This window comes from Gigantopelta aegis, chromosome 7 (genome assembly GCF_016097555.1).
Source record: "Gigantopelta aegis isolate Gae_Host chromosome 7, Gae_host_genome, whole genome shotgun sequence".
Lineage (NCBI taxonomy): Eukaryota > Metazoa > Mollusca > Gastropoda > Neomphalida > Peltospiridae > Gigantopelta > Gigantopelta aegis.
The window spans coordinates 46528591-46672769 of record NC_054705.1 but is presented as its reverse complement, the minus strand read 5'-3'; the positions used below and the strand labels follow the sequence as shown (position 1 = coordinate 46672769).

Genomic DNA, 144179 nt, shown 5'->3' with positions numbered 1-144179 from the left:
GACTGCTGGTCCCAAACGTTATTCAACCCAAGCTGGTAAAATAGATCTCTGATGTTAATTATCCATTTATAATGCGTACTGAATTGAATAAAATCGTAATACATTATTTGGTAAGCCTTTACAGATGGTATTAGGCTTTTAGCCGTTAACAGTCGTGACCAAAAGCAAATTATTCTTAGATGTATTTTCAGAGATAGAGGTGTTCTTCCATATTCACCATATAACATATATATTGGAGTACTTTTCCTGACAGGCGCTAAATATCGTAAAAATTGAATATGAATCTTTTCTATAATATTTATATTTTCAAATCCCCAAATTTCACAGTCATATAGTAATATAGGAACAACTATTGCATCAAACAGCTGAAGTCTATATTCTATCGACAAAGAAAGTTCATTTGACTTTTTTAAAATGTAAAACATGGCTTTTTTTGCCTGTTGTGTTAAATGTTTCTTGCATAAATTAAATTTGTTACTTTTTTTCAAACCAGATACCTAAATATTTGTATTCATTCATGTTTTCTAGTATTTGATTACCCAAATAAAATATGTTCTTATAATCTTTCTTTATTCCCCCAAATATCACAATCTTGCTCTTTAATGTGTTTATCGACAGGTGCCATGTTTTACAATAAGTATCATAAGCATTTAATACTTTTTGAAGTTCATCTCATTTCTAGCTAATAATACAGTATCATCTGCATACGACATAACAAATATAGTTAATCCAATATTCAAATATATATCAAAATCAAATGCATTGATAGTTATACCTGTACATTGTTGATGTTGTAAAAATTCTTCTAGATCATTTAAATACAATGAAAATAAAAGAGGTGATGAATTTTCTCCTTGCCTCACTCCTATATTACATGGAAAAAAATCTGAAAATTTATCATCTTTCCTAACGCATGACTTAATACCACTATACATGTTATGAAATATTCTGAACATTTTCCCATCTATGTTGTATTTCAATAACTTACACCAAAGACCAATTCTCCACACAGTATCGAAGGCCTTCTTAAGATCAATGAATGCACAATACAACTTTCCTTTTTTTCCTTCTCAGTAATTCAACCAAAGCATAAAGTAGAAACACATGATCATTTGTAGAGTAACCTTTTCTAAAGCCAGCTTGAACTTTTGATAAAATATTGTATTTATCCACATAAGCAGTTAGTCTGCTATTAAGTACATTTGTAAATAGTTTACTGAAACGGCTCTAATAGTAAAAAAAAAAATGTCTTAGTGTTTAAAAACTAGGGTATGTCCCTTTAAACTATTTCAACTAAGAAATAATATATTCTAAACAAAACAAACATAATCTATCTTGGACAGAATGTTGAGGTGTTTGCCCCAGACATCGTGCTTGAACCGTTACTGGACTATAGCAGGCCTGTAAGAGGGATATTTGGGAGAGGGGCGAGGTATTACATTCAGGTGTTTATACGGGGCACAACACAATCCTTCCCCCGCGAAGTTTTAACGTTGGGTCACCTCCGCACACCCGATATCGTGAAATCTGGCGAAGAAAAGATCAATGTTTTACATGGTAATGTTTATAGTTTCTTCTTTCTTCTTTGTTTCCTTCTTTGTTTTGTTGTTCTTCTTCCTTTGAACTTCTTTTATATATTTTATAAAACACAACAAAAGCTTTTAAGTGGAGGACATAGCTCCCCCCTCACTCCACCCACCCCCGTTCCCATGAGCTTGATAAATATATTAATACAGTTGCATTTAAGTTTTCACTTCTGACACGACCCCTCCAACACATACGTGTGTACGTGAGTTAATTAAATAGGTGGTGTTCGAATATGAACCAAGTGGACCTTTTCTATTTTGTTTTTGCACCACCAGAAACTCCATATGTATAAACCTGTATGTTTTAGTTCTGAAAGCGGACCATTTGCTTCGGCGGGGGCGTGGGGGGGGGGGGGGGGGGGGTCCGAACTCCACCCCCAGCCTACGCCCTTGCGTAGGAACGATATCTGGAGTGGGAAGGTGAAGTGGGGGGCATAACTTCTGATGGGGGTGCACAACCTCCACAATAGAGGGCGACACACGCCATATTTTTTATCTTATATAGTGTAGGACAAAAAAGAACTACGTACATTTTCGTCTTCGAGTTGGTAGCTTGTGTCCTCTTCCATCGCCCCTTCCCCTCCATGTCATCTCCCCCCAGTTATCCCCCCCCCCCCCCCCCCCCCCCCCCGTTTCTATGGTTCTGGCAGGATCAGTTCACCGTGCACTTGTCACAATTGGTTACCTGTTACGGTGAGTTCAAAGGATGTGTTGAAGTAAGGAAGGAAATGTTTTATTTAATGACGCACTCAGCACATTATATTTACGGTTATATGGCGTCAGACATATGGTTAAGGACCACACAGATATTGAGAGAGGAAACCCGCTGTCGCCACTTCATGGGCTACTCGTTTCGATTAGCAGCAAGGGATCTTTTATACATGCACCATCCCACAGACAGGATAGCACATACCACAGCCTTTGTTGCACCAGTTGTGGAGCACTGGCTGGAACGAGAAATAGCCCAAAGGGTCCACCGACGGGGATCGATCCTAGACCGACCGCGCATCAAATGAACGCTTTACCACTGGGATACGTCCCGCCCCTAAGGAAGTGTTGAGTGCTAAATGAATCATTTATAATAATGATAACACCGTATATATATATTGTGTATTGCCCGTTCACTGTCAGCGGTAGTTCGTTTATAATAATGATAACACCGTATATATATTGTGTATTGCCCGTTCACTGTCAGCGATAGTTCGTTTATAATAATGATAACACCGTATATATTGTGTATTGCCCGTTCACTGTCAGCGGTAGTTCGTTTATAATAATGATAACACCGTATATATATATTGTGTATTGCCCGTTCACTGTCAGCGGTAGTTCGTTTATAATAATGATAACACCGTATATATATTGTGTATTGCCCGTTCACTGTCAGCGGTAGTTCGTTTATAATAATGATAACACCGTATATATATTGTGTACTGCCCGTTCACTGTCAGCGATAGTTCGTTTATAATAATGATAACACCGTATATATATTGTGTATTGCCCGTTCACTGTCAGCGGTAGTTCGTTTATAATAATGATAACACCGTATATATATTGTGTATTGCCCGTTCACTGTCAGCGATAGTTCGTTTATAATAATGATAACACCGTATATATATTGTGTATTGCCCGTTCACTGTCAGCGATAGTTCGTTTATAATAATGATAACACCGTATATATTGTGTATTGCCCGTTCACTGTCAGCGGTAGTTCATTTATAATAATGATAACACCGTAGATATATTGTGTATTGCCCGTTCACTGTCAGCGGTAGTTCGTTTATAATAATGATAACACCGTATATATATTGTGTATTGCCCGTTCACTGTCAGCGATAGTTCGTTTATAATAATGATAACACCGTATATATTGTGTATTGCCCGTTCACTGTCAGCGGCAGTTCGTTTATAATAATGATAACACCGTATATATTGTGTATTGCCCGTTCACTGTCAGCGGTAGTTCATTTATAATAATGATAACACCGTATATATATACTGAACAAAATAAGAAACTTCCGCTAACTTTGCTTGAACATAACTTGATGAAAACAAACCGAGGGGATAATTGTTATATATGCGTTTAAAGAGTGTTCCATGATGCATCGTTTGGTGCAAAAATCATGGCTATAGGTTAACAGAAACTGGGAGAAATTTTGACCAAGTGTGGTAGGGGTTTAAAGAAAGAAAGAAAGAAGTGTTTTATTTAACGACACACTCAACACATTTTATTTACGGTTATATGGCGTCAGACATATGGTTCAGGACCACACAGATTTTGAGAGGAAACCCGCTGTCGCCACTACATGGGCTACTCTTCCGATAGGCAGCAAGGGATCTTTTATTTGCACTTCCCACAGGCAGGATAGCACAAACCATGGCCTTTGTTGAACCAGTTATGGATCACTGGTCGGTGCAAGTGGTTTACACCTACCCATTGAGCCTTGAGGAGCACTCACTCAAGGTTTGGAGTCGGTATCTGGATTAAAAATTCCATGCCTCGACTGGGATCCGAACCCAGTACCTACCAGCCTGTAGACCGATGGCCTGCCACGACGCCACCGAGGCCGGTAGGTAGGGGTTTATAAAAACCCCACTTAATAACGGGTATGACCATCTCTTGAATTGACCATTGCAGTGCATCGCAGGCGCATAGAATTGACTAAAGTGTTGATTTCGCCTGTGAAATATTGTTCCATTCCTGAATGAGCGCTTGACGAAGTTCGTTGACGTTAGCGGGTGGGTTGGGACGACGCCTCAATCGTCTGTCCAGACTATCCCAGACATGCTCGATGGGGTTGAGATCAAGACCTTTAGCGGGCCAGTCATCAATGAAATCAATGTTATTTGTCCTAAGAAAATGTAGTGTCTCTAGCTGTATGAAAGGTGGCATTATCATGCTGAAAAATCGAGATGTTGGCGTTGTTATGGAACAGAGGAATGACGCGATGAGCGAGAATGTCTTCGCGGTAACGTTGAGCATTTAAATTGCCATGAATGACAATTAGTGGTGAACGATAACCATGGGCAATGGCTGCCCAGACCATGACACAACCCCCACCCCCAAAACGATCTCGTTCAAGAACACAACAGTACCATAGCGTTCATTTCTTCTACGGTAGACGTGCACCCTGCCATCACCACGTTGTTAAGAAAATCTGGATTCATCCGAATAAAGAACGATATTCCAGCGTCGCCGTATCCAACGAGTGTGTACACGTGCCCAATTAAGACGATTTAGACGATGACGTTGCGTTAAAACGCATCCGACGTAAGGACGTCGTGCATGTAAACCGTTCTCTCGCAGACGATTACGAACAGTTTACCCACTGATTCGGTTATTGTGAAGTCCAGGTGTGTTAGCAGCAGTAGCAGTGACAGTTTGGAATCGATTGCGCAAATGCGTGTTCATGATATAGCAGTCTTGACCACGCGTTGTAACACGCGGACAGCCACGACATGGCAAGTCGTTGGTGCTTCCTGTCGTTCGAAATCTTATGCGAAGATTTCGTATCGCTCGACTGGAACTCGCAACATGCCTTGCAACGTCTTCTGTCGACATGCCAGCATCAAGCATGCCAGTCGCCCGTTCGCGTAAATTATCGGGTATTCTTGGCATACTAAAAATGCTACAATGTAAAAAACGTTAATTTTTTTACAAATTTTGAAGCGTTTTCGTTCACTTGACAACAATGTCAGTAAGACAAGTAAAACAAATTGACCGAATACTACACGGGACATGTCGAACCATGCATGCACGTGCAAATTGAATTTCACGTTGTCGACAATTAACAGTGCAAAAATAATCGATAAAATTCATGAATCCTGATAATACAGCTCAAGGCTAATACTACCTATATAATTTCATTACACAATGAATTCTTTAACACAACAAGTACTATATGTACAAATCGGAATAATGATAACACCGTAGATATATTGTGTATTGCCCGTTCACTATCAGCGGTAGTTCGTTTATAATATAAGACCGTAGATATATTGTGTATTGCCCGTTCACTGTCAGCGGTAGTTCGTTTATAATATAACACCGTAGATATATTGTGTATTGCCCGTTCACTGTCAGCGGTAGTTCATTTATAATAATGATAACACCGTAGATATATTGTGTATTGCCCGTTCACTGTCAGCGGTAGTTCGTTTATAATAATGATAACACCGTAGATATATTGTGTATTGCCCGTTCACTGTCAGCGGTAGTTCGTTTATAATAATGATAACACCGTATATATTATATTGTGTATTGCCCGTTCACTGTCAGCGGTAGTTCAGTTGTAGGGGAAACTGGGGACCGATGAGCTATGGGGACCTTTGAGCCACCCCATATAACTACTGACTGCAAAACAGTGGTGACATCTATCCTCTGTCAATGCAACTACTATATATGTGACCTTCACCCATATTGTTTAGAGAGCTTTGGAGCAGACGATCAACAAAGCAGTTAAAAAAATACGTTTTTGACTACCTTGAGTAATTTTTGTGTGTTTTGGTTACAGTTTAATATTGAGATGATAATATATATTTCATAGACCCTGTAAAGGTTTGTGTTTTTTGTTAATAATCTCTCTTGATTTCTAAATACAGTTTTAGTCGATCAGCTATGTGGTTCTCTGGTATACTTGGCTAACATAATGACAGTGGTGTTGGGGACCAATGAGTCATTTTCTGTGGGGTCCGATGGGAAGGTGGCTCATTGGACCCCATTGCATTTCAAAGGACACAGAACGACATTTTATTTGATGTTCAACCATCCACCTCAGGGAAATGGGACAGCTAATTCATCCTCTGGTGATCAGCCACAGCCATCCACCAGCACACAGCCACATCCACCAGCACACAGGCACAGCCTTCCACCAGCACACAGCCACAGCCTTCCACCAGCACACGCCACAACCTTCCACCGGCACAGAGGCACAGCCTACCACCAGCACACAGGCACAGCCTTCCACTAGCACACAGCCACAGCCTTCCACCAGCACACGCCACAACCTTCCACCGGCACAGAGGCACAGCCTACCACCAGCACACAGCCACAACCTTCCACCGGCACAGAGGCACAGCCTACCACCAGCACACAGGCACAGCCTTCCACTAGCACACAGGCACAACCTTCCACCAGCACACGCCACAACCTTCCACCGGCACAGAGGCACAGCCTACCACCAGCACACAGCCACAACCTTCCACCGGCACAGAGGCACAGCCTACCACCAGCACACAGGCACAGCCTTCCACTAGCACACAGGCACAACCTTCCATCAGCGAACAAGTTAAATACCTGTAAGAAACCGCATCGCAACTGAGAAGGGCAGCAAAAAAGACAGAGTGCCAGCAAAACGGCGATTGGTAGACGCATACCAAGATAATGTTAAATCCACTGCTGCACGTTTTGAAGAGAGCAGTTCTGAGGAGGAATCAGAAGTTGTACATACTGCCTTTCAGGAGAAAGACCCAGAGCCGGGTGATTATGTGCTCGTTGAATATGCCCGGAAGCGAAGCACTGTTCACTATATCGGTGTAATAACACAACCAAAAGATGACGATGGCGACAATGAAGTCCTATTTCTCAGAAAATCTACCAGGCATACTAAGTCATGTGCATTTATTGAGCGTATCTAGGAAGAAATAAGCTCAGTTGAAGCAGATTTGATTTTGGGAGTTCTTCCTAAACATGTTGCGCAAACCACCAAAAGGCAGACGGGAATCATACAATTCAGTGTCAACTTTGATGGGTTCAGTCTTGAATAAGATTCAGCATTAGGTTAGGATTCTGAAACTACACCGAGTCAATAACACAGTAAACCCTAAAGAGGTACCGAGGTCATTGTTGAAAATGTAATTCACTCCTTTGTTTATTACAGTATGTGCATCTCAGATGACATTTATTGCAGGAATGATAATAAAAAGGATTTACATGTGTGTTGTTTCTCGCAAGTTTCACTGTTTGAGATCATGGCCCACAGAACCCCTGGGTGGCTCACTGGTCCCCTGCTCTGGGACGCGATGAGCCATCGTGGACCCTCTTACATAAGTGTCTCCCATAAAGATGTTGATGAAGATAACCTAGAAAACTCATGTTGTAATCGAGAGCAAGAATTCCTATATAAGCATGAACAGTTTTGCTATCAACAGCTATGAAGGTTTGAGTGAAATGGCCAAATATCTTTAAAATGGTTCATCGGTTCCCAATTTCCCCTACGCGATCTACTCGGTCTACATCTACTCGTCCAGATCTACTCTCTTACTATGTAACTAGAGAACAGGCGCGGAGATTATGGGGGGGGGGGGGGTTGGGTTGGGTATAAACTTCCCGAATTACTCAATTTTCCGAAAAAGCCAGCGTTTATCAGAAGAATCAGGCCTGTAGGAACCGGGGGGGGGGGAGGGGGGGGGGGGAATGGACGGTGGAATATGTGCGAAAATGTACGTGGTTTTTTGTGTACTTTTTTGGTCCTACTCTCTATAAATAAAGATGAAAATCTGGCGTGTGCTCCCCTCCACCGTTCGTTCGTACGAGCCTGACCATATTTATAGTGGATGTATTTATTGTTAGTGAGGGGCGTGTCCTATATGTTGGTCGGCACTGTGCTTCAGGGGAAGATCACCGTATTCTAATGTCTGTTGATCTACTTTTGTGGGTTCTCTTCAGAGGCGGATCTAGGGAGGGGGGGGGTCTCAGGGGCTCGCCCCCCTAACTTTTGCGATAGTTATAATTTTATTACATATTAATTTTCATTTTATTTACGATCCATCTCCAAACCTGCCCCAAAGTTCCCTTGGCATTCCACCTCATGTCACTGGGGCCCCCCTAAATGGATTTTCTGGATCCGTCACTGCTCTTTTAGTACTGTCACGGTGTAACATTTACAACTATATTCAAATTTAATTTATATTTTAGCTGTGCATATACGATTCAATTAATTGTTATGATGTCACCTGTCGATTATGCAATAACTTAGTCTAGTTGATTAGGGCTAGGAATCAGACCAATTAATGTGAAACTAACTTACAGCAATCAAGAACAATATGGAATTTTAATTGATGCCCCCAGCTGATACCCGGTCTGCCAACAAACATACTTTTGTTTTATTATGTCAGCAGTTAGCGATTACAATTGATCATGTGACAAAACAATGTGTAGGTGCCGACTGACGACAATTCACAAAGAGGTCTCAGCCTGGGCGTGTTGCCTATGTGAACACTGTTGGCGGGAGATGAATTCCCAAGGAACGTTAATTAAGACTTAACCACTTGAGCCGGATCTTATAAAAGAAAAACAGAAAGATACAGACCCTACAGCTTGTTCTGAATGTGCACGTAAAACCCTATGACATGACATACAGACCCATATAGAGAAGCGAAGCCGGGACCCAAGGACGGAACCTCTGCTGTCATTCCCTTGGGGGTTCTCAGTGGCAGCGTCAACTCTGTCGTTCACCTAAGAGCTTAGACATATATTTGTTTAATCTATATTACCATGTTGTTAATAAGTTAATCAGGAATGTCCGTTTAATTGCACGGCGTTACGTTTCCCAAATAATAATATGTGTTTAAATGTTACTAGCCATTGATTTGACCATTTTTGACATCCCAGCACGAAAAATGCATCGGCTATGGTAAACTATGGTAAAGGCAAAACTTAGTGCTGTTAAACATCAATATAAAACTTCAACAGTTATATAAAAACACAGTGTAAAGAACTGTGTAAAAATACAAATATCAGATAGATAAAATTAAGACATTGTAATAAAAGTTCTGGATGGAATCGAAATGAATCCATCACATTGCTTTGACCAAATATATCTTTTCTAGTTTTTTTTAGATGATTGCACTGCACCAACATGTGGCGTACCGCCAGAGTACACTGACAGTGTTCACATTGAAGTGGAGGATCTTTCTTCAAAATAAATGAATGGGTCAAATATGTATGACCGATGCGAGCACGACTCCTCTATAAAACAGCAACCACTCCAGAGGAGATCCGTTACCGGGCAACACATCTTTCTTAATTCCACACAAAGAAGACCAGTCTACTAAATAAAAACCAGTCTACTAAATAAAAACTAGCATAGTACAAAGCTCATTGGAATAAATAATTTATAGCTGTGATGACTGGCTGAATGAACGCTTAAGGACACCCCGCAAAAACATACATCGGCTATTGGGTGTAAAACAGAAGAAGGTAAGTAGCCTACACGTACTATATGGAAATATTTACATTTAGAATTTATATACACGTAAAACCAGGGTAAAGAGCTGTGGAGAAAAGTATAATACATGGTAAGTATATTTGTAAAATTTGTATACAAATCAAAGTGTTTTTAAAAAATCTAATATTTATCCTGGGTGGAATTTAAAATATTGTACCACATTTCTGTTACCAAATATTTTTCCCCGTCTGCTTCAGCCCGCCAAAATGTGGCACCCAGCCAGTGTACACTGGCAGTGCTCACACTCCGAAGGAGGGTCCTTCTTAAAAGGGACATACCTTAGTTTTTAAATACTACAGCATATGTTTTACAATTTAGAGCCGTTTATGAGCACTGAAATCAAACATTACTTATATTTTATTCTTTAGATTATCCATTTCCGTAGTGTTTCTGGTCATACTGGTGTTTCTAATACCACATCCTGTTCCGCGTCAGGCCACTGATCTTATCAGAGGTCGGACTTGGGGACTGGCGTGTTCGAAACCCTAGCGGTATATGAGCACGTTAAATTGGTTATCTATCTATCACCACAAAAAGCAGTTTTCATAATTTTAAGAACGCACCTGCGTCTGAGAGGTAACGGTTATGGAGTCGAGTTTTAAAGGTCCACGCTTGTGGCACATTGTTAATACACAGTATATAAAACAAATACATAAACATTACAGTATTAAAAAAAAAATAAAAAAAAATACCATCACAGTTATTAATTGTAAAACGCTTGGGGAAAACCCCCCACTGCTCAGTCGATTTGACCCGCACCAGACCTTTGACATAGCATCCGGCGTTCTGTTAGTAGGTCAACATGCCGACAGCAGAGAATGATTTTTTCGTAAAAACAGCTGATTCTTAACGGACGCTAGTTTGGACATTTTGCTCTTATCACATTTGTACATCTACTCTAATGGTACATCGATTGGTGAGGAAGTGGTATAGAATCACGTTAACCTAGTTGCCTACCTACCTTTGAGAAGCAGGACACAAGTTCAGTCCCGACTTTTGAAAGGGGATATTAACATTTGACTGTAATAAAAATATGTGTTCAGATCAGAACGCATTAAAACAACAAGCAGATTAAATAACATTATTTTGACTAATATCACATAAAATAGGGATCTGAATTGATTTAGACAGATCGGTATGATGCAATGCAGATATGAACACATACAAATACTAATACGATTTATCTTGCTACCTACACCCGTTACTACAGGTACCACCCGTTACTACAGGTACCACCCGTTACTACAGGTACCACCCGTTACTACAGGTACCACCCGTTACTACATTGTTTATTAAGCTTTCAAAGAGGCGCGATTATTTCATAACACTTTCTGTGGTGTCCTAGTTACTGGGGAACTGCCGTCATTGTTTAAAAGGTGACCACTGGCAGAGAGTAGAGGTATGATCGCATGCCTGTGTAGACAGTTCTTTTGTTCTTGAATTTCTTGAAACGCCTCACGGGGTCACGTGACTTAGGTCTTGGGGTCGACAGGCGTTTTGGCAAGTGGTGGGGAAAAACGCGACTTTTTATTGCGAATATATTAAAAACAGGTCAATGTTTTATTGATACTTCATATATATTGTAAAAGGTATACGTAGATACCAAACAATAGTGAATTACGTTTTTCAGTTGATCTATTTTTATGGGTATTTCGGTGTTTTAACGTCACTGACTCTTATTTGACTCTCTTTTAACATTATCCAAAAGTGTTACAGGTTTGTATTCTAACCAAACTTAGTGTCCATTTTTACTGGTTGAAACTAAAGTCACTCGTTTAAAATAAATGAATGTGTAAATATGTATGGCCTATGTGTGCACTACACACGACCATCTCCTCCTTCCTGCACACTGATTTTAAATATAGTATTAACAAATTTATCTGTTCGACTTGGCAACATGATTTGGACGGTGCGGTTGCGAACAAGCTTCATGCCATCAAACCGGTCTTGGGAGAGTGGCAGTCCTCCTATGGACAGTGCAGGAAGGATGAAGTAGTCTTGTGTCGTGCACGCATCGGTCATACTTACTTGATCCATTCATTTATCTTGAAGAAAGATCATCCACCTCAGTGTGAGCACTGTCAGTGTCTTCTGACGGTGCGACCCATTTTGGTGGAGTGTAAGCATTTGAAAGAAACTCGAAAAGATATATTTGGTCAGAGAAATGTGATGGAATCATTTCGATTCAATCCAGAATTTGTTTTACAATTTCTTCGAGATACTGACTTTTACACTAAATTTGAATTGTATCTATCTGTGATATTTGTATTTTTGCACAGTTCTTTACACTGTGTTTTTATTTGTCTCTTGAATGTTTATATTGATGTTGATCATCACTTCATGTTTTGAATTACCATAGTTTGACACCCACTAGCCGATGTATTTTTCGTGTTGGGGTGTCGTTAAACATTCATTCATTCATTCATTCCTGCACCGCCTGTAGGATGACTGCCACTATCTCAGGACTGGCTTGTTCGCGACCGCACTGTTCCAAGCATCTTGCAAATTCGAAAAGATATATAGGTTAATATATTTAAAAATCACTGTCGGGCACACCAATACTGGCATGGGGTTATTTCAAAGCAGACTTGGCAGCAGAAAGTTGTCTTTTGCTTGCCCTTAATGCCAACATGGCTGGGTACCCAACAAAATATAACATCTTTATTGGCAATGGATAAAAAGACACACTCTGGTATCACCATCCCTTAATCGTCTTTCCAACCAAGGGATGCTCCAACTCCATTTATTGTAAAGCTTGGAGACACGAAAGTGAGTGTAAAAATAATATATTTTAATGCACGTGAATTCTTAATCTGTTAATCAAGGTCAAAATGGTAGTGATCAGGTGTTCGCGAGAGGTCTATTTATATCACCGAGGAGCAATTGTCACTTGTACCGGCTAGCTTGTTTTAAACCGACAGAACCTAGTTTTTAAACACATTTGTTTCACTATGAGAGCTGTTACTCCTAGGGGAGTGGCGGTCCTCTTTAAGGACGAGCACCAGATAGTGGATCATGGCAGCAGTCACGACGTCGCCTAAAACATCCTTTCCACTCTGCCTTCAGCAGAGATATGATTTTGATAATGAATTACGGTTTTATCATTCACATTTGTCAACTTAAATCACAAATTACTTCTGTTTTATTGTTTAGATTACCCATTACCGAACATCCGACGTCATTCTGGTTCCTAATATCACGAAATGCATTTCTCATAATACCAACCCCCCCCCCCCCCCCCCGCCCCATCCACTGTCTCCTCTGATGTAACATCTGTACCATCCACTGTCTCCTCTGATCTGTACCATCCACTGTCTCCTCTGATCTAACATCTGTACCATCCACTGTCTCCTCTGATCTAACATCTGTACCACCCACTGTCTCCTCTCATCTAATATCAGTACCATCCACTGTCTCCTCTGATCTAACGTCTGTACCATCCACTGTCTCCTCTGATCTAACACCTGTACCATCCACTGTCTCCTCTGATCTAATATCAGTACCATCCACTGTCTCCTCTTATCTAATATCTGTACCATCCACTGTCTCATCTGATCTAACGTCTATACCATTGTCTGTCTCCTGTGATCTAACGTCTGTACCACCCACTGTCTCCTCTGATCCACTGTCTCTTCTGATCTAACGTCTGTACCATCCACTGTCTCCTCTGATCTAACGTCTGTACCATCCACTGTCTCCTCTGATCTAACGTCTGTACCATCCACTGTCTCCTCTGATCTAACGTCTGTACCATCCACTGTCTCCTCTGATCTAACGTCTGTACCATCCACTGTCTCCTCTGATCTAACTTCTATACCATCCACTGTCTCCTCTGATCTAATGTCTGTACCATCCACTGTCTCCTCTGATCCACTGTGTCCCCTGATCTAACATCTGTACCATCCACTGTCTCCTCTGATCTAACATCTGTACAACCCACAGTCTCCTCTGATCCACTGTCTCTTCTGACCTAACGTCTGTACCATCCACTGTCTCCTCTGATCTAACATCTGTACCATCCAATGTCTCCTCTGATCTAACATCTGTACCATCCACTGTCTCCTCTGATCTAACATCCGCAACATCCACTGTCTCCTCTGATCTAACATCTGTACCACCCACTGTCTCCTCTGATCCACTGTCTCCTCTGATCTAACGTCTGTACCATCCACTGTCTCCTCTCATGTAACGTCTGTACCATTCACTGTCTCCTCTGATCTAACATCTGTACCATCCACTGTCTCCTCTGATCTAACGTCTATACCATCCACTGTCTCTTCTGATCTAACATCTGTACCATCCACTGTCTCCTCTGATCTAACGTCTGTACCATCCACTGTCTCCTCTGATCTAACATCTGTACCATTGTCTGTCTCCTTTGATCTAACGTCTGTACCATCCACTGTCTCCTCTGATCTAACATCTGTACCATTGTTTGTCTCCTCTGATCTAATATCTGTACCCATCCACTGTCTCCTCTGATCTAACGTCTGTACCATCCACTGTCTCCTCTGATCTGTACCATCCACTGTCTCCTCTGATCTAACATCTGCACCATCCACTGTCTCCTCTGATCTAACATCTGCATCCATCCACTGTCTCCTCTGATCTAACATCCGCAACATCCACTGTCTACTCTGATCTAACGTCTGTACCATCCACTGACTCCTCTGATCCACTGTCTCCTCTGATCTAACATCTGTACCATTCTCTGTCTCCTCTGATCTAACATATGTACCATGAACTGTGTCCCCTGATCTAACATCTGTACCATCCACTGTTTCCTCTGATCTAACAGCTGTACCATCCACTGTCTCCTCTTATCTAACGTCTGTACCATTGTCTGTCTCCTCTGATCTAAAATCTGTACCATCCACTGTGTCCTCTGATCTAACATCTGTACCATCCACTGTCTCCTCTTATCTAACGTCTGTACCATCCACTGTTTTCTCTGATTTAACTACAGATATAACATCTGTACCATCCACTGTCTCCTCTGATCTATCAACATATATAACATCTGTACTATCCACTGTCTCCTCTGATCTAACGTCTGTACCATCCACTGTCTCCTCTGATCTAACGTCTGTACCATTCACTGTGTCCTGTGATTTAACATATGTACCATCCACTGTCTCCTCTCATGTAACGTCTGTACCATCCACTGTGTCCTCTGATGTAACATCTGTACCACCCACTGTCTTCTCTGATCTAACATCTGTACCATACACTGTCTCCTTTGAGCGAACGTGTGTACCATCCACTGTCTCCTCTGATCTAACGTCTGTACCATCCACTGTCTCCTCTGATGTAACATCTGTACCATCCACTGTCTCCTCTGATCTAACGTCTGTACCATCCACTGTCTCCTCTGATGTCACATCTGTACCATGCACTGTCTCCTCTAATCTGTACCATCCACTGCCTCCTCCGATCTAACGTATGTATCCATCCACTGTCTCCTCTGATCTTTACCATCTACTGTCTCGTCTGATCTAACATCTGTACCATCCACTGTCTCCTCTGATGTAACATCTGTACCATCCACTGTCTCCTCTGATCTGTACCATCCACTGTCTCCTCTGATCTAACATCTGTACCATCCACTGTCTCCTCTGATCTGTACCATCCACTGTCTCCTCTGATCTAACATCTGTACCATCCACTGTCTCCTCTGATCTAACATCTGTACAATCCACTGTCTCCTCTGATCTGTACCATCCACTGTCTCCTCTGATCTAACATCTGTACCATCCATTGTCTCATCTGATCAAACGTCTGTACCATCCACTTTCTCCTCTGATCTGTACCATCCACTGTCTCTTCTGATCTAACATCTGTACCATCCATTGTCTCATCTGATCAAACGTCTGTACCATCCACTTTCTCCTCTGATCTGTACCATCCGCTGTCTCTTCTGATCTAACATCTGTACCATCCACTGTCTCATCTGATCTAACATCTGTACCATCCAGTCTCATCTGATCTAACATCTGTACCATCCACTGTCTCATCTGATCTAACATCTGTACCGTCTCCTCTGATCTGACGTCTGTACCATCTATGCTGGAACCCTTATGACAACAGCATCTTATCAGTCATTCCTGAACCAAAAGGAAATACAAATTCTCGGTTGTGATTTGTAGACCCAGAAATATGGGAAATAATTATATATCACTTAAAATCATCTTTATAACTTGACGCTGTTGACAGTGGGGTTTTTTTATACCTGAATTATTTTCTGAGTCAGTCTTCACAAAATATATGTGTGTATATTTTCAATTTTGGTATTTTAAAATTAAATTTTGTTTACAATTTAAATTGAAAAATTTGAAATCTATAGTCTCCTAGAGGTTTGATTGGATAGTTCTGAATTTTCCTTTTAATTTTATTTTTTTAAATTTACAAAATATATAATCACATTTTATTTACAAAAATGTACAAAATATATAAGTAAAAAGTGTGACATGTTAATGCAATAAAAAAAAGAATACATGTATAGCCCTTCCCACACGGAACGTGTATTTTTAATACTATGAAATTTACTACAAATCATTTATTTCACACAATTGCACACAAAAATAGGTTTGGTTTTGTTATTTCCAAAACACTTTTACTTTTCTTCTTAAACCAAACTGAATTTATTTACAAAATAGGAGGATGTGACCCGGCCCTACGTTAAGTCAAATGTGCTACCGATAAGTAATCACCGATTTCTTACAAATCCATGTTCATATTCACACCAGCATGTCAAATGTCTGTTTGTTTTATTTATACGCCTACATCCTCACTGATATGAACTGTTGAGTACAGAGGTGGGTAAAGTTGGATCGTTGCACCCGTGGTTTCCCCCGTCCTTTGCAAGCATTGGCCCACAGACGTTTTTTAACCTCGTCTACGGGAAATATTAAAACTTTTAACTTGCTGTCTATCATCATAATATGATGTGTATTGCCAAAGGCTGCTCAGGTTTTCGGCATTTTCGATTTGCGCGGACAGAAGTCCCGTAATTAACGATATTCCTCTAGTGCTCCCATTAACTCCCATACAAATAACGGTTTGTTTTCATCCAGTCCCGTAGTCGTCATGGTAACTGCGGCCTGCCACCATGCGGTTTGTCGGGATGCGCGCACAACCCGAATCGGAGAATTGTTGCAACGTCTAAGTTTACAAAAACGTCAGGAAAGGGAGGTAAAACAAATGATATCAGAGTGCTCTCCCCTGCACGGGTAAACCGGACTCGAGGCTTACCAGACTCGACCCGTACCCGAGTACTCGTGGAGACCCTACTCGGTAGAGCCTCGACAAATACCGATTAACATAGACTCGGTAGAGCCTCGACAAATACCGATTAACATAGACCCGTACCCGAGTATTCGTGGAGACCCTACTCGGTAGAGCCTCGACAAATACCGATTAGCATAGACTCGGTAGAGCCTCGACAAATACCGATTAACATAGACCCGTACCCGAGTACTCGTGGAGACCCTACTCGGTAGAGCCTCGACAAATACCGATTAACATAGACTCGGTAGAGCCTCGACAAATACCGATTAACATAGACTCGGTAGAGCCTCGACAAATACCGATTAACATAGACTCGGTAGAGCCGTCGACAAATACCGATTAACATAGACCCGTACCCGAGTACTCGTGGAGACCCTACTCGGTAGAGCCTCGACAAATACCGATTAACATAGACTCGGTAGAGCCTCGACAAATACCGATTAACATAGACTCGGTAGAGCCTCGACAAATACCGATTAACATAGACTCGGTAGAGCCTCGACAAATACCGATTAACATAGACTCGGTAGAGCCTCGACAAATACCGATTAACATAGACTCGGTAGAGCCTCGACAAATACCGATTAACATAGACTCGGTAGAGCCTCGACAAATACCGATTAACATAGACTCGGTAGAGCCTCGACAAATACCTATTAACATAGCCTCGGTTGATATTTTCCATATTAAAAAAATACTCGTGACGAATCCCCCCCCCCCCCCCTCTCTCTCTCTCTCTCTCTCTCTCTCTCTCTCTCTCTCTCTGTCTCTCTCTCTCTCTCTCTCTCTCTCTCTCTCTCTCTCTCTCTCTCTCTCTCTCTCTCTCTCTCTCTCTCTCTCTCTCTCTCTCTCTCATTCTCATTCTCTTGTTTTGGCTTCGTACATAATAAATGTAGCATATCTTACCGTAATTTCACTTGAAAGCCATATTTAGTACAATGTTTTAATCACAAGATTTTCTTCAAACACATTCAGGTGCGTTAATAATTTTTCCAGCGTTCTTAAAATCGAAACGTCATGTAGCCAATTTATAGTTAATGTAAGGAGATGCAAAGTGACGTCATTGGAATACTGACGTCATTCAAATTCAAAACTAATTATTTCAATTACTGTGTATTTGTTTGCTTTTTAGTATACACATGCTTTACATTTTACAGCTGTTGATACATGTGTACTCTTTACTTATTATGGGTGTATAAATATCACGTAACTTTAGAACAGGTTGTGATTTGGTTTTCAAGACATCAATGAAAAAACATTACTCCGCCGTTAAGGAAACGTTAGTTTGTAAACAATGACTGGAATTCATGTTCATTTAGCAAGACAGTTCTACGGTAATAAACAGAATATTACATTCGTGTCCTCGCTCGAGAAATATGATAATTTAGGCACTCGTGTCGTAAACATAGTCTGTCATTGTCACGGGGATCCTATAATACCCGTAACTGAATGAAACACGATTATCAAAATATCTCTCCTAACTGTATATCTATTAGATATCTCTGTAACGGGCGGTTATACCCTAGTGGCTCGTCTCTAGGTATGATCAGAGATACGATCTTATATAAAGTATGTATAATATAGCACGTTTAGTTCACTAGAAAACACAACAATAACACAATACACTTTGGAATCTGTATTAACCTACGCTGACAAATGTACTGCCGCAGTAGTTAATTAACAACAACAAATAATAACAACCCAGAACTGATCACTTAATTAGTTAATCTCTAGGTGTCTAGTGTACACAATATTCTAATCACTTCACCGTGACACAACACCCACACGTGTGATAATTGAGAAACGCTTCCAGGGGAACTTAATTAGTAAAGGAATTACAACTCTATTCCTAACTGGTTAATTTTTAATTGACCCTTAACTACTCATTCAGTAACCTTGTAATACAGACTTAATACTGGTACCTATCACAATAAAGACAATAACCTACAGTTTACTTAGGTCCTCTAGGATGACTGGTTAAGCTTTTTATATGTATTACAACAGTGAGCCTACAGTTTACTGCGTCAGATGACCGGCAGCACCGTCTAAATAATATTGGTATAATACAGTATTAAAATATTTAAAGTCACATCAATCACATCAAGGTTATACAACAGAGCAGAAATAATATTTACCAAGTCCAAACGGACGCGTTCCCTGGAAGCCTTCCAATATGTTTCTCCCTGATAATTCTAAAACCCTAGCTATTTATTATAAAATCCCAGTATCGCCTGGGGTTACATCGCGGCACCGAATACCTACAAGTGATATTTCCACAGCGACCAAGACGACAATTTTCCATAGATGGCCAGACTTGCTGAAGCCTAATCGCCAAAATCACGGTTGTTAAAAACCGCACTCGCGGAGGTATTACGTAACTACTGGCCACATGGCCTCTGCACCTGGGCTAGGTGTGTATTAGGCACAGCTCGACCACGGTCGCGCGGAGGTATTACGTAATAAAGTGCCCACCTGGGCTTAAGTGCATATTGGAACTGCACACGGCCCTCTAAAACAATTAATATCGCCACAGGCGAAAAGAAAATTAAGAGCATATTCCGTCACAGTCATGGACACTCATATAATATCCTCAGAGCCTCGACAAATACCGATTAACATGGATATTTTACATATTAAAAAACACGAGTAGCGAATTCTATTTATCCTATAACACTTCTAAAATAATATTCTAATTAAATTTTTAGTAAATCACAGTACTAAAGTCGCCGCCATCGATAATATGACGTCATCACGATTAGCACAGATTAGTTTGACGTTACGCATTTTAAACAAATCTTTGAAAACGTTACGCTCAGGTACACGGGTCTTGTTGGCTTGTAAACAAATGACCCATCCACAGCAACACATAACCTAGACACCGTGTAAATTTGCATACCATTATTAACCGGGTTAATAAAGTAAATTATCTCGCCTTCATGTAAAATTCTTTAATCTCATTGGTTGTTTGCCGTTGGACAAATCCCTTATACCCCTGTGGGCGGAGCCAAATTCTCTTATACCCCGTCTGTAATTTCCAACAGTTTCCAGCCACCCCAGTTAATGCTAAAGCAATAATTAGATTATAAATAACATTGATCAAGTATACATAATTAATTTTATTTTTACTATAAAATACATTATTTCAATACTTTTAAAAGCTGCAATGTTGAACTCGGCCACCTAATTACGGTCGTGGTGTTATTGTATTAATGCGCGATTAGCAACAGTTGGTTTTTGGGGTTTTTAAAAATATTTTAATTTTTTTTTACTATATACATTTCAGACAATTTCGTAGTACAAACATTTGAAATTAAAAACTCGTTTATCGATGGAACTATTTTTCGTCACTGGCAAGCGGTTTCGTTCGCGTCCGCGTGGTACGGCTCCGTTAATAAATTGTTATTTGGCTATTTGGTTTAACATGTCGGCAAGATAAATTCGTTGTAGAAGCATCTCTCGGGGTATATGGCTTTTTATGTACCCTCTGTGTGCTCTTTTACCCCCTCACCTTCGGCTCGGGGTAAAAGAACACACAGAGGGTACATAAAAAGCCATATAACCCTCGTGATGCTTCTACAACTTATATTATCACATGGGTTTATAACATGGATATCATGGGTAAATTATAGGATAAATATATTTATTATATACATAGCAATGAAATATATAGATCTACGGAAACCATAAAAGTTATATCCGGTGAAAAGTCATATTTTCACTGTATTTTAGCTACAGTGAAAATATAGAAATCGTATTTACTTTTTTTGTAAAAGTGCGTGATTAAATTATCTCCCTTTGTCTCGTTTCTTCGTACTTAAATTTGATGATTACCAATGCATCTGATCGTTTTTGAAGGAAAAAAAAAAATGTAATTTAAACAATTGTACATTTAAAAAAGGGATACGAAGTGCAATTACGATAAAATATCTAAAATGAATTGAATACGAAGCTAAATAATGATGACACAATGTAGTGTCATCGAGTGTAAGTGTAAGAATTTAACGGCGTTCGACTCGTTTTGTTTTTGTGGGAGTTTTTGGATGATCGCTTTGTCAGGTATGTTTGCACCGCAGTATTGTTAAATAAATGTTAATAAAGATACATTTTATTCAAATTTCTTTTTAAAAGTCTATGGTCAAGTAAATTTTCTGGCAAAGTTCCATAGGATGAAATATATCATGACGTTATGTGTTTTCGATAGGATAACCAAAAGATATTACCAAAAAGCGAAAGATATTATAAAAAATTAGGAAATATGTATATAATAAATAGACCATTTCATGGTTTTTTCCGAATACGATTTTTATGTCAACTCGTGATGTGTGAAAACTTCGCAATTCGTGAAAATATGGTTTTCACACATCACGAGTTGACATAAAAATAGTATTCGAAAACCCCCATGAAATAGCCTCTATATATGCTATAACTTACCCATGATATCCATGTGATAAACCCATGTGATAATTTACTTTATTAACCCGGTTAATAATGGTATGCAAATCTGCACGTTCTCTAGGTAATTTGTTGCTGTGGAAGTTGTTTTAGAAGTGTTATAGGATAAACAGAATTCGCTACTCGTGTTTTTTTTAATATGTAAAATATCAACCTCGTCTAGTTAATCGGTATTTGTCTCGGTAGAGCCTCGACAAATACCGATTATCATAGACTCGGTTGATATTTTCCATATTAAAAAATACTCGTGACGAATCCTGTATTTATCATATAATATCTTACATTTTCAGTGCAATCAAAGTATGTGATATTTTTCAGATCACATACTTTAAGAATTTTATAATTTTGAAAATTAGATGTAAATTAGTCGAGGTCTCGGCACTAGGTTTATTGACATTTAAGCAAACGTACTTGGATGACACTCCATGATTGACGTATGCATTCATAGTCCTCAAATAAAAACATTTCAATGGCAATTTGACACTGAAAGCTGTCCAGCGTTCAGAAAACAAAAAACGTTAGGCATAACTTTATTTTGATGTAAGGACATCCAAAATGACGGCATTCGAGTTTGACGTCATTTCCATTCAAAAATACACCCTCCACATATTCTTACTCATTTGAATATCTAGTAATGGCGGACTGGAATTAAAGTTCCGTGTACAGTTTACAAACACACGTTGTATTAAAGTTACATTCTCTGGTTACCATATTATAACATCATGTACAAATGTGAAATACAAGCTCAAATGCACTTTTAAAAAAGTCGTGTGTTCGCTATGAACGGATATCGACAAACGTATACGCTTGATTCGTCGCCTGTGCCGCCATAGCTCGGCAAAGCACAAATGACAGCCTGTTGTCAGTTTCAGTTAAGACGTGCGTTTGCCGATTTCAAATTGTAGGGTTCGTCTAAAAAAATTAAGAGAAATCTTGCGCTGTACGATGATCGTTCGGTTGAGGATACGGTACTAGAGTCTTTAGTTAAAACCGGTTTGATCTTGACAACGTATTATCGACAGTCGTACCTTCCTATTTCAGAATTGATATTTTAACTTTCAAAGTTTAGTTTGTATACTAGTAACACATTAATCATGTATATATTTTAAAAATAAAATATACTAAAGTAGACAATAAACGTTTTCACTTCTTAATTTTACGTGTTAAAATCGACAAATTCAAATAAATATTATTTCGTTTGGAAAGGGTAAAGTTAGGGGGGGGGGGGGGGTAACGACATGAACGATAAAGCATATTGATTTAATAATCATCCGACCCCATACAACCGTAAATAAAATGTGTTGAGTGCTGTTAAATAAAACATATCCTATCCTTCCTTCCGTCTGCTGTTGGATGTCTAACATTTGGTAATTTTGACATATAATCTTAGAGAGGAATCGAGTGCATGTGCAGGTCGAAACCGTTACTTGCCCAATCTTAAAAAAAATTGAAATGTATTTTGGGGGGAGCAAAATCCCTGCACACGCGCCTTGGAAACCCGCTACATTTGTTTTTAGCAAGGGATAGTTTATATGTACCATCCCACAGACAGGATATCACATAACATGGTCTTTTATATACCCACCGATGGGGATCGATCCTAGACTGACCGCGCATTTCCAAAAAAACCCACCTTTTTAGGTCTAAGTAATGAATAAAAATAACATATAGTCTTGAAAAATGTTACGTAAATCGAACACAGTACCCTCTTCCTCTACCCATAGAGCGTTACGTAATTAGTAACACACCTTACATGTAACGCGTATGCCAACTGCTGGCCACTGTCAAAATTTCAAGGCAAATCCTCCACCCACCGATCCCTGGAAAGGCGTTGTACCATACCTCTATGGATATAAATATGTTTTGGAGATATGAGACGACCCCTCAATCAAGACAGTTAAATTTGTTCAAAAATTGCGAAATCTCACATGATCTCTTGTTGGGGAATTCTATACTTGTGATAAGCCAATGAAAACCGAGATCGGTACGAGCCCGTCAAAAGTGTCCCACTTTCAAAATACTGGCTTTGTTTTTGACCTGGATAAGCCAGCGTAGTGAAACCAATGCGGAGTGCGGCGTCATATATGCACCAAACGTAGTTGAAATTTCTGTTCTATATGCTTAAATAATAAAAATATTCCGGATACTGCCGCTTTAAGCTTGAGCTTATATGATAAAGAGATTATTACCCGCGTGTATTTCGGTATTGTCAATATCATATGCATGTATTAGGAATAAAAATAATGTATTATGCTCGCCAGAGGCTCGCATAAAACAATGTTTATTCCTAATATATGATATTGACGATACCGAAAAACACTCTGGTAATAACCTATATATATACACACACACATATATATATATATATATATATATATATATATATGTATATATATATGTATATGTATATGTATATGTATATGTATATACATATATACATATATATATATACACACATAGAGGATATTATATGAGTGTCCATGACAGACGATGTTTACGACACGAGTGCCTAAATTATCATATTTCCCTACGAGGTACAGCATAACGAGGGTCATATTTATCGTACGATTTCCCTCGTATGTCATAACTAAATCGTATGTCCTCCTGACATTGTCGTTTAACGATTGGCTGTTGTAAGAGTACATTTCTTTCTGATTGGCTAACACGACATTCCACAGATGCTACTTTCTTCATTAATATATTTTTATTTCGAGTGTAAGCTGATCACATGCCGTAATGACAAAACGTGTTTTTAATTAATTTAATAAAACATTAATTGATTATTTATGATAACTTGTATTATATTACGATGTAGTTGTGACACATCAAACACTTAATTATGAATATTTATTTATTGATTCATTACCCCAGCAGGCACTGATAACGGGGAAAATACAAATCATAATTTCTCACTGAGAAATTACCACGCACTGGTCTAACGAACAATACTATTGGATGATTTGACGCTTAAAAACCAATGAACTTGTCGGTACTAAATATGACATCATCACGATTTGGCAAATACACACAATGGCGTCATGTAGTTTAAAGAGTTAGCGTTTATGGCTGTCTGTTTTTGGTGTTAAATTTATGACAAAATGTCATTTTAATGCAATTCATTATAGATTTTGTACCAGAATAAAGAGAACTATTATCTATGAACGTGATTAAATTACAAAGTTATAGCAATACTCAGAACAGAGCATAAAGTGATTTATATTGTTTCTATACATGTACGTGCATGTGTGTCCAAAATAAAGGCTTTTAGAGAAAAAATAGCTCAGGTAATAAATAGAATAACAAACTCGGTATCAGTTGTTATCAAATTTATGTCCCTCGTTAAATAATTTTCATTCGTCACTCGCTAAAGCTCGTGAGAACTGAAAATTATTTCACTCGTAATTATTTAACTGGTAACTCGTTTATTATCCTCTCTCTCTATATATATATATATATATATTTATCCAGCAATCACTGTACGCATTGGCAAGATACGATGACTAGATAAATCTTTATATTTTTGGTCAGTGACCAAAAATATAGGTCACGTGACATAAGCTCGAACCGACTAGTCTAGTATTTGTCCCATATGGTTTTGTGTGTTTTGCTTGCTTGGAAATGACGTCAAACTTAAAATGTCCTTACATCAAAATAAAGTTATGCCTAACGTTTTTTGTTTTCTGAACGCTGGACAGCTTTCAGTGTCAAACTGCCATTGAAATGTTTTTATTTGATGACTATGAATGCATACGTCAATCATGGAGTGTCACCCAAGTATGTTTGCTTAAATGTTAATACACCTAGTGCCGAGACCTCGACTAATTTACATCTGATTTGCAAAGTTATCAAATTCTTAAAGTATGTGTTCTGGAAAATATCACATACTTTGATTGCACTGAAAATGTAAGATATTATATGATAAATACAATATATATATTGCTACTATTAATGAGAAATTCTGAATAGACATGTCATTCTATTCCATTCCAATCCAGCCTGGATAAAAATAATCAGAATAGTCGTCCGAGAATTGTTTTCTTAATCGGGAACCTTCTCTGATAGGGTGTTTGTAATACAGAGTTGTTCCCCCTGCCAGAAATCCCGCCCACCAGCCAAACGTGCCGACGGTAATGATCGTGTGATTACATTGGCTAAGCACGCTCATGTCCACTTCCGGCGAATTACCTCGCACGTATACAACATTTGAATGGTTAACGTTTTTCGTTGTCCACATCATATTGTCAGAACAAACCAAAAACAGAACATCTGTAAAGTTGTTAATAAAATACATCATAGCTTTATCTATGTACTGTTTAGGAGCGACCGAGAAACCTTTACGAATCAGAATTTTGTTCGCAATAACATCACCCCGCCTAACGTGAACTCCAACGAATGTAATATTTTCTCCAAAAAGTTTAACGTTGATTCCATAATGCTTCTTTAAGAAATCAGTCTTGATTTTAGTGATTATTTCTCGCGCTTTATCGAACACTTCTCGTTTGAATGTGAACTGTTTCTTGATCTGTGGCACAACGGACTCGAAATATTTCCAAGACTGAAGAAAAGGTCCAACTCTGTAATTTTCACTTGATTTAAGATTTAAAAGATCCTTGTCAAACGAGCAACACTTCTTGGAATGTTTCGGCTTTGTTTCACCGCAGACACACTTGTCCACCATCATAGCATCAAGGGTGAAGATGTTATTAAGATATGTTGAACGATCCACCAACATGGTTCGATTAAGATGGGTGGCCATTCCATAAGCTGCGGCGAAAGAGAACATACGATTTCCAAACCTTCCTCGTGTTTCTACACATATAAATCTTGGCAAAACCGGATGTTTACACTTTGGTTTCTTAGTAACCTTTGCTAGTTGCGTTGTTGCTACACTGGCTGTTCGTGTTGTTGGTGATTTAGTCAAATTGGCTATTCTTGTCATCGTTGGTTTGGTTACTTTTGCTATTCGTGTCATTATTGGTGGTTTAGTTACTCTTGCTATTCGTGCAATCGGTGGTTTAGTTACTTTTGCTATTCGTGCAATCGTTGGTTTAGTAGCATGTGCTATTCGTTTTGTTGATGGCTTACTAACATTTGCTATTCCTGTTGTTGGTGTCTTAGTAATGTTTCCACTTTGTTCTTCGTCTGGAGTCGGCATCCATTGCGATTCAGAATTCGTGTAAATGAGAATCAGAATAATTCCTACCAAAAGAATCCCAGCAAGTCCAGCTGTAAAATAGAAAACAAAGAAAATATATGTTGGTGATACACTTTACCAGTCGTGAGACAGAGAGACAGAGAGAGACAGAGAGACATATCAAACAGCTAGGAAGTATTTATCTGATTGGAGAGACCCCAAAACATTATCGCCGTAGTGGCGACATTGTCGTGTGATTCTGTGAGGGTGGCGATGACAGACAGAGACAGAGAGACATATCAAACAGATAAGAAGTATTAATTTGATTGGAGAGACCACAAAACATTATCGCCGTAGTGGCGATATTGTCGTGTGTTTCCGTGAGGGTGGCGATAACAGTACTTTCACTTGTATCTCAGTAGTGGCGATATTGTCTTGTGATTCCGCGAGGGTGGCGATAACAGTACTTTCACTTGTATCTCAGTAGTGGCGACTTTGTCGTGTGTTTCCGTGAGGGTGGCGATAACAGTACTTTCACTTATATCTCAGTAGTGGCGACTTTGTCGTGTGATTCCGTGAGGGTGGCAATAACAGTAATTTCACTTGTATAGCTTTTTTCATAAACCAATTTTTTAAAGCATCTGTGATGATGTTATCAATATGTTTTTCATTGTGTGCTTATACTGCGGTGTAATATTGACTCGTTCACCATAGCTGGGTACAAAGATGACACAAGGGATGAATAATTCAAAATGTTCAAATAGCACACCAGGCATGTCATTTCATACGTAACAACACAACTGTTACACTGTTTTGTAATTAATAATTATAGGGTGTATACTACCAAATCAAATCCCATAGACGACAATAGTAACATGTGGCTAAAACTCCTACCTGTAGCGTATCAATCGACATAAACGCCACGGATATAAATACTACGACCCCTCACCCTTAAAGTGAATCAGAAAAAATGCGGGTCAAGCTGCTCATTTCTGAGATAACGGGTAGCGTCTATGACTACCCTAGTTCTGCACAAAATTCGAGTACTTTTTCTTACAGGTACGCCATACATGTTTCAAGCACAAGGCTACTTGACACAGTGGTACTAGATGAAATAAAATTGCATACCTTTTTTCCCCAGATGAAACTATCTTTTTACAACCAACACACTCACATTAATTACCAATCACAGGACTCGTGGTGTTCACTTCTCTATCAAAAGTTGGGTGCAACTCGAACTTTGACCCAGCTGGAAGTTATTTGGTTTAGTACTACCTACACTGATAACATACATTTTTCAAAAAGTGTTTTATGACAACCAGGATCTGGTGTATTCTGACATAAACACTGACACAACCTCACTGTAACTGTTGTTTCTACAGTTCAACCTAATATAATGTACACCTCATAAGGCATATATATTGCATACAGTTTTGTACAAATGCAAAATGTCATATTAAACAACAAAATATTGCGTGTGTGTACTCGGGTATATATGTAGAGACAACAAAGATAGTCAGAGTACATCTACCCCTTTAAAGAATTCCATTAAAAAATGAACTTGACTGACCCCTTGACATTAACAGACACATCAAAGAAAAATCAGTATTAAAAAATACGCTGTCTGAGGAAGGAAACACCAACATGACTGTACCTGTATGAAGTAATGGCTTAATGTCCTGAATATTAGTATTGGGAGGAAATCCTGTATGCTGGTATTGGTGTCTTCAAGTTATCAGGTGTGAGAATTTCAATATATAGAGGCTATTTCATGGGGTTTTTTCGAATACGATTTTTATGTCAACGAGTGGTGTGTGAAAACCATATTTTCACGAATTGCGAAGCAATGAGTGAAAATATGGTTTTCACACATCACGAAAATTTACTTTACAATAGACTTTTAAAAGGAAATTTGATTAAAATTTATCTTTATTAACATTTATTTAACAATCCTGCGGTGCAAACATACCTGACAAAGCGATCCTCTAAAAACTCCCACAAAAACAAAACGAGTCTAATGCCGTTAAATTCTTACACTTACACTCGATGACACTACATTGTGTCATCATTATTTAGCTTCGTATTCAATTCGTTTTAGATATTTTATCGTAATTGCACTTCGTATCCCTTTTTTATAGGTACAGTTGTTTAAATTACGTTTTTTACTTTTCAAATACGATCAGATGCATTGGTAATCATCAAATTTAAATACGAAGAACCGAGACGAAGGGAGATAATTTAATCATGCACTTTTACAAACAAAATTAATAAATTGTCTTCAAACACGTTCAAATGCATTAGTAATGTTCAAACAAAAAAATTTCAATAGCAAGTTTGCATTGGAATTTGTACACACAGGCACTTGACACAGATTAGTAATAGTATGCCTATAGGCATACATGAATAAAATTCATTTGTTGTATGTTGGTAAACTTGATATATTTCCCCAATATTTTGCTTATACTTTCTTCATACATGACAAATTTATTGCCACTTAACGTGTATTGACATATACCAAAAATTGCGATCCCTACTATATAAAAGATAATTTTGTGATTAAAAAATTGTACCTTTTACGAAATATCAATTTCAAGTGAAATTACGGTAAGATATGCAATATTTATTGTGTACGAACCCAAAACAAGGGTGCCAAAAGTGACTGTCGTCGACTTAGTACTGTGATGTACTAAAATTTTGAATTAAAGTGTTATTTTAGAAGTGATATAGGAGAAATAGAATTCGCTACTCGTGTTTTTTAATAAGTAACATATCAACCATGTCTAGTTAATCGGTATTTGTCTCGGCAGAGCCTTGACAAATAGGCCTACCGAATAATACAGATTCGTGACGAATTCTCTCTCTCTCTCTCTCTCTCTCTCTCTCTCTCTCTCTCTCTCTCTCTCTCTCTCTCTCTCTCTCTCTCTCTCTCTCTCTCTCTCTCTCTCTCTCTCTCTCTCTCTCTCTCTCTATATATATATATATATATATATATATATATATATCGGTAATATTGCGTCATCACAATTAGCACAAATTAGTTTGATGATGTCAAGCATTCAACTAAAGCTTTGAAAACGTTACGCTCAGGTACAGAGGTTTTGTTGGCTTGTAAGCAAATGCCCCATCCACAGCAACACATAATAATATGGTACACATTTCCAACAGCAGTAAATCTTAAAGGAAACATGTCACGTAAACCATATTTGGCACCAACCATGTACAATTAATTATAAATTGAATCACCTAAAAAAAAAAATTATAAAAAAATAATTACTTAAAATATCTCCATAAAAGAACCCCAGATACGAGCTCTTAGCGGAAATTGCCGATCTTTAATGAGCAGGGCAATCACGAGGTCCGTGACGTCAGAGACGCGTCGCTTGATCTGACGCCTTACACTTAAAAGCATTAGTCCGTACCACGCATAAAGAATCTAAGACTTGCACAGCTTACCAAAACAATGAGTGTTCGTTCGCAAAACGTTTTGCCGTATCAATATGAGCTGTTAGTAAATGAAGAAAGACACACATTTACTTACAACAGTGATACTGAAGAAAAAACGGATAGCGAGTCGGAGGGTGGAGAAACTGATGGTGCCAGACCAGACCGGTCGACCAATTTACAGCCCGGTCCCGAAAGTAACCCGGAGACAAAACCAAAACTCGGATGCTAATGCCGAGGTGTATACTGTTCATATTTAGCATAAAGATACACCTCGATATGATGTATTTAAATATGTAAAAAAATATAAATGTAGGACAAACATTTTTGGGTGGGTTTTTTTAGAAAATATCGCATTTTTTATGTTCGGGCTGTACATAATGAAATCTGTATGCACAGTGTAAACAAACGCTCTAATTTACGACAAGGCGCTTCACTTTAATTAACCTGGCTTGTAAAACAACATAAATGACTTGAGAGTATAATCAACTTTTAAACTAAATATATTTCTATTTGCATCAATAGAACGAAATGGGGTTATAGTATTTTTCATTCATAAAAAAAAGTAGCATATTATTAGGCCTATTGGTTGGGTGCGTTAGAGTAAAAACGACCACTCACGATACCCAAGTGATAATTTTCTTTTCTTTGGTACTACGTAATTGGTCAGTTTTGTAATTTTAGATGGGAAAGTCTACTTAATCAAGGGTTTTACAGCATTATTTACAGAATGAAGCAGGGCGGCTGATAATGTCCATTAACATTGTACTATAGTCGCGACAGGTTACGCCACAATACCCTGTGATCTTAAAAAAACTGGCACGTATTTTGTACGTATGTCTAGACCGTGGTAATCACTTACCTGGTCGATACCCTGCAATATACACCTGCCAATCAGGAATCACATGTGCAGGCCACGGAAAGAAAGGACCAATTAACTAAAACAACACTCCGATTCTCAAGTCAGCCCGTGGATGAAACATAATAGTTATTTCGACACCGACAGTAGTGGTTTATTTTGTATTGAACTTCGTGTTGCTTTGGGGCTTCGGGCGATGAGGAACGTTTTTGTGACGTATTCCGCCCGAAGATTAAAAACATTATTTAAAATTATTATTGTTTTCTACACGTTTTTTAAAAACATATTTAAATACATCGTACTGAGATGTATCCTCATGCCAAATCCCATGTTTGTATATGCCATATTTAATTACTTATTGACGTTTCCTTCTTCGGACGGTGAATACAGATTTTGTTATGTAGGCCTACAGCCCTAACATGAAAAATCTTTTTTTTCCCCAAAAAATAAATAAATAAAAAATTCTACATTTTTGTTTTAACATATATAAATACATCATGCTGAGGTGTATCTTTGTGCCAAATATGTACAATGTACACCTCGGCATTCGCAACCGAGTACTGTATTTGTCTCCGGGTAACGTTCGGGCTCCGGGCTGTAAATAGGCTGACACCAAAGTACTATGTGGTGTTGGTGTCCAATCTTTTCTTTTGTGATAAAATACACGCGTCTTTCTTCGGATACAATCCTTTGGAAAACCATAAAAAGACAATCCCGATCGTTTAAAGTGTTTATTTTTACACCCAAAGGCCGCGCAGTACGGCACTGTTGGACTGAAAAGATCGTAAGCCCCTTACTCCATATATAAACAGTTAACAACAATGGAAGAGTACAGCGGCTCTGACGTCACTTCCCTTTTTTTCCGAACGCTCACGAAGAAAAATGCATAAATCGTACTTTGATACTGATTAGCGTAATTTCTTCATTTTAAGTTAACTACACGTATTTTATTGTTATAAAGTTATTTGTATATTATTTTTATATCATTTTTCTTTTAAAATGAGCTATAATATGGTCTCGTGTCATGTTTCCTTTAACACGCTTACCAATGCTTTGTTAATGTCACGGTCGTTTATTATTTCAAACAATTGCTCTAGTTTACTGTTGTTATTATTATTGTTATCAGTTAATAGTTACTCGAGAATACAATTCATTGTACACCACGTTGATGATGATGATAACTAGTTTAACGTGCCCATATACCACTAGGGTTTCGAACACGCCCATCCCGAGTCCGACCTCCGATAAGATCGGTGGCCTGACTCGGGATGAAGGGGGGGGGGGGGGGGGGGGGGGGGGGGTTGAAAATGGGCAGAATTTTGAAAATAGCAATTAGTAAAAAGTTATTAGAATAAATAAAAAAAAAAAAAAAGGTTACAAGCCAAAAATAAAAAGAATTGACTGCTCGGCCGAATATTTATATAATTTGGAGCATTTTAGAAGGACCGTCCAAAATTAAATACGAGAAAGAAGAGAGGATCGGACTATTTAATAATATTTTTAAAAAAGAAGTAATTTCGATATAAATTTTTTAACGCAGATCTAAAAGTTTAAAGTCCGATCGATATGTCCACGCGAGTGGCCTCGTTAAGGCCGTTTGGGTGCACAGCTTAAAGGGACGAGATGGGTTGCATCCCGTCAAGAAAACCCCTAGATTGACAGTCGATAGACGTTGAAGGTGTAGTGCTGTGCTGAAATACAGATCTTGAGAAGCCGGATCCATCTGAACGAGAGAGAGTATCAGACTAGGGTATAGTCCAGTCGTCATGGTTTGGTATAGTGGTGCGGACGGGCCCGACTCCGGAGGATACGAGATGGTATCACTATAAAGCAAGGTAAAGTCTAGAAAAAGAGTAGTAGGGGCCGACCCCGCTTCCTATTTCTTCTTAGAGTGAGGCGGTCAATCTTCCAGTGCTGCTAGGACAGACTCGGACATGTAGAGACTAAACGCGAACAACCGTGGCGTTCTGCAGAATGGCCGTCATACGAGTCACGAAAAAAACAAGTCGACAGTCAGACGGAGAAATGACGTGGAGGCAAGGAATCTCGCTAAAAAAGAATCCAACCAGGTGGTGCAGACTGTCGAAACGAGAAGCGTTCCAGCGTTCAATCAGTTCCAATGGCCGCATACATCCCAGTAGAAAACTTCATTTCGCTGACAAAAACAACGAAAAGAAGGACCCCCAAGTCGAGCACACAAAAGCACGTGCAGTGTGCACAAGCGAAACAAACACGTCTGACCGCGTGGAGCTCCACACTGGGAATCGACCACGTTGAGACGAAATTGTCAATAAATTATTACAAAAGGGCGTACGTATTTGTTGAGCGTAGGAATCATTGGTTGGTATGTAAATCGGTCTACATTCCTGAGTGACGTCACTGTATTGACACTATATCTTAGGGAAGTCTGTTATAGTTTATTTCATAAAAAAATAATAGAAAGAAAGAAAGAAGTGTTTTATTTAACGACGCACTCAACACATTTTATTTACGGTTATATGGCGTCAGACATATGGTTAAGGACCACACAGATTTGGAGAGGAAACCCGCTGTCGCCACTACATGGGCTACTCTTCCGATTAGCAGCAAGGGATCTTTTATTTGCGCTTCCCACAGGCAGGATAGCACAAACCATGGCCTTTGTTGAACCAGTTATGGATCACTGGTCGGTGCAAGTGGTTTACACCTACCCATTGAGCCTTGCGGAGCACTCACTCAGGGTTTGGAGTCGGTATCTGGATTAAAAATCCCATGCCTCGACTGGGATCCGAACCCAGTACCTACCATCCTGTAGACCGATGGCCTGCCACGACGCCACCGAGGCCGGTAAAAAAGTAATAAGACAGTTGAAATTGTTCGCTAATGCGTCGCCAATAAAACTAAATTTGCGACAGTAAAACCACCGATATACGTCCGCAAATCGGAAAACACAGTTGGGTTATTCCCTAATTATTTCAGTCAACTGTACTCTATCGGACCAAAATGGTAGCAGGTACGCCTGCTTGAATCGTGAAAAAAATTAATTCTCGGTATTTCTGCACTTGCACTCGGTAGTTCTCGGTTACTCTCGGTAATTGTGCACCTTCTCTCGGTAGTTAGCAGTTGCTCTCGGTAGCCCATGGTTAAGCTTGGTTGAGCAAGGTAAACAGGACATCCACGTCGCTCAGTTTAGTATGAGCTTAATGGTCGGGTAGTTCGTATTAATTTCCTGAAAGTTTGAAATATACGAAGATGAATAAATAAAGCAAACATTGTGAGTGTCACTGTTTTACCAATGTTAGCCAAGCCTCTTTTAAAATGACAGAAAGGCAGATATATTTTGTTATAAAATGAATTTAAGAGCATGTACAAATTAACAAACAGTAAACGTTCTTCTTACCTTTCACCAACTTATGTAGCATTACAAAACGAAGACAGTTTACTCAAACTAAATGGACTCAAATTTAGTAATCACTGAAATATCGTCACTGATCTCGGTTAGGACTCGACAGGGTCACAGCTCTATAGATCGAAGGTTCAATGGTTCGAACGTTCAATAGCCAGAACATTCAATGGTCCGAAGTTTCAGTAGGGTAACAGGTCGTTTCGCTCTAATTACTAGTTACCCGAGTCGTTTTGAACAGGATCGATTCGTACATCTAACCGATCATCGGGACCATGTTTCGTTTTGCACTAATTTTTATTTTGTTAATAAAGTGTATTTATTCATTGATCATTCCTACTCGAGACAGCGAAGAATGCGCTTGTGTCCAGCGAACGTCGAGGTCCCCTCCGCCCCCCTTGGGGCTGTGTTGCGCGAGCTTGGTCCTTTGACGTCTCAAGGCGGCTCGGGGGGGGGGGGGGGGGACCAAAGTCGGCGGCTCAACCGCCAGGGGCGGTCCCTCCAGCTTCAAAGGAGAAGTCGAAACCGGCAGGGGCGGTTCAGGGGGGGGGGGTGAAAACCGGCAGCCGCAACTACCGGCGGCAGTCCCTTCTGCTTCGCCGCCCTCTACTACTCGGCAGACGCCAGGAGCGGCAAGGGGGGTGGGGGGGGGCTAAGCTGTCAGCTCAACTGGCAGTGGCGGCCCCTCCCTCTACAGCACCAGCGCCGATGGAGACAGGACATGTCAAAGTGTCATCAGCTCCAGCCAGCCCACCGGCGTCTCCACGAGTTGTTGCGGCAGCTGTTGTAGAGCGGGACGCCAAGAACAGGAAAGTGTCGGTTCAGGACCTGTCTGACACCCAAGCCACTACTTGGTAGATCGCCTGCGATAGGCTTCGTGGACGGTACCGCGAGTGTGTCAAGGGGGAGGAGTTCACTGCTATCTCCCAACTGCCAGGCCCCTTCATCCCCAAGAGTTGGAGACCAACACCATCTGGTCAGGGGCGGTACCAGTTCCAGTATGTCGAGAAGAGTCGCACCTTCTACTTGACATCTGAGCGGAACGGGGTGTATCGGCAAGGACTGCTAAAATCAGACATGGATAATCCAATCGTCCATCGGATTATCAGGCTGATATTTCCGGAAGATTACCCAGCCTTACTTCTGGGAGAGTGCTACATTGACCAGCCTCACTTCTTCCCGAGGTTCCGGGCCGATCACCCCAACATCTCGCCACGAGTTCCGCCAAACCTCTCCTAGGACAGGAAAATCCTTTTTGGGGCTTAGTTGGACTTTAAATCTTTTGGCCATGGTTCAAAATTTTATGTTTATTTTTTTGTAAACAGTCCGACACACTGTACTTTGGCAGCCGGTCTAAATTGCTCAAATCACCCTAACAACCTTTTGGCCGAACATTCTAATATTATTTTTTGGATTTTAAATTTTAACCAGACATGAGTCGAATGTAGCAGCTCCTTTTGCAGGGTATGCACTTGGAATTTGTTTTGACTGGCCAGTCGGGCCACTCACAGCAACACTTTGACTCGCCCGTACAACTTTTGAATTTCCTAAAAAACCCAACTTACTTAAATTGCAGTTTAAAAACATCTTGTCATATCATAAAACAATAATAACAACACAAAAGAAGTAAATAGAACTTGTTTTAGTGTTGTGGGTTTTTTGTGTTTTTTGTGGGGTTTTTTTTTTTATCCCACTGCCCCCTTTCCTTTCTCTCCTTTGCATTCCGTCTCATTTCTTCCCAGTCTGGCAACTCCTCTTATCTTTCAACTTCTTTCGCTGTCCACCTCCACATCCCAGTCCTTGTCTCTCCAACCGCGACAGGTGCTTGTCTCGTGGCTATCTGCCATTCCCCATCAGCTTTTAGCTGTGGGTTTAGTCTGACCACTTTGGGGAGTGTTCAGTATTTACTTCTGGCATTGTTAAAAGGCACTTGTAACCACCTACTATGCACCCCTACTACCGTCGGTCGTTAGTTAGTGCCGTGGGTCAGACCAGCTTTATTAGCGGCAAAGGACGAGGATGCCAGGTGGGTGCAGGGAAATACACAGAGACTGCAACGGTGGAGGAAGTTGAGACAGGTAGGCAATGGTGTGGACAGCTCAAAAGACAGAGTCGGAGGAAACTGACAGAAAGGGTAGAAACAGATTGAAATCGTGGACTTGTTTTAGATTTATTACAAACTGTTGTAATTAAATTATAATTATTATATTGTCCCTGGGGTAGCTTCTGCTCCCATTTTCTTTAGGACAGCAGTCTTGTGTGCCTTACTCTCTTCGTGTAACTGAAAGAAGATGTTAACAACCTGAATCACAATTGACAACATTGAGCAGGCTTTTTTATTTGATTCATGCAATATACTGATATTCCTGTTACATACTCCGTAATTATTTAATGTTATAATATATAATTTTAAACATTATCAGTGATACTGTGAAACTGAACTTTTAGGCCTTAAAAATTACCTTAAGAAGATTATCATTGCATAAGGGGGTTGGTAAGTATGTGTGTGGGGATGGGGGAGTGGGGGGCAATGCTCTATCCCCAATCAGGAATTTGTTTGCCTTTATAAAACATTTTTTTTTTCATTTTTCCCGCCATTTTCACAATATACAAGTATTATAGTGCCACACATACATTTACACATTGCACAAAAAGTAGAATATAAGCCAATACACACTTGAGAGTTTTTCATATACTAAGCTTATAGAAAAGGTTACTATATAGAGGTTTGTTTTTGTTTTGTTTTTTCAGTCTTTTATGATGCAGTTTTTCCTTGTTTATGAAAATAGTCAACACACCAAAACATTCTCTGTTTTTACCTAGTCCAGAACTATTTTGTCACCCATTAGGTTTGAGTCTGCTGAAAAGTATGATTCCATAATTTCCATTTCTTAATAATTTCTCGTATTTATTCTTATTACAATATGCAGCTTTTTCTAAATTATAATAAACATTTATTTTGACTTTGAGGATTTCAAAACTTGGGGTTTTCTTATCAAATTTTGAACTATATATATATTGTTTTGCCAATGTATTGATGATATTTATAACAGTGTATTCTTCAGGGTACCCTAAGAGAGCCATGGGGTCATGGTAATGTTAGTACCCGTTACTTCCCTTATCCATTTGAATAGCGATTTAATTAAGCACTGTACATATGAACATTCAAAAAATAAATGAGACTATGTTTCTATGTACTTATTACTAAAGCTGCAATTTGGACTGGTTATCAATTTAATTTTAAATAGGAAATTATTTGTTGGAAGAATTCTTTGAATTATTCGATATTGAAACCATATTAATTTAGTATCTTTTGTCATATTAAACACTGTAGTGTTGGCCTTTATAAGTTTGTTTTCTAAAATGTTGGTTGCCTACCCCCACTCCCATCGGATCCCCCACCAGTGCCACCCCCTGCACATATAAAACACGGGGGGGGGGGGGGGGGGAGGGGAATGGGTGCCCACCCCACATACCCATCAATCCAAATTGCTGGCTACTACAGTGCTTTCAAGTTATGTAAAGTTTATAATTGTGGTTGTTAAATACAGATTACTTATCATAATTTATATTACATACCTTTATACTTTCCATCTTCATTGTGGAACATCCCTTCACAAACATACTGACATTGCCCCATGCACTGTGAACATGGTGCTTTAGGTAGTACTAAACCAAATAACCTCCGGCTGGGTCAAAGTGCGAGGTGCACCAAACTTTTTATAGAGAAGTGAACACCACAAGTCCTGTGACTGGTGATAAATGTGAGTGTGTTGGTTGTAAAAAAAAAAAGTTTCATCTGGGCAAAAAAATGTATGCAATTTTATTTCATCTAGTACCACTGTGTCAAGTAGCCTTCTGCTTGGAACATGTATGGGGTACCTGTGAAAAAAAGACTTAAATTTTGAGCGAAACTAGGGGTGTTGTAAAAACATCTGGTTATACCGAAAATTAGCCATAAAAGGTACCATTTTCTGCAGTTAATACTTTGAGGTAGGGGTTGTAGTACTGATATTTATGGGTCATAGTTTGATTGATAGGAAAGAGTTCGACACGTACCCCTCTATATCAAAGGCTCTAAAGACTAACCCTAACCCTATCCCTGAAACTACCGTAACCACTGAAAGTGGGGTACGGGTCGAACTCATGCCCACTTGGCTAGGCAGTGTAGAAATGGCTGCGTGGAAATCTCCCGTCACTGTTTAGCTGTGTCTATTTTTAGTGCCAACCTCACTGCTCAACAAAACTGACTTCTACACAACTGTTCGCTGACGTGTTGCTGTAAATAGGATTTCGTACGGGAAAGGTGGAGGGAGGGGGGGGGGGGGGCTATAGAAAAAGGTATAGCATTTTATTTTGTTTTACGCATTAAAATTATATTGTTTGCTTCATAGTGACAATAATTATTAAACTACTTAATATTTGTATGAAGTGACTCTAAACCAATAATGCTTAAAACAATCATAATGTTACATGTGTTTGTGATACAGGCGAGGATTCGGGGCAGATGTTCGGGCTCTCTAGCCCCTTGCTTCCAAAAACACACACACGCATGCAAGCACGCACGCGCGTCTGTAGAGGGATACACAAAGACGCACAAACACGCACATACACATACACAAATTTGTAAATGCATGCTCATAAAAACACAAACACATGGACATACACTGGCCTACAGACACACAAACACACTCAAAGACGCAAACACTCACACATTCATACATATACATACTTGATACACACATACACAAACGTACAAATACATACTCATAAAACGCAAACACATGAACATACACACATGCAAACACCAACACATACGGCATAAACACACTCACAGACACGCAAACACACTCAGATACACATGCAAACAAACACGACACAAACACATTCACAGACACACAAACACACTCGGATACACATGCAAACAGATACATACGACACAAACACATTCACTGACACGCAAACACACAGATACACATGCAACACTCACACATACGACAAACACACTCACAGACACACGCAAATACACTCACAGACGCACACAAACACACACACAAACACACAAACACACTGACAAATACACACAAACACACTAACACACAAACACACTCACAGACAAACAAACACACACAGATACCCTACCACATACATCCACAATAATACAAACAGACATAGACAAACGTACACACACACCAAAATACACACAGACATACATCCACAAAAATACACACATACATACACAAATATACACAAACACATAGACACATCCATTAAAATGCACAGCACACATACATACACAAACAATACACACGTGCGCGCACACACAAAACACACGCAAACACGTGGAACTTTCTTTCGGTACACAACATTTATCAAAGAGGAGAGTTTAGCTGGGGGAGGGGTCGGGGTGGTGGTGGGTGGTTGTCTATTTATTATTTATTATTATTTTTATTTATTTATTATTATTATTATTATTATTATTTGCAGGTTTGTTAGCAACTAAAATGCAGGTGAAAGTTTCTATTAATTTAACAATCCTAACGTATAAAACGTCATTCATTTGTTTTTGCAAGGTTTTTTGTTGTTGTTGTGGGTTTTTTTTGTGGTTTTGGGTTTTTTTTGTGGGGTTTTGTTAGTAACTAAAATTCAGGTTAAAGTTCCTATTTAACAATCCTAACATACAAAACGTCTAGTCATTTGTTTTGTTTTTGTGGGGTTTTGTTAGTAACGAAAATGCAGGTGAAACTTCCTATTTAACAATCCTAACGTATAAAATATCGCGTCATTTCTCACTTCAACCGCTTCGATATAAATTATAAACGTTAATTGCAAAAAAATAATATTTTAAAATATATTCACACGTGAAATAGAAACATCTACAAGTTACAGTCATACTATTCCCGATTTTAAAAATAGCCCACAGTCAATCTTAGACACGTCTATCTGTCCTTATTGGACTTTCCCAGTTCCTAGATTAGATTAGATTGGATATGTTTTAAACGTGCTCACATACCTCTATGGTTTCGAGCACGCCTATCCCCAGTCCGGCCTCCGATATAATCGGTGGTCTGACTCGGGGCAGGAAAAACCTAACTATAATAAAATTTTGAAATTTTAAACTGGAGGTCAAAAAGAGTAAATATATTATGTCGACATTAATAATTTTGAATGCGTTCCCAAAAGAAATACAGAAATCCCTACTCTACACCTATATAATTATTTAAAATTAACGCAAATTTAGATGGGGAAGTCTAAAAGTAAAAATACAAAAATTATAATTTATTTTAAAAAAAAATAAAAAATTATTTAGTCCCCAGAGGCAAGGGAAAGGGTAGGGGGGTAAGCCCGGCCCACAGAAAAGTTATATTAAATTTAATATTTATTTAAAAAGATTACCAGTCGTATTTCGGGCCTTGGTGTGACCAGGAGGAAGGGGGGGGGGGGGGGGGGGGGGGGGGGGGGGGGGGGGGGGGGGGGCGAGAAGTGGGGCCGGAACTTTCACAGAAACCTACGGCCAAACCGCCTACGCCCTATGACCCCAAAAAACCTAACCACCGGCACCACAACCACACACCCCACCGTGTCCAACCGCAGCTCGATCCAGTCATGGCAATCATTTGTAGAAGGTCACTAGTAGAGTGACCTAAAGCTTTAGTAGAAGGTCACTAGGAGAGTGTCCCAACCCAGTTACCTGCCCTGTTGTATTATATAATTGTTTAATTAAAAATTTAAAACATAGTTAAAATAATGATTAAAAATATGAAACAGATTAAATTAGCGAGCATGCCAGTAACCTACATTATATTTTATTTTATTTTATTTTTAAAATAGATATTAAACAAATTAAAAAAGACGAACTATATACATGTATAAGGTGCAGTTTCCGGAACGGGGAGGGGATTACTGCCAGATAAGCCTCCCCCCATAATCCGAGCAACAATCACACATTCAATCATACAACATGTATACATTACACAACAAAACAAGACAACAAAAATTAAAAGTAATCGGCTAAAGATAAAACCCCGCCCGCCCCCCCCCCCCCCCCCCGACAAAACGGGGGGCAAGGCGGAGAAACCCCAACCAATCTAATACATTACACAACAAAACAAAACAAAAATTAAAAGTAATTGGCTGAAAATAAAACCCCGCCCGGCCCCACAAATCCTAGAGAATAGATATATTGATTTGAATACATGACTGGGCTGATGCATTGTTCTTTGACAGGAGGGGACAATTAATAGGCGGCTCAATATACCACCTAACCCCCCAAAAATTGCAACAAAATGTTTTATGATCGTTTGTTGTATTATTCGATGTGGAGAACAACATATCAAAAGTTGGACAATTTTGACACATGGGAAAGTCTTTAAAAAAATGACACAAAAAAACAAGATGGCCGCCAGCAAAAAACCGTCAAAAATCTAATTGATAACCATCAAATTGCAAGGTGTTTTTTTAAAAACCTGATGTTATAATTAATGCTATTTTCATTTGTCATATTGTCACAGTTGCCAAGTTGGCAATGCCCACATATCGGCCTCAGTGGCGTAGTGGTTAAGCCATCGGACAACAGGCTAGTAGGTACAGGGTTCGCAGCCCGGTACCGGCTCCAACCCAGAGCGAGTTCTTAACGGCTCAATGGGTAGGTGTAAGGCCACTACACCATCTTCTCTCTCACTAACCATTAACCAACTAATAACTAACCTACTGTCCTGGGCAGACAGCCCAGATAATTGAGGTGTGTGTCCAGGACAGTGTGCTTGAACCTTAATTGGATATAAGCAAAACAATAAGTTGTAATGCCCACATGCACTGGTGCATTCCATCTCATGTTTTCTGCAGGTACACTTTTGAGTAGTGCATCCTCCCGAACAGTTGCAGTGAATGATCTGAATAAGTACCTCTGGAGCAGGTCTTTTGTCTGTCATCACCGGAATGAGTTTTTCACCTTTTAACCTCCACCCCATACAGACGGCTCCATTTCATTATTACAGCACATCCACTTCATAATCTGATAGTAAGTCCGCAGGGAGTGAAATGTACAGGCCGAGGTGGTTGGTGGTAATCTTTCAGGCGTGACGAAAGACTTAGCTCTTGCAGCCTTTTTGCACAGCATATCGTCGCTGAACTAAGAAAACCCTGTATGTGCAGTTTTGGCGATTTTCACTTTTTAATTTTTTCAGAAGCAGAAATCTATTATCTTTTTTTGTCAAAACCTCGTCTAAGCAATGGAAAGTATAGAAAATGTCAAATAAGTAAAACACGTATTTGAAAACCACTGTTTATCTGTTATGAAAACCTCGTATGTACCAATTGGTTATGTTTATCCCTATCATATTTCTACCCTTTCTATCAGGTAAAGGTAAATTGTTAGTGCCAAAGTGTCTATATTGTATATATGTACATATTATGTATTCAACTGGTGGTCAAGGAAAAGCTATCATACCAGAAAAGAAGTGTAGGCCCACCAGGAATTTCCGTATTTAAGTTCCAAGCATAAAAAAAAAAAAATACCATCTTGGAGAAGATAAAGGTTTATCTAAAATTAAGCCTGGGACTTACATTAAGAAGCTGAAAAAAAAAACATGGACATATATGCTAGTTACAGTGGACATATCAATGAAACCCTGTGCGTGGTAAAGTCTCTTTGAGAAGCCAATTATTGAAGTAGTAGCAGTATCTCTCTGTGATGTTTGTATTTTGCAACTTTACATGTTTTATTATATCATTTTCTGTTGATGTTGAATGACAAGGCAATACATTTTTCATGGGTTTCATTCATTCATATGTTTCCATTATGTATGACAGGAGGAACAGTTATTAATTTTAATTTCATCTGATGAAGAGCAGTGCTTATATATATTTTAGACACCTAGCTGTTTCATAGTTGAGGAAAGTGGAGGAGGTACACCCGACACCTATAGATATAACTGTCTGCTTTGGGTTATTTTAATGGATACCTGATGTTTACTTCATGTACAATTTCAGTTTTTAGGTAATGGATGTATGGTATCGATTAATATGTAGGTTTATTTGTATATTTTATTTCATTGTTATTGTTATTGTTATTTATGTAATGAAAGCAAACATGATGATGGCTCTTTACCTAAATTTCATTAAAAATCTCTCGTTATAAAATTTCCTCCAGTTACACAGTAAATCAGATGTCATTTGTTAGCCCAGGGAATATTTCTATTAAGATATTATCCGAATTCATGTCAATAGTCTTAAATGCAGCGAATGTTCCTGTTTTTAAACCTATGGGCTTCATTTCACTTGAATCCCAGTAATCTTGGGACGAAGTAAATGTTGCTGAACCTATGAATCATGTCCAAGATTTTTAACATTTTAGTTTATTCCTAAAACCGTGAGACAAATATGTTCCGCTAAAACGAAATGTATTACTTTGAAAATAGTTGTGGATACTCTCTTAAAAGATACATTTTCTAAACCATTGATGTATATTCTTGTTAGTTAACTTAAATGGACAATGAACAATTCGAATACACATTATATTGTTATACATCCTAAAAAGTGGCAGACAGCCACCCTATGGGAAACCTACCATGTGACTTTTGAGGTCTAATATACAAGGTTTATTAAAACGTCGATACACCTATTGGTGATCCGGGGCCAGTTTCACAAAGACATTTACTGTAATCATCTGTTAAGCAATCGCTAGTGAAAATGTTTTCTTTGGTAATTTTGTGTAAATCCATCATTGTGCCACATTGTTGAATGTAGCAGACAATACTAATGAACATTACAAATTTCTAGAAAATACAGTTTTAAAATTTGGCCCTTACATGTTGCAGCCTGGTCAAGAATGTGGGTGGGTGGGGGTGGAGAGGAGGGTTCGTTGAACTGGGGCAGGAAAGAAAGAAAGAAATGTTTTATTTAACGACGCACTCAACACATTTTATTTACGGTTATATGGCGTCAGACATATGGTTAAGGACCACACAGATTTTGAGAGGAAACCCGCTGCCGCCACTACATGGGCTACTCTTTCCGATTAGCAGCAAGGGATCTTTTATTTGCGCTTCCCACAGACATGATAGCACAAACCATGGCCTTTGTTGAACCAGTTATGGATCACTGGTCGGTGCAAGTGGTTTACACCTACCCATTGAGCCTTGCGGAGCACTCACTCAGGGTTTGGAGTCGGTATCTGCATTAAAAATCCCATGCCTCGACTGAGATCCGAACCCAGTACCTACCATCCTGTTGACCGATGGCCTAACCACGACGCCACCGAAGCCGGTTTTGTATACAGGTGACTAAGCAGAAAAACAAACCAGAAACGGTGTCTGTTGTCAAGTGGTTATTAAGCTGTCGAGTATTTTCACCGGGTATTTGAAGTCAGGTAGCATGGGCTAAAATAAGGACATGCACAACAGCGGCTCGACGTGTGATTATAAATACACAAATTACGTAATATGCAGTCAATCAGGACTGACGTGTTAAATATAAATTGTCTGTCTGTCTGTCTGTCTGTCTGTCTGTGTTCTAACCTGTTAGTGGGAAAATTCATATTAAAATGACCCTACAACGGGTTGTTCTCTAAAGCCAAACTGCACGCGTGTTTCTTGAATAGAACCCTTCGTAACCAGAAAAGCGTACTTTGACCGGAATTATATACGAACATGAAAATAAACTAACATCATCATGACAACTCGTATATTTAAGGTTATTTTATATTGACAACAAATAGACGACAATAATATTGTGAACTAAATATCTTTTTCTCATAACACACACAATACTCCCAACTAATTTCATAGAGAGAGAGAGAGAGAGAGAGAGAGAGAGAGAGAGAGAGAGAGAGAGAGAGAGAGAGAGAGAGAGAGAGAGTAGGTGAGTAAGTTTTGGTGGAAGTTTTTGCAAAGTGATGGTGTTTTGAGATATATTCATATGTTGCAATCATATTTTATTCCCGATTTTAAAAGTAGTGCAGTCAATCATACAAACACGTTTAGTTTTCCGTGTTGGACTTTCCCAGTTCCTCGAGAATAGATGTATTGATTTGAATGCGGACTGGCCTGTCGCGATGTTTGTTCAGTTGGCAATGTAGTAATAGTATGATAACATGGTTGGGTAGATACGCTTTATCATTCGGTCGTAGGGGGGGGGGGGGGGGTGGAATCGGGGGGGGGGGGGACGTTTTAAAGATGAGATTTATGATTGTAGGTGAAGTAAATATCAATCTGATTAAAATCAGGTCTTCTACGTGTGACCAGTATAAATATTAAATACTTGTATACAGGTGACTAAGCAGAAAAACAATCAGAAAACATTTTAGCCTGTGATACCCTCCCACCCACTTCCTCTGTCTGTCTGTATGTCTGTCTCTGCCTGTCTGCCTCTCTCTCTCTCTCTCTCTCTCTCTCTCTCTCTCTCTCTCTCTCTCTCTCTCTCTCTCTCTCTCTCTCTCACACACACACACACTCTGTCTCTCTGTCTCTCTGTCACTCTCACTCTCTGTCTCTCTCTCTCTCTGTTGAGTGTGTTCTCTCATACATAATTAACATGTTTAATTAACTAACTCAGGGACAGTCAGTTGAGTGTATTGTCAAACATTGACGTACAGTCGACTTAAGAGAAACATATCTGTATGTCTGTGAAATATAGTGTGTGTGTGTGTTTGTGTGATATATAGTGTGTTCATGTGTATGTGTGTATGATGTATGTGTGTGTGTGCGCGCGCGCGTGTGCATGTGTATGTGAATTTGTGTGTGTGTGTGTGTGTGTGTGTGTGTGAATTTGTGGGGGTGTCTGTGTGTGAATTTATTTGTGTGTTTGTGGGGGTGCGTGTGCGTGCGTGTGTGAATGTGCAGGGCTGTACCCTGATCAAAATCCTAGGGAGGGGGTCACTACTTTTTATAAACAAATGAAACACTGTTCAAATTAAACTCTCAGATGTGTATGCTATTTTCTGGAGTAAAAAAACCAACCTGATTTGTATGTGTCTGTGTGTTTTCGCTTCAGTTTTATTTGTATGAATTTGTGTTTCTATATGTGTTCACTTCAATTTGTTTGTATGAATTAATTGGTAAATCATGCTTTCTTGGGCATAAATAGTCCACGATTGCAGAGTTCAGTTCAAACATATCACCTTATTAAAAATGTGGTATCACTGATAAGTTATTCTGGTGGACCCTTCATGTACACATACACATGTATATATTGTAAATTCAACTGTGACGTCACGGACACAGGTTATTCTGATGGACCCTTCATGTACACATACACATGTATATATTGTAAATTCAACTGTGACGTCAAGGACACAGGTTATTCTGATGGACCCTTCATGTACACATACACATGTATATATTGTAAATTCAACTGTGACGTCAAGGACACTTTTTATTCCGGTGGACCCTTCGGTCTCACTACATAGTTGACTTCCGGGTGAGAGTTGATCGATGACGATCCACTATAGTTCCTAATTGTGACACATGTTATGGTTCACATATTCACTTCCAGGAAATGGTGAAGAATTAAAACAATATGTATGTTTAATGGTGAGCCTTCTGTTTGTATTTTGCCCATGTTATTTTGTAATATTGTGCATTGACCTTTTGGGACATGGGTGTATAGCGCAAGAGACAGCCGGAGTGAATCGGTTAATGAACCACCTGTTGGGACCGGTACTACAGCCAGATGCGGTCACATAGCAAAAAAACTAAGACGGAAATGTTCTCAATTTTGGAGTGAAAATAAATGCTTATATAATGTATGTTCGTAATAATGTATGTTGTTAGTGCGAACGAGAACCCATTCTATTGGCAATCTTCATTTGAAGTTGGGCAATTTAACATGGGTTTCAATGACAGATGACATCTGTGTAGTGAGACCTAAACAAAATCTTTCTACGAAACATAGCGTAGCGGAATGTGACAAGTTGTTCCAATTGTAACTAAATGGAAAGTAAAGACGGACATGATGGAGGTGTTCCGATTGAACCCACGAATACATTTACGTGGCCGAGGTTTTCCGAATACATAATCAAAACCGGCTGAGGCATTCCGAATGGTTTTAGACTGTTCGATAGACTGGGGAAGTAATCGCTATTATGTCCTATATGGGTTTGGTTGCGCAGATACTAATAGGAAACCAGTTAAAAACAATAAATATAAAATAACTTTCCGATCTCTTACAAAGATTAGTTATTTGCATTTTGATACATAATACAATATGCTGAAATTTCTGGCGACACGTGATTAGGTTTTGACTTGCCCTACCCTATTTTAACTCGCCATGGACGATCGGGCAATCGTAAAGTGCACACCCTTGACGTGACTAGACGCAGGCGAATCCAGAACGGCCGATGGCATTGTTTCTCTGCGGTTCACTGAGACGTGGCATGTCCTGGATTGTCAACTGTCGGCCAGATACAGAGGCCAGGCAAGCGAACACCCTGCACTTTTATACTGTCGGTGTTCATGTTGCACGTGCAGACAACGCACGTGCAGTGGTGACATGGTTTGCACGTGGCTGCGTTTTTGCGAATATTCACATTTTGGAACTTTATTGTACAGTAGCTGCGTTTTATCGAATGTAACCGTGGGAATGTGTTTGGGACATGCAATGACCTTATATTCACAAAGCATGAACCGGTAGGAAACATAAAATCGGAGTTATAACCCATTTGTACCCTTTTGCGTTTCTTTTTTTGAAGAGTATATATATATATATATATAATTTTATGTCATACACCTTTGTTGAACGTCCACTAGCCGATGCTTTTCGCGCAGGAGTATCATTAAATGTTAATTATTTCAGTCATTGTATTCAGTTAACTGTACTTATAGCCTACCTCGGATTGTCGCTCAGTTTGGAAGGTCGGGTAGTTAGTATGTTTCATACTTTCAGGAAATTAATACGAAAATTAATACATAAAAAAACAAACATTGTGAGTGTCACTGTTTTACCAATGTTAGCCATGCCTCTTTTAAAATGACAGAAAAGCAGATATATTTTGTTATAAAATGAATTTAAGAGCATGTACAAATTAACAAACAGTAAACGTTCTTCTTACCTTTCACCAACTTATGTAGCATTACAAAACGAAGACAGTTTACTCAAACTAAATGGACTCAAATTTAGTAATCACTGAAATATCGTCACTGATCTCGGTTAGGACTCAAAAGGCCCAGGATGTCTCAGTTAGGACTCGACAGGCCCAGGATGTCTCGGTTAGGACTCGACAGGTCCAGGATGTCTCGGTTAGGACTCGACAGGTCCAGGATGTCTCGGTTAGGACTCTACAGGTCCAGGATGTCTCGGTTAGGACTCGACAGGTCCAGGTTGTCTCGGTTAGGACTCTACAGGTCCAGGATGTCTCGGTTAGGACTCAACAGGTCCAGGATGTCTCGGTTAGGACTCGACAGGTCCAGGATGTCAAGGTTAGGACTCGACAGGTCCAGGATGTCTCGGTTAGGACTCGGCAGGTCCAGGTTGTCTCGGTTAGGACTCGGCAGGTCCAGGTTGTCTCGGTTAGGACTCGGCAGGTCCAGGATGTCTCGGTTAGGACTCTACGGGTCCAGGATGTCTGGGTTAGGACTCGACAGGTCCAGGTTGTCTCGGTTAGGACTCGACAGGTCCAGGATGTCTCGGTTAGGACTCTACAGGTCCAGGTTGTCTCGGTTAGGACTCGACAGGTCCAGGTTGTCTCGGTTAGGACTCGGCAGGTCCAGGATGTCTCGGTTAGGACTCTACGGGTCCAGGATGTCTGGGTTAGGACTCGACAGGTCCAGGTTGTCTCGGTTAGGACTCGACAGGTCCAGGATGTCTCGGTTAGGACTCTACAGGTCCAGGTTGTCTCGGTTAGGACTCGACAGGTCCAGGTTGTCTCGGTTAGGACTCGACAGGTCCAGGTTGTCTTGGTTAGGACTCTACAGGTCCAGGTTGTCGGTCTGTCGTCCGGACCTCGGCTTAATAATGCAAATGGGTGAATTTGCACCCCACAAAAATGAACAGTTGACCTTTTTAGTTTAAAACTATCTTTCTGGGGTTTTTTGCCTGCCCGAAGCCCACCTTCATTGCTGTGTCTTGTTTTTTTTGTACTGCCACGCCTCCTAGTTTAGCGTCGATCCAGCTGGTACATCACGCTCATCAAATAATTATAAGGTGCGGTTGTTTGATTGTGGATGTGCACGTGACTAAATACTCAATAGCGGGAATGTTGTAATACAGCTGCATGTTTACTTTAACTTTGTGGAAGCCCAGTGGAACATTTACCTTGGCTCATATTGCCTTCGTGTATAACTGAAAGATGATTTAAGAATAAAGTAAACAGAGCGAACAAAACGGTGACATGATTAATGTACTCAAGGCCATTTTCTTCCTCAATTTCAGTTGTCTAGCTGAGAAAAAAATAGAAGGACGCCGCGCCCTGCTCATGGGCGGATCCAGGACATTTTTTGTTGTTGTTTGTTTGTTTTGGGTTGTTTTGTTTTGTTTTGTTTGTTTGTTGTTGTGTTTTTGTTTTTGTTGTTGTTGTTAGGTGTTTTTTTTTTTGGGGGGGGGGGGGGGGGGGGGGGCAAGAAAAAGGTGCACATTGACTCGTTAAAAGGGCATCTTAATGAAAGCTTTAAAGGGACAGAGCCTAGTGTTTAAACACTTAAGACATCATTTTCACCGTGACCCTAGTTTCAGCCCGTAAAAACGCACTGTCACGGGGATTCTATAATTCCCGTAACTGAGTAAAAGACGATTATCAAAAATCTCTCCTAACTGTATATCTATTAGATCTCTCTGTAACAGGCTGTTAAACCTAGTATGGCTCGTCTCTAGGTATGATCAGAGATACGATCTTATATAAAGTATATATAATATAGCACGTTAGTTCTCTAGAAAACACAACAAAAACACAATACACTTTGGAATCTGTATTCATCTACGCTGACAAATGTACAGCCGTAGTAGTCAATTAATAACAACAATAATAACAACCCAGAACTGATCACTTAATTAGTTAATCTCTAGGTGTCTAGTTACACAATATGCGAATCACCTCACCGTTACACCACACCCACACGTGTGATAATTGAGAAACGCTTACAGGAGAAGTTAATTAATAAAGGAATTACAACACCATTCCTAACTGGTTAATTTATAATTAACCCTTACTACTCGTTCAGTAACGTGTGATAATTTAGAACGCTTCTTGGGGAACTTAATTAATAAAGGAATTACAGCTCTATTCCTAACGGGTTAATTTTTAATTAACCCTAACTACTCTTTCAGTAATCTTGTAACACAGAATTAATACTTATCACAATAAAGACAATAACCTACAGTTTACCCAGGTCTTCTAGGATGACTGGCTAAGCTTTATATTACCAAATACTCATATAATGTTAGAACAATAAGTCTACGATTTACTTCGTCAGATGACCGAAGACACTGTCTAAAGAATATTGGTATAATACAGTATTAAAATATTTAAGTCACATCAATCACATCAAGGTTATACACAGAGCAGAAATGATATTTACCAAAGTCCAAACGGACTAACGTTCCCAGGAGCCGTCCTAAATTCGTTCTCCTAGATATCTCTAAATCCTAGCTATTTATTCCAAAATCAGAATTGGCCTGGGGGAACAAGGCGGCACCTCACGTATCATCTCATATTTCATCTCTCCTAGCGTAGGTATTATTTCTCTCTGATCGTCAGACTACTGACGCCATCGTCGCCAAAATCACGGTCGTCGAAACCGCACTCGCACTCGCAGAGGTATTACGTAACTACTCGCCACATGGCCTCCACACCTCGCTAAGTGCATATTGGAAAGCCAGATCGCGCAAAGTATTACGTAACAAGTTGTCCACCTGGGCTACGGGCAATAAACTGCACACGGCCCTCTAACACAAATAAAATCGCCACAGGCGAAAACAAATTAAGAGCATGTACCGTGACACACCCCCACCTCAAAAAGGATATTTCCTCTACTCTAGGAATAGGGAAATATACTACACTAAAACAAAAAGGTGCGTTAACCGACGCATACGGGCATTTATAACACATGTAATAATAAGGTGACTACCAGTAATCACACTGAGTCTCTGAGTCCCTGGTATACAAAAATATATATAAACAAAACAGAAATAAAGAATGTCAACACATTATCATAACGTTCAACTTCGGGACAGGGCATCAGCGATTACACTGGATGTGCCCTTGATATGTCCAATGGTAAATGGGAATTCCTGCAGACGAAGACTCCATCTCAAAACTCTCTGGTTGGAGGCTTTCATTAGGATGGTCCAGTCCGTCTTCATCTTCTGGGAACAGCACAGCTCCAGCACCCACGTCACTGGCACCCACAGCTAGCTTGAACGGCACTCGGTAGTCTGGTGCTGCCATGACGGGAGACGAGTAGCGCCTCTGCTTGAGACGGTTGAATGACTTCTCGCATTCACCTGACCAATGGAACTTCGTGTTCTTCCTTTTCAGCGTCGCACGTTTTCCAGGTTTTCTCCGATAGGCATGCTGTCGAATCTGTGTAGCGTTGGGTTCCAAGCGCACATCTTGGCTTAAGGTATTGGTAACCGTTGGAAGGTTCTGGCAAAAGGAAACATTGTCTTGTTTCAACGTAGTCAACTTTGCTCGCTGGGGGTTCAAGTCTGCTAGAATCTGGCCGTTGGCCAACTTGACCTCTGCAGTCTTGACGTCATCACCGGAAATTGAGTGTCTCTCAATTTGGACCGGTCCCTCTGGAACTATCGGCAGTCTGTCAAAATAACCTTTTAGCAAATTGATGTGACAATACCTACTTTTCCTAACCCTATCAGGAGTGTTTATCACATACCCTGTCTCATTAACCCGTTTGTGCACAACATAGGGCCCGAAATACCTGTTCTGTAATGAACCCCGTTTAATGGGAAGGTACAGCAGCACCTTATCCCCTGGTTTAAATTCCCGACTCTTAGCCTTCCTATCAAACACTGATTTTATTTTGCTCTGAGCATGGCTCAGTTGCGTCCTAGCTAGTTCGGTCGCCGGCAACCTCCGATTTCTAACTCTCTTATTTATTAATGCTCCCTTGTCCACAGTTAACAAGGTAGTGCGAGCTGCCAACAAAATTGGATCAGCCCCCTGCTCTAGTACTAACTCTTGTCTAATACAAGGTAAGTCCCCTGTATCAAACACAACTGGTTCAATTCCCCTCTGCGGGAGATCACCATGTTCTACCACATTTACTTTGTCAGTTGACTTATCTACCATTTTACTGACAACCTCATCCACTCCACTTTCATGGCTCACACACGTATCAGACAAATCACAAATATCCTCTAGATCCCGTGATAACCTACTGCTCATATCCCTAGTCATTACACACGCAGGATATTTAATCTCATCAACCTCACACTCTTCGATTGCTAACGTGCTGTCTTTAATTAACAGTTGGTCACATTTCGGCTGACAACACTGACTAGTCAAATCATTTCCCAACAAAACTCCTATGTTTTCAACAGGCAAGTCCTTCACAACACCCATAATGACTGGTCCCGTCACAAACTTCGAACACAAGAAAACCTTATGTAACCTGACAACCATATTTTCTCCAGTAACCGAGGTTAAAACCAAACTACGTCCTATGTCTGAATTTTCAATACCAGCTAAACACTCTTGCGTTATCAGACTCTGACTACACCCGGTATCTCTATAGATTGATATAGCCTTAGGACACAACTCTTGTTTCACATCACAAACCATACCAGTGGACACATACGGGTTTACTTTCTCTGCCATGGGACTAACCATTAACTCACTCGCTAACGGAGCTGACCTCACTAAACCGACCACTTGCGCATTATCGCGTTTCCTTTTAAAACAGTCCCCGATAAGATGGTTATCCTTTTTACAGTAACTGCAATGTGGACGAAAAGTTCGTGCATTGGCTGATAATGCAGGTCTATCCTTACTTTGCCCACCAGGTGCATTCCTGGCCTGACTAGCTGACCAACTAGATGACTCTCCCCGATAGTTACTTTCCCGGGAAAAACCTGGCTGAAATTTCTTCTTATCACCCTGTTGTACAGCGCTACCCTGTACTGCCTGAGCTTTGTGTATTAACACGTAATCATCTGCCACTATGCCTGCCTCCTCTATCTTTTTGACATCACGATCCTCTAAATGAATACGTAAGCTAACTGGTAATCCATTTTTAATGTCCTGTAAGATCAACAACTCCCGTAACTCGGTATATGACTCTACCTGATGAGAAACAACCCATTTATCAAACATCCCTGCCTTCTTAGCCACAAATTCACTATAAGACTGACCCTGCGTTTTTCTCAACTCGCTATACCGTAACCGATAATCCTCAGGTCGTAATTCATAAGCCCTCAACACTGCAGCCTTAACTAAGTCGTACTGACTTGCTCGCTCATCACTCATTGAATTATAAGCTATACTAGCCTTCCCCTTAAACTTAGACACGGCTAACAATGTCCACTTAGACTCCGGCCATTTTAGCTGCTTAGCGGCCCGTTCAAAAAGTTGAAAGAACATATCTATTTCCTCGTCATCAAATACCGGCACTGATCTATAAGCCTCCGACATGTTAAACCCATTTCCGGCTTCTCGTCTGACTTCTTCAGTATTCAACTTTAACTCATGTTCCACTTTTAATTTTTCTAACTGGAATTCTCTATTCCTTTCTTCTTTCTCTCTATCCCTATCTTCTCTTTCTCTCTCTCTCTCTCTCTCTCTCTCTCTCTCTCTCTCTCTCTATCCCTCTCTTCTCTCTCTCCCTTTCTCTATCCCTCTCTCTATCTTCCCTATCTCTCTCTCTATCTTCTCTATCCCTCTCTCTATCTTCTCTATCTCTACCTTCTTTCTCTCTCTCTCTCTATCTAATGCACGTTCTTCTCTTTCTCTCTCTTTCTCTTCTCTATCCCTATCTCTCTCTTCTCTCTCTCTATCTAACTCAAGCTTTTTAAAAGCTAATTGTTGTTCCACACTTAACTCATTTATCTCTATCTCTGGAACAATCTCACTGTCTTCCATAACAGGCCTATCACCAAAAACTTCCTGGATAATAATTGTCTTTATATCACCTAAAGTTTTAGCTGATGTTAAATCAATTTCTCGCTCACCCGCGATTTCAACTAACTCGGCCTTACGTGCTCGCTTGATCTCCACTACACTGAGCGTAGGCCTATCCAGCAAATTCTTATCCATGTTTAGATATGACGCACTTATTACTAATTAATTTTCTAGTGAACAACGTGCTACTTCTGGTAAATTTGTAAAAATAATTTATAAAGCCCCCATTTACAAACAATACTTTTTTAAATATGCATGTCCCGTTTCAGATCCCGGACGAGCCCCCAATTTTCTACTCCTGTCACGGGGATTCTATAATTCCCGTAACTGAGTAAAAGACGATTATCAAAAATCTCTCCTAACTGTATATCTATTAGATCTCTCTGTAACAGGCTGTTAAACCTAGTATGGCTCGTCTCTAGATATGATCAGAGATACGATCTTATATAAAGTATATATAATATAGCACGTTAGTTCTCTAGAAAACACAACAAAAACACAATACACTTTGGAATCTGTATTCATCTACGCTGACAAATGTACAGCCGTAGTAGTCAATTAATAACAACAATAATAACAACCCAGAACTGATCACTTAATTAGTTAATCTCTAGGTGTCTAGTTACACAATATGCGAATCACCTCACCGTTACACCACACCCACACGTGTGATAATTGAGAAACGCTTACAGGAGAAGTTAATTAATAAAGGAATTACAACACCATTCCTAACTGGTTAATTTATAATTAACCCTTACTACTCGTTCAGTAACGTGTGATAATTTAGAACGCTTCTTGGGGAACTTAATTAATAAAGGAATTACAGCTCTATTCCTAACGGGTTAATTTTTAATTAACCCTAACTACTCTTTCAGTAATCTTGTAACACAGAATTAATACCTATCACAATAAAGACAATAACCTACAGTTTACCCAGGTCTTCTAGGATGACTGGCTAAGCTTTATATTACCAAATACTCATATAATGTTAGAACAATAAGTCTACGATTTACTTCGTCAGATGACCGAAGACACTGTCTAAAGAATATTGGTATAATACAGTATTAAAATATTTAAGTCACATCAATCACATCAAGGTTATACACAGAGCAGAAATGATATTTACCAAAGTCCAAACGGACTAACGTTCCCAGGAGCCGTCCTAAATTCGTTCTCCTAGATATCTCTAAATCCTAGCTATTTATTCCAAAATCAGAATTGGCCTGGGGGAACAAGGCGGCACCTCACGTATCATCTCATATTTCATCTCTCCTAGCGTAGGTATTATTTCTCTCTGATCGTCAGACTACTGACGCCATCGTCGCCAAAATCACGGTCGTCGAAACTGCACTCGCAGAGGTATTACGTAACTACTCGCCACATGGCCTCCACACCTCGCTAAGTGCATATTGGAAAGCCAGATCGCGCAAAGTATTACGTAACAAGTTGTCCACCTGGGCTACGGGCAATAAACTGCACACGGCCCTCTAACACAAATAAAATCGCCACAGGCGAAAACAAATTAAGAGCATGTACCGTGACACGCACACTAAGTTTGGTTAATTTACAACCCTGTAACAAATTGGGATACAACAGAGTGAAACAAGAGTCTGTGACGTTGAAATTCTCTTAAAAATAGACTAAAACGCGACTCCATAACTGTTACTTCTCAGACGCACGTGCGTTTTTAAAAATATGAAAAAAATGCACTTTGTGGTATTAGAAAGACCAGGATAACCTGAAACACTTCGGATGTACGTAAATGGATACTCTAAACAATAAAATACAAGTAATGTTTGACTTCAGTGATCATAAACGGTTCTAATAGTGAAAAATATGCCTTAGTGTTTAAAAACGTGGGTCTGTCACTTTAATACATTTTGCAGTTAATATGAATGCGTTTGTGTGCATATCACAGTGTACGAACGGAAGTGTACGCTAAATGACTAGCTGTGGTTTTCTGGACCGCTAGCTGCATTAATAGAGATTATTATATGAGCTTGCAGGCCCGTCGGAGCATTTTTGTTTAAGTGGGGTGAGCTAATGATCAGGGTCGATGTTAAGCATGACAAGATGTGCTTTGCCAGAGGATGTGTAGCGGAGTCCGGGGAAATTTTAAAATTGGATGGCTTTAAACACCGTTTCTTGGCATCTGAATTGCAAAATTAACCATTTTTAAACAATAATTTAAACAAAAATAAATTTCTCGGCATCTTGATAGCAAAATTAACAATTTTCAGACAGTGATCAGTTCCTCTTTTGCAGTGTCATAGGCCAGAAATTATTATTTAGAAGAGTTCAATCCCGTTACTCTTAGATCTCAATCACTAAATCGTGAATTTTAACGGTGACTGCCGTCGAAATGACCAGGGGCGGGAGAACGGGTGAGGGGGACCCAAGAAAAAGCCATAGAATCAACTTTGCTTCGTATATAAGTATGACTTGACATATATTTCATTGCGACTTTGATCAATTTTTTTAAAGGACACTATTCTAGGGACGGCTCTGTCTAGGTAGGGCAGATATACATGAAAACGATACAAAAGGGCACTTGCAAGAACTTGTAAATTAAACTTTAAAAAGTACTATTCTAGGGACGGCTCGATCTAGGTAGGACAGTTATGGCAGTTAGACATAATTAAAAAAACAAAAAACGATACAAAGGGCAGGCGCGGGAGGGGGGGTTAGGGGGTCGAACCCTCCCCCCCCCCCCCCCCTCCGCTCAAGGCGAATTTTTTTTTCATATCCCAATTTTTAATGTAATTTCTTTCCAAAAAAATGTGGTCAGAAAGCAGCTCGGCTAGCCAGCAGAAAACACCTCAAAATAGCCCTAGAAGGGGTCAATTTTTCTAGATTTTCGGACCCCCCGCCACGCACTTCGCGCCAGCGGCGCTCGCGGTGTCGGACTTCACCAGACACCTCGACCCCCCCCCCCCCCACCCCCAATCAAAATTTCCTTCGCACGCCCCTGAAGGGGCACTTGTAAAGTATAGCTTTAATGGGCACTATTCTAGGGACGGCTCGGTCTAAGTAGAGCAGATATATATATATATATATATATATATATATATATATATATAGTGATTTCCCTAAAAATTTGGCATGGCATGGTAGACCAAACACTTTTGGGGCATTTTCACCATTTTCGGGGCACTTGTATTTCATTAAAAATACACAAAAATTAATTGAAATAAACATTAATGTAATTTATGAGCTTGCTTTAATAAATGAATGGCAAAAGATATAAAAGGCATATTTTATTAATTAATAATACTTTTTTGGATGTTTTATAAAGGCAATTTTAGAATTAATTACTGAAAAAGGCTTGTTTAATCTCAGGGCAGCACTATTGAGGCATGGTGCTGCACCATGCTAAAACAAGCTAGGGAAAACACTAATATATATATATATATGTATATATGTGTGTGTCTGTGTGTGTCTCTCTCTCTCTCTCTCTCTCTCTCTCTCTCTCTCTCTCTCTCTCTCTCTCTCTCTCTCTCTCTCTCTCTCTCTCTGTGTGTGTGTACGCGCGCGCCCCACTTTTTGGCACCTTCCTACGTCACTGCAAGGTTAACTAGCGTTCATTGCATAAAGGCGATCTTTGAGCAGAGACACCCAGCTGAAATTATAGGCCCATTTTACAAAGACTGGTTTATCTTGGACAATGCCATGTGCAACTACATACATCTAATATTATGCTTAAACACCTGCGTTTAAGAAAAATGGGCTTCGTACATTTAGCAACACTAAACAGAACTAACATCCATCATATTTATATGTTAAACATTTGGGGGCACTTTGAAGTTTGGGGGAAAGGAAGTCTTCACCCCTTACACCTTCAAATTAGGACCTGCACCTGTACTATTTTGAAGGGCCACTCATAAAGTACGTATGCCCAGAGGGGAGAGGGTTCACGTATGAAGAATACGGGGATGTGAAGAGATTCGCCGACAGTACAGGTTGCTTTTATTAGTGTAAAATGTATGCAATCTTACCTCCTAATTTTAACCGATGTATTGTTCAGCGTGGAAGATCAATGTACACCCGTATGTGTGTGGGGGATGGGGCTATACATGGGGGATGGGGCTATACATGGGGGAGGGTTAAAACAAATCCCCGATCATGTCTGTACCTACTTTATGGATGGCCCCTAAGCAAGATAAACGTCGCTGTCTTCTGACGGTACGCCACATTTTAATGGAGTGTTATCATCTCAAAGAAACTTTTATTACAATTTTTACCTGATACTGACTTTTATTCTAAATTTTAATTTTATCGATCTGTGATGTTTGTATTTTTACACAGTTCTTTACATTGTGTTTTTATTTAACTTTTTAATTTTTATATCGATGTTGATCATCACATTAGTTTATTTGCATTTACCATAGTTTGACACCCAATAGCCGATGTATTTCTCGTGCTGGGGTGTCGTTAAACATCTATTCTATTCTATTCTATTCATAAGCAAGATACTGATACTGATGTACTGATACCTTTAAAAACGTGATACATTTTAATTATTTAAATTAAAACAATTTTCAAAATCACCAAAACAGTAATAAGTCAAGAATAGTTTTTACACAGTTACATTTTATTTTAGAGAATTTATATAAAAAACACAAGTAAATGATACAACAATACTAACATTTACCGTATGATTACTAATACTAATAGCTTCAGTAAATGATACAAGAATACTAACATTTACCGTATGATTACTAATACTAATAGCTTTAGTAAATGATACAAGATTACTAATACTACTAGCTTTAGTAAATGATACAACAATACTAACATTTACCGTATGATTACTAATACTAATAGCTTTAGTAAATGATACAACAATACTAACATTTACCGTATGATTACTAATACTAATAGCTTTAGTAAATGATACAAGATTACTAATACTACTAGCTTTAGTAAATGATACAAGAATACTAACATTTACCGTATGATTACTAATACTACTAGATTTAGTAAATGATACAAGAATACTAACATTTACCGTATGATTACTAATACTAATAGCTTTAGTAAATGATACAAGAATACTAACATTTACCGTATGATTACTAATACTAATAGCTTTAGTAAATGATACAAGAATACTAACATTTACCGTATGATTACTAATACTAATAGCTTTAGTAAATGATACAAGATTACTAATACTACTAGCTTTAGTAAATGATACAACAATACTAACATTTACCGTATGATTACTAATACTAATAGCTTTAGTAAATGATACAAGAATACTAACATTTACCGTATGATTACTAATACTACTAGCTTTAGTAAATGATACAAGAATACTAACATTTACCGTATGATTACTAATACTACTAGCTTTAGTAAATGATACAAGAATACTAACATTTACCGTATGATTACTAATACTAATAGCTTTAGTAAATGATACAAGATTACTAATACTACTAGCTTTAGTAAATGATACAACAATACTAACATTTACAGTATGATTACTAATACTACTAGCTTTAGTAAATGATACAAGAATACTAACATTTACCGTATCATTACTAATACTACTAGCTTTAGTAAATCATACAAGAATACTAACATTTACCGTATGATTACTAATACTAATAGCTTTAGTAAATGATACAAGATTACTAATACTAATAGCTTTAGTAAATGATACAAGAATACTAACATTTACCGTATGATTACTAATACTAATAGTTTGAGCTTGGTACTTACTCGGGTCAACATTTTCATATCAAACACATAAAATAATACGTTTAAAAGATACACAGTAAGTATAAGAATAATTACAGCTAGAAAAATGTAAGATTATCAAGTTAAAATAAAACGGATGGCTTGGATTAGACAGAGCATATGAAATAATGTCCACGCCATTGAAGTGAAGGGGAAGGGGTGATGTAAATAGGCAGGTTATGTATACGAAACAAAAGTTATGTATTGTAAATCTACACATGTACCATAATATTAGCTATAATGAAGATTACAAACATCACTGACTGACAGCCACAAACATGACACTTAAGTTATGTTTATTACATGACAACAAGTGCTGAAATGGACAGTTAAATATCGGGGGGGGGGGGGGGGGGGGGGAACTGACATACAGTACGAACTGGTTTAATGTGGGCAGGTGGTGACTTGGCCTGTGTATGATAAGTATACGATAAGTGTATGATAAGTATACGATAAGTTAAGTACTGTAAATATGTACATGTAATTACAAGCCTCTTCATTTTTGTCCCCCCCCCCCCCCCCCCCCCCCCCGAACCCGATTGATGGTTAACCTAGGTACTAACTGCATTTAATCGGGATGTATGGTATTATGGATATACCAATGTATTATAATTCAAAGGGTAAACAATACGTATCAGTGGTGGATTTAAGGGGGGGGGGGGGCAGGGGGTCAAGCCCTCTCGAAATTTTGCGACAGTTATTTTATTTTTTTCGTTGGAGAATCTGAGGAATCCCTTAGGGATGTATATGCCCTTCGGCCACATGTATCACGTTACAACATTATCTTACCACGTAGTATTTAGTATAAATATGACGGTGTTGTAAATAATATATTATTGTTATATTATGGGAACCTGTATCACGTTACAACATTATCTTACCACGTAGTATTTAGTATAAATATGACACGTTACAACATTATCTTACCAGTATAAATATGACAGTGTTGTAAATAATATATTATTGTTATATTATGGGAACCTGTATCACGTTACAACATTATCTTACCACGTAGTATTTAGTATAAATATGACGGTGTTGTAAATAATATATTATTGTTATATTATGGGAACCTGTATCACGTTACAACATTATCTTACCACGTAGTATTTAGTATAAATATGACGGTGTTGTAAATAATATATTATTGTTATATTATGGGAACCTGTATCACGTTACAACAGTATCTTACCACATAGTATTTAGTATAAATATGACGGTGTTGTAAATAATATATTATTGTTATATTATGGGAACCTGTATCACGTTACAACATTATCTTACCACATAAATATGACACCTTATCTTACCACCCTAGTATTTAGTATAAATATGACGGTGTTGTAAATAATATATTGTTGTTATATTACGGGAACCTGTATCACGTTACAACAGTATCTTACCACCTAGTATTTAGTATAAATATGACGGTGTTGTAAATAATATATTGTTGTTATATTACGGGAACCTGTATCACGTTACATTATCTTACCACCTAGTATTTAGTATAAATATGACGGTGTTGTAAATAATATATTGTTGTTATATTACGGGAACCTGTATCACGTTACATTATCTTACCACCTAGTATTTAGTATAAATATGACGGTGTTGTAAATAATATATTGTTGTTATATTACGGGAACCTGTATCACGTTACATTATCTTACCACCTAGTATTTAGTATAAATATGACGGTGTTGTAAATAATATGTTGTTGTTATATTACGGGAACCTGTATCACGTTACATTATCTTACCACCTAGTATTTAGTATAAATATGACGGTGTTGTAAATAATATGTTGTTGTTATATTACGGGAACCTGTATCACGTTACATTATCTTACCACCTAGTATTTAGTATAAATATGACGGTGTTGTAAATAATATGTTGTTGTTATATTACGGGAACCTGTATCACGTTACATTATCTTACCACCTAGTATTTAGTATAAATATGACGGTGTTGTAAATAATATGTTGTTGTTATATTACGGGAACCTGTATCACGTTACATTATCTTACCACCTTGTATTTAGTATAAATATGACGGTGTTGTAAATAATATGTTGTTGTTATATTACGGGAACCTGTATCACGTTACATTATCTTACCACCTAGTATTTAGTATAAATATGACGGTGTTGTAAATAATATGTTGTTGTTATATTACGGGAACCTGTATCACGTTACATTATCTTACCACCTAGTATTTAGTATAAATATGACGGTGTTGTAAATAATATGTTGTTGTTATATTACGGGAACCTGTATCACGTTACATTATCTTACCACCTAGTATTTAGTATTCGGGGCTCATCTACTAATACTAGTGTTAAAGGGTAACTTTACATCTACTAATACCAGTGTTAAAGGGTAACTTTACATCTACTAATACCAGTGTTAAAGGGTAACTTTACATCTACTAATACCAGTGTTAAAGGGTAACTTTACATCTACTAATACCAGTGTTAAAGGGTAACTTTACATCTACTAATACCAGTGTTAAAGGGTAACTTTACATCTACTAATACCAGTGTTAAAGGGTAACTTTATATCTACTAATACCAGTGTTAAAGGGTAACTTTACATCTACTAATACCAGTGTTAAAGGGTAACTTTATATCTACTAATACTAGTGTAACTTTATAACAAACAACGATAAAGTTAAACTTTGTTTTCTTTAATGACACATTGATTTAATAACCATCGGCTACTGGATGTCAAATATTTGGTCATTTTGACACAGTCATAGAGAGGAAACCCGCTACATTTTTTCCATTAGAAGTAAGAGATATTTTATATACACCGTTCCACAGACAGGATAGCACAGCCTTTGATATACCAGTCGTGGTGCACCGGGTGGAACAAGAAATAGCCCAACGGGTCCACTGACAGGGATTGATCCTAGATCTACCACCCATCAGGCATGCACTTTACCACTGGGCTACACCCAACCCCCTTATAATAACGAAAGTTACAATCAGACAAAACATTTTTTTTGTCAAGTTGTAGTCAAAAATCAGGAGATGACAGTTTGTAAAAAATATATTGAAAATCCTGCATTAAATTGCTTTCAGGCTAAACGGAAAAAATACTAATGAGTTAATGCCCTTGAACAGTGATGCAATTTGTATGAAAAAAATTTCTCATTTGCAGCTGTGTAGTGATATATAAACAGTGACCAAGAATGACATCACATACACGTATAAACAGTGACCAAGAATGACATCACATACATGTATAAACAGTGACCAAGAATGACATCACATACATATATAAACAGTGACCAAGAATGACATCACATACATGTATAAACAGTGACCAAGAATGACATCACATACATATATAAACAGTGACCAAGAATGACATCACATACATGTATAAACAGTGACCAAGAATGACATCACATACATGTATAAACAGTGACCAAGAATGACATCACATACATGTATAAACAGTGACCAAGAATGACATCACATACATGTATAAACAGTGACCAAGAATGACATCACATACATGTATAAACAGTGACCAAGAATGACATCACATACATATATAAAACAGTGACCAAGAATGACATCACATACATGTATAAACAGTGACCAAGAATGACATCACATACATGTATAAACAGTGACCAAGAATGACATCACATACATGTATAAACAGTGACCAAGAATGACATCACATACATGTATAAACAGTGACCAAGAATGACATCACATACATATATAACAGTGACCAAGAATGACATCACATACATGTATAAACAGTGACCAAGAATGACATCACATACATGTATAAACAGTGACCAAGAATGACATCACATACATGTATAAACAGTGACCAAGAATGACATCACATACATGTATAAACAGTGACCAAGAATGACATCACATACATGTATAAACAGTGACCAAGAATGACATCACATACATGTATAAACAGTGACCAAGAATGACATCACATACATGTATAAACAGTGACCAAGAATGACATCACATACATGTATAAACAGTGACCAAGAATGACATCACATACATGTATAAAACAGTGACCAAGAATGACATCACATACATATATAAACAGTGACCAAGAATGACATCACATACATGTATAAACAGTGACCAAGAATGACATCACATACATGTATAAACAGTGACCAAGAATGACATCACATACATGTATAAACAGTGACCAAGAATGACATCACATACATGTATAAACAGTGACCAAGAATGACATCACATACATATATAAACAGTGACCAAGAATGACATCACATACATATATAAACAGTGACCAAGAATGACATCACATACATGTATGGATAACAATGTCATCCTTCTTCTTGAACTAAGGTTTTGAATGTTTAACATTTTGTAAGAAGCGTTACATTTTACTCAGAATTGGGAAAACAAAGTAAACAGTAAAATAGATTGAAACTGTGCAGCTCATAGCTCATAACTTTATTATAAAGTTGATCTTTAAAATGTTGAAGGATGTAAAAGAAAAACGTTATGTGGAAGAAAAACTCCATAAGAACAAAATACTACCTACATTTATCAGACAAAAACACAGAGAGACAGCACCATAATATGTCCCTTATTTTAAAATGCAGTCACATAAAAAGTATCCAGTATTGCTATATATATAACATAAAATGTCCCTTATTTTAAAATGCATGCAAAATAATCCAATATGGCTTTATATAACACATAAAATACCCCTTATTTTAAAATGCATGCAAAATAATCCAATATGGCTTTATATAACACATAAAATAACATAACATAAAATATCCTGTATCTTAGTATACTGACATATACAACAATGATACAGTATGACGTGCACTGCACATCAAGTAGAGTTTGTCTAGATTGACACAGAACGTCTCTTTTAAGCAGCAGTTATTTTATTGTTTAGCCGCAACAATGGACTGTCTGACGTATTTCATAAAGCGGTGGACGTCTTGGAACGAGCAGTAGATCGGAACCGGGGCCACTCGTATCACATGGGGCAGTCGCTTGTCACACTGAAACCAAAATAAGAGTTCTCAATACATGTAGTAAATAGAGATTATTATACGAGCTTGTGTGTCGTACTGATTTTATGAAACGAGTGTCAAGTTTATTGTATTAGTCCTGACACAAGTTTATTGTATTAGTCCTGACACAAGTTTATTGTATTAGTCCTGACACAAGTTTATTGTATTAGTCCTGACACAAGTTTATTGTATTAGTCCTGACACAAGTTTATTGTATTAGTCCTGACACAAGTTTATTGTATTAGTCCTGACACAAGTTTTGTAAAATCAGTATGATTCACATGTGAGTGCAATAATTTCTTTATTACCCACATTATCCAAAATATTATTTTCATGAATAACAAGCTAGGACCGTATCAAAATATTTCAAAGCGTTTCGAGATCATTTAACCATTCTGTTTGCTATTTATTCTTTACCTTCCTCTCTTCTATCCCCCCCAACTATCCGTGTTATCTTTATTGTAATATTGTTCTAGCCATCTGGATGTATAACATGTATATTTGTTAAATGTAGGGAGAGGCCTTAATATAGGCACTTGCCTGTTGGCCAATCCCAAATTTGATTTGCTAATAAATATTGTTTAAACCAAAACATTTCAAATGTAACTAAAAACAGACGACAAAATGACATCATTTTGATAAGTGTTTACACTGGAGAAGCCGTATTAAGTTATGACATGGCTTCACAAAATTATGCCATCCGCTGTGCACGTGAACTCATTATGACACATGTGGGTCATACTGGTTATATTTCCCTGAATATCTGGAACTATGTGGATAATAATTAAAATTAACACCACTAACACACACTTAAAGGCAAATACATGATTTATAAGTGTATTATTATTAATAGTCTTGAAAGTAACATTGTAAACTCCAATAATTATCAATAGAGTTGCAATTAACATCCAACACAAACACTTAAATACGAATATTAATAGTAATAGTATTAAAATTAACATTGCCAACCCCAACACTGAAACAAAACAAATACTAACAGTATTGCAGTGAACATCCCAGAAAAGAACTTGATTACAAGTGTTATTAATAGGATTATCATTAACATTACTAACATTCACTTCAATATTAACAATTAGGCTTTAAGCTGGATGTCAAATATTAATAGGATTATCATTAACATTACTAACATTCACTTCAATATTAACAATTAGGCTTTAAGCTGCATGTCAAATTCACTTCAATATTAATAATTAGGCTTTAAGCTGGATGTCAAATATTAATAGGATTATCATTAACATTACTAACATTCACTTCAATATTAATAATTAGGCTTTAAGCTGGATGTCAAATATTAATAGGATTATCATTAACATTACTAACATTCACTTCAATATTAATAATTAGGCTTTAAGCTGGATGTCAAAAATTAACAGCAATTTGCTGAATTTGATCACAAAATCTGTAGCCTAAATATTCAAATTCAAGTAACATAAATATTGTTACATTTATGAATCCAGTCAAATTTCATAGCTCCTAACGTTCTAAACTGTAAAGTGTGCCCCTCTAAACACAGGATCCTGTCTAAACTGAACAAATATTAGGTGATCCAGTTTAGACAGGTTTCATCCTACTAATAACTGTAAAATATGAACTAAATTGCACCTTGTGTGTTTTGTGGATATCGATATCTGTAACTGTAAAATATGAACTAAGTTGCACCTTGTGTGTTTTGTGGATATCGATATCTGTAACTGTAAAGTATGAACTAAATTGCACCTTGTGTGTTTTGTGGATATCGATATCTGTAACTGTAAAGTATGAACTAAATTCCACCATGTGAATATCGATATCTGTAACTGTAAAGTATGAACTAAGTTCCACCTTGTGTGTTTTGTGGATATCGATATCTGTAACTGTAAAGTATGAACTAAATTCCACCATGTGAATATCGATATCTGTAACTGTAAAATACGAACTAAATTCCACCTTGTGTGTTTTGTGAATATCGATATCTGTAACTGTAAAGTATGAACTAAATTCCACCATGTGAATATCGATATCTGTAACTGTAAAATACGAACTAAATTCCACCTTGTGTGTTTTGTGAATATCGATATCTGTAACTGTAAAGTATGAACTAAGTTCCACCTTGTGTGTTTTGTGGATATCGATATCTGTAACTGTAAAATATGAACTAAGTTCCACCTTGTGTGTTTTGTGGATATCGATATCTGTAACTGTAAAGTATGAACTAAATTCCACCATGTGAATATCGATATCTGTAACTGTAAAATACGAACTAAATTCCACCTTGTGTGTTTTGTGAATATCGATATCTGTAACTGTAAAGTATGAACTAAGTTCCACCTTGTGTGTTTTGTGGATATCGATATCTGTAACTGTAAAATATGAACTAAGTTCCACCTTGTGTGTTTTGTGGATATCGATATCTGTAACTGTAAAGTATGAACTAAATTCCACCATGTGAATATCGATATCTGTAACTGTAAAGTATGAACTAAGTTCCACCTTGTGTGTTTTGTGGATATCGATATCTGTAACTGTAAAATATGAACTAAGTTCCACCTTGTGTGTTTTGTGGATATCGATATCTGTAACTGTAAAGTATGAACTAAATTCCACCATGTGAATATCGATATCTGTAACTGTAAAATACGAACTAAATTCCACCTTGTGTGTTTTGTGAATATCGATATCTGTAACTGTAAAGTATGAACTAAGTTCCACCTTGTGTGTTTTGTGGATATCGATATCTGTAACTGTAAAATATGAACTAAGTTCCACCTTGTGTGTTTTGTGGATATCGATATCTGTAACTGTAAAGTATGAACTAAATTCCACCATGTGAATATCGATATCTGTAACTGTAAAATACGAACTAAATTCCACCTTGTGTGTTTTGTGAATATCGATATCTGTAACTGTAAAGTATGAACTAAGTTCCACCTTGTGTGTTTTGTGGATATCGATATCTGTAACTGTAAAGTATGAACTAAATTTCACCTTGTGTGTTTTGTGGATATCGATATCTGTAACTGTAAAGTATGAACTAATTAGTTCCACCTTGTGTGTTTTGTGGATATCGATATCTGTAACTGTAAAATACGAACTAAATTTCACCTTGTGTGTTTTGTGGGTATCGATATCTGTAACTGTAAAGTATGAACTAAGTTCCACCTTGTGTGTTTTGTGGATATCGATATCTGTAACTGTAATATGAACTAAATTGCACCTTGTGCGTTTTGTGGATATCAATATCTGTAACTGTAAAGTATGAACTAAATTGCACCTTGTGTTTTTTGTGAATATCGATATCTGTAACTGTAAAGTATGAACTAAGTTCCACCTTGTGTGTTTTGTGGATATCGATATCTGTAACTGTAATATGAACTAAATTGCACCTTGTGTGTTTTGTGGATATCAATATCTGTAACTGTAAAGTATGAACTAAATTGCACCTTGTGTGTTTTGTGAATATCGATATCTGTAACTGTAAAGTATGAACTAAGTTCCACCTTGTGTGTTTTGTGGATATCGATATCTGTAACTGTAATATGAACTAAATTGCACCTTGTGTGTTTTGTGGATATCAATATCTGTAACTGTAAAGTATGAACTAAATTGCACCGTGTGTGTTTTGTGGATATCGATATCTGTAACTGTAAAGTATGAACTAAATTCCACCTTGTGGATATCGATATCTGTAACTGTAAAATATGAACTAAATTCCACCTTGTGTCTTTTGTGGATATCGATATCTGTAACTGTAAAGTATGAATTAAATTGCACCTTGTGGATATCAATATCTGTAACTGTAAAATATGAACTAAATTTCACCTTGTGTGTTTTGTGGATATCGATATCTGTAACTGTAAAGTATGAACTAAATTCCACCTTGTGTGTTTTGTGGATATCGATATCTGTAACTAAATATCAAACTGCAAACATCAGTAATTGTACAGTATTATTTAAACCACATTCTTCATCTGGTGATTGTCACTTACTTTGTTGTTGTTAATGCATGTAACTGTAAATATCAAACTGGAAACATCAGTAATTGTACAGTATTATTTAAACCACATTCTTTATCTGGTGATTGTCACTTACTTTGTTGTTGTTAATGCATGTAACTGTAAATATCAAACTGGAAACATCAGTAATTGTACAGTATTATTTAAACTACATTCTTTATCTGGTGATTGTCACTTACTTTGTTGTTGTTAATGCATGTAACTGTAAATATCAAACTGGAAACATCAGTAATTGTACAGTATTATTTAAACCACATTCTTTATCTGGCGATTGTCACTTACTTTGTTGTTGTTAATGCATGTACAGTATTATTTAAACCACATTCTTTATCTGGCGATTGTCACTTACTTTGTTGTTGTTAATGCATGTAACTGTAAATATCAAACTGGAAACATCAGTAATTGTACAGTATTATTTAAACCACATTCTTTATCTGGTGATTGTCACTTACTTTGTTGTTGTTAATGCATGTAACTGTAAATATCAAACTGGAAACATCAATAATTGTACAGTATTATTTACACCACATTCTTTATCTGGTGATTGCCACTTACTTTGTTTGACCGGCCTCGGTGGCGTCGTGGCAGGCCATCAGTCTACAGGCTGGTAGGTACTGGGTTCGGATCCCAGTCGAGGCATGGGATTTTTAATCCAGATACCGACTCCAAACCCTGTGTGAGTGCTCCGCAAGGCTCAATGGGTAGGTATAAACCACTTGCACCGACCAGTGATCCATAACTGGTTCAACAAAGGCCATGGTTTGTGCTATCCTGCCTGTGGGAAGCGCAAATAAAAGATCCCTTGCTGCCTGTCGTAAAAAAGAGTAGCCTATGTAGCGACAGCGGGTTTCCTCTAAAAACAGTGTCAGAATGACCATATGTTTGACGTCCAATAGCTGATGATAAGATTAAAAATCAATGTGCTCTAGTGGCGTCGTTAAATAAAACAAACTTTACTTACTTTGTTGTTGTTAATTCATGTACAGTATTATTTAAACCACATTCTTTATCTGGTGATTGTCACTTACTTTGTTGTTGTTAATGCATGTAACTGTAAATATCAAACTGGAAACATCAGTAATTGTACAGTATTATTTAAACCACATTCTTTATCTGGTGATTGTCACTTACTTTCTTGTTGTTAATGCATGTAACTGTAAATATCAAACTGGAAACCTCAGTAATTGTACAGTATTATTTAAACCACATTCTTTATCTGGCGATTGTCACTGACTTTGTTGTTGTTAATGCATGTACAGTATTATTTAAACCACATTCTTTATCTGGCGATTGTCACTCACTTTGTTGTTGTTAATGCATGTACAGTATTATTTAAACCACATTCTTTATCTGGTGATTGTCACTTACTTTGTTGTTGTTAATGCATGTAACTGTACTTTATATTAGGGCGGTGCGTAGCCCAGTGGTAAAGCTTTAGCTTGATGCACGATCAGTCTAGGATCAATCCCTGTTGGGCTATTTCTTGCTCAAGTCAGTGCTCCACAACTGGTGTAACAAAGGCCGTGTTTTTACTATCCTGTCTGTGGGATGGTACATATAAAAGATCCCTTGCTGCTAATCAAAAACAGTAGCCCACGAAGTGGAGACAGCGGGTTTCCTCTCTCAATATCTGTGTGGTCCTTAACCATATGTCTGACGCCATATAACCGTAAATAAAATGTCCTTACTTCTTTACTTTATATAAAAATTGTAAACAGAAATAACTGTAAAGTATTATTTATACTACACTTTGTTTCTGGAGATTGTCAGTTTTCATGGATGATGTTTACTGACATTTATCACATGACCGTCAACAGAAGCAACTGTCAATATCATTAAATGTGAACATTGATAACTGTGAAGTATTATTTGTGATAGACCTTCTTTGTGGTGTTTAACACAAGAATGTCAAAACAAACAACAACACATGTCCCCCACTAGGTCCCACATTTCATTTCAACTTATTTACATGCTTATATTCAATTAAGGTTCAAGCACGCTGTCCTGGGCACACATCTCAGCTATCTGGGCTGTCTGTCCAGGTCAGAGGGTTAGTTGTTAGTTGTTAGTTTAGTTATTAATGGTTTATGAGAGAGAAGAGAGTGCAGTGGCCTTACACCTACCCATTCAGTCATTAAAACTTGCTCTGGGTCGGAGCCAGTACCGGGCTGTGAACCCAGTACCTACCAGACATGTCCAATAGCTTAACCACAACACCACCAAAACTGGGTCCCACATTTTATGTCAACTTTTTACATGCTTATATCCAATCAAGGTTCAAGCACACTGTCCTGGGCACACACCTAAGCTATCTGGGCTGTCTGTCCAAGACAGTGGGTTAGTTGTTAGTTGTTAGTGGTTAGTGAGAGTGAAGAGGGTGTAGTGGCCTTACACCAATCTATTGAGTTGTTAAAACTCACTCTGGGTGGGAGCCTGTACCGGGCTGTGAACCCAGTACCTACTAGCCTTATGTCCGATGGCATAACCACAACACGACCTAGGCCCACCAGTCCCACACATTTTCTTCTAAGTTCTAGGGCCATAACTCTGTCAAAACATTGATAAGAGTTATGTCCCTTGAATAAATTCCCATGAAACTCCAACTTGATCTGGCCATAACCATGTCAAAAATGGGTAAATCTACATCAAACTTGATCTGCAACTATACAAGATAAAGCTATGTACAAAATATCTTGAGAAAATAAGTCTGGAATCCTGTGTGTGGGACAAACAAACAGATGGGCAGACAGACAATCAAAGACAAAACCTGCAAGTCTCCACTGGTTAGACTGGTAGGGAAATAATAACTGTGTTTGTCACTTATATTAACGTCAATATTTGTAAAATGTAAATAAGCCTACTGATAACTGTAAACAATAGCATTAAAGTATGACTGAAACCAAACAACCTTGTTCCGGGGGGGGGGGGGGGGGGGGGGGGACGACGACGTAGTCCAGTGGTAAAACGCTTGCTTGATGCACGGTCGGTTTAGGATTGATCCCCGTTGGTGGCCCCATTGGGCTATTTCTCGTTCCAGCCAGTGCACCACGACTGGTGTAACAAAGGCTGTGGTATCTTGTCTGTGGGATGGTGCACATAAAAGATCCCTTGCTGCTAATCGAAAATAGTAGCCCATGAAGTGGCGACAGCGGGTTTCCTATCTCTATATATCTCTATATATATGGTCCTTAACCATATGTCTAATGCCATATAACCGTAAATAAAATGTGTTCAGTGCGTCGTTAAATAAAACATTTCCTTCCCTTCCTTTCTTCCTTGTTCCTGGTGTTCGTCATTTTACATGTAGATGTTAAAGACACAGAGCCTAGTTTCAACCCGTGGACATGGACGCTAAGTCTGGTTCAAGACACAGAGCCTAGTTTCAACCCGTGGACATGGACGCTAAGTCTGGTTAAAGACACGGACGCTAGTTTCAACCCGTGGACATGGACGCTAAGTCTGGTTCAAGACACAGAGCCTAGTTTCAACCCGTGGACATGGACGCTAAGTCTGGTTCAAGACACAGAGCCTAGTTTCAACCCGTGGACATGGACGCTAAGTTTGGTTAAAGACACAGAGCCTAGTTTCAACCCGCGGACGTGCATGCTAAGTGTGGTTCAAGACACAGAGCCTAGTTTCAACCCGCGGACATGGACAGCCTAGTTTCAACCGGCGGACATGGACAGCCTAGTTTCAACCCGTGGACATGGACAGCCTAGTTTCAACCCGCGGACATGGACAGCCTAGTTTCAACCCGTGGACATGGACAGCCTAGTTTCAACCCGTGGACGTGGACGTTAAGTTTGGTTAAAGACACAGAGCCTAGTTTCAAACCGTGGACGTGGACGCTAAGTCTGGTTCAAGACACAGAGCCTAGTTTCAACCCGTGGACATGGACGCTAAGTCTGGTTCAAGACACAGAGCCTAGTTTCAACCCGCGGACGTGGACAGCCTAGTTTCAACCCGCGGACATGGACAGCCTAGTTTCAACCCGCGGACGTGGACAGCCTAGTTTCAACCCGCGGACGTGGACAGCCTAGTTTCAACCCGCGGACGTGGACGCTAAGTTTGGTTAAAGACACAGAGCCTAGTTTCAACCCGCGGACGTGGACAGCCTAGTTTCAACCCGCGGACATGGACGCTAAGTTTGGTTAAAGACACAGAGCCTAGTTTCAACCCGCGGACGTGGACACTAAGTTTGGTTAAAGACACAGAGCCTAGTTTCAACCCGTGGACATGGACGCTAAGTCTGGTTCAAGACACAGAGCCTAGTTTCAACCCGTGGACATGGACGCTAAGTCTGGTTCAAGACACAGAGCCTAGTTTCAACCCGTGGACATGGACGCTAAGTCTGGTTCAAGACACAGAGCCTAGTTTCAACCCGTGGACATGGACGCTAAGTCTGGTTCAAGACACAGAGCCTAGTTTCAACCCGTGGACATGGACGCTAAGTCTGGTTCAAGACACAGAGCCTAGTTTCAACCCGTGGACATGGACGCTAAGTTTGGTTAAAGACACAGAGCCTAGTTTCAACCCGCGGACGTGCATGCTAAGTGTGGTTCAAGACACAGAGCCTAGTTTCAACCCGCGGACATGGACAGCCTAGTTTCAACCGGCGGACATGGACAGCCTAGTTTCAACCCGTGGACATGGACAGCCTAGTTTCAACCCGCGGACATGGACAGCCTAGTTTCAACCCGTGGACATGGACAGCCTAGTTTCAACCCGTGGACGTGGACGTTAAGTTTGGTTAAAGACACAGAGCCTAGTTTCAAACCGTGGACGTGGACGCTAAGTCTGGTTCAAGACACAGAGCCTAGTTTCAACCCGTGGACATGGACGCTAAGTCTGGTTCAAGACACAGAGCCTAGTTTCAACCCGCGGACGTGGACAGCCTAGTTTCAACCCGCGGACATGGACAGCCTAGTTTCAACCCGCGGACGTGGACAGCCTAGTTTCAACCCGCGGACGTGGACAGCCTAGTTTCAACCCGCGGACGTGGACGCTAAGTTTGGTTAAAGACACAGAGCCTAGTTTCAACCCGCGGACGTGGACAGCCTAGTTTCAACCCGCGGACATGGACGCTAAGTTTGGTTAAAGACACAGAGCCTAGTTTCAACCCGCGGACGTGGACACTAAGTTTGGTTAAAGACACAGAGCCTAGTTTCAACCCGCGGACATGGACACTAAGTTTGGTTAAAGACACAGAGACACTAGTTTCAACCCGCAGACGTGCACGCTAAGTGTGGTTAAAGACACAGAGCCTAGTTTCAACCCGCGGACGTGGACGCTAAGTTTGGTTAAAGACACAGAGCCTAGTTTCAACCCGTGGACATGGACACTAAGTTTGGTTAAAGACACAGAGCCTAGTTTCAACCCGCAGACGTGCACGCTAAGTTTGGTTAAAGACACAGAGCCTAGTTTCAACCCGTGGACGTGGACGCTAAGTCTGGTTCAAGACACAGAGCCTAGTTTCAACCCGCAGACATGGACACTAAGTCTGGTTAAAGACACAGAGCCTAGTTTCAACCCGCAGACGTGCATGCTAAGTCTGGTTCAAGACACAGAGCCTAGTTTCAACCCGCGGACATGGACGCTAAGTCTGGTTCAAGACACAGAGCCTAGTTTCAACCCGCGGACATGGACACTAAGTTTGGTTAAAGACACAGAGCCTAGTTTCAACCCGTGGACGTGGACGCTAAGTCTGGTTCAAGACACAGAGCCTAGTTTCAACCCGCGGACATGGACACTAAGTTTGGTTAAAGACACAGAGCCTAGTTTCAACCCGCGGACATGGACACTAAGTGTAGTTAAAGACACAGAGACTAGTTTCAACCCGCGGACATGGACACTAAGTGTGGTTAAAGACACAGAGCCTAGTTTCAACCCGCGGACATGGACACTAAGTGTGGTTAAAGACACAGAGCCTAGTTTCAACCCGCGGACATGGACACTAAGTGTGGTTAAAGACACAGAGCCTAGTTTCAACCCGCGGACATGGACGCTAAGTGTGGTTAAAGACACAGAGCCTAGTTTCAACCCGCGGACATGGACGCTAAGTTTGGTTAAAGACACAGAGCCTAGTTTCAACCCGCGGACGTGGACGCTAAGTGTGGTTAAAGACACAGAGCCTAGTTTCAACCCGCGGACATGGACACTAAGTGTGGTTAAAGACACAGAGCCTAGTTTCAACCCGCGGACATGGACGCTAAGTTTGGTTAAAGACACAGAGCCTAGTTTCAACCCGCGGACATGAACTCTAAGTGTGGTTAAAGACACAGAGCCTAGTTTCAACCCGCAGACGTGCACGCTAAGTTTGGTTCAAGACACAGAGCCTAGTTTCAACCCACAGACATGGACACTAAGTCTGGTTCAAGACACAGAGCCTAGTTTCAACCCGCAGACGTGCATGCTAAGTCTGGTTAAAGACACAGAGCCTAGTTTCAACCCGCAGACGTGCATGCTAAGTCTGGTTCAAGACACAGAGCCTAGTTTCAACCCGCGGACATGGACGCTAAGTCTGGTTCAAGACACAGAGCCTAGTTTCAACCCGCGGACGTGGACACTAAGTGTGGTTAAGGACACAGAGCCTAGTTTCAACCCGCGGACGTGGACGCTAAGTCTGGTTCAAGACACAGAGCCTAGTTTCAACCCGCGGACATGGACACTAAGTGTGGTTAAAGACACAGAGCCTAGTTTCAACCCGCGGACATGGACACTAAGTTTGGTTAAAGACACAGAGCCTAGTTTCAACCCGCGGACGTGCACGCTAAGTGTGGTTAAAGACACAGAGCCTAGTTTCAACCCGCGGACATGGACACTAAGTTTGGTTAAAGACACAGAGCCTAGTTTCAACCCGCGGACGTGGACGCTAAGTGTGGTTAAAGACACAGAGCCTAGTTTCAACCCGCGGACATGGACACTAAGTGTGGTTAAAGACACAGAGCCTAGTTTCAACCCGCGGACATGAACGCTAAGTGTGGTTAAAGACACAGAGCCTAGTTTCAACCCGCAGACGTGCACGCTAAGTTTGGTTAAAGACACAGAGCCTAGTTTCAACCCGTGGACGTGGACGCTAAGTCTGGTTCAAGACACAGAGCCTAGTTTCAACCCGCAGACATGGACACTAAGTCTGGTTCAAGACACAGAGCCTAGTTTCAACCCGCAGACGTGCATGCTAAGTCTGGTTAAAGACACAGAGCCTAGTTTCAACCCGCAGACATGCATGCTAAGTCTGGTTCAAGACACAGAGCCTAGTTTCAACCCGCGGACGTGGACGCTAAGTCTGGTTCAAGACACAGAGCCTAGTTTCAACCCGCGGACGTGGACGCTAAGTCTGGTTCAAGACACAGAGCCTAGTTTCAACCCGCGGACGTGGACGCTAAGTCTGGTTCAAGACACAGAGCCTAGTTTCAACCCGCGGACGTGGACGCTAAGTCTGGTTCAAGGCACAGAGCCTAGTTTCAACCCGCGGACATGGACGCTAAGTCTGGTTAAAGACACAGAGCCTAGTTTCAACCCGCGGACATGGACACTAAGTGTGGTTAAAGACACAGAGCCTAGTTTCAACCCGCGGACATGGACACTACGTGTGGTTAAAGACACAGAGCCTAGTTTCAACCCGCGGACATGGACACTACGTGTGGTTAAAGACACAGAGCCTAGTTTCAACCCGCGGACATGGACACTAAGTTTGGTTAAAGACACAGAGCCTAGTTTCAACCCGCAGACATGCACGCTAAGTGTGGTTAAAGACACAGAGCCTAGTTTCAACCCGCGGACATGGACACTAAGTTTGGTTAAAGACACAGAGCCTAGTTTCAACCCGCGGACGTGCACGCTAAGTTTGGTTAAAGACACAGAGCCTAGTTTCAACCCGCGGACGTGCACGCTAAGTGTGGTTAAAGACACAGAGCCTAGTTTCAACCCGCGGACATGGACACTAAGTTTGGTTAAAGACACAGAGCCTAGTTTCAACCCGTGGACGTGCATGCTAAGTTTGGTTAAAGACACAGAGCCTAGTTTCAACCCGCGGACGTGCACGCTAAGTGTGGTTAAAGACACAGAGCCTAGTTTCAACCCGTGGACATGGACACTAAGTTTGGTTAATCTACAAACCTGTAACACATCTGGGTAAAGCTGTAAGACAGTGAAACTCAAGTGAGTGATGCTCAAACAGGGGAATACCAAGTGAGTGATGCTCAAACAGGGGAATACCAAGTGAGTGATGCTCAAACAGGGGAATACCGTCTATATTACACTTCTCTGAGGTACTTGCATTTTCAGAATTATGAAAAATGTATTTCAGGATATCACAAAAACCAAGACGACTGGAAACACTATGAAAATGGATATTCTAAACAATAAAATAGAAGTAATTTTATTAAACTTTTAAAAAATGGCTCTAACAGTGAAAAAGACATTGTGGTGCTTAAAAACTAGTGCCTGTCACTTTAATATACTTGAATGTAACTGTAAATATTAATAACTCTGTTTACATGTAATTACATATAAATGTCAGTGATTGTAAATATCAATAACTGTAAATTATGATTCATGAATAAAATATTAGTAACAGGCAAGTGTAACTTTTAATCTTTATTTCTGAAGTGTGTGACTTATACTTAACATTTATACTGGCAACTTTACATATCAATAACTGTAAACAATGATTTTTAACTGCTTCATTTCTAGAGTTCTTATTAATTAATTTAGATTTCAGTAGCTGTAAAGCAATACACATTCCATATTGGACCCCTAATTTCAAGGGCCACAACTTTGTCAAACATGGATAATAAATTATATTTTTCACAGAGTTATGGCCCTTAAGTAAATCCTCATGAAAGTCAAACTTGATCTGTAACAGTACATGATAAAGCTATGCACAAAACTGGAGTTCCGGCCAAAAATGTATAATGTTTTTTATTTCCTATTACAAGTATTTTAACGTTTAACCTAACAGATGGCTGTATTAAATGCTAGTTTATTCGAAACCATTATTGGAAGCCCGCCAATATTATTTGGCTCGTCTCTCTAAAAGCTCAAATATTAATTTCAGCGTTTGGAAATTTCTGTAAATATTTGTTGGGCCTAAAATGGTATTACAAGGCGTCGTTATGGGTATATTCAATGGAGAACCAGTCTATCATGTAAAGTAATTGTGGCGCCCTATGTTTTCAACTTACAAACTACGACTATCATGGAACGACCTGAGCAAAGAGAGCGAAGCAAAAAACGTGCAGCCAAGAGCTGCCAAACGATGGACGCTTTTCTTACGAAAAAGAAAAAAGGTATAATATAACTGGTCAATAAAATAAATATGTTTACGAAATATCTTGATCAACTACGATCATCCGAAAAATAATAAAATGTCAGTTAAATACGACAATTGACTTTGTTGCGTTCGGCAAATTGCTTTTTATATTGCATGCTGTTTAAGAGATGAATTTATTTAACAGCTGACACTGTCAAATGCATTCTCAACTCAAACCGTGTCTGGCATATGATTGGTACTGGTACCGTAAATATGTTTAACATGTCATACATTTCATTCCGTCTCAAATAAAGTCAATGGTGGAACTTTGATTGCAATACCCTTCTTCGAATTAACAATCAAGGGGGAGCAACTAAATTAAATATTATTCACGAAAGCGATTCCAATGCCGTCAATACACCAAATAGAAAACAAAGCTATGCTCAATACCAAAATTTAAACACACTGATGGGGTCTTTTTTACCAAGCGCGCGTTTAGTGATTCAATTGTTATTTTTTTAGATTCCTGTTTTTACAAACTGTGAATCATTGTCTATTAATGATAACATTATACTCATCATACAGCCCCACACAGGCGTACGGGCTACAATTTTTTATGGGGGTGGGGGGGGGGGCAGGCTGAGTTTTGCCCGAATTTAGAGGATTTTAAAAAAAAATGCTCGAATTACCAACATTGCACCATCGGCAAATGAAGATGGGGGAAATCTTTTTTCTAATTAAACTGATCACTAAACATTCCAAATATGTTTTTCAACAAAATACTTGAACATGAGCATGAAATTAAATTTCACGACTGATGATTTCTACCTTGGACATGCATGATCAGATCAGACATAAAGTACATATTGGCGTATTTAGAAATTATCATAAAATAGTGTAAGTGATGTACCCATTATGTAAGTATATGCATGTTCCATATATTTATGTTTCTTCTACCCATACACATATGCAATATACTCAATTAGTTACATTATTCATCAATGTTAACGCTTTTAGAGTTTTAGTGTAGTTACAGTTTACTGCTGCTCTTGAAGTCTTATCAAAAAATGTACGCACTACGACCTCAAAATACCTGAAAACCCCCCACATAAATAGCTCCAAAATGCACCTCTGAGCATGTTCATTTAAAATTTGTCCAGGGGAAGCGTGCCCCCTACCCCCTTGACCTTGATTCACATGCCTTCAGCACCCATGATATAAATTTAGTTCCCCCAATATCTCAACGCACCGCCCCACAAATACGGCTGGCTACGGGCCTGGAGACAAAGGCTATATTAGGGGACTAATGACTTACAATTACGCCACATTTCTGAAGTTCATCACTTACGACGTGGATGTCGACACTGAATTTTAAATATCATTAACTGTACCCTAGGACTTACAATTACGTCCCATTTCTGAAGTTCATCACTTACCACGTGGATGTCGACACTGAATTTTAAATATCATTAACTGTACCCTAGGACTTAAAATTACGTCCCATTTCTGAAGTTCATCACTTACCACGTGGATGTCGACACTGAATTTTAAATATCATTAACTGTACCCTAGGACTTACAATTGTGTCCCATTTCTGAAGTTCATCACTTACCACGTGGATGTCAACACTGAATTTTAAATATCATTAACTGTACCCTAGGACTTACAATTACGTCCCATTTCTGAAGTTCATCACTTACCACGTGGATGTCGACACTGAATTTTAAATATCATTAACTGTACCCTTGGACTGTACCCAGGATTACAATTGCGTCCCATTTCTGAAGTTCATCACTTACCACGTGGATGTCGACACTGAATTTTAAATATCATTAACTGTACCCTAGGACTTACAATTGCTTCCCATTTCTGAAGTTCATCACTTACCACGTGGATGTCGACACTGAATTTTAAATATCATTAACTGTACCCTAGGACTTACAATTGCGTCCCATTTCTGAAGTTCATCACTTACCACGTGGATGTCGACACTGAATTTTAAACATTAATAACAATATTGTAGGACTTACAATTACTCCCCATTTCTGAAGTTCATCATTTATCACGTGGATGTCGACACTAAATTTTAAATATCTTTAACTGTACCCTAGGACTTACAATTGCACTCCGTTTCTGAAGTTCATCACTTATCACATGGATGTCGACACTGAATTTTAAACATTAATAACTGTACATTATGACTTACAATTACGCCCCGTTTCTGAAGTTCATCACTTATCACGTGGATGTCGACACTGAATTTTAAACATTAATAACTGTACATTATGACTTACAATTGCGCCCCGTTTCTGAAGTTCATCACTTATCACTTGGATGTTGACACTGAATTTTAAACATTAATAACTGTACATTATGACTTACAATTACGCCCCGTTTCTTAAGTTCATCACTTATCACGTGGATGTCGACACTGAATTTTAAATATCATTAACTGTATGTTATGACTTACAATTACTCCCCGTTTCTGAAGTTCATCACTTATCACGTGGATGTCGACACAGAATTTTAAATATCATTAACTGTACATTATGACTTACAATTGTGCCCCGTTTCTGAAGTTCATCACTTATCACGTGGATGTCGACACTGAATTTTAAACATTTATAACTGTACATTATGACTTACAATTACGCCCCGTTTCTGAAGTTCATCACTTATCACGTGGATGTCGACACTGAATTTTAAATATCATTAACTGTACGTTATGACTTACAATTACTCCCCGTTTCTGAAGTTCATCACTTATCACGTGGATGTCGACGCTGAATTTTAAGGAGAGTTGTGCACCGCGTTGCTCTGGGTCGGCAGGAGTCAGTATTTCAATATACAGCTCATCCTGTACAGACTTTGATCCGTCTGTTGGCCGCTTGTATTTCTGGTTGATCAGCAGTTCGAGGTAGCCGGTCAGAAGTTTTGATTTCTTGCGTAGATCCTCCATTGTTGTTTTGTTGAAAATCTACAACATTGACAAATGTTAAACAAGAGTATCAATGGCAGTATGGCTCATCCAACAACAAATGTTAAACAAGAGTATCAATGGCAGTATGGCTCATCCAACAACAAATGTTAAACAAGAGTATCAATGGCAGTATGGCTCATCCAACAACAAATGTTAAACAAGAGTATCAATGGCAGTATGGCTCATCCAACAACAAATGTTAAACAAGAGTATCAATGGCAGTATGGCTCATCCAACAACAAATGTTAAACAAGAGTATCAATGGCAGTATGGCTCATCCAACAACAAATGTTAAACAAGAGTATCAATGGCAGTATGGCTCATCCAACAACAAATGTTAAACAAGAGTATCAATGGCAGTATGGCTCATCCAACAACAAATGTTAAACAAGAGTATCAATGGCAGTATGGCTCATCCAACAACAAATGTTAAACAAGAGTATCAATGGCAGTATGGCTCATCCAACAACAAATGTAGGCATTAGGAAACAAAAGTAAAAACAAATGCTAAAAATATGATGCAAACAAAAAGAAGAGAAAAATATAAAAAACTATAAAACAAAATCTCCAAAACCTCGGTGGTGTAGTGGTTGTGCCAACGGAACAATGTTAAACTGTGTTCGCAGAGATAGTCCTCGGTGGTGTATGGCTCATCCAACAACTGGTAACTGTTGTTCAAGAGTATCAATGGCAGTATGGTGTAGTGGTTGTGCCATCGGATACAAGGCTGGTAGGTACTGTGTTCGCAGCCCGTATCAATGGCAGTATGGTTGTCATCCAATACAAATGGTAGGTACTGTGTTAGCCCGGAAACAAAAGTAAAAACAAATGGTAAAAACTGTGTTGCAGCCCGATAGTGAAAAAGTAGAGAAAAATATCGGATACAAACTGGTAGGTAAAATGTTACAACAAAATCTCCAAAACCTTGGTGGTGTAGTGGTTGTGCCATCGGATACAAGGCTGGTAGGTACTGTGTTCGCAGCCCGATAGTGACCTCGGTGGTGTTGTGGTTAAGCCATCGGATACACGGCTGGTAGGTACAGGGTTCGCAGCCTGATACAGGCCTCGGTGGTGTTGTGGTTAAGCCATCAGATACAAGGCTGGTAGATACAGGGTTCGCAGCCCGATACCGGCCTCGGTGGTGTTGTGGTTAAGCCATCGGATACAAGGCTGGTAGGTACAGGGTTCGCAGCCCGATACCGGCCTCGGTGGTGTTGTGGTTAAGCCATCGGATACAAGGCTGGTAGGTACAGGGTTCGCAGCCCGGTACCGGCCTCGGTGGTGTTGTGGTTAAGCCATCGGATACAAGGCTGGTAGGTACAGGGTTCGCAGCCCGATACCGGCCTCGGTGGTGTTGTGGTTAAGCCATCGGATACAAGGCTGGTAGGTACAGGGTTCGCAGCCTGGTACCGGCCTCGGTGGTGTCGTGGTTAAGCCATCGGATACAAGGCTGGTAGGTCCTGGGTTCTCAGCCCGGTACCGACTCCCACCCAGAGTGAGTTTTAACGACTCAGTGGGTAGGTGTAAGGTCACTACACCCTCTTCTCTCTCACTAACCACTAACAACTAACAACTAACAATTAACTCACTATCCTGGACAGACAGCCCAGATAGCTGAGGTGTGTGCCCAGGACAGCATGCTTGAACCTTAGATATAAGCATAAAAATCAAGTAAAATGACTAAATAAATAAATATTAAATAAATAACAATGAATGAAAGAATGAATCAATGAACAAATAAATGAATGAATAGATTAATGAAACTCCTAGGACGGTAATCTGAAACATTAAGATTTGTTTTAAAACAACTTATAAGATAAATGGCACCTAATGGCCACTCATGTAGTATTCTCCATATATAGAACAGGGTAGGGGTGAGGCTGTGTTCCCCGGCTCCTTTGTTTCTATGGGTCTGTCAATGAAAATTTAATTAAAACAGGTTTAAATACCCTGACATTTGTTAATGATCCTAATTCATATACATGTACAGCCAATCTAGTTGAAGGTATTACGACTTGTAACACACCACACTTGTTAACATGACAACTATAAACACATGTAACACAACACACTTGTTAACATGACAACTATAAACACAACACACTTGTTAACATGACAACTATAAACACATGTAACACAACACACCTGTTAACATGACAACTATAAACACAACACACTTGTTAACATGACAACTATAAACACGTGAAACACAACACACCTGTTAACATGACAACTATAAACACGTGAAACACAACACACCTGTTAACATGACAACTATAAACACGTGTTTTAAAGAATTACCTCGAAACTGGCTTTAAGTGGAGGGCACAGGAGACCAGCAGGATTTGAAACTCGGTAACCATAGATACCAGCACTCAGATCCAATTCTACAATTAGAAATTACTACAATTGTATTACAATTAATACACACATTACAGATGGAAAATAAGATGTTTGTAGATAAGGTGTAGTGTATTGTATTTATTACACACTTTAGGTGTTATATATATTAATATTATCACATAAGGTTTAATATGTTATATATTACACAGCAAGTGAACAGTATATTAAACAGGTATACGTATAAAGTCTGGTGTAGTATCATTATAAGTACATTAGGTGTGGAAAAATATTAATATGACATACATTGAGGTGGTTTATTACTATTAAGACTCAGCATCTTTCTGTGACCCTTTAACAGTAAACAACAGGACATCAGACAAAACGAAATTGTTACCCTTTGTTTAGAGTAAAAAAATCTGTAGCAAATAGTCTTTGTGTGCAAGAGAGAGAGAGAGAGAGAGAGAGAGAGAGAGAGAGAGAGAGAGAGAGAGAGAGAGAGAGAGAGAGAAGAGAGAGAGAGAGAGACAGAGAGAGAGAGAGAGAGGCAGAGACAGACAGACAGACAGACAGGAGGGAGTGTGTGTTTCATGGAAACCTATGTCTAATGAAAACAGTTAATCAAATGTTTCATCTGTCAGAACAGATTAGTAGTCCCATGTATTTCGACTGCTGCCCATCAATGAAATACAATGTACTACTCTTGGGCTCATACTTGACAATTTGTTAACTACTACAATTTCAAAGTTTTTACATAGACAAAATGCTGAGCTACGGAAATTTTGAGCCAGCATAGACATGTAACAATTTTAAATCTGTAACTACTGCGACATAAAATTCAAACCCATAAATTATTCCTTCAGCTGACGGCAATAATTTTTATCCAACAGCAAAACATTGTCATATGACCCTGCCTAAAACAATTTGAAACCTGGGACTTTGCAATAAATAAACACAAAATTCAAAACCAAAAATTATCCAGCAATAATTTGTATCTATCAGTAAAAACATGCCATTATTAAAGCCCTTGACTAATGGCAATACATATATTACAGATATAGCAACTGTGATTGGTGCCGGTGTTAATTTCGAGACCTGCTACTCACGGTTATCCATGTCAAATCGGGTGTCTATGCGGTGTCCCCACCATCCTAGTAACTTGGGGAAGTCGTTCAGACTGTGTTTCTCGTGAAGAAACGCACCAGCTAGTCCGCCCGCACTCGCACACAGATACTGAAAAAACAGAGGAGAGGAATGCGTGTATAACAAGACATCAGCATATTACTTTAAACTAAGTTAAAAAGTTACAGTTTGTTTTGTTTAACGAACATCACATGTGTGTCAATTTGAATACACATGCCAGTTCAGGGCCGAAAGACATGTAGGCTATCCAAAGAATTGAGTTATTAATGCCTTAAAGAAAACCTGCTACATTTTCCCATTAGCATCAAGGGATCTTTTGTGTGCACTTTTTCAGAGACAGGACAGCACATACCATAACCTTTGATACATCAGTCGTGAAGCACTGGTTGGGACGGGAGAAAAAATGAAACACTCACAAAACGGGTCCACCATGATGGTTCGATCCGGCGACCTAAAAACATGAGGCAAGTTCTCTACTGACTGCCCTAGATCCCGCCCCTTATTTTCAACTACTGCTATGTGCGTCTGGTATAATACATGACTGGTTCAACACTGCAGTGAGAGAAAGAGAGAAAATCTGCTTCCGCAATATTGGCTACTCCTATCAATAAAGATGAAAGAGATCTTTTATGTGTATTTTCCCCCATAGACCTGACAGTACATACCAGGGCATTTGATATATGGCTATTGAGTATCTAACTTGCTTATTTTGACACTTAACTGAGAGGAAAGCTGTGGCACACACTTAGGCTACTGCTACTGGAAAAGGGATCGTTTATGTGCACTTTCTCATATACAGGACAGTACATACCATGGCCTTTGATGAACCAGTTATGAGGGATTGGTTGGAATGATATATATTTCCACCTGTCTTATAAGAGCACCAGCAGGCAAAATCAAGTCTCCAGTATACATTTCCACCCACTTTAGCAGAGCACTAACGTTTTGAATCATATCTACAGTATATATTTCCACCCACCTTCCAATAGCCCCATCAGGCAAAATTAACTCTGCTGTATAAGTGTATTTCCACCCACCTTCTAAGAGCATCAGTAGGCAGAACTAACTCTCCAGTATATAAACATATACTCTTCAAAAAAAGAAACGCAAAAGGGTACAAATGGGTTATAACTCCGATTTTATGTTTCCTACCGGTTCATGCTTTGTGAATATAAGGTCATTGCATGTCCCAAACACATTCCCACGGTTACATTCGATAAAACGCAGCTACTGTACAATAAAGTTCCAAAATGTGAATATTCGCAAAAACGCAGCCACGTGCAAACCATGTCACCACTGCACGTGCGTTGTCTGCACGTGCAACATGAACACCGACAGTACAAAAGTGCAGGGTGTTCGCTTGCCTGGCCTCTGTATCTGGCCGACAGTTGACAATCCAGGACATGCCACGTCTCAGTGAACCGCAGAGAAACAATGCCATCGGGCGACTAGACGCAGGCGAATCCAGAACGGCCGTTGCCAGGGCATTCCATGTGTCCCCAAGCACCATCTCCAGACTGTGGGACCGTTACCAGCAACATGGATCAACACGTGACCTCCCTAGATCCGGTCGACCACGGGTCACTACCCCCGGGCAGGACCGCTACATCCGGGTACGCCACCTTCGGGAACGATTGACTACTGCCACCTCCACAGCCGCAGCAATACCAGGTTTGCGCAGGATATCCGACCAGACCGTACGGAACCGCCTACGTGAGGTAGGAATTCGTGCCAGACGTCCAGTTCGAGGTGTCATCTTAACACCACAACACCGTCGACTCCGACTGCAGTGGTGCCAGATTCATCGACAATGGCCTCAACTGCGATGGAGACAGGTGTGGTTCAGTGACGAGTCCCGATTTCTGCTCCGACGTCATGATGGAAGATGTCGCGTGTATAGGCGTCGTGGTGAACGTTATGCGGCAAACTGCGTGCAGGAAGTGGACAGATTCGGCGGGGGTAGTGTCATGGTGTGGGCAGCCATCTCACACACTGGCAGAACTGACCTGGTCCACGTGCAGGGCAACCTGAATGCACAGGGCTACATTGACCAGATCCTCCGGCCACACATCATTCCAGTTATGGCCAACGCCAACGCAGTGTTCCAACATGACAACGCCAGGCCTCACACAGCACGTCTCACAACGGCTTTCCTACAGAACAACAACATTAATGTCCTTCCTTGGCCATCGATATCACCGGATTTGAACCCAATTGAGCATCTATGGGACGAGTTGGACCGACGCCTCCGACAGCGACAACCACAGCCCCAGACCCTGCCCGAGCTGGCAGCAGCCTTGCAGGCCGAGTGGGCCACCATCCCCCGGGACGTCATCCGTACTCTGGTTGCTTCAATGGGCAGGCGGTGCCAGGCAGTTGTCAACACACGCGGAGGCCACACCCGGTATTGACTCCAGATGACCTTGACCTTGGTGGTGTGTCCTATCACTTACTCACAATGGACTAGAGTGAATTGTGAACAATCCTGCAACATTTGGTAATTATCGGACTCACCATTCAATAATTAAATCAATTCTCCAAATGTTACGACAATGTGGTTTTGCGTTTCTTCTTTTGAAGAGTATATATATATTTCACCTTTCCAAGAGCACCAACAAGCTAAATTGATTCTCCGGTATGTATGTATTTCCACCCATCTTCTAGACTATTGAGGCATGATTCCGCACCATGCTAAAACAAGCTAGGGAAAACACTTCGTATTGTTACATCCCTACTTTCCACCTACCTTATAAGAGCACCAAAAGGCAGAATCGATTCTCCGGTATGTATGTATTTCCACCCATCTTCTAGGCTATTGAGGCATGATTCCGCACCATGCTAAAACAAACTAGGGAAAACACTACGTATTGTTACATCCCTACTTTCCACCCACCTTATAAGAGCACCAGCAGGCGAAGTCTACTCCCCAGTCATGCATGGCGAGGGGTACATTTCCTACAGCGTGAGCCAGATCCCAGCCGACATAGCAACCCTTAGCCTGACCGGCTGCCGTGATGGACGCAACGTCAAACAGCTGACCAGTGTAGTACTGGACACCAGACAGACAGATAACTGCGATACTGTCGCCTTCTTCCTCGATCGTCTTCACGATGTCTTCAGTGCGAAGAGTTACCTCCCCCTGAAATTCACATTGGATAACAAGAGGATTAATCCATTCCTTACCGGCCTCACTGGTGTCGTGGTTAAGCCATCGAACATAAGGCTGGTAGGTACAGGGTTCGCAACCTGGTACCGGCTCCCACCCAAAGTGAGTTTTAAAGACTCAGTGGGTAGGTGTAAGACCACTACACACTCTTCTCTCTCACTAACCACGAACAGCTAACCCACTGTCCTGGACAGACAGCCCAGATAGCTGAGGTGTGTAAGCACGAAAATAACTTGAAATGAAATGAAAATCCATTCCTTAAATAAAATGATTAATAATGACTTTTAATTATATACTATTAATGATATACTATTAATTATATACTATTAATGATATACTTTTTTTTTTTTTTTTTTTTTTTTTTTTAAATAAATTTTTATTACCCCCAGATCAATTTAACAATGACAAGGGTGGGGCGCCTTGCATCATTGCCTTACAATGAGCTAATATACATAATTATATTATATACACATGGTTACAATAGTACATAATACATACACATATTATACAATCTTAAACCAACATTTACAATAATACACATATACACTAACATTCATGTACATAGAATAGAGGTTTAGCTTTATATATATAAATACATACATACATATATATTGTACCAAAAATATTTACTTTTTGTATAGCATAATCTTTCATAAATGTGAGATTTAGGCATAATTTGTTTTAAAACTCAAACATTAAGTTGACACGCCCATACATTATTTCTAAATAACATTTGGTCTGAGGAATGAGAGACAAAAATAAAAGAAAGTTTGGAAGGAAAGAAGACAGTAGAAAAGAGGTAGAAAAAGGAAAAAGAGAAGAAAGGAAATGAGAAGTAGAAGATAAAGGAACTAGACGAGTGCTTGGACAGGTGTGTAACGCTAGAAATAAACGTTTGGATGGAGTAAAAGACCGATTTTTTTTTAAAGAATATAGTTTGTTAATTGTATACGTCTGTGTCAATATGTATTTTGTTTAAGCTAGAAGATCAAGCCACTTGGACCAGTTGTTATAAAATTTATCATATTCGCAATTTTTAAAATATATATATTTTTCTATTTGAAATTTTTTACGTAGAATAACTTTAATCGCATTGATACATAAATTTCTTTTAAGTATTTTCATGGTATAAATATAGTATTTAGTATTAATTATTAACCAGTTTATATTTTGGGCCATTTTTCCATCAATCATCCCAAAAATCACTAAATGTTTTGTTAGTGAAATGCGAAATCCCGTTTCATGAAATATCCAATTTTCTAAACTTTTCCAAAGCTCTCGTACCTTGTCACAATCGTAAAACAAATGTTGTAAAGTTTCAGGTAGTTTATTGCAGAATGAGCATTTATTTGATTCAGAATAGTTTATCATATATAGAAATGTATTTGTGGCAAGAATTCTGTGCAGCTGTCGATATTGAAACCATATTAATGTAGTGTCTTTTAAACATTTAAAAGGTAAAACATAATATTTTGTCCATGTAAGATGGTCAAATATTAAACCCTTGCTTGCATACTTTGTTTGTGACTTTGGAGTGGTGATTTTATTATTCAAAATATTGTACATAACCTTACTTGTTGTATTCTTGTTCAACAGAAAAATCAGTTTAAAAGGAAAAATTGGTATTTTAATTTTGCTAAACTCTGTTACAGTTAAGCTATCTTGTGTTTGTAAAAAGGCTTTTACAGCGTTTGTTAGCGATGCATAATGTAAAAAGTTAGTATTTATGTTATATTTTTGGGTAAAGGATTCAAATGTAAGAAAGTCTCCTTCCTCGTCCAGTATGTCGCTAATAAAAATTACTCCTTTGTTAATATAGTTCTTATACATAAATGGTTTATTATTTAATAATATGTTGGTATTATACCAAATATTCAATCCTTGGATATCTTCAGTGGTTTGTAACTTTTGATATTTTTGAACTAGTGCCCAACTACACAAAACATCTTTCCAAAACATATTTCTTACTCTTTCCTTTTTAATTACAAGAAAGTAATCTCCGTATATAACAAGGTCTTTAGTTCGTAACTTTGTGGTGGACTCAAATAATGTAACCCATTTTGTACTTTGTCGGAAAATTCTTTGTATCCACGTTGCTTTTAAAGATGTAACAAGGTGTACTATATCAGGAATATTTAAACCGCCATATTTATAATCTTGTACTAATACATCTCGCTTGATTTTTTCTGGTTTATTTTGCCAAATAAATTTAAAAAACATGTTTTTAAGAGCTTGTATCATATGTGTTGGTGGATTTGGCAGTGCTATTAAAAGATGTGTGATTTTTGGTATTATTAAGGTTTTAAGGACTGTAACCCTTCCAAGTACTGACAATTTCCTAATTGACCAAAGTTTCATTACATTCTGCATATCTTTAATTTTCGAATTATAATTACAATCTATAATTTCATCTAAATTAACTGTGAAATTTATACCAAGGAGGTTAAATTTATTTCCACCCCATTCTAGCTTCCACCGTGTATGATGGTATACTTCTTTAGAATATTTTTTGCTGCCTATTCAAATGGCTTTAGACTTTGTATAATTTATTTTTAAACCTGAGATATCTGAGTAGTAATCAAGTAAAACCATTGTACTTTCCAGAGACTGGGATGTCCCGTCAAGAATAAAAGTAGTATCATCTGCGTATTGAGTTATTAAATATTCTTCGCCTTCAATAGAAATACCTTTAATGTCATTGTTATTTCTCACAAGAATTGAAAGAATTTCGGAACAAATTAAAAAGATATAAGGTGAGAGTGGATCTCCCTGCCTACATCCTCTTTCGAGTTTAAATGTTTCTGACATATGACCGTTTTGTATTACACTCGACATCAAATTTTTTTACAAAGTTTTTACCCATCTTATAATTGATGAATCAAAGTTAAATATATTTAATGCATTTTCTATAAAGGACCAAGTTACTGAATCGAATGCTTTTTCAAAATCTACTAATATTAAAAGACCAGGTATAAAGTGTGTTTCGATATATTGCATAATGTCATATATTAAACGTATATTTTCTCCGATATATCTTCCCTTAATGAAACCTGTTTGGTCATTATTTATTATTTTATCCAGGACAATTTTAATTCTGTTAGCTATGCAACCAGCAGCTATTTTATATATACAATTTAAAAGAGTTATAGGTCTCCATTTTTTTAAAAAACTGCTTTGGCTTATTTGGTTTCGGAATACAAGTGATTATTCCTAATTTTTGGACAGTAGACATTTCGCCTACTTCATAGCTGTAATTTATTGCTTTAACTATAAAATGTCCTAAATCTGCCCAAAAGAATTTGAAAAACTCGACCGTAAAACCATCCGAGCCAGGACTTTTATCGTTTTTCATATTTTTAAGAAAATTGAAAGCTTCAGAAACTAATTTTTCCTTCTAATGAATGTGTTTCTTCATCTGTTAATTTTTCAAATGTATAGTCAGATAATTTCTCAAATATATTATTATCAGATTTGTCAAGCGGTGCTGAATAGAGCTTTTGGTAAAAACACTTTGTCTCTGCTAAAATTAGTTTTTGGTCAGTTACTATTGATCCATTATTTAATTCAATTCTTGATATTAATTTGCTATAGTAGTTTCGAGCTTCCATATTACAAAAATATTTTGTTGGTTTTTCACCTTCTTCGATCCATTTTGCCCTTGCTCTTTATGTAATGACCCTTCAGCTTTTGTCTCCTTAATTCTATTAATTCCTGATTTTTTGCAGCTAATAATTCAGCGTTATCGTCGTTTTCAGATTCCTCCAATTCTTTAATTTGTTCACAAAGAATATTTTCCAATTCATTAGTTTTCTTCTTTTTGAATGCCGAATATGATATTGTTTTACCCCTTATTTCCATTAATAATGTTTCCAGAAATAAACTGTCATTTATATCAAACTGTATTTCATCTTTTGGAATTCTGTTTAAGCATTGTGGGTTGTAAATTAATATTGCATATTGTTTTGTTATATTTGTAATCACTTCTTTTATAATATTTACATAATCTTGGTCAGTTAACAATGAGTTATTGAATTTCCAAAGACCCCTACCTTTAATGATTTTATTTAATTTCATACCTAGTACTACACTCGAATGGTCTGACCTATAGCTGTTCTCTATTATGACCTTTTCTGTACATGACATTAAATTATTTGATAGAAGAAAGAAATCTAACCTAGCTAATTTTAATGGATTTTTTTTTCTCCATGTGTATCTTTTAAGTGTAGGATATAGTTCTCTGAAAGGGTCTTTTAAGTCAAACGCTTCAATATTTTGCAACAGTATTTCACGAGCCTTAGGGTGGTTAATATGTTGGTAGTTTTTGGTATCCAACTTTTGGTCTAACACTAAATTAAAGTCTCCACATATTAAATACTGTTCATTAGCAAATTCTTCTATACATTCCAATATACTTTCGAAAAAAACTAGGCTTATCAGTGTTTGGTCCATATATGTTCAAAAGTGTTATTCTTTCTCCCTCTACAGTAATGTCTAGGAAAATATAATTACCGGAATTATCCGATTTTATTCTATGAAGTTCGTATTGAAAATTATTATTTAGCATGATAGCCACCCCTCTTGTGTTACTAGTGAATGAGTTGAACAAACATTTGTACCCCCATTGCGTTTGTACATATGGTTCTATTTCATGAGTAAAATGTGTATCTTGTAAGCAGTATATATGAAACCGTTTACATTTTAAATAATTCAGAACATCTTTGCGTTTTTCTGGATCTCCCAGTCCCTGACAGTTTAATGTCATTATTTGAAAGCAGGCCATTTTAATTTAATATAAATTGATAGATCAACGTCATCTAGTTTTATTTCTAGAAAGATTATACTTAATGCATTTGATGGTAATATTAGATACATTTTGAGTATATAAGCTGAAATATGTTTACTCCATCCAATTATTAAAATCAATGAATTGTGAAGAAGAACAAAAGTAAAGATGAAAAAAGAAACCGTAAGATGTTGGGAGCAGAAAAAAGATAGAAATGTGAAGAACATAAAACATGAAAACATGTAGGTCTACTTTTAATGATATACTATTAATGATATACTATTAATGATATACTATTAATTATCAATTCTTAAAAGTATTAGTTTTTCTTCTATTGTAAGTAACTTTTATATACAATGTATTGCTAATCCATCCTTTTTATAGTTTATAAATTATCAATCTATCTTTTGTATAGCCTTTAAATGTTTTAATGTTTAAATAATTAATATATACATACAATACATTTATGCAGCATTTACATTATATATGCCATGTAGCATTCAAATAAGTTATTATTCATCCTTTGACTACTAATTCATACCTTATTTTATTCTCCATGTGGTTCAACATAACCGAGTTAATAATAACCATACGAAGCACACATGTAATAACAAGTGTAATGATGTAATTGTGGGAAGCGACGTCATAATATGACGTGGCTAAAACATTTTGAGTTGGGTCTTGTTATTCATAAAGAAAACAACAATAATAATATGGATACTAAAGAAATTATTATTACACTTGCGTGTGAGTCGTACTGATTTTATGAAACTCGTGTCAGGATTCATGTATTACCCTCGCACTCGCTCTTGCTCTGGCAATACAAAAATCCTGACACTCATTTCGTAAAATCAGTATGACACACAAGCTCTTATAATAATCTCTATACAGCCTCAGTATGTCTTCAGGATACTGTCTTAATACTAGTTTTTAAATAAGAGCTGAAACCTGTAAATCAGTAAAAGAATGATGGGTTACCTCCCTTGGTTCCAGACACAGCAGACTGGTTTTTGGGTCAAAACCGTGCATTTCGATTTGACTTTGGAATGCATACTGAAATAGAAAACATAATGTTGTGCAACTTGAATATTACACAAATTAAACATAAAAAGTACATAAATTATTTTTAAATAAATAAATATTGGAATCTATTATCTGTATATTTATCATTGGGAAATAAAACACATTCTATCTGAGACAGATTTTTCCTGTGACAGATGACTATATTAAAACATATTCTACTTCAGACAGGTGAGTAACAAAACACTTTCTACCAGAAACATATTGGTAATAACTCAAATTCTACACGAGTCAGGTGAGTAATAAAACACATTCTACCAGAGGCAGATTGGTAATAACATACATTATATACGAATCAGGTGGGTAATAAAACATATTCTACCTGAGACAGGTGAGCAATAAAACACATTCTAACCAAGACAGGTTGGTAATAAAACATGGTCTACCCCAGACAGGTTGGTAATAAAACACATTCTACCCCAGACAGGTGAGCAATAAAACACATTCTACCCCAGACAGGTGAGCAATAAAACACATTCTACCCCAGACAGGTTGGTAATAAAACACATTCTACCCAAGACAGGTTGGTAATAAAACATGGTCTACCCCAGACAGGTTGGTAATAAAACACATTCTACCCCAGACAGGTGAGCAATAAAACACATTCTACCCCAGACAGGTTGGTAATAAAACACATTCTACCCCAGACAGGTTGGTAATAAAACACATACGTGATCTGATGGAAATGCCTTGCCTTCACACATTATTTTGTGTCGAGATTTTGTTGGGCGATAAAATGAAATCTGAAAATAAATATATTTCAGTTAATCTCTGAACTGAGAGATACAAATGACTGAGAGATGAGAGTGCAACTGACAGGTCAAGGAATGGATGTGAGATGTCAAACTGTATAACAAGAGGTCAGGGTTGAAGTGTAAATGGAAGGTCAGGTAGAGAAGACACACGGTCAAGTAGAGTGACAGAGAATTCTAGTATAAAGAGATGTCAAATAGAGAAAAGGAGGCCAAGATCTAGGCGTAACTGAGAGGTCAATGTTTGACTAAAAGGACAAGATCAAGGTGTAACTAAGATATCAAGGTCAAGGTGTGCTAGAGATCAAGGTAAGAACGTGATCAAGCTTTCAAGGTCAAGGAGTGACAGAGGTCAAGGTCAACATGTGACTGAGAAGTGAAGATCAATATAAAAGAGAGCGGTCATGGTTTATGCATGATTGAGATCATAGTCAATGTGTAACCGAGTGAATAGTGTATACAAACCAACAACAGATGAAGATTCACGGTTAACCCATTCATGATGGCTACTTCACCTTTCTTCCCTCCTGGAAAATGTCAATTACACAATCAGTAAATACATTCAACCAATCGGTAAACTATAATGCATCAGTATGTCAAATCAACCAATAAAAACACAGTTATGGATGTAAACCGGTTACAACCATTCAACCAATCAGTAAACTATAATGTATCAGTATGTCAAGTCAACCAATCAAAACACAGTTATGGATGTAAACCTTCCAATCAAAATTATTTAATCCACAATAATGTTATGGCTCAGCTACACTGTAGGCTAAGAATATCCAATCAAATATAATTTCAAAGATATGACCAAAAAAAAAAAAAAAAAAAAAAAAAAAATAGAAAAAAAAAGAAAGAAAGAAAAATAGCCAATCAAAACAATGTATATAAACATGCATGTATGAAACAACCAATCAATACAGACCTGAAGCTGAAAATCAACCAATCAATGCATGCTAGTGACGAGACATTAAAATAAAATTCTTATAAAACAGACTTGCAGCATGCATGTAATACAAAACACACAGGTGCGTAGTACATGTACATGCACAAACATATATACCAAGAAATGGTTTAGGATGGTGGTTTGGGATGATGGGATGGTTTAGGATGGTGGATGGTGGGATGGTTTAGGATGGTGGATGGTGGGATGGTTTAGGATGGTGGGATGGTGGTTTGGGATGATGGGATGGTGGATGGTGGGATGGTTTAGGATGGTGGATGGTTTAGGATGGTGGGATGGTGGTTTGGGATGGTGGGATGGTTTAGGATGGTGGATGGTGGGATGGTTTAGGATGGTGGATGGTGGTTTGGGATGATGGGATGGTTTAGGATGGTGGATGGTGGGATGGTTTAGGATGGTGGGATGGTGGTTTGGGAGGATGGGGTGGTGGTTTGGGAGGATGGGATGGTTTAGGATGGCGGTATGGTGGTTTGGGAGGATGGGATGGTTTAGGATGATGGGATTGTGGTTTGGGATGATGGGATGGTTTAGGATGGTGGATGGTGGTTTGGGAGGACGGGATGGTTTAGGATGATGGGATGGTTTAGGATGGTGGAATGGTGGTTTTGGAGGATGGGATGGTTTTGGATGGTGGTTTTGGATGGTGGGATTGTGGTTTGGGATGGTGGGACAGTGGTTTAGGATGGTGGGATGGTGGTTTGGGATGGTGGGACAGTGGTTTGGGAAGGTGGGACGGTGGTTTGGGATGGTGGTTTGGGATGATGGGACGGTGGTTTTGGATGGTGGGGTGGTTTGGGATGGTGGGATGTTGACCAGAGACAGCCATGATATCTCAGAGATGTAGTTTAGATGATATGGCTACATGTTCTGTTGAACCAGAGACAGCCATGATATCTCAGAGATGTAGTTTAGATGATATGGCTACATGTTCTGTTGAACCAGAGACAGCCATGATATCTCAGAGATGTAGTTTAGATGACGTGGCTACATGTTCTGTTGAACCAGAGACAGCCATGATATCTCAGAGATGTAGTTTAGAAAATTATGAAATTAAAACAGAATCATAAACTAAAGAGCAGATGTAATAAGCTTTGTCTAGAAAAATTATCAAGTGAATTTCTGTTTTACCTAAAGAAGGTCTAAAGAATGGTCTGCTTTCAATATTTTGCTGTTTGCTGTTTCACGCCCTGCTAATATGTAAGTACAGCGCTCAAACGGAGAAGCAATAAGCGGTGACACACAAACACATCGGCACAGTCTACACACACAACATCTAGCACAGGTGATACTTTGTCTTCAGTGAGATCTGATACATGGTCATCTCAAAACGAACCCACCTGCTACCAACTCACCCCAGTCTTTGTAGCCTATGTGTGTCAATCCTGATAAAGACATCCTTTATGTGATGTACATTATTATTACTAGTATGTTTGTAAATGGAAAGAGTAAAACAGATTCTGTAGTTTGACTAATTTGAAAATATTATCAAAAGGTTCAATTACCTTGATTACATTTGTACACAGCGAAGTGGGTCAAGAAGCACTGGAGAAAAAACTGGTAAATTGTGAGAAGCAAGTGCACTACACAGACTGAGGCAATTTCGTAAGGAGACGTCTGTTTTAATAACTTTTATATTGAGTTGACCAGTGGTCATTTCATATATTATCACTTGCTGTTAAGTTACATGAACTGTTAACCCTAACCCTGCAGGTGGCAAGCCATCAATTTAATTACATTGTGGTCATGTCATATATTATCTCTTGCTGCTAAGTTACATGAACTGTTAACCCTAACCCTGCAGGTAGCAAGCCATCAATTTAATTACATTGTGGTCATGTCATATATTATCTCTTGCTGCTAAGTTACATGAACTCTTAATCCTAACCCTGCAGGTGGCAAGCCCCAGGCCATCACATCGCCTAAAAACACTGAACCTGTTAGAGGTGTTGAAGGGGGGAGGCAATGTCAGTGTGATGGCCTGGGGGATGCGAAGGCCTAAAAACAGTGAACCTGTTACAGGTGTTGGAAGGGGGAGGCAATGTCGGTGTGATGGCCTGGGGGATGCGAAGGCCTAAAAACACTGAACCTGTTAGACGTGTTGGAGGGGGAGGCAATGTTAGTGTGATGGCCTGGTGGATGGGAAGGCCTAAAAACAGTGAACCTGTTAGAGGTGTTGGAGGGGGGAGGCAATGTCGGTGTGATGGCCTGGGGGATGGGAAGGCCTAAAAACAGTGAACCTGTTAGAGGTGTTGGAGGGGGGAGGCAATGTTGGTGTGATGGCGTGGGGGATGGGAAGGCCTAAAAACACTGAACCTGTTAGAGGTGTTGGAGGGGGGAGGCAATGTCAGTGTGATGGCCTGGTGGATGGGAAGGCCTAAAAACAGTGAACCTGTTAGAGGTGTTGGAGGGGGGAGGCAATGTCGGTGTGATGGCCTGGGGGATGGGAAGGCCTAAAAACACTGAACCTGTTAGAGGTGTTGGAGGGGGGAGGCAATGTCAGTGTGATGGCCTGGTGGATGGGAAGGCCTAAAAACAGTGATCCTGTTAGAGGTGTTGGAGGAGGAGGCAATGTCAGTGTGATGGCCTGGGGGATGCGAAGGCCTAAAAACACTGAACCTGTTAGAGGTGTTGAAGGGGGGAGGCAATGTCGGTGTGATGGCCTGCAAACAGTGAACCTGTTAGAGGTGTTGGGGGTGGGAGGCAATGTCGGTGCGATGGCCTGGGGGATGGGAAGGGTGGAGGCAATGTCGGTGTGATGGCCTTGGGGATGGGAAGGCCTAAAAACACTGAACCTGTTGGAGGGGGAGGCAATGTCACTGTGATGGCCTGCAAACAGTGAGCCTGTTAGAGGTGTTGGAGGTGGGAGGCAATGTCGGTGTGATGGCCTGCAAACAGTGAGCCTGTTAGAGGTGTTGGAGGGGGAGGCAATGTCACTGTGATGGCCTGCAAACAGTGAGCCTGTTAGAGGTGTTGGATGGGGGAGGAGAATGCTTCCTTCCAGAACATTTTGAATTTCAGGTGTTCAAATGCAGCATCTCCAGCCTTCAGCCAGGGTAAAGTGTGGGGGGGGGGGGGAGGGGGGAGGGGCATGCCCCACACCCTATTCCTCAGCACCTAACTTGCTATCAGAAAACCACGAAACAGTGCAAAGAGTTTTTAAAAATACCAACCACCAAGCATTGAACACAACACAGTGGATAGTATATAGTGAAAAACACACTTAGTACTGAAAGGGTTAACAAATGCAAATTAAAATGAAATAAAACCAAACTGAAGACAAAGTACCACTGAGCTACTCACCAACAAACTGTGCCATATTGCCATCTAAACATTCATCACAAAACGCCCACGGAAGTTCACCTGCCCTGTGGCCCTGTACACCTCTATAATTATATAAAAAAAAATCAAAAAAATCTGGAATGGCATTTATTGACCTTTGACACACAAAATACTCATGAAGGTCAATCTTTTTTATGACCTTCAAATATCTCCACCTACAATTAGACAAAAAACTGTAATGTAATTGACCTTTGACCCCCAAATACTCAAGAAGATTCACCCTTTCAATGACCTTTAACATCTCTTCATGAAATTAAATACATGTATTTATAAAATAGTGGAATGCAACCATCATAACACTGTTAAGTTTCCCTATGACACCTCTGTAATTAAAAGGGGGAAAAACATTCAAACATAATTCTGTTGCACCATGCACAAACTTTATCATGAACTCACTTACTATAAAACTGATATAATAATTATTACAGCTGAAATTAGGTTATTGTAAAAGTATAATAATATGGGGAAGAGGTTTTTAACACCACACACTGTCACTAGGGGAAGATGTTTTTAACACTACACACTGTCACTAGGGGAAGAGGTTATTAACATTATGCACTGTCACTAGGGGAAGAGGTTATTGACATTATGCACTGTCACTAGGGGAAGAGGTTATTAACATTATGTACTGTCACTAGGGGAAGAGGTTATTAACATTATGCACTGTCACTAGGGGAAGAGATTATTAACATTATGTACTGTCACTAGGGGAAGAGGTTATTAACATTAAGTACTGTCAAAAAGGGAAGAGATTATTAACATTATGCACTGTAACTAAGGGAAGAGTTACTGACATTAAGTACTGTCACTAGGGGAAGAGGTTATTAACATTATGTACTGTCACTAGGGGAAGATGTTATTGACATTATGTACTGCCACTAGGGGAAGAGGTTATTGACATTATGTACTGTCACTAGGGGAAGAGGTTATTAACATTATGTACTGTCGCTAGGGGAAGAGGTTATTAACATTATGTACTGTCACTAGGGGAAGAGGTTATTAACATTATGGCCGTAACTAGGGAAAGAGGTTATTAACACTATGCACTGTAACATGGGGAAGAGGTTGTTAACATTATGTGCCGTAACTAGGGAAAGAGGTTATTAACACTATGCACTGTAACATGGGGAAGAGGTTATTAACATTATGTACTGTAACTAGGGGAAGAGGTTATTAACACTATACACTGTAACTAGGGGAAGAGGTTATTAACACTATGCACTGTAACTTGGGGAAGAGGTTATTAACACTATGCACTGTAACTAGGGGAAGAGGTTATTAACAGTATGCACTGTAACTTGGGGAAGAGGTTATTAACACTATGCACTGTAACTAGGGGAAGAGGTTATTAACATTATGCACTGTAACAAGGGGAAGAGGTTATTAACACTATGCACTGTAACTAGGAGACGAGGTTATTAACACTATGCACTGTAATTAGGGGAAGAGGTTATTAACAGTATGCACAGTAACTAAGGGGAGAGGTTATTAACAGTATGCACTGTAATTAGGGGAAGAGGTTATTAACAGTATGTACTGTAACTAGAGGAAGAGGTTATTAACATTATGCACTGTAATTAGGGGAAGAGGTTATTAACATTATGCACTGTAACTAGGTGAAGAGGTTATTAACACTATGCACTGTAACTAGGGGAAGAGGTTATTAACACTATGCACTGTAACTAGGGGAAGAGGTTATTAACACTATGCACTGTAACTAGGAAGAGGTTATTAACAGTATGTACTGTAGGGGAAGAGGTTATTAACACTATGTACTGTAACTAGAGGAAGAGGTTATTAACACTATGCACTGCAATTAGGGGAAGAGGTTATTAACACTATGCACTGTAACTAGGGGAAGAGGTTATTAACACTATGCACTGTAACTAGGGGAAGAGGTAAGTCACACCCTGCAGACTATGGAGATTTAGTCACACACTGCAGATTATAGACTTTTCGTCATACACTGCAAATTATGGACATTTAGTCCCACACTAGACTATGGAGGTTTAGTCCTACCCTGCGGACTATGGAGGTTTAATTCCACACAACAGACTATGGAGGTTTAGTCCCACCCTACAGCCTATGGAGGTTTAGTCCCACCCTACAGACTATGGAGGTTTAGTCCCACACTGCAGACTATGGAGGTTTAGTCCCACACTGCAGACTATGGAGGTTTAGTCCCACCCTACAGACTATGGAGGTTTAGTCCCACACTGCAGACTATGGAGGTTTAGTCCCACCCTGCAGACTATGGAGGTTTAGTCCCACCCTACAGACTATGGAGGTTTAGTCCCACCCTACAGACTATGGAGGTTTAGTCCCACCCTACAGATTATGGAGGTTTAGTCCCACCCTACAGACTATGGAGGTTTAGTCCCACCCTACAGACTATGGAGGTTTAGTCCCACACTGCAGACTATGGAGGTTTAGTCCCACCCTGCAGACTATGGAGGTTTAGTCCCACCCTACAGACTATGGAGGTTTAGTCCCACACTGCAGACTATGGAGGTTTAGTCCCACACTGCAGACTATGGAGGTTTAGTCCCACCCTACAGACTATGGAGGTTTAGTCCCACACTGCAGACTATGGAGGTTTATTTCCACACTGCACATAATGCAATAAAAACTATAGATTTAATTATATAACATATATATGTACATATACACTGTAGACTATGGAGGTTTAGGCATAAGTGTAGAATGAAGAATATACCAACTGTAGAATATGGTGGTTTGGTTGTCTGACAAATACAGACTATGGAGGTTTAAACATCTGATCTATACAGACTGTAGAATATGTTGGTTTGGTTGTCTGACAAATACAGACTATGGAGGTTTTGACGTCTGATCTATACAGACTGTAGAATAGGGTGGTTTGGTTGTCTGACAAATACAGACTATGGAGGTTTTGACATCTGCCCTATACCAACTGTAGAATATGTTGGTTTGGTTGTGCGACAAATACAGACTATGGAGGTTTTGACATCTGACCTATACCAACTGTAGAATATGGTGGTTTGGTTGTGCGACAAATACAGACTATGGAGGTTTAAACATCTGATATATACAGACTGTAGAATATGGTGGTTTGGTTGTGTGACAAATACAGACTATGGAGGTTTAAACATCTGATCTATACGGACTGTAGAATATGGTGGTTTGGTTGTCTGACAAATACAGACTATGGAGGTTTAAACATCTGATCTATACAGACTATAGAATATGGTGGTTTGGTTGTCTGACAAATACAGACTATGGAGGTTTAAACATCTGATCTATAGACTATAGAATATGGTGGTTTGGTTGTCTAACAAATACAGACTATGGAGGTTTTGACATCTGATCTATACAGACTATAGAATACAGACTATAGAATATGGTGGTTTGGTTGAGTGACAAATACAGACTATGGAAGTTTTAAACATCTGCCCTATACCAACTGTAGAATATGGTGGTTTGGTTGTATGACAAATACAGACTATGGAGGTTTTGACATCTGCCCTACTGTAGAATATGGTGGTTTGGCTGAATAACAAATACAGACTATGGAGGTTTTGACATCTGCCCTATACCAACTGTAGAATATGGTGGTTTGGCTGAACAACTAATACAGACTATGGAGGTTTTGACATCTGCCCTATACCAACTGTAGAATATGGTGGTTTGGCTGAACAACAAATACAGACTATGGAGGTTTTGACATCTGCCCTATACCTACTGTAGAATATGGTGGTTTGGCTGAATAACAAATACAGACTATGGAGGTTTTGACCTCTGACCTATACCAACCGTAGAATATGGTGGTTTGGTTGTATGACAAATACAGACTATGGAGGTTTTGACATCTGCCCTATACCTACTGTAGAATATGGTGGTTTGGCTGAATAACAAATACAGACTATGGAAGTTTTGACCTCTGACCTATACCAATTGTAGAATATGGTGGTTTGGCTGAACAACAAATACAGACTATGGAATTTTTGACCTCTGACCTATACCAACTGTAGAATATGGTGGTTTGGTTGAATGACAAACATACAGTGTAGATTATGGAGGTTTAGTCATGTGACAGATCCAGTCAACACAGTTGTGATAATATGCAGACTGTAGACTATGGAGATTTACTTGACAATGTGTAACAAATGCAACTTGAAGATTATGGAGGTCTTAATTGTGTTATAAATGTAGGATGTGTACTGTGGAGGTTTATTCTGACAAACGAAGAGCCCAGACAATGTAGGTGTAGCTGGGTGACAACAAACACTGTCATATCTATCACCAATGTCATAAATGTAGGATGTGTACTGTGGAGGTTTATTCTGACAAACAAAGAGCCCAGACAATGTAGGTGTAGCTGGGTGACAACAAACACTGTCATATCTATCACCAATGTCATAAATGTAGGATGTGTACTGTGGAGGTTTATTCTGACAAACAAAGAGCCCAGACAATGTAGGTGTAGCTGGGTGACAACAAACACTGTCATATCTATCACCAATGTCATAAATGTAGGATGTGTACTGTGGAGGTTTATTCTGACAAACAAAGAGCCCAGACAATGTAGGTGTAGCTGGGTGACAACAAACACTGTCATATCTATCACCAATGTCATAAATGTAGGATGTCTACTGTGGAGGTTTATTCTGACAAACAAAGAGCCCAGACAATGTAGGTGTAGCTGGGTGACAACAAACACTGTCATATCTATCACCAATGTCATAAATGTAGGATGTGTACTGTGGAGGTTTATTCTGACAAACAAAGAGCCCAGACAATGTAGGTGTAGCTGGGTGACAACAAACACTGTCATATCTATCACCAATGTCATAAATGTAGGATGTGTACTGTGGAGGTTTATTCTGACAAACAAAGAGCCCAGACAATGTAGGTGTAGCTGGGTGACAACAAACACTGTCATATCTATCACCAATGTCATAAATGTAGGATGTGTACTGTGGAGGTTTATTCTGACAAACAAAGAGCCCAGACAATGTAGGTGTAGCTGGGTGACAACAAACACTGTCATATCTATCACCAATGTCATAAATGTAGGATGTCTACTGTGGAGGTTTATTCTGACAAACGAAGAGCCCAGACAATGTAGGTGTAGCTGGGTGACAACAAACACTGTCATATCTATCACCAATGTTATAAATGTAGGATGTCTACTGTGGAGGTTTATTCTGACAAACGAAGAGCCCAGACAATGTAGGTGTAGCTGGGTGACAACAAACACTGTCATATCTATCACCAATGTCATAAATGTAGGATGTGTACTGTGGAGGTTTATTCTGACAAACGAAGAGCCCAGACAATGTAGGTGTAGCTGGGTGACAACAAACACTGTCATATCTATCACCAATGTCATAAATGTAGGATGTGTACTGTGGAGGTTTATTCTGACAAACAAAGAGCCCAGACAATGTAGGTGTAGCTGGGTGACAACAAACACTGTCATATCTATCACCAATGTTATAAATGTAGGATGTCTACTGTGGAGGTTTATTCTGACAAACGAAGAGCCCAGACAATGTAGGTGTAGCTGGGTGACAACAAACACTGTCATATCTATCACCAATGTTATAAATGTAGGATGTCTACTGTGGAGGTTTATTCTGACAAACGAAGAGCCCAGACAATGTAGGTGTAGCTGGGTGACAACAAACACTGTCATATCTATCACCAATGTCATAAATGTAGGATGTGTACTGTGGAGGTTTATTCTGACAAACAAAGAGCCCAGACAATGTAGGTGTAGCTGGGTGACAACAAACACTGTCATATCTATCACCAATGTTATAAATGTAGGATGTCTACTGTGGAGGTTTATTCTGACAAACGAAGAGCCCAGACAATGTAGGTGTAGCTGGGTGACAACAAACACTGTCATATCTATCACCAATGTTATAAATGTAGGATGTCTACTGTGGAGGTTTATTCTGACAAACGAAGAGCCCAGACAATGTAGGTGTAGCTGGGTGACAACAAACACTGTCATATCTATCACCAATGTCATAAATGTAGGATGTGTACTGTGGAGGTTTATTCTGACAAACGAAGAGCCCAGACAATGTAGGTGTAGCTGGGTGACAACAAACACTGTCATATCTATCACCAATGTCATAAATGTAGGATGTCTACTGTGGAGGTTTATTCTGACAAACGAAGAGCCCAGACAATGTAGGTGTAGCTGGGTGACAACAAACACTGTCATATCTATCACCAATGTCATAAATGTAGGATGTGTACTGTGGAGGTTTATTCTGACAAACAAAGAGCCCAGACAATGTAGGTGTAGCTGGGTGACAACAAACACTGTCATATCTATCACCAATGTTATAAATGTAGGATGTCTACTGTGGAGGTTTATTCTGACAAACGAAGAGCCCAGACAATGTAGGTGTAGCTGGGTGACAACAAACACTGTCATATCTATCACCAATGTTATAAATGTAGGATGTCTACTGTGGAGGTTTATTCTGACAAACGAAGAGCCCAGACAATGTAGGTGTAGCTGGGTGACAACAAACACTGTCATATCTATCACCAATGTCATAAATGTAGGATGTGTACTGTGGAGGTTTATTCTGACAAACGAAGAGCCCAGACAATGTAGGTGTAGCTGGGTGACAACAAACACTGTCATATCTATCACCAATGTCATAAATGTAGGATGTCTACTGTGGAGGTTTATTCTGACAAACGAAGAGCCCAGACAATGTAGGTGTAGCTGGGTGACAACAAACACTGTCATATCTATCACCAATGTTATAAATGTAGGATGTCTACTGTGGAGGTTTATTCTGACAAACGAAGAGCCCAGACAATGTAGGTGTAGCTGGGTGACAACAAACACTGTCATATCTATCACCAATGTCATAAATGTAGGATGTGTACTGTGGAGGTTTATTCTGACAAACGAAGAGCCCAGACAATGTAGGTGTAGCTGGGTGACAACAAACACTGTCATATCTATCACCAATGTCATAAATGTAGGATGTGTACTGTGGAGGTTTATTCTGACAAACGAAGAGCCCAGACAATGTAGGTGTAGCTGGGTGACAACAAATACTGTCATATCTATCACCAATGTCATAAATGTAGGATGTGTACTGTGGAGGTTTATTCTGACAAACAAAGAGCCCAGACAAAGTAGGTGTAGCTGGGTGACAACAAACACTGTCATATCTATCACCAATGGCAAGAAAGGTGGTATTAACTGTGCTATCAAACGTTTGGGTCACGTTGAACATTAACCAAACTGGATGTTATTTGCTTTAGTGCTATCTTGAACTCAAACTTCAGTCTGGTTATTTTAATGTGACCTTGTCTCAAGTAAACAACCATAAGCCAGTTAGTATTTATAGCTGGTGTCATCCAGTCATTTTGGTATGTTTACAACTTTACAGGCTTGTGCAGAAAGGGACCGAAAACCAGGTCAATGTAATGTATGATAATTTATGAGTTTCAGCTTAGGTCTCACTACACATATGCCATTTTCCACTGACATCCATGTTTAATTGAAATGGGTGTGTCACAGGCCTATCCACTATATAGAATGAAATGGGTGTGCCACGGGCCTACCCACTATATAGAATAAAATGGGTGTGCCACAAGCCTACCCACTATATAGAATGAAATGGGTGTGCCACAAGCCTACCCACTATATAGAATGAAATGGGTGTGCCACAAGCCTACCCACTATATAGAATAAAATGGGTGTGCCACAGGCCTACCCACTATATAGAATGAAATGGGTGTGCCACAAAGCCTACCCACTATATAGAATAAAATGGGTGTGCCACAAGCCTACCCACTATATAGAATGAAATGGGTGTGCCACAAGCCTACCCACTATATAGAATGAAATGGGTGTGCCACGAGCCTACCCACTATATAGAATAAAATGGGTGTGCCACAAGCCTACCCACTATATAGAAATATTTTTGAATAAAGCCCCTTCTGTGTGATGACCCAGCCCCTCCTGTTGTGATGACACAGCCCCTCCTGTTGTGATGACCCAGCCTCTCCTGTGTGATGACCCAGCCTCTCCTGTGTGATGACCCAGCCCCTCCTGTTGTGATGACCCAGTCCCTTTCTGTGTGATGACCCAGCCCCTCCTGTTGTGATGACCCAGCCCCTCCTGTTGTGATGACCAGCCCCTCCTGTTGTGATGACCCAGCCTCTCCTGTGTGATGACCCAGCCCCTCGTGTGTGATGACCCAGCCCCTCCTGTTGTGATGACCCAGCCTCTCCTGTTGTGATGACCCAGCCCCTCGTGTGTGATGACCCAGCCCCTCCTGTTGTGATGACCCAGCCCCTCGTGTGTGATGACCCAGCCCCTCCTGTTGTGATGACCCAGTCCCTCCTGTTGTGATGACCCAGCCTCTCCTGTGTTATGACCCAGCCCCTTGTGTGTGATGACCCAGCCCCTCCTGTTGTGATGACCCAGCCCTTCCTGTGTGATGACCCAGCCCCTCCTGTTGTGATGACCCAGCCCCTCGTGTTGTGATGACCCAGCCCCTCCTGTTGTGATGACCCAGCCTCTCCTGTGTGATGACCCAGCCCCTTGTGTGTGATGACCCAGCCCCTCCTGTTGTGATGACCCAGCCCCTCCTGTTGTAATGGACCTCAATAATTGCAGATACCTGTAGTGCCCTCTAGTGGGAACACTATAAAATCCATCTCCAATTTCTGACTACATGTAGCTGGTTTAATGAATTAATAATTAATGGCCTTATGTATGTTTTTTCTAATGACTGGACAGCCATGCTGTCTTGGTATATATTCTGTGTTACTTGACACCAGTAACACAATACAGCTACGATTAACACAAGACACACATTACAATCTGGAAATCAGACACCAAATCACACTGCCAGCTATTTAGTGCAAGTGAAATGTATATATTATTATACATTTACATTTTGTAAAATTAATGTCATTAAAAAACCCACTAATAAAATAGTTTTATATCACATAATTTTATCCCAATTTGATTTCAGACATTTTTAAATAAAAAAGAAAGAAAACGATTTTTCAGTTGGCCAACATATTTTGGGGGATTCAGAATCTTAAAATTAGGTAAAAATCTATGATGAAAGAAATACTTAAAAAAAAAAAAAAAAAAAACACACACAAAAACCCCACCCAACAACAAACGACCTGGAAACAAATGCTTGCATGTCACATTTCTGGGAGATAGAACCTGAGAACTAACTGGAATACAGGCTTTGTTAAATGTTAGTGGGTGTTGCAAAACCTTTCATGCACATTGTAAAACAGAATACCGTATAAACCCACACAAATATTACATACCAATACACATATATATATATATCACCCTTTGACCCATAGCAGTGGTTTCATAGTCTTTTATCTTACCATCCTCCATCTCTTAAAAAAAGCATACACCAAAAATGTATCTATGCCAGGAATATATTTATTGAAGCTTTCCCCTCAATTTAAAGGTTGTACTATACGAAATAGAATCCTACAGGCGACAACGTTAACATATAATTGGCTAAAAATACATGATGTCTTTATATGAAACTTTCAGAAGACAGATGATATATATATGTATTAAATGAGATTATCAAATAACTAGCATTAGTAATATATAATATACAGTATGTATTATACATAAAGAATATATATATCTATAGGTTAATAATTAATGCATGAACATGAAGGAAATGCTTTATTTAATGACACACTCAACACATTTTATTTATGGTTATATGGCGTTGGACATATGGTTAAGGACCACACACAGATATTGAGAGAGGAAACCCACTGTTGCCACTTCATGGGCTACTCTTTTCGATTAACAGCAAGGGATCTTTTATATGCACCATCCCACAGACAGGGTAGTACATACCATGGCCTTTGATATACCAATCGTGGTCATTTTAAAAGAGGCATGGCTAACATTGGCCTTTGTTACACCAGTTGTGGCATACTGGCTGGAATGAGAAATAGCCCAATGCCCTACCCCCACTCCCAAGTCTGTGGAATTTTCCGACACCTATGAAAACTTGGTTTATTATAATTACATAAGTAAATAACAAATATATGCTTCATGCTATATGTAAGATGCAGAATATATTCTGTTGTTATTTTAAAGGCAATTTCAATAATATATTCTTTACATCAATACACACATGCAATTTCAATAATATATTCTTTACATCAATACACACATGCAATTTCAATAATATATTCTTTACATCAATACACACATGCAATTATTTTGTATTAAGTATTAAATTAAGGTTTAAGTTTAATTTGTGTAAAAGATTTTATTTAATTGTAATAAATGTTGTACTTATTTTAAACATGTTCTTGTGAAAAAGGAAAGTTTTAAAAAATAAATACTGGTACATGCATATATAAAAAAGCTTTCTGGAATTAAAATAAAATAAGATCAACACTATCCATATATAAAGATGTGCAACTTGTGATGTTGCCGACATCAAACTACATGTGAGCATAACGAGTGGTAACTCACAGACAGCACATACCACGACCATTGACCAGTTATGGTGCACTGGTCGGAATGAGAGAAAAAACCCAATCAGCTGAATGGATCCACTGAGGTGGTTCGATCCTGCGATGCAAACACTTCAAGCGAGATCTCAACTGACCGAGTTAAATGCAATCCTGGTAAAACCTGAGCAATCATTCTTGATTTACACTGCGGCCAGCTGTTGTCAATGTCTTACTTCGTCAATTCAAACTAACTATTTCTTACCCAACATTTAACACAGTTGTGCTACTTATAAACATTATGTATATATTAATTGGAAAAGGAATGTTTGTGCAATGACACGTCGTGCAGTACATTTTACACAATAACTATTCAACGGTTTAACATGCTTATATTATAAACACGGCTGCCACAATATTAAATTATCATTCTAATATGATTAGCCGAGATTTCTTATTGCAATATGATCACGCAGCTGTCATGTTTGATTCTGAAATGGTAATATCTGTCATGTCTGATTCTGAAATGATAATATCTGTCATGTTTGATTCTGATTTGATTGGCTGTGATTTTTTATTCTGATATGATTTGCTGTTATTTCTGATTCTGATTTCATTTGCTGTGATTGCCAATTATTTTGATATATACTTAGCTGTGATTCTGCTCTGTGACTGTGAATCATATTCTATGGTTGTAGCAGCTGTGATTGTGAATATGACTTGCTGTGTTAGTCAGTCATACCGTTGTGATCAGCTATGATTGTGAATATGACCTGCTGTGTTAGTCAGTCATACCGTTGTGATCAGCTACGATTGTGAATATGACCTGCTGTGTTTGTCAGTCATACCGTTGTGATCAGCTGTGATTGTGAATATGACCTGTGTGTTTGTCAGTCATACCGTTGTGATCAGCTGTGATTGTGAATATGACCTGCTGTGTTAGTCAGTCATACCGTTGTGATCAGCTATGATTGTGAATATGACCTGCTGTGTTAGTCAGTCATACCGTTGTGAACAGCTGTGATTGTGAATATGACCTGCTGTGTTTGTCAGTCGATCATACCGTTGTGATCAGCTGTGATTGTGAATATGACCTGCTGTGTTAGTCAGTCATACCGTTGTGATCAGCTATGATTGTGAATATGACCTGCTGTATTTGTCAGTCGATGATACCGTTGTTATCAGCTGTGATTGTGAATATGACCTGCTGTGTTTGTCAGTCAATCAAACTGTTGTGATCAGCTGTGATTGTGAATATGACCTGCTGTGTTTGTCAGTCAATCAACCTGTTGTGATCAGCTATGCTTGTGAATATGACCTGCTGTGTTTGTCATTCGATCATACCGTTGTGATCAGCTGTGATTGTGAATATGACCTGCTGTGTTTGTCAGTCATACCGTTGTGATCAGCTATGATTGTGAATATGACCTGCTGTGTTAGTCAGTCATACCATTGTGATCAGCTGTGATTGTGAATATGACCTGCTGTGTTAGTCAGTCATACCGTTGTGATCAGCTATGATTGTGAATATGACCTGCTGTGTTTGTCAGTCGATCATACCGCTGTGATTGTGAATATGACCTGATGTTTGTCAGTCATACTGTTGTGACAAGCTGTGATTTATGAATCACTGATATGATCACCTGTGATGTATGAATCACTGATATGATCACCTGTGATTTATGAATCACTGATATGATCACCTGTGATTATGAATCACTTTGATATATGATCATCTGTGATTGGTTGGGAATCACTGATAAGATCACCTGTGATTCTGAATCACTGTGACATAATCAGCTGTAATTTTGGATTATTCTGAAAATGATTAGCTACAATGTATGATTGTGAATCATTATGACATGATCAGCTGTGATTGTCAATCACTGTGATTTTGAATATTTTACGTGATTAGCTGTGATATTGAATTATTCTGAAATTATTAACTACAGTTGTGAATCGCTGTGATGTGATATGATTAGATGTGATTTTGAATCATTCTGATTTGCTTAGCTGTGATTGTGAATCATTCTGACAGCTGTGAATATTAATACAATTTTAATTGACAAAACAATTTCAATTTGTTTTAAGCTTTATGTCAAAAACAGGTTCAAGCATGCAGTCCTGGACACAACCAGAATTTTCCATCTAGGACAGGTTAATTTCTGATTAATATATTGTTTTGTTTGTTTTGTTGTTTGTTTTTCTATACAGTCCCCTTTCCTTTTCTTTGAACTAAATCTCTTTAATTTTGCTCCCCAATCTAGCAAACCATTCTGTGGGGAGTCTTTCGAGGTGCATTTCTAATATTTCAGTATATTATGTATACCTGTGTTTTTTAATTTAGTAAAGTGAGAAGATGATATGAATATTACATTGTTACCGAAACCCAAGTGGACTTAATAGACACCGTATCAGACGAATACACGAGAACTACTCACCCACAATGCTAAGCAGGTTGTGGTCCAAGCGTTCATCACACATGGCCCAGGGCAGGTCACCTTCAAAATGACCTTCAACCGCCCTTCAACCGTGAGAGAAGATTTTAAAATATACACTCAACAAGATAAACTAACAAATACTAAGTGTAATAAACAAAAACAAGGGGGGAAAGAAATTAAGTCACCTTGAAATAACCATGACAGCCCTTTGTAAGAAAACATTTTAAAATAAACACTATTTATTAGATAAACTAAATCTGAACTAATACTAACGTCAACAACAAAAAATCCAAAGGAAAAAAAAAGAAAAAAAACGAAGAAACATCAAAAACAGAAAACAGAAAAAAAAAATTGTTGAACGGGCCCCGAAATATAGACATCAATAACCTATTGCACGGTTCATATTACCTAGTATTTGATTATAACATATTAAATGAAAAGTATATTTACTTCGAGTAAACTTCCTATATAGTATACCACCGGGGAAAACAATTGTAACTTTTATCATATATGCCAGAGTCTGCACAGAAGAGAACATTTTTGATCAGTGACTCTGTGCACTGGGTTTAAATCATCTTTCAGCTAACGCTCGTTACCTCAGGTAATTTTTCAAATATTTTAAATGACAAAATCAGTGTAACCAAGTGTAAGAGATCATGTTTGACACCATTGTGATCATTTTAATCTTCACTGATGTCGACAAAGTTTTCTGTGAGTATTTATAACGTCATTATTAGGAATGAACGAAAAGGAAAGGAAGACAAATTTGTTTAACGACGCACAGCACATTTTAACCTGCGCATACACATGTAACTTTTTCAACACATGTACATGTGCATGGAGGGGTTACTCAAGCAAATTCTATTTTTTTCAATATATTTTCCCGGGAAGAATAACATGAACCCCCCCCCCCCCCCATAAACTACACTCACCACCCCTTCTAAAATTCCTGCACACACGCCCCCCGTTTCAAAAATTCCTGCACACATGCCCCCCAACCCTTCTAAAATTCATGCACACATGCCCCCCACCCCTTCTAAAATTACTGCACACACGCCCCCCACCCTTTCTAAAATTCCTGCACACGCCCCCCCACCCCTTCTAAAATTCCTGCAAACACGCCCCCCACCCCTTCTAAAATTCCTGCACACATGCCCCCACCCCTTCTAAAATTACTGCACACATGCGCCCCACCCCTTCTAAAATTCCTGCACACACGCCCCCCCACCCCTTCTAAAATTCCTGCACACATGCCAACAGCATTAATTTCAGATTAATTAATGTGCTCTAGTGGTGTCGTTAAACAAAAACAAACTGTATTATTTGTTAACACAGGCACCAGTAGTTTGAGTAAATCCGACGTATAAACAGACTTACAGCTTGGACCACTTGTCGATCTCCACGTCCATGTACTGTTTGGTCTTTCTGGGACACAGCCCGAGCGAGTTCCCGCAGAAATACACACAGTCCTCTTCAGGGTCCACTATAGATGTGTCAGCTAAAAACATTAAACTATTTTATTAGAACAAACATTCAGAGAATACATACTGCTAAAGCAATAGATGTCCCCTATCAAATGAATGAATGAATGAATGAATGTTTAACGACACCCCAGCACGAAAAATGCATCGGCTATTGGGTGTCAAACTATGGTAATACAAACAAATAAGGTGATGATTAACATCAATATAAAAATTCAAGATTTAAATAAAAACAGTGTAAAGAACTGTACAAAAATACAAATATCACAGATACATGTAGATACTGACTTTTACTCAAAATTTCAATTTGTGCTGTATTGGCCATTCTCAAAGAGAATGTTACACCCCTGCACCACGGTGAGGTTACAGCACGTGCAGGGGTCACCTATCAAAACCCAACAATGTTTCATATCTCCTAAATTCAAGGGCCATACTTCTGTGAAAAGTGGGTAAATCACAATGAAAGTTAAACTTAATCAGTAACAGTACATGATAAAGGTATATACAAAACTTTATATCAATATCTTGAGGCATTGAAAAACAAAAGTCCGGAAAACAAATGTTGATATCTCCTAAGCTTAAGGCCCACAACTCCGTCAAAAATTGGTAAATTGCCATGAAAGTCAAACTTGATCTGTAACAGAACATGATAAAGCTATATACAAAATGTTAGGGTCCAGTTCCACAAAAGAATTGTAGCTAAGGTTAATTGTAGTGACTTCAGGTGGATTTTACAGCTGGCATCGTGAACATTACAGCTGTTTTACAAAGCAACCTATGGTAGTCATAAGTGCCCCTTTAATGATTAATATATTCTTTGCAAAGAAGTGCAAATTAGTTAAATAATAAATTGGTTACTGACTTTTCAGAAAATCTTAGATGTATTCATTGGTATCAGACATCCATGAAGTAACTTTGTCAGTTTATGTGCTAAGTGAAAATTGCCGAATGCATAACACATGAGAGTTATCTCCCGTATTTTCATCTGAAGATTGTATGGCCGACAGGTATCACCAAACAATAACATTAGATATGTTATAGTAACGTTATATATCTAACTATAGTATTTGTATTACTATTAGGGGTTTCTGTTTGGGGGTACCTGTGGTATGTCCTAGAATATTTTTCATGGAACACTGAGTTTCATAAAAGGTATTTGGTATGTATTAGATTTATTTCTACACAAAAAATTAGTATCCTTCTTAGAAAATGATCAAATCATCATCTAACTGCCATTTGACATCTATGTTAGTGGCTTACAACTGCCTCGTACCTATTTAAAATTTTCACAGTAATTTACAACGATAGTAAGCTATACACCACATCATAAAATGGGCTGGTGAACGTAAACAAAAATTAAGGTCATGATGGTAGGTATTTACAGCAATAGTAGTGCTAAGATAGCTTCGTAGAACGGGGCCCAGTTCCACAAAGCGATCTTAGAGCTAAGATCACCTTAAGTGCATACATGTAGCTACGTTATAAATGTAGTTACAGTGATCTTAGAGCTAAGATCGCCTTAAGTGCATACATGTAGCTACGTTATAAATGTAGTTACAGTGATCTTAGAGCTAAGATCGCCTTAAGTGCATACATGTAGCTACGTTATAAATGTAGTTACAGTGATCTTAGAGCTAAGATCGCCTTAAGTGCATACATGTAGCTACGTTATAAATGTAGTTACAGTGATCTTAGAGCTAAGATCGCCTTAAGTGCATACATGTAGCTACGTTATAAATGTAGTTACAGTGATCTTAGAGCTAAGATCACCTTAAGTGCATACATGTAGCTACGTTATAAATGTAGTTACAGTGATCTTAGAGCTAAGATCGCCTTAAGTGCATACATGTAGCTACGTTATAAATGTAGTTACAGTGATCTTAGAGCTAAGATCGCCTTAAGTGCATACATGTAGCTACGTTACAAATGTAGTTACAGCGATCTTAGCGCTAAGATCGCCTTAAGTGCATACATGTAGCTACGTTACAATTGTAGTTACAGCGATCTTAGCACTAAGATCGCCTTAAGTGCATACATGTAGCTACGTTACAAATGTAGTTACAGCGATCTTAGAGCTAAGATCGCCTTAAGTGCATACATGTAGCTACGTTATAAATGTAGTTACAGATCTTGCTAAGATCACCTACATACATGTAGCTACGTTATAAATGTAGTTACAGCAATCTTAGCGCTAAGATCACCTTAAGTGCATACATGTAGCTACGTTATAAATGTAGTTACAGTGATCTTAGTTACAGTGATCTTAGAGCTAAGATCGCCTTAAGTGCATACATGTAGCTACGTTATAAATGTAGTAGTAGAGCTACAGCATACATGATCGTTATAAATGTAGTTACAGTGATCTTAGAGCTAAGATCGCCTTAAGTGCATACATGTAGCTACGTTATAAATGTAGTTACAGTGATCTTAGAGCTAAGATCGCCTTAAGTGCATACATGTAGCTACGTTATAAATGTAGCAGTACTTAGAGCTAAGTAAGTGCATACATGTAGCTACGTTATAAATGTAGTTACAGTGATCTTAGAGCTAAGATCGCCTTAAGTGCATACATGTAGCTACGTTATAAATGTAGTTACAGTGATCTTAGAGCTAAGATCGCCTTAAGTGCATACATGTAGCTACGTTACAAATGTAGTTACAGCGATCTTAGCGCTAAGATCGCCTTAAGTGCATACATGTAGCTACGTTACAATTGTAGTTACAGCGATCTTAGCACTAAGATCGCCTTAAGTGCATACATGTAGCTACGTTACAAATGTAGTTACAGCGATCTTAGAGCTAAGATCGCCTTAAGTGCATACATGTAGCTACGTTACAAATGTAGTTACAGCGATCTTAGCGCTAAGATCACCTTACACCTTAAGTACATACATGTAGCTACGTTATAAATGTAGTTACAGCAATCTTAGCGCTAAGATCACCTTAAGTACATACATGTAGCTACGTTACAAATGTAGTTACAGTGATCTTAGCGCTAAGATTACTTTGTGGAACGGGACCCAGGTCAATGTCTCAAGGCCTTCTAAAAAAGAAACATCCGTAAAATAATATGTGGGACAGATGGACAGACAGATGGACAGACAGAAGGACGGACAAACGGACGGACAGAAGGACCGGTAGAGGACTAATAAATAGAGAGTACTACATGAGTAGCCATTACATACCATTTATGTTAGAATAAGTGGTTTTAAAATGTATGTCTAATGAGTGAAAGTGAATTGGATACATTTTTAAACAAGTTGTAAGATAAATGGTATGTAACGGACACAAATACATCCTTGAAAAAATTAGGTATTATTAAACAATTTAAACATATTTTCCAACTAAATTGAAATGATTAATCATAAGGTTGTACAAGTAGGAGCAGCCAGTCATATGTCTCTAAATTGTTATCACACGTATATATGTGATATAAATATGTGTTATAAAAATAAAGATCTTTTCTCTCATCAACAGGCGTTTAAAAAAAAAAACATTTTAAAGAATTTTTCAGAATTAAATGTGTATTGGTGCTAATGTTCAGTTTGCTTCATGCGTAAGAAATTCAATTATTCGTTGAAATGAATGTGATTAATTTATAGATTCCAATAAAGTCCTTCCCTCAGCCTCACCCATATTTAAAGATTTTACTATCCCTGTACTATTGTTTACAATTTTCAATGATATGCACATGGATTTGTGTGTATACTTGGCTAAATGCCTGAATATAAATGTAACACAGAGGTTGATACAAGAGGGGAGAGACTAGGCCTAAAAAAAACAAATGTGTGTTTCCCGTTTCCCGACAAACAACAAAAAAAAAAATTAAATAGCTTTTTCAAAATCATCAGTCCTCGCCACCAGGAAAATCATCAGTCCTCCCCACCAGGAAAATCATCAGTCCTTGCCACCAGGAAAATCAAGGCGAGCTGAAGGTGACTCTCCTGAAATTGTTCTAGGCGAGCAATCACATGATGTGTCAAATAAAATGCATTAAATATTTTAGTGAGAGGTGATCAGTTTGCCACTCTCCTAAAACCTTCCAGGCGAGTGTGGAGGAGAGCAGGAGTGATCACTCACCTTTCCTGGCGAAGACCGAATCATGGTCCCTGACTTTTTGCAATCAGCAAATTAGATTTAGAAGACCTAGGATTACAGTTTTTCGGTTTGATTCGATTTGTTAAAAAAAAATAAAAAAAAATAAAAGGTTACGTACCCTATTTTTTTCAAGGATGAAACCTGAAACACACATATTTCTTTTAGGCCCTAAAGGACCCATCCACCGTAAAAATATTCAATGTACCTTTTTTAATCCTCTTTTTAAAAACATTTCCTATTGGGATTCCCTTTTAACAACTTGGTCCATGTGTCATTTTCCTCTTAGTCCCCCCCCCCCCCCCCCCCTGCAAAATATTTTTCCTGAATCTGACTCTGCAACACGAGATGGAACAAACCAACATATTTCCAGGTAGAGTCAATACACTATGACATCTACCAGCATTTTATCTCTAAAATATGACTTGACACCCACATGACATTGACTTTGGGAAATTTAGCTTTGTTTTACAAAACTTTGGGAATTTTCAGTTTCATTTTATAAAACATCTTAGTAATCCTTGTTAGAATCAAAAGACTAATATTATACATATATATATATATATATATATATATATATATATATATATATATATATATATATATATATATATATATACTTTTATTTATTCAAATTAATATCTAGTTTTATGTATTATTTCCAAATATGCCTTTATATAATAATAAAAAATTATAATTATTTACATTGATTGGAAATTTTTAACTCCAAAATTGGGAATAAAAAATGACATAGCTTTTGAGGAATGGTGGGGAATGGTTCTGATTATCGGAGTCTTGAAACATAGGTGATAAAACCGTGTCTACCTTAATCAGCATGACCCTACACACATAATCCATGCAAAGATAACAAAATATTTGGTTTTCAACAACACTTACTGTGATTAAGGTCCTTCATTTTTGGGTAGAAGAATTCATTTCGTAGATGACGCAGTTCATCGTGTTCGTCCATGTACTGAGCAAACTCCAGATCTGAGACGTCACACCCGAGTTTCTCCGCAATCGTATTCAGTTCCTTCGCAGGGTGAACCTTGGCAGCCATGTTAAACTAACTAAAATTGGAAAAACAAAAACTACATTTAGTTTTATATTATTTAAAAAAATTTTTAAAAAAATTGGTAAATTAAAATTATTTGGTCGTAATCTTTTTATGGCCATATACCTGTAGTAGATGGCATAATGTTTACATTTAAAGCACTAGTTAATAAATAATATGGTGTGAAGCCACCCTTATTCAGCTCTGACATAACATCTTTAAATTTATATTGTGCAGCATAGCTATATGGTGATTAATGTCGCCCAGTGGTGAAGTGCTTGCTTGATACACAGTCGGTCAGGGATTGATCCCAGTCATTAGGCTATTTCTCACTCCGGCCAGTGCATCATATCAAAGGCCATGGTATGTGCTATCCTGTCTTTGAGATGGTGCATATAAAAGATCCCTTGCTACAAACATTTGGAAATTGTAGTGGGTTTCCTCTCTAACACTATGCTGAGTTTCTAACTGAGGGTAAAACGGGTATGGCGCCATATTCAAATTTTCTTGGCAGATTAAAAAAAATTTAGTTAACTTTTTAACAAAATTAATTATTCTTGTCATTACTGTATGATTTTCTTAACCCTAACCCTAAACTTAAACCATTTTCTTTCTTGGGTAGGCCCCCCTGTTGACTGGAGTGTGGTTGCATTCAATTCCATAGTGCCATACCCAAAAATTTCTTTCTGGCAGAAACACTGCTATGTCAAAATTATTCCAAATCACTTTTTTTTTTTCCCCCACCACCATTAAAGTCCATTTATATAAATTTGCTAACACCAATGTTGTATGCACTACATGCATGTAGGCCTACGTTTTAAAAATATATTTAATTTAAAAAGTTTATTTGTACGAACAATAAGATTAATAAATAAAATAATAGTTATAAATAAATAAAGTTGTTCTTTATTAAACTAGCAAATAATATTTTTTGATGTAGCCTACCACGAATCCTCTTAACTCATTCAAATAAACCTTCGTGTCTCGCACTATACAACCGGATTACTAAGACGCAATGCGTAACTTTTTTCATTCAGTATAGTACGTGTACCAACAAACCCGACACACGTGTGTGTCCGTCACAGTTGATATCTACACACGACTGACCCACGTGTAGTACAATATATTTAACACAGACACTAAATCGAATTACCGACGTTACCGTTTTCAAAGATTACTTAGATGTACCCGAATAATGACGTTTAACATTTCCCAACAAGAAACCGTTCACTGTAACACTAGCGGATGCGAGCGCTAACCTCTAAAATAGTATGACCTCGATACGCGTGGAACCAACGTGAACACCACTGCCATGACCTACTGGCCTTGTTAGAGATAGGAGCGCGGTATACATTCCGTGTTGACAGTTTAGTACAACCATTGTTTTACCAGATGATGGGTGTGCGTGGTGTGAGGTTTTTACTTTTGTCCACTATCGAAAATGTATAACAATTTAAAACTAGCAGAAGCCTGTATGTTGGGTTGTTAATGTCTTCAACAGCTTTGCCTTATCGTGTCTGCCATGTGCAAACAGGGGCAGATCTAGCATTGTAATAAGGGGGTTAGCTTGCAGGTCCACATCTCACTGAACGGTGTGTGTGTGTGTGTGTGTGTGTGTGTGTGTGTGTTTGTATGTGTGTGTGTTTGTATGTGTGTGTATACGTGGAATGGGGGTGCGGGTGGAGGGTGTGTGTGGTGTGTGTGTGTTTCCACTGATTTAAAAATATAGTTGGATTGTTTGGGGGTTTTACTTGGTAGCTAAAGGGAGGTTTACACACCTATCCCCCTTTGGATCCGCCACTGGCAAATGAAGCCTTCTACTAGTACAGTATATCTGAAATGGACCTGTCACATTCATTAAATTGTACCAGATATGGAATTTCAGACTCGGAATTCCGTACAACGGTATAAATTAATTAAATTAATGCTAAATAAAGTTTTGAAACATTCGACAACAAAAAACAAGAACACACAAAAAATATTTGACATTAAAAAAGTGTTTTATTTGTATTTGTTACAATTTTGTGTAACTCCGTTGCCTTCGTGTGTGTGTGTGTGTGTGTGTGTGTGTGTGTGTGTGCCGGCCTCGGTGGCACAGTGGTTAAGCCATCGGACTACAGGCTAGTAGGTACAGGGTTCGCAGCCCGGTACAGGCTCCAACCCAGAGCGAGTTCTTATGGGCAAAATGGGTGGGTGTAAGAAAGAAAGAAAGAAAGAAAGAAGTGTTTTATTTAATGACGCACTCAACACATTTTATTTACGGTTATATGGCGTCAGACATATGGTTAAGGACCACACAGATTTTTGAGAGGAAACCCGCTATCGCCACTACATGGGCTACTCTTCCGATTAGCAGCAAGAGATGTTTTATTTGCGCTTCCCACAGACAGGATAGCACAAACCATGGCCTTTGTTGAACCAGTTATGGATCACTGGTCGGTGCAAGTGGTTTACACCTACCCATTGAGCCTTGCGGAGCACTCACTCAGGGTTTGGAGTCGGTATCTGGATTAAAAATCCCATGCCTCGACTGGGATCCGAACCCAGTACCTACCAGCCTGTAGACCGATGGCCTGCCACGACGCCACCGAGGCTGGGTGGGTGGGTGTAAGGCCACTACACCCTCTTCTAACCACTAACCAACTAACCCACTGTCCTAGACACTAAGACAGACAGCCCAGATAGCTGAGGTGTGTGCCCAGGACAGCGTGCTTGAACCTTGATTAGATATAAGCACAAAAATAAGTTGAAATGAAATGGAAATATATGTTCGCGCACTGTATGGCGCATACGAACATACTCGTGTGTGTACGGATATTCCAAATTGTAATTTTCGTTAATAGAAATTTTAGATACTCGGGGGTACCACCCCCCCCCCCCCCCCCCCAACAACAACCTAAACAAATAAAACAACAACAAACAAAGAACAACAATCCAGAGGCAGTGCCTTTAAACACTATAACTGTGCAGACAGAAAATCACAAATCGTAAATCCTCGCACCTTTTCGTCAATGTTACGGAATTGGGCGATGTTTGAGGAAATCGCCGGGATCGTTCGAGGAAATTTTACTTCCAGATCCGGTTTTAATCCTTTAATTTAATAATTATGTTGAAATCCTGAGTGTCACTTAGGTATTTAAAATATCTTATCCTTTATTATCTAGAACTATTTTGTCACGGTAATTTAAACAGTATTTCACATGCAGCGTTTAGTTAAGACGCTGTAAGAGCTGTGCTGCATGTATATACCGTGAATGCATGTTTCCGTTACGCTTGAAACTCCGTGAGGTTTGATTAAAATAATAATAATAATTGTTATTTTGCAAGTTACGGTATAGGACATTTTTGATGTGTTTCCATCAACATCTGACTTCACCAGAGAGTTCTATCCAAGAATATATAATTCTTGGCAATTTTTTTTTTTAAAGGCTGTCGTTTAAAAGTTATAAAACAATGTTGAACCTGTAAACGATAAGTCGGTAGACGATAGTAAGTCGGTCATATGCACTGTCTATCTTAAAGCCATGATGTACAGTGCCACAGTCGATGAGCTTACATTCCTTTCCTTTTGTCAGAACTTGCTGCTGGTGACTGGTGACGATGGCTGAATCAGACAATTTGCTTCACGATCCACCTCCACTTCCGCCATCTGCCCCAGTGCGGGCGTGGACATTGAACACACACTCCAGCAGAGGTCAGTCACAGATTTAACAAATAGACCAAGAAAATCATTGCAACTAGTAGATTTCGCATAAACGCTTTCTTTCACTCCAGACAGTGCACCACGACTGGTATATCAAAGACTGTGGTATGTGTTATCCTGTCTGTTGGATGGTGCATATAAAAGATCCCTAATTGCTACTAATTAATGGAAAAATGTAGTGGGTTTCCTCTCTAAGACTATATGAGCCATCACACGCGAAAACCTACAACTTAGCATGACGTCAGAAACCAAGTAAACGCGGCTCAAAGTTTGACTTCACATGTAAACGTGGAAGTAAAAGTTGACATGCTGTTTGCGTTTTTTGTTTTGAAGAATTTAAAAGATGACATCTTCTTTACATGAAGATCACTTTGAAGTAAACATATATCTGTATGTACAATAGTGTTTGGTTACTATTTTGTATTTTGTACCTGAGAACATCGGTTGAGTTCGTTAGCGATACCATCAGTACTTTGATACACATTTACAAACATAGGGAGAAGTCCTATATATCGACATGGTATGCAAATATCACGCATTTTTATATAACAAAGTTCAACAACTTTTCCAGAAGTTAAATACAATATTCATAAGTTAGATCAAACATCAAATTAGGATCGTATCGGGTTGCATGGGTCTACCACTTGGTTAGGCCTACCTGTTCTGTGAACTACAATCAACACCACTATTTCTACTCCTATTTCTAATTTATAATTATGTATATATATATAATCTAAATACATTTCCTACAAAAAAAATAAAATAAAAAAATAAAAAGATATATATATATATATTTATCATATAGTATCTTACATTTTCAGTGCAGTCAAAGTATGTGATATTTTTCAGATCACATACTTTAAGAATATGATAACTTTGCAAATTAGATGTAAATTAGTTGAGGTCTCGGCACTAGGTTTATTAACATTTAAGCAAACATACTTGGGTGACACTCCATGATTGACGTATGCATTCATAGTCATCAAATAAAAACATTTTAATGGCAATTTGACACTGAAAGCTGTCCAGCATTCAGAAAACAACAAACGTTTGGCATAACTTTATTTTGATGTAAGGACATCCAAAATGATGTCATTCTAGTTTGACGTCATTTCCATTCAAAAATACACTGCGCCACATATTCTTATGTCATTTGAATATCTAGTAATGGCGGACTGGAATTAAAGTTGCGTGTGCAGTTTACAAAAACATGTTGTATTAAGCTTGAGATTATATAAATATGAATCATGATAAAGAGATTAATTACCCTTGTGTATTTCGGTATCGTCAATATCATATATTAGGAATAAAAATAATGTATTATGCTTGAATAATACAATTTTTATTCCTAATATATGATATTGACGATACCGAAAAACACTCTGGTAATAACCTCTCTCTCTCTATATATATATATATCTGTAACAATACTACATTTTTAGTTATTTATTTTACCATCGTTTGCAAACAAATTTACTGTCATCTGCACACACATTGCTAGTGTTTTCCCTACCTTATTTTAGCATGGTGCAGCACCATGCTTGAATAGTCTAGCACCATCTTGCCTCAATCAGCGCCATGCTGCCCTGAGATTAAACAAGCCTTTTTCAGTAATTAATTCTAAAATTGCCTTTATAAAACACCCCAAAAGGTTATTATTAATTAATAAAATATGCTTTTTATATCTTTTACCATTCATTTATTGAAGCAAGCACATAAATTACATTAATGTTTATTTTAATTTTTTGTTGTATTTTTAATGAAAAACAAGTGCTCCAAAAATGGTGAAAATTCCCCAAAAGTATTTGGTCTACCATGCCTTGCCTAATTTCTAGGGAAATCACTACATTGCAGTACGGTAACAGAAACGTTTCATTTATATACCTTTATTATACGTCATGATGTCAGTGCATAAGCTGGCCTAGAGATTAACATGCGGAGGTATAATAGGTTGTTTCTCCCTCAACCAATTTTATTATTATTATTATTGCTATGTGTGTGTGTGTATGTGCGTGTGTGTGATAATTATTAAATTATTATAATATCTGTTCACTTTACTCACTTCACATCATTTGTATAGAAGGAGTTGGTTTTCTTTCCTTACAGATGTATATTTTAAGTAGGCCTACTCTTTGAGGCACATTTTGGAATTCAAAATAGAAGACCAATACTAAGAACAGTGGAAACGGAAGAAACAGTATTTGTATTAGATGACGAGCTGGACGTAGTCCAGTGGTAAAGCGCCTGCCTGATGCGCGGTAGGTCAGGGATTGATCCCCATCGGTGGAGCATTGGGCTATTTCTCGTCCCATCCAGTGCACAACGACTGGCATATCAAAGGCCGTGGTATGTGCTATCCTGCCTGTGGGATGGTGCATATAAACTTCCGTTGCTACTAATAGAAAATGTAGAGGGTTTCCTCTGTAAGACTATAGGTCAATATTACCAAATGTTTGACATCCAATAGCCGATGACTAATAAATCAATGTTCACTAACTTTAACTTTAACTGTATTGGAGAATATGATAAATACAGTCCAGTAGATGTTGACAATAATACTGAACATAGAATCAAACACTTATTTGATGATAACACCAGTGAGCAAAATGACACTGAACCTGATCCAATTAGCACAAGTCACAGAAAGGATGCAGTGGATTGTCTTTTAGAAAATAATCTGAAAATCAAATTTATGACCATATTTTGAAGTTAAGGGAAATGGGAAAAAGAGCAGAAGGAAATGTAGGCCTACGTAATATTCTCATTGGGTAAAAATTAACCAACCACCCCCCCCCCCCAAAAAAAAAGAAAGCAGAAGAGAAAAAGGGGTGGGAAACATGGTTACCGTGTAGGCTAGCCCGAGTACTTGGGCTACGTGTAGGCCTATCGTTGGGTATTGGTCGACTTTGTGTCTGTGGGATGGTGCATATAAAAGATCCTTAGTTACTAATGGAAAAATGTAGCAGGTTTTCTCTCTATGACCATGTCAAAATGACCAAATGTTTGACATCCAATAGCCGATGATTAATAAATCAATGTGCTCTAGTGGTTTCATTAAACAAAACAAACTTTAAATATTTTTTTAGTGCAATCTGGAACATTTGAAAGTGTTCCGCTTCTTCTATTATCAACATTAATAATGTCTGTATGTGTTTTTTTACAGATAAATGGTACCAAAAAGAATTGCAATCTGGAGCGTTTTAAAGCAGCTTCTTCTGTTACTATTATTATTAATATTAATGTCTGTCTGTGTTTTAAAGCAGCTTCTTCTGTTACTATTATTATTAATATTAATGTCTGTCTGTGTTTTAAAGCAGCTTCTTCTGTTACTATTATTATTAATATTAATGTCTGTCTGTTTTTCTTGCAGGTAAACGGTACCAGAAGGAATTACAGTTCCGCCTGGTGGGAGCGATTGAGCAGCAGAACACGGAGAAGGTGAAATACCTCATAGAGTGCGGGGTCAACACGGACTGTACCATTCTGTATGCCAAGACGCCGCTCCTTCACGCCATCGAACAGCGTTATGAAGACATTGCCGTCCTCCTGATGGACTCCGGGGCCGATCTTGAGAAGGCCGAATTCGTCGCTTCTCAGCGCAGACCATTGCATGTGGCAACCATCACCGGGTCACGTAATCTGTCGGAAGTGCTGCTTGCCAGAGGCGCATGCGTTGATGGTAAAGACGGATCGGGAATGACTCCGTTACATCACGCGTGTTTTCTCGGTCACACGGAACTCGTGGATTTGCTGCTTCAGCACGGTGCAAGTGTTATGACAAGCGATAATTGTTCACGAGATGCGCTTCACAGAGCGGTTGAGGGCGGACATTTTGAACTAGCGGACCGGTTGTTACGCAGCAATGCTGTCGTCAATGGGCCTGATAGATATGGCTGGACGCCTTTATTCCAATGTATCGTGTGTAATCAAATCAATGGAGTCAATTTTCTGTTGGACCGAGGGGCGGATATTAATATGACGGATAACAAAGGTGACACTCCGCTTCACATCGCTTGCTGTCGGTTGTCGCGAGACAATGTCCGAATCATGTTGTCGACCTCGGTGGATTTCTACCGGCGGATTCGCAAAATTCCGACGTGTGAACTTCAGGAAATGTTACAGGAAGAACAAGGGAATGATTTCGAAATGGTCCAGCTGCTTGTGAACCGAGGATCGGATGTTAATGCTCTCAACGACTTCTTGGCCCGCCCCCTTCATCTAACACGCGACCCCCTAATCTTGAAGTTTCTGGTGTACTGTGGTTCTGTGATCGACTATGAGATGTTGCTGTGTATGTTTGTCGAATCCATGCAGAGCTCATGGATTTCCAAACAGTTTGACCAGCAGACAAGGTTGCAGAGACTGTGTCGGAAATCCGTTCGGTCGTATCTGCGACACACTCATGATGTCGAGGACTCTGTACTGAAGTTACCGCTTCCAGAAAAGATGAAGCATTATTTGAATCTCAGCGACTTTTGGGACGATGTCACAGCATCATAACCTGGTTGTAAATTTAATTTGTTTTCTCCCAAGACATTGTTGATGTTTAGGACGGTGTCACAGCACCATAACCTGGATGTAAACTGTTGTTTTCCCCAAGATATGATTGACTTTTAGAATGGTGTCACAACATTGTAACCTGAATATAAACTTGTTTTCCCAATGATATGATTGACTTATAGGACTATGTCACAGCATCAAAAAAATTGTGTATTCATATATATATATAATATAAAGGGGTCGTTCAACAATTATGTACATATAGGGATTTATTCTGTGGTATCGGACATAGGCCCCATTCCAAAAGCAAGTGGCAATGAAAATTCCCAATTTGACATGTGAATTATGTGGTGTATTTTATCCAATTCAATCAAACTTCCATTCTTTATTAATGGTGCTAACTGAGCAGACAGTCAACTCAACCAATCAGAATAAATGATACAATCTATCAAGGCGGTTACTTGGGCTAACTTCGGTCCAGTTACACAAGTTACTCTGATTTATAACAGATTTTTTTTTTTAGTATGTCGTGAATATTTTTTTTTATTATGTCTACTTTTATGAATCAATTTAACAATGGTGCATTGCATCACTGAGTGGCCTAAAAATGTCCCAGTTATGAACAAATTATGCTTCTTTTCCCCCCGATTCCATTGGACAGGACTCACCCTGGTAATAAATTCTGGATAAATGCTTATGTCCTGCTCTTGTGGGGAAGAGTATCGAGAGATGTGTTATGGAATGTTATGAGTGTTGGGAGGGGGTATGATTTACGGAATGTTATGAGTGTTGGGAAGGGGTATGATTTACGGAATGTTATGAGTGTTGGGAAGGGGTATGATTTACGGAATGTTATGAGCGTTGGGAGGGGGTATGATTTACGGAATGTTATGAGCGTTGGGAGGGGGTATGATTTACAGAATGTTATGAGCATTGGGAGGGGGTATGATTAACGGAATGATATGAGCGTTGGGAGGGGTTTGATTTACGGAATGTTATGAGCGTTGAGAGGGTGTATGATTTGCGGATGTTATCATTATGAGTGTTGAGAGGGGGTGTGATTTACGGAATGTTATGAGTGTTGGGAGGGGTGTGATTTACGGAATGTTATGAGCGTTGAGAGGGTGTATGATTTACAGAATGTTATAAGTGTTGAGGGGGGTGGGGGTGATTTACGGAATGTTATGAGTGTTGGAAGGGGGTGTGATTTACGGAATGTTATGAGTGTTGGGAGGGGGTATAATTTACGGAATGTTATGAGCATTGAAATGGGGTATGATTTACAGAATTTTATGAGTGTTGGGAGGGGGTATGATTTACGGAATGTTATGAGCATTGAAAGGGGGTGTGATTTACAGAATGTTATGAGTGTTGGGAGGGTCTATGATTTATAAAGTAAATTATAGCCAGTCATTGCTGTTTTGTTCTTTAACACCTGTGGATTTCTATCTAGTTTATTAACAAGCCAAACAAACATAAACTCAAACAAAAATCTATAATGTAAAATGCAAGGCTTTGTTGACTTGACTTTAATCTTTTAACATGCTTCTATACCACAGAGGTTTTAAGCATGTCAATCACGGGGCCGTCTCTGGAGGCCAGAGGCCGGCTCTGAGACAGACAATTTGGGGTTTTAAACCAAAATATAATAGGGGAATTTAAGTCTTTTGTTTGCACAATTTTAAATCAATAACAATACAAAAATCCAAATAAAAATTAATAACATTTTTGGCGCTTAATTTAAGAGCGGGCAGCCAAAAAGAAAATAAACATAAAATTGATATTTAACCTTAGCCCTTGGGGAGGTAAGGAGGTTAAGGTAGGAGGTTAGGCCAAGGCCACAGGAAGTTATTTAATGTTTGGGAGAAAGGGAGGGACACCAGGCCTATTGGGAACCACGGTGTGACCCGCCAGGAGCGGGTACGGGGAACAGGGCAACCCCCTGGAAATACCCTGACACTCACCACGGCCAAAACCTCCTACGCTAAAGCACCTCACCTACTTTTTCCGGTGGGATGCCCCGCCCCACCCCATCCCACCCTAAAAGACCCCCAAGGCTTTGTTAACAGTTTCCAATTGCTTTCTTTGTACTTGCCGGATGCCACTCTTCACAAGGATTCTTAAATGCACTTGGGTTCAGACGACTACCATACACTCACGTTGTGCTAAATATTGCGTTCAAAGATTAATTCCATAAATTACAATAATTGTCACTTAACATAGAACTAGAAGTGGTTATCAATATATCTGAGGGAGAAAAACCACACCTCATCTAAACTTTCCTGTGCATAGCATGGGATACATCTAGTAATATGATAATACTGATCAAATATATGACATTTTAATTATTTTGTAACTTAAGGATCATACAAGTAAGAATGGCTTTTGATATGAAAAAAAAGAAGGTAGTTTGTCTTGTTTAATGACACCACTAGAGCACATTGATTTATTATTGGCTATTTGATGTCAAACATTTGGTAATTTCGACATATAGGAAACCCGCTACATTTTCCCCATTAGTGGCAAGGGATCTTTTATATGCACCATTCCAAACACAGGATAGCATATACCACAGCCTTTGATATACCAATCGTGGTGCACCGGCTGGAATAAGAAATAGCCCAATGAGCCCACTGACGGGGATCGATCCAAGACTGATAAGCTGAGCTGAGGATTTTACCACTGGGCTACATGTATGTCTTACCCCTTTTTATACGTCTGTCTAGGATGTGTCGTATTATGGTATGTTGTATGTATGTCCGTCCGTCTAAGATGTGTCGTATTATCATCTGTTAACGTTTTCTTGTCCGGACCATATCTTGCATACAGATGCATACAGGACCATCAAACCTCACATGTAGGAACAACTTTGGATGACGGTGTGTCGCGTACTATTACTAGGTCACTGTGACCTACTTTTCACAGTCTACTGCACATGACAGTAAATCCTTGTCCGGACCATATCTTGCATGTACAGCCAGGACCATCAAACCTCACATGTAGGAACGACTTGGGATGATGGTGTGTCACATACAGTTACTAGATCACTGTGATACAAATAAATCAAATAAATTGTCTGTATTCATATAATTTGAAATGAATCATACCTGTAACATATTTATTATGGGCGTCGTTAAATAAAACAACTTTACTTATATTTATTATGGTTTTCCATCAAACTCCTGACGGGCGTATCGTGTACCTCACCAGTATTCTTGTTGGGAATGATGTTGTAATGTCTGTGTAACCTCGTTTCCTCAGTACAAATACCTACCAGTGGGGGGTAGAAGTTGTGTCTACGGTGTGTTATAAATGTGTTAGAAAGTATGTGTTGGATAAAGAAGGCGGCTGCTATACAGATCTACAGAGTGCAGCAATGTGTTTACTATATTAGTAACAGGGTTTGTGCGTTATATTGAAAGTACTTGTATGTAGGAGGCTATATAGATCTACAGAATGCAGTGAGTTTTTCATCGACTACATCAATTGTGCAATACAAAAGTGAAAAAGCTGTTTTCTTGTTTAGTTATTCATCTTGTGATGTATTAATGTTGCTAGTTACAGGTACATGTACCCCATAGAGAGATTTACTTCACAGACTACAGACATGGATAATAATTAAATCGATTGTGGTGTGCAGACTAAGCAGGCAGAGGCTATACCCGGCAAGGCCTGTTATTCAGTTATTCATCTTGTGATGTATTAATGTTACTAGTTACAGGTACATATACCCCATAGAGAGATTTACTTCACAGACTACAGACATGGATAATAATGAAATCGATTGTGGTGTACAGACTAAGCAGGTAGAGGCTATACCCGGCAAGGCCTGTTATTCAGTTATTCATCTTGTGATGTATTAATGTTGCTAGTTACAGGTACATGTACCCCATAGAGAGATTTACTTCACAGACTACAGACATGGATAATAATTAAATCGATTGTGGTGTGCAGACTAAGCAGGTAGAGGCTATACCCGGCAAGGCCTGTTATTTAGTTATTCATCTTGTGATGTATTAATGTTACTAGTTACAGGTACATATACCCCATAGAGAGATTTACTTCACAGACTACAGACATGGATAATAATGAAATCGATTGTGGTGTACAGACTAAGCAGGTAGAGGCTATACCCGGCAAGGCCTGTTATTCAGTTATTCATCTTGTGATGTATTAATGTTGCTAGTTACAGGTACATGTACCCCATAGAGAGATTTACTTCACAGACTACAGACATGGATAATAATTAAATCGATTGTGGTGTGCAGACTAAGCAGGTAGAGGCTATACCCGGCAAGGCCTGTTATTTAGTTATTCATCTTGTGATGTATTAATGTTACTAGTTACAGGTACATGTACCCCATAGAGAGATTTACTTCACAGACTACAGACATGGATAATAATGAAATCGATTGTGGTGTACAGACTAAGCAGGTAGAGGCTATACCCGGCAAGGCCTGTTTTTAAGTTCTTTGTTTATTAATCATTGACTATTGGATGTCAAACATTTGGAATTTTTTTACATATAGTCTTGGAGAGGAAACCTGCTTTTTTCCCATTAGAAGCAAGGAATCCTGTGCCACAGACAGGATAGTACAGATATTGTGCGTGTACCACAGCCTTTGATATAAAATACAAAACAAAGGGTCCACTAGGTTCATATTGAACACCCCCCCACCTCTCCCCAGGCCCAGAACATCCAACACCCCCACCCCTCCCCAGGTCCAGAACATCCTACACCCCCACCCCTCCCCAGAACATCCTGCACCCCCACCTCTCCCCCTCCCAGAATATCCTACTCCCCTACCCCTCCCCAGGTCCAGTACATCCTACACCCCCACCCCTCCCCAGGTCCAGGACATCCTACACCCCCACCCCTCCCCAGGTCCAGAACATCCTACACCCCCACCCCTCCCCAGAACATCCTACACCCCCACCTCTCCCTCTCCCAGAATATCCTACTCCCCTACCCCTCCCCAGGTCCAGAACATCCTACACCCCCACCCCTCCCCAGGTCCAGAACATCCTACTCCCCCATCCTACACCCCCACCCTCCCCAGGTCCAGAACATCCTACACCCCCACCCCTCACCAGGTCCAGAACATCCTACTCCCCCACCCCTCCTCAGAACATCCTACTCCCCCACCCCTCACCAGAACATCCTACACCCCCACCCCTCCCCTGAATATCCTACACCCCCACCCCTCCCCAGAACATCCTACACCCCCACCAGGTCCAGAACATCCTACTCCCCCACCCCTCCCCAGAACATCCTACACCCCCACCCCTCACCAGAATATCCTACACCCCCACCCCTCACCAGAATATCCTACACCCCCACCCTCCCCAGAACATCCTACACCCCCACCCCTCACCAGAACATCCTACACCCCCACCCCTCCCCAGAACATCCTACACCCCCACCCCCCCAGAACATCCTACACCCCCACCCCTCCCCAGAACATCCTACACCCCCACCTCTCCCCCTCCCAGAATATCCTACTCCCCTACCCCTCCCCAGGTCCAGAACATCCTACACCCCCACCCCTCCCCAGGTCCAGAACATCCTACCCCCACCCCTCCCCAGAACATCCTACACCCCCACCCTCCCCAGGTCCAGAACATCCTACACCCCCACCCCTCACCAGGTCCAGAACATCCTACTCCCCCACCCCTCCCCAGAACATCCTACTCCCCCACCCCTCCCCAGAACATCCTACACCCCCACCCCTCCCCTGAATATCCTACACCCCTAACCCTCCCCAGAACATCCTACATCCCCACCAGGTCCAGAACATCCTACTCCCCCACCCCTCCCCAGAACATCCTACACCCCCACCCCTCACCAGAATATCCTACACCCCCACCCCTCCCCAGAACATCCTACACCCCCACCCCTCACCAGAACATCCTACACCCCCACCCCTCCCCAGAACATCCTACACCCCCACCCCCACCCCCAGAACATCCTACACCCCCACCCCTCCACAGAACATCCTACACCCCCACCCCTCCCCAGAACATCCTACACCCCCACCCCTCCCCAGGTCCAGACCATCCTACACCCCCACCCCTCCCCAGGTCCAAAACATCCTACACCCCCATCCCTCCCCAGGTCCAAAACATCCTACACCCCCCCCCCCCCCCAGGTCCAGAATATCCTACACCCCCACCCCTCCCCAGAACATCCTACACCCCCACCTCTCCCCAGAACATCCTACATCCCCTCCCCTCACCAGAACATCCTACACCCCCACCCTCCCCAGGTCCAGAATATCCTAGACCCCCACCCCTCCCCAGGTCCAGAATACATCCTACACCCCCACCAGGTCCAGAACATCCTACACCCCCACCAGGTCCAGAACATCCTACACCCCCACCCCTCCCCAGGTCCAGAATATCCTACACCCCCACCCCTCCCCAGAATATCCTACACCCCCACCTCTCCCCAGAACATCCTACATCCCCACCCATCACCAGAACATCCTACACCCACACCCCTCACCAGAACATCCTACACCCCCACCCTCCCCAGGTCCAGAATATCCTACACCCCCACCCCAGAACATCCTACATCCCCACCCCTCCCCAGGTCCAGAACATCCTACACCCCCACCCCTCCCCAGAACATCCTACACCCCCACCCTCCCCAGGTCCAGAATATCCTACACCCCCACCCCTCCCCAGAACATCCTACATCCCCACCCCTCCCCAGGTCCAGAACATCCTACACCCCCACCAGGTCCAGAACATCCTACACCCCCACCAGGTCCAGAACATCCTACACCCCCACCAGGTCCAGAACATCCTGGCGTCGGACATATGGTTAAGGACCACACAGATTTTGAGAGGAAACCCGCGTCGCCACTATATGGGATACTAGGCTGGCATTCATTTTCTAGCAGTGAAAGAAAGAAAGAAATGTTTTATTTAACGACACACTCAACACATTTTATTTACGGTTATATGGCATCAGACATATGGTTAAGGACCACACAGATATTGAGAGAGGAAACCTGCTGTCGCCACTCTTTTTGATTAGCAGCAAGGGATCTTTTATATGCACCATCCCACAGATAGGATAACACATACGACGGCTTTTGATATGCCAGTTGTGGTGCACTGGCTGCAACGAGAAACAGAAGGAAAAACAAAACAAAGAATGTTATTTTGAAATAATTTATTAACCTATGAAACTTTAGTATCACAATACCTTTTCACATGGCATGATTGTAATTATCGTCGTGAGACAAACACCGAGGTATTACGATCACAAAACACACCAACCCTAAGAATTGTACCACTGGCCATGCGATGGAAGACCAAATATTCATTACACATCCAAAATAGCATTGAGCATCAAGTCTATCTCAGAGACTTTTCAAGTTAATATTTAAAGATCAAGTAAAAAATTATGTATTTAAAAATAAAATCATTACTGTCTAAGGATATTCAATTTTCCTACTGTGATGTGTTTTCCATGAATTCGCTACTCTGAGGATGCAGTAGTGGTGGAATTCATTTCATGTTTGATAGTTAAAGCTTTCTTTGTTATTCCTTACAGGCGGCGGCGACTTCCTATAATATGTCCCCTACAGTTGCTACAGTAAACATGTCTTTAACGGAATTATTTTGAAGAAAACAGAGTGTTTTCTCTTTTATTAATACTTAACTTCTCATCTAAGAGCATTCCACCCCCCAATTATAATAAACTGGTCCAAATATTCCAAGAGCCAAAAAAATGCCCAAAATCTTCCAACAGCTAAAATTTTCATATAAGCCCTTGGCTATATATTCCCATTCTTGATAAAGATATAATTACTTACTTTTTCATTTTAGACCCTATTATAGTTAAGTATTACTTGTATTACATTAGAGCCGCATGTACAATATGTCCTATCATCTACAGAGTCCCTTTAAACTTGGCTCTTCTTTCCACAGCAGTTAATTGCATGTACCATCATAGTACCTGCCATTAAAGATTTCTTATATTCCTTGGATTCTGTTTTGTACAGAGATGTGGTTCACCACAAAGGCAGTTAGTATGTGTGTGTTACACACCAACAGTGCAAGTCTTCTCCAGGCCTACCACTGACAAGACACAGCTATGGGTCACAGGGTGCAAGCAGTAATAATATGCAAATTTGCCACCCACACAAGTTGAAAAGCACTTTTAAAATATATATTATTGAGCATCAGAAGGAAGCAGCAACAAGGTGGGTGGGACATTAGGTCAAGAGAGAGACAGGGAGACAGTGTGTGCACTTTCCACGAGACATTAGGTCGAGAGAGACTGGGAGACGGTGTATGCACTTTCCACGACATATTAGGTCTAGAGAGAGACAGGGAGACAGTGTATGCACTTTCCACGAGACATTAGGTCTAGAGAGAGACAGGGAGACAGTGTATGCACTTTCAGTGAGACATTAGGTCTAGAGAGACAGACAGTGTGCACTTTCCACGAGACATTAGGTTTAGAGTGAGACAGGGAGAGTGTGCACTTTCCACGAGACATTAGGTTTAGAGTGAGACAGGGAGATTGTGCACTTTCAGTGAGACATTAGGTCTAGAGAGACAGTGTGCACTTTCCACGAGACATTATGTTTAGAGTGAGACAGGGAGAGTGTGCACTTTCAATGAGACATTATATCAAGAGAGACGGAAAACCTACTTCTTCCACATTCATTAGGCTACTCAGTGATACAGCAAAAAGTGATATTTTATGCGCAGCACAGTACATACCATGGCATTTAATATACCAGTCATGGAGAGCTGGTTGGTAAAAGTCCACTGAGGGTGATCGATCCTACAGCCCACGCATCTCAGACGAGCTACCTACAACTGTGCCACGCCCCACCTTGATGTAAGAGGGAGACAATTTATCGTAATACTAATTCGTCTTTCTACAGGGAGACCAGGCTGGAAGGGCAATTTGTCCTTCAACTTGGAGGAGATGGGTGGGCGACAATTTTCATTTCAACTTATTTTCGTGCTTATATCCAATTAAGGTTCAAGCACGTTGTCCTGGGCACACACCTCAACTATCTGGGCTGTCTGTCCAGGACAGTGGGTTAATTATTAGTGTTTAGTGAGAGAAAAGAGGGTACAGTGGTCTTTCACCTACCCATCGAGTCGTTAAATCTTGCTCTGGGTGGGAGTTGTGAACCCTGTACCTACCAGCCTGGTGGGCAGTGCACAATATTAAGGTTGTTACTACAAAGCACGGTGACCCTGACTGAATCCAGCAGTTGTAAGCTTGGAGAAAATGCAGACAAATACAACAATAAATATCATCAATATAAAAATCACAATCCAAATTTACACTTTAAAAACACTCCTACAGCTAGCATTCAGGATTTCTGAGGAACATAACCACTGGTTTCATTTACACACAATAACGGACAACATGACGCAGGCCCATGCTATTTAAAACTTGAAAAACTCAACGACTCAAAGATTTTAGCAAGGTCTCCAGATATTAATTAAATATTATTTGCATTGACAAGACTTTATTAAAATCTAACAGCTCATCAAAACGTTACTTGAGAGTTTTTGCTCCAATGTTAACCGTCACAGTAATTTCACCACACAGTGAGCAGAGTCAGTTTGCTTACAAATGTCACTCTTGACACAATGTTTGCTCATATATGTGGTATATATAGACTTATCTCACATATGTGGTATATATAGGCTTAGCTCACATATGTTGTATATATGGGCTTAGCTCACTTATGTGGTATATATAGGCTTAGCTCACATATGTTGTATATATGGGCTTATCTCACATATGTGGTATATATAGGCTTAGCTCACATGTTGTATATATGGGCTTAGCTCACATATGTGGTATATATAGACTTATCTCACACGTTGTATATATATAGACTTATCTCACATATGTTGTATATATAGACTTATTTCACATATGTGGTATATATAGGTTTAGCTCACATGTTGTATATATGGGCTTAGCTCATATATGTGGTATATATAGGTTTAGCTCACATGTTGTATATATGGGCTTAGCTCACATACATGTATGTGGTATATATAGGTTTAGCTCACATATGTGGTATATATAGACTTAGCTCACATATGTGGTATATATAGGCTTATCTCACATATGTTGTATATATTATAGGCTTTTGAATCTAGACACAAATATTTAACGTACAATGGAAGTTAATGCCAAGATTTTAAAGTCTGAAGAGATTATTCAGCACTCGAGTCTTACAAGTTTTATAATCATGGGACTACATACCAAGTTTTATAATCATGGGACTACATACCAAGTGTTAAACATTTAAAAACACATGGTAGATGGATGTACTGTACACAATAGTTCTCGAAACTTTCTAGTTCAAACAATTTACATTGCACTCAACACACACAAAAACATTAACGATGATTGCACCAAATGGGGGAAATGTGTTTAAAAATGTACAGGACCCTGTTGTTGAAATGCTGTTTTTTGTTTTAAGGCAGTGTAAAATGTTTTTGGCTGTTACAGCTGTTCCCTGTTAATTTACACATCACTTTTAAACATTTTGATTAAATTAGTCATTTTTGTAAATCCAATGTTAAGTTTCTGGTAATATGGTAGCCAATTGTTCAAACATTGGTTCACTTAACCAGTGGTTCACAGGAAGTTTCAAAACCAAATTTTCAAAACCAAGAACTGAATGAATACAAATAATAATTGAAAACCTACGTTAAAGCTTGATTTAGACCAATGAAAGTTATGCATACATTATCAATCTAAAGTTTATTTGGCATTTGTGAAAAAATTATTAAACGGAAAATATTAGTCTAAGACATGATTTATTTTAACAATGCTTTGAACAATTAAGCTCTGGTGTTTTTAGTGGTTAGTGAGAGAGAAGTCGGTGTAGTGGTCTTACACCTACCCACTGAGTCATTAAAACTCGATCTAGATTAGTTGATAGTGAGAGAGAAGTCGGTGTAGTGGTCTTACACCTACCCACTGAGTCATTAAAACTCGATCTAGATTAGTTGATAGTGAGAGAGAAGTCGGTGTAGTGGTCTTACACCTACCCACAGAGTCATTAAAACTCGATCTAGATTAGTTGATAGTGAGAGAGAAGTCGGTGTAGTGGTCTTACACCTACCCACAGAGTCATTAAAACTCGATCTAGATTAGTTGATAGTGAGAGAGAAGTCGGTGTAGTGGTCTTACACCTACCCACCGAGTCATTAAAACTCGATCTAGATTAGTTGATAGTGAGAGAGAAGTCGGTGTAGTGGTCTTACACCTACCCACAGAGTCATTAAAACTCGATCTAGATTAGTTGATAGTGAGAGAGAAGTCGGTGTAGTGGTCTTACACCTACCCACCAAGTCATTAAAATCTCCTCGGCATTGCCGATTGCCGTGGACAACTGCAGGGGTCATACCAGAATGCAAACCCTATGTCCGGTGGCTTTACCATTATACCAACCTTCACTCTTGACCTATATACATGTATATACAGTCAGACCTCGTTACAACGACCGTCGTTACTACGACATATACACCATCCGACCACAATTTGTCGGGAACAAACTTACACCAATGTTATCCTGTTCATTACACCGGAATTCACACCTTCCAACATCGACAGAGTAAATTAGGAACAAACGTGCACCCAACGTCTAAAAAAACCTCTTTACAACATTACATAATCACAGATGCTGTAGTACGTTGGCAGTACAGAGCCATTTGGCATCCTTGATCTTGTCGCGAGTTACCAATGTCGGCGAACTCTGTAGACGTGTATTGCTTTTGAACATAAGCTTTTCATCATTCAATTAAAGGATCAAGTTTGAACAATCAATTCTGCTAGTTTTATGACATTTTGTAACTGAAGTAGGTACCAATTGATTAGACCGACTGTGAATGCGCTTTAATTAATAATAATATACTTAGTATTTAATGATGGACTGATTCATCCCCATCGGTGGGACCATTAGGCTATTTATCATTCCTGCCAGTCCACTATGACTGGTATATAAAATGCCTTGGTGTGTGTTATCTTGTCTGTGGGAGGATGCATATAAATGCCTTGGTGTGTGTTATCTTGTCTGTGGGAGGATGCATATAAATGCCTTGGTGTGTGTTATCTTGTCTGTGGAAGGATGCATATAAATGCCCTGGTGTGTGTTATCTTGTGTGTATAAATGCCCTTGTCTGTGGGAGGATGCATATAAATGCCTTGGTGTGTGTTATCTTGTCTGTGGAAGGATGCATATAAATGCCTTGGTGTGTGTTATCTTGTCTGTGGGAGGATGCATATAAATGCCTTGGTGTGTGTTATCTTGTCTGTGGGAGGATGCATATAAATGCCTTGGTGTGTGTTATCTTGTCTGTGGGAGGATGCATATAAATGCCCTGGTGTGTGTTATCTTGTCTGTGGAAGGATGCATATAAATGCCTTGGTGTGTGTTATCTTGTCTGTGGAAGGATGCATATAAATGCCCTGGTGTGTGTTATCTTGTCTGTGGGAGGATGCATATAAATGATCACGTGCTACTATTGACACCCAATAGCCGATGATTAATAAATCGATATAACAACATTTTCAATATAACAACAAAATGACCAGGGACGAATGTGGTCGTTGTAACGAGGTCCGACTGTATATACCACTAAATTTTTGTTCATTACAACATAACGACATCTCATTGTTCATCTCTCAATGAATATAAAAATGACATCATCAGGGAATGTCATATGCCTATCTGATGACATCATTGTATGTGGGCAAGTTGTCTTATTTGAGCGTTATTGTTTATGGACCAAAAATAATTCAAAATAAAGTATGAAGTTTTTGTGTTATTATTAGCAAGTATGATTCTAACTTTATTATAAGTATTTTCTGGAATTTCTTTTACGTTCATCGGCGTATGAAAAAAATAATCATCTGCAAACTTATGTGAGAATGGCTTTGCCGATTCACAGAGTTTGCAAATGATTTTATTTTTGTTCATACCCAAATGGACGTAAAAGAAATACCAAACAATACTTAAAGAATTCAAAAGTGACCTATAATGTCACTTTATTCCTATAATGTCACTTTATTCCTATCGTGTGTTTATAAAGTTTGTTCCATACCTTTTCCACCAAGTGTGTTCACTAAAAATAATACACTGCACATAAAGATATGTCATGGAATTAGCAGAATGTACCAAATTAATTAACACAAAACACATACAATTTGATCAAATTAAAACAAGTCATTTTGTAATCGTTAAACAGACAAGATTTGTCAAAAACTACACCTAGCACTCCAAATGTAAAATAATTAAACAATCCCGGTAAACACACGCAAAAACATTGAAAAATAGTTTGACCAAAACTGGAAAAGTATGACGTAAATCAACATGAAAACTCGACATTTAAAATGTCTTTCTACTTACAGATCTTCACCCCTCTAACTATGAATATGGAACAAAGCTCAAAATTGAGATTGAGTAGCAAGCAAATGTTGCTCAAAGTCCACAATATGCTTCCTGACCTGGTACTTATAAAACGTTTAGTCTAGAGACTCTAACAGAGTCTGAGACACTAATGTCATGACAACGCCATACAAACTGTATGTGTGTAAATCATTAGAAACCAAGTGTGGACTCTAAAAAGATTTATAAGCAAGGGCCCAAGTAGCACTTTTACAAAACTGCTTCTCCTGCCCCAGAATTGGTCACTGGCGATGTCAGAGGCTAAGTCCTGGGTGGGTGTGCCTCAACCTTCGGGATATGGGCACAATAAAAGAGTTACCTTCCCTTCCAAAACTGCTTTCCGACAGTATTTGAGACATATGAAGATTTCTTGATTTTCAACAGTGATAATATTCAGTCATATAAATATATATCTTGTTTGTCTCAAGACTTGCACATTGCTGTTAAAAAGTTACGGGACACTACAAGTCTAATTTAGAGACTAATTTCTAGAACTGCTTTTCAATTTCTAGCATTTACATCCATGTCCAAATATGAGAATCAAAAAATCAATACTTCCCACTTCGCAAAATGAATATTGATCCTTGGAGAATGAATATGAAGATTATAACACAAGTCAGTGTGTGATATAAAATATATCACACATTTGACAATTATTCTTTCCTGGAGTAAACCAACAGTTCATCTGTTACGTTTACCCAACACACAAGTATTAATTTATCATTCCTCGTTAACTTGTAAATATATTAAGTGTGAACATATAATAAAACACACACACAAGTATTAATTTATCATTCCATATTAACAATAATTAACTTGTAAATATATTAAGTGTGAACATATAATAAAACTATTGCGGGTCATTTAACCGAGTAATGAGACTGTCAAAGTGGCACATGTTAGAAATACAGTCGGGTCATGAAGACTAACTTACAAGTCTAACATGAAGTCAGAATAGATTAACAGAAAATCATATTATAGTAGTAATTTATACACTTTGTGACATAATGCATTTTGCCTGGCCTCAAGTATACACTACACAAATCAACAAGTTATGATACAAATTTGTGACATGATGCATTTGATTTGATTTGAAGTATACAACACTAAAACAGTACCCTGAGAAAAATATTTTAAAAACAGCTAACACCATGTGGTATAACATTGCATGACCAGTACAAAACTGGTCTAAGAGTTAGTATATATAATATATATATATATATAACAACTTGCATACAGAGCAAGTTTATCCTAGTAGCACATTAGCACGTGCTACAGGACCCGCACTTCAGGGGGACACGCGATGATGTGTACATTTATTTTTCCACAGGTCATTTTCCCCCTCTCCCAAAAAGGGTTGCAAAATATATATCTTGGGAAGGGGGACCCTCTGTTATTTGTACTACAGGCCCCACAAATCCTTAAACCAGCTCTGATCAGAAGCTGACCCACTTTTTTTCTATCTACTTTTATGTTATCTCATTTTCTAATGTACGCAATAATTCTACTTATAACATACATGTAACCAATTTATCCTGCAACCACTGGTTCTATTGGCCGATTAGAGCAAAGTCATAAACGTATACTAGCAGATTATGACTTGACATCACACGAGTGACATCACACGCATAGCTACATTACAAAATCGCTCATTTGACCTCTAGGTCATTGTACAATGTAGCTGAAATAATAGAAACAATAGCTTTTCCTCTGAAGTTTTTATGGTCTGCAGGATAACGATAATAACTGGTTAATGATGTTGGATATCTGCTTTATCCTGTTCAGGCTGAATGATAATTTTCTGATTCTTACCTTCACAGGATAAAGCCAATGTCCTACATCATTAACTAGTTATTCTATATTTCCAACGTACTCAGGATTTCAACGTAAAATTCTCTACATCTAACAAATATTCTAATCTACCCTCATGTAATGTTATCAGCAGATAATGTAAACAATTTATCAGTTTATTCAGGAATTCTATTTAAAACAAGAATTCCACAGAATTAAATATTTTTACTTCCATAAACGTATTGGGTGTCACCGATAGTTGCATCCATATACGTGCATCTCATTGCACATTAATTTTTGTTTTTTCACTCACACTTTAGAAAAATAGAATTAAATAAACAAAATACATTGAGATGTACATTCAAAAGATGTATTATAAGCATAAACCAGGCTTCATTGTTATAGGACTTCTAGTTTGAGAGAAATTGAGCTGAACACGAAACTGTAAAGGGACATATCCTAGTTTTTAAACACTAAGACATATTGTTTTTACTATTATAGCCGGTTTTCATAACTGAAATCATACTTTACTTAGATTTTATTATTTAGTGTTTTTGGTCATCATGGTGTTTTTAATATCACAAAATGCATTTCTCGTATTTTTAAAAACGTACATGTATCTGAGAAGTAACAGTTATGGAGTTAAGGTTTACTCTATTTTTTGACGGTATTTCACCATTTCAAAGTCACAGACTCGTATTTCACTCAATTGTAACTGCATCCAAATGCGTTGCAGGTTTGTACAATAACTGAACTTAGTTTTAATTTTTAAGGGTTGAAACTAGGGTCTGTCCCTTTAAAACTGGACTAAACTCAAAAGTAGACACTGTCGCTGCCGTCACCAGAACATAATACCCATATGCACATCTAGCTTTTTAATACTGGACTAAACTCAAAAGTAGACACTGTCGCTGTCATCACCAGAACATAATACCCACATGCACATCTAGCTTTTTAACTTCACAATGGAGAGAGCGAAAAAAATACCTATAGTCCATCCTATCATTCTATAACAGTTTTTTTAAAATAATTTCAGTTTTGTTTGACACAAGAAGAAAAGTCAGTGCTTAGGAAATAACAAAAAATACTATTTTTGTGTGCAATTTACAAATCAATCATCTCAGAAATAAACAACTTGTAGTAAATTTTATAGTATGAAAAAAGATGCGTCCTGTGGGACGGACTTTAGTATACAAATTAACAATGCCATGTAACCAATTGTTCACTTTACACCACTTTTTAAACACTACTTACTATACAACCTTTAAACATAACAAATGTTAATCTACCTGACAACCTATTAACTCTACATGTGTTTCACAAACCTAAACTACACACAGCTATGCTAAAATTCAGACAGATCCAACACCAGACAAAATAAAAATAAACAGCAATAATAAATAATTGGAATAAATTATCATGTTCATAAAACCCATAAGATCTGACATTTCTGAGCCCAAACAATAAATATATATACGTGTGTGCATACAATGATATTAAAAATATCTTTACAAAGTCCATGGATAAGAGCGTAGTAAGTCAATGTTCAGATGTTTACCTTGTCAACATGCAAGACTATAACAATGACATTATGTCAATGGACATTGTGTTTACAATGTCAATGGGTATGTTTACAATGTCAGCAATCACATTTACAATAAAAATACCTTGGTATTTACAAAGTTAACATACATGGTCACCATGTCAATGAAGATGTTTACAATGTTGACAATGTCAATTAACACATTTACAACTTCAACACAACTGTTTACACTCTCAATGGACATGTGTTTACAATGTCAACATGTGTTTACAATTAGTACACAATGTCAATAAAACATGGTTCATGAAATACAATGTGAACTTGTGTTACAATGTTGATGTACAAATGACTACAATGTCAATAAAACAAAACATTACATACAATGTTAACTCCTGTTACAATGTTGATGTACAACTTGCTACTATGACAAAAACATGATACATGAGATACAATGTTAATATGTTACAATGTTGATGTACAAATGACTACAATATCAATAAAACATAATACATGAGATACAATGTTAACACCTGTTGTAATGTTGATGTACAAAGGACTACAACTGTCAATGAAACATGAG

General features: G+C 38.9%; 3 protein-coding genes across 5 annotated transcripts; 1 reads left to right on the top strand and 2 right to left on the bottom strand.

Annotated features, from left to right (window-relative positions):
• Positions 1 to 25434: 25434 nt before the first annotated feature.
• Positions 25435 to 34531, bottom strand: LOC121376740 (galactoside alpha-(1,2)-fucosyltransferase 2-like). The gene is made up of 2 exons (XM_041504506.1): positions 34367 to 34531; positions 25435 to 26779 (listed from the first exon to the last, which is right to left on the bottom strand). Exons 1-2 carry the CDS (start codon positions 34386 to 34388, stop codon positions 25530 to 25532), a joined length of 1272 nt encoding a protein of 423 aa, XP_041360440.1. The 5' UTR covers positions 34389 to 34531; the 3' UTR covers positions 25435 to 25529.
• Positions 34532 to 64394: 29863 nt separating this feature from the next.
• LOC121377627 (kynureninase-like) lies at positions 64395 to 119979 on the bottom strand. 3 transcript variants are annotated; one of them, XM_041505695.1, is made up of 12 exons: positions 119868 to 119979; positions 118452 to 118624; positions 113356 to 113476; positions 99008 to 99090; positions 95206 to 95267; positions 94660 to 94731; positions 93887 to 93961; positions 87853 to 88098; positions 84923 to 85049; positions 83778 to 83863; positions 81231 to 81473; positions 64395 to 65218 (listed from the first exon to the last, which is right to left on the bottom strand). In XM_041505695.1, exons 2-12 carry the CDS (start codon positions 118612 to 118614, stop codon positions 65099 to 65101), a joined length of 1398 nt encoding a protein of 465 aa, XP_041361629.1. In that variant the 5' UTR covers positions 118615 to 118624; positions 119868 to 119979; the 3' UTR covers positions 64395 to 65098. The 3 variants fall into 3 exon arrangements, with proteins under 3 accessions (XP_041361629.1, XP_041361628.1, XP_041361627.1); XM_041505694.1 differs by lacking the exons at positions 99008 to 99090; positions 119868 to 119979 and adding exons at positions 111979 to 112061; positions 119797 to 119860; XM_041505693.1 differs by lacking the exon at positions 119868 to 119979 and adding an exon at positions 119797 to 119860.
• A 1674-nt stretch (positions 119980 to 121653) lies between these two features.
• On the top strand, positions 121654 to 126974 carry LOC121377642 (serine/threonine-protein phosphatase 6 regulatory ankyrin repeat subunit A-like). The gene is made up of 3 exons (XM_041505712.1): positions 121654 to 121740; positions 122184 to 122302; positions 125682 to 126974. The coding sequence occupies exons 2-3, from the start codon at positions 122209 to 122211 to the stop codon at positions 126809 to 126811; spliced, it is 1224 nt and encodes a 407-aa protein (XP_041361646.1). The 5' UTR covers positions 121654 to 121740; positions 122184 to 122208; the 3' UTR covers positions 126812 to 126974.
• Positions 126975 to 144179: the final 17205 nt, after the last annotated feature.

Excerpts from the sequence above, each read along its gene's own strand:
- LOC121377627 (XM_041505695.1), bottom strand. The coding sequence starts at position 118,614 with ATGGCTGCCAAGGTTCACCCTGCGAAGGAACTGAATACGATTGCGGAG. Across the intron at positions 99,091-113,355 it reads ATCGACAAGTGGTCCAAGCT|AGGTGTACAGGGCCACAGGG; the intron begins GTAAGTCTGTTT and ends ATATAATTATAG. Across the intron at positions 83,864-84,922 it reads CCGATTTGACATGGATAACC|AATTGGATCTGAGTGCTGGT; the intron begins GTGAGTAGCAGG and ends TTCTAATTGTAG.
- LOC121377642 (XM_041505712.1), top strand. The coding sequence starts at position 122,209 with ATGGCTGAATCAGACAATTTGCTTCACGATCCACCTCCACTTCCGCCA. Across the intron at positions 122,303-125,681 it reads GAACACACACTCCAGCAGAG|GTAAACGGTACCAGAAGGAA; the intron begins GTCAGTCACAGA and ends TTTTTCTTGCAG.
- LOC121376740 (XM_041504506.1), bottom strand. The coding sequence starts at position 34,388 with ATGCTACATAAGTTGGTGAAAG. Across the intron at positions 26,780-34,366 it reads GCTACATAAGTTGGTGAAAG|CTGGACTTGCTGGGATTCTT; the intron begins GTAAGAAGAACG and ends TCTATTTTACAG.